The 144,179-nt window shown below is 42.6% G+C and overlaps 1 protein-coding gene and 1 long non-coding RNA gene across 4 annotated transcripts in view; one reads left to right on the forward strand and one right to left on the reverse strand.

Annotated features, from left to right (window-relative positions):
• Positions 1-2,984, forward strand: part of LOC147435660 (uncharacterized) — a 9,540-nt gene extending 6,556 nt beyond the window's left edge. The window contains exons 2-4 of one of the 2 annotated variants that reach the window (XR_015185099.1): positions 2,135-2,254; positions 2,364-2,460; positions 2,553-2,984. This is a non-coding gene — a long non-coding RNA (uncharacterized LOC147435660). Of the gene's footprint in view, positions 1-2,134; positions 2,255-2,363 lie in introns of both variants that reach the window. The other variant, XR_015185098.1, reaches the window with a different exon arrangement.
• Positions 2,985-35,904: 32,920 nt separating this feature from the next.
• On the reverse strand, positions 35,905-100,251 carry LOC147435661 (haloacid dehalogenase-like hydrolase family protein). 2 transcript variants are annotated; one of them, XM_086488654.1, is made up of 12 exons: positions 99,983-100,251; positions 91,160-91,296; positions 90,434-90,529; positions 90,211-90,330; positions 58,387-58,476; positions 58,048-58,245; positions 48,395-48,550; positions 48,051-48,200; positions 47,863-47,964; positions 47,492-47,601; positions 36,378-36,496; positions 35,905-36,272 (listed from the first exon to the last, which is right to left on the reverse strand). In XM_086488654.1, the coding sequence occupies exons 1-12, from the start codon at positions 100,164-100,166 to the stop codon at positions 36,181-36,183; spliced, it is 1,554 nt and encodes a 517-aa protein (XP_086344780.1). In that variant the 5' UTR covers positions 100,167-100,251; the 3' UTR covers positions 35,905-36,180. The 2 variants fall into 2 exon arrangements, with proteins under 2 accessions (XP_086344780.1, XP_086344781.1); XM_086488655.1 differs by lacking the exon at positions 90,211-90,330.
• Between the last annotated feature and the right edge of the window lie 43,928 nt (positions 100,252-144,179).

The raw sequence follows: 144,179 nt of genomic DNA on the forward strand, positions 1-144,179 counted from the left end.
GGGGGAGAGAGAGAGAGAGAGAGAGAGAGAGAGATGAGCAGAGAGAGAGAGAGTCATAAGAGCATCACAAGAAGGGTACTAGACACCCACCCTAAATTTTGAGATAGACATGCCAAAGGGTAGGTAGATAGATAGATAGATAGAGAGAGAGAGAGAGAGAGAGAGAGAGAGAGGAGAGAGAGAGAGAGAGAGAGAGAGAGAGAATAGTGTATGGGCTATGTTTACATTAAGGTGACCTGTATGAGGAATGCAAAATGAATCAATGTGGAGGTGCATAATGGCATGTCGTATGACCATAGTCCAAACTTGAAAGAGCTGAAGATTTTTCCCATATCCAAAGAAAGGAGAATTTACGCCTCTTTGCCACCCTGGAGGAGCGTGCTGAAGTATCCTGCTGGTTGCAAAGAGTATGTAGTAGCTCTATCGCAGTGGTGGATGTAGGAGAAGACTTTGAGCCCAGAATGTGAGCAACAATGAGCCTTCTATATAGTCCAAAGAGTGATGCTATAGATTGTAGGAAAAAATCCATCCCACTAGTGGAGGTCCAATTGTTGACCTATACCTAGAATCATATTTAGAGTGCCCAATCTATATCCCCAATGAAGCAAGCATGAAGACCAAATCTGTCGATGAGCCTAAAAATATATGTGTGACCCCAAAAATTGCAACATACCCCACATCACAAACCCATCATGAATGTCCACTTTGATAAATAAACAGCAAACTATCCTCCGAGCATATGGGCAAACCCAAAAATAGTGTCTCAAAGACTTAGGATGCAAAGTACCTCTTGGCAAGTCGGATCATGAGTAGTTATCTCATCCCGAGTGCTAATAAGCAATCTTTCATGCACAATCATCCACATGAAATAGTATATCTTGCACATCTGATCCTAAGGATCCAGATGCATGACCAAAACTGTTGTTGAAAAGTGGGGGATAGACCTTTGGGCATCTCCATAGATCTCTTTTGTACAGAGTATACAGCCACTTTTTCTACCCGAGAGAGAGAGAGAGAGAGAGAGAGAGAGAGAGAGAGAGAGAGAGAGAGAGAGAGAGCATGCTTCCCAACTCAATCTTAAGAGACATTAAAGATCCTAAGGTCATTGGCCCCTTTCTCTTTGTGTCGTGCCAGACTTTGTTGGTGGAGATTTCTACTATAAGTTATGTGATGATATGTGTTGCTACACTTTCTTATTCACAAGAAAGAGATAGCGATATAAGCCCAAAGGACAATAAAAATTTACCTAACAAGTCTTGAACTAAACACTTGGTATGAAGAGAGAGAGAGAGAGAGAGAGAGAGAGAGAGAGAGAGAGAGAGAGAGAGAGAGAGAGAGAGAGAGAGAGAGAGAGAGAGAGAGAGAGGCAGAGGAGGAGGAGGAGGAGGAGGAGGAGGAGGAAAGGGAATGTGGTGCTGATAAACAAGTTGATTCTCAAGAATTGGGAAAATGAGCGTTAGGACTGAGAGTCCATATCATGGTTGGGACATAAATGTGTATAGGGAGATCTCATGGCTAAGAATGTGTGGAAAAAGTATGCATGTTGTCACCATGTGAAGTAATGCTATTATGTAGGTGCGAAAGACGAGGGAAACTCAGGGTTCGACAACCTATTCTTGATGTAATATTGGTTAAGCAATGTTTGCATGGTGAAGAGAAATATAAGGAATTCTCTTAGAAATTATTTCAAGTAGAAACACATACTCATTTGGTAGACCTCTTTGATAGTACGCATTTGCTAAGAGAGACATTTCTAAAATATCTGGTTGTTAATTTCCATACATTTAGTGATTTAAGGTCACTTAGAAAGTGCACATGGATGAGGAATTTTTTGTAAAAATAACCTGGCAAAGCATTCAAATGAGAACATGTAAGAGCACACTGTAGCAGGCTAGGCAAAGAGTAGAGCAATGTTGAAAGGGGAAATCTCAAGTCAAACCAATTGAATGGGAACAATTCATGGAAGGACATAGGTACCTCTTATTGGGTAGGTTGTTGTGGTGAATATAAGTGCTCATGAAGGGGCGAGGGATGTGTATGTTGTTGGGTTAGGATAACATAGCACACTAAATCTATGCATAGCAGAAGGCAATGTATGGGAGCAATATGTGTGTCGGGACATTGGTCAATGTAGATGTTGGAGCCACAAGGACATGGACATGGCTAGGATAATACGCACTAGGCCGTTATCCGCCAATGTGGAAAGGGATTTTCCTCAAGATGCAATTACCTATCGGCATTGGAAATTATGCAGGTAGTGGATATATTGGAGAATGGAATTTATGATGATATTTTTTTTGCAACACATTGGTTAGAAAGTATGCTAGGTGCAAGCACATAGTGATCAGGATGTATGTCAGCAGGTGTGGTGTACTTGCAAAGGAGAATCAAATTGATACAGACCATTCAATCCAAGATGACTTCTCTCTCTGAATGATAAAATGTTGATCGACAAGACAGGTTTGTACTTGGTTGATGTGAATTTTGCAGGTAGTGGATATATTGACGAATAGAATTTATGATGAGTTTTTTTTTTGCAACATGGTTGTTAGAAAGTATGATAGGTGCTAGCACATAATGGACATGATGTATGTCAGGTGTGGTGTACTGGAAAAGGACAACAGATTGATAAAGAGCATTGAGTCCAAGATGACTTCTCTCTCTGTATGATAGAGTGTTGATCCAAAAGTTATACTTGGTTGATGTGAATGTGTAGAGTGGCATGTCTACACCTTATGAGTTGTCAAACATTGCCCTGCAGAAAGTAGTTAGGATGGTGGTTGAACTGTCAGTATTGTAGATCTCCAAAAGCTCGCATGAAAGTCATAGAAATTTACTCGCCCCACTAAGGAAAGGATGAGATCAAAGATTTCTACAATTAAAGCATACCTTCTTTTTGGCAACAGCAACGCGCGTGTCCCATACTAGTAGATATTAAAGACCATAACTTTTTTATGAACTCACGAGGTGCATGCTTGGTGTCAGAACTGAAATCCATGTGAAAGCTTTTGTTTGAAAATACTAAAGTCAGAGACACACTTGAGCTAGGTATTGGAGAGTCACTAATGACCTTAATTGAGTTTCCACCCACAGAAAAATGAATCTATAACACCAACAACAAAACGTTCACAAAAACCCTCATTAATAAATTATGAAAGAAGCAAGCTTGTTAATGTTCCAAACCTTGTTAATGTTGATATTTTTGTGTTTTGGAGTGCTTTTGTCTCCACCTATTGCATCACATGCTTGCAATGAGCATAGCAAGGGAGGCCCATCATTAAACTTTCTTGTACTTTTTTCAGAGTCAGGAGTGCTCCTTGATTATCAATGCCCACGAGATTGTGCTACACATACCAATCTCATATATTGGATTGAAGTATAGTACATAAAGCATGCTCTAGTTATGACTATAGAAAAGCACTATGTGCTAGAAATAAAACCCTATTTTCTCCTCGATTACATTCTCAACAGCTTCTTGCTTGGTAGACATCAGTTAGGCAAACATTAGCCAATATTGGAGCAACATTTGTAGCTACCACTTTTCCCTAAACATGAAGAGAGTGCATAAACATAAGACAACATGGATCTATGTGGTTCCAAAAAGAGAAGTTACATAAAATATCTTATACATACCTATTTATCGTAGCCCTCCAAAATCCTCTTACTAATGCGCTCCATCTAAGCATATTTTTCAACCAAATAAGCCTTCATGGCTCTCACCACTTTCTCAACGACATATTCTTCCTTTGAGTTAGCAACCATCCTCTAAACTTGGTCAATCACTCTCCATTCTTTATTCCCCCCCTTTCCTTGCAGGCATGTTGAGCCTTAAAACTTTGTCAATATTTGTAAATAGGGTCCTTAGAACGAGTGTGACAAATATCCTCTACATTCCCATAGATGCATTTGCAAACAACACAAATAGACGTCCACTTTTACATTTAAGATGTGAAATATTGGCACCATGCTTATCAAATAGGTGGTCCACATCGATCCTTTTAAAGTACCACACCTTAAGCGGACAACACTCTTCACTTGCAGTGCACAATTGAACCAAGTGGCCATCATCAAGAATAACCTCTCTATAGTACATGGATTCCTCCATAGACCTACCAACCAAAAAATTTAACTAATTCCTAATTCTTGATCCCTCCAATCATTCACTCTCTCTCAAATAGAAGAAGACATTACCCCCCCCCCTCCCCCCCCCCCCCCCCCCCCCCCAACCACCACCACTACACACACACACACACACACAAAAACAAAGCAATTGCAATCTTTGTTAAATGAAGATAGATCCATGGTGTTTACCTCTTACTTCAGCTTGGTACTTCAATTGATGAATCTCCACAAGTTGCACTCTGAAAAATGGTTCTTGGATGCTATGCAAAATTGAGGACATTGCAATAGGGAAGTAGTGAGGGTTGTGTGATCTCAAATTGCTTTATTGATGATGTGAAGACAAGCCAATGATGAGAAATTACTCCCTTGCAATGATGCTCAATTTTATCTTGGGCTTGGCTTGATCTCTATTTCATAGCATGCAGGCTTTGTCTGCATGTGTGTGTGTGCACGCGCGTGTGTGTGTGTGCGCGCACATGTATGTGTGTGTGTGTGTGTGTGGCTGTTTTATCATAATTAATAAGACATAAGTGAACTTTTACATTCAAAAGACAGTTGGCTCCAGAATAAGGGAACTGATAAGTACAAAAACAATTCAGAATACAAATAATCTTTGTAGAATGTCTGTAAGAATTTTTGTAAAAATTATCTTTGTACAATGTTTGTAAGAATGAAGCCTCATTCAAGTATACAGATAACATAAGTACTTCCCTTGCAGTAGGTGTATGTGTAATCTTGTATTGGACAACTCCTAAAAGCCAAAAAAACTTTCCCAAGATAAGATAGAGTCCTTACCTGCATCCATCCAAACAAGACAACATATATGTTATCCTTGGATGTGTTTTACACGTATCAATGGACTATACAAGTTGTTATCCATGTCCATCTCACAAATTTTTTTTAAACTTTACAAGCTTAGTCCAAAGTATTTATGTGTTCCATTTTTTTTTAAAAATTATTATCCCAAAGTTAATTTTTAGTATAAATATAATATTATTTTGATTAGAAGGCCATAACCCCTGCTAACCCAAGTGTCTTATCCCCCCATCAAACAATTTTTTGAGTTTTTTTTGCCAGATTTATGAGGCTCCATCAATATGAAGCCATAAAAGAAGCCTAAAAATTTCCATTAATAGTTCAAACTTGTTTTTGTTTATTCAAAACAGATACAATTTATGCTTATAAGGAATCCAATCTCTTAGCAAACCAAGTGGTATCTAGCTAGTTCCGAATGTCAAAACCAAAAAATGACTAGATGATTATACAGTGTTTTTTTTTTCTTAAACAAGAAACTACACCTGCCCATGTGAATGTAAATAATGTATTGCATTATCTCATCCAAACAACCAAGTAATGAACAAGTACAACATCGGTATGCAATCGGGGCAAACTCCCCCACAAACCCGAGTAAAAACATCCAACATCAGTGCACAGTTGGTCAAAAATCCCACTATTCACTTAGCCAACCCAAACGGTGGGCCTTACCAAGATTTATGTGACAATGATCAATATACCATGCTTAAGCAACAGTACCAAGTCGATCCCAAAGCTTTTGAATGAACAGTAAGCACCATCAGTTTGTCAGGTCATTATCGACAAAGTACTACCTTGCCAAGCCAAGTGGCAGCAACCCCAATTTTTCAAAAAAAAACAGTGAGCAGTTAATGTAGAGCTACCAAGAATCAGAGTTTTACTGAGTTTAAGCGGCAACAACTAATATGTCATACCCCAAATTTTAAAGATCACCTATAATCAAAACCACAGAATTGTATTATGTAGAGCTTACTGAAAACCGAAACCCAGTAGGGGGGTCAAAGCTTTGCCAACAAAAACCATCAACCATATGTCATGTACTTATTGACCAACAATCTTTAAACAAGTTTTGCTACGCTGAGTCAAAACCACACAATGTGCCATACCATCAAACTGATAGAGCAACACCATAACAGTTATATTGCCTTGAAAAATAGGTTTGCAGCGAAACTCATGATAACAAGCAAAGTGCCAACTTGTGTTGTTTGTGTTGCAAGCTCCATATTTTGGTGCAGTAGAGAATAGATACATAATCCTTTATACTTTTCTCAAGGAAAACTCACATAAAGCTAAGTGAGGGGAAGAGTTGCGCCCTCACCTCTTAAATAGAAGGAGGAAGGCCGGCATCACTGTGTAGCGTGTAGAGAGTAATGAGTGGAGCGAGCCCCTCCAGGGGATCCGAGACTGCGAGGCCGCCTGTGATGCGGTTTGCCAAGGCAAAAAACCACCATAGTGCCTTCATGGCCACAAAAGGCAGTATACCACTTTTTTAGGTTTTTAGTATCACTTACGATTTATAAGGGCCATATACCATGGTGGATACCCTATATAGTGAAACTAGGAAGCATGTTTAATAGAATCCAGGATGTCAATTATGCTAGAGAATCGTATAGGCAAGTAACACAGTGTGTGTGTGTGTGTGTGTGTGTGTGTGTGTGTGTGTGTGTGTGTGTGTGTGTGTGTGTGTGTGTGTGTGTGTGTGTGTGTGTGTGTGTGTGAGAGAGAGAGAGAGAGAGAGAGAGAGAGAGAGAGAGAGAGAGAATATTGATGTGATCATAGGCAGGCATCATAGTGGTTTCCCCCCCCCCCCCACACACACACACACACACACACGGAGATTTATTGATTGAATTATCATCCACGATGGTCATATATTACCCATGGGACCAAATGCCTTGCAACCAAAGATAGGTAAATTATCATAGTGTGGTTTCTTGCTTGACCACAACTCCTCTTGAATCTAGTAATTCAATGGCTTCCTAGGTGATCTGTGTATAATGTGAGCCATTGTCAAAATAGCATTGGCCCAAAACCTTTAGTAAAGTTTGGTTTGAGCTTCTGTCTATCTCTCTTGACACGTGCATATGCACCACATAAACAAATGGGTTAATGGTAAATGATCATAGTGTGATTTCTTGCGTGACCACAATTCCTCTAGAATTTTGTATCTTTTTGCATTCTCAAGCCCATCATACAATGTATCTAATACCTTAAGTTCCCTCATTGGTTGTTGAATCACTATCTATCGGTAGTCTAAGGTCACCTACATAGGGCTTCGTTCTCTGGATGGTGTACTTTTTGTAGTGAGAGGGTGCGTCAACTTTCTCCGTGTTGGACTCCTCTTCACTTTCCATATCAGTTGTCCAAACCTCTTTAAGTGTTCGTTTTAACTTTTGGTTTTTTTTTTTGTTCACTTTTTGGACATTTTTGTTGATTTTTTGGTTGTCCTTGGGTTTCTTTCTACTATGCCTCTTTGGATTTTCTCAAGAAGTTGTTTCTTTCAATGGTTCCTAGTGATTTTTCTCAGACATAGTCATCTGCTCCCATGAGCATGAGATATTGTGTTTTGGTCATCAATCTACGCATTGGTTTCTCAAATTGGTTTTGTTGGTTTCTCACTCTTCGTATTTAATATCTCTTTTGTCACCTCAATTTTTGGTTAGGAAACTCATAGAAGATTGACTCCTCTTTTTTTGGCATATTTTCATTTTTTGAGCTTCTTGAGATCTCGTCTTCAGCATCATTCCCTAAGTCTTCACTCCAAGCATCTGGAACTCATCCTCATCATTGTCACTAAGATCTCTCATAAAAGCTTCGCCCACTATTCATTTGCAATTGATGTTTTGTTAGTTTTTGTGGTTTTTGTCTCCCCTTCTGGCTCCAAGATAGTGTTTACCATCTAGAACGGCACTATGTCATAGCCATATTTGTCGCAGAATGTTTTGGGGGTTATGTTTTTTATGCAAACATCTAGAGTCGTCAGTATTTGTTCCCAGCCAAAGGGTTCAAACAACTCCTCTGGAAATGGCTCCTTTACATAGTACTTGTCTTTTACTGAGCGCTCTAGGATACAATCTTCTTTTTTGAGGCTTCCACACTCCGATGCTCCGCACATACAAACATGCGCTCCCTTCATCAACCAAGCAGGCAGCTATGTTCCAAAATCCGTAGGTACACCAAAAGCTTCCATTGGGATTCGATTTAGATCTTCGTATCTATGGTCTTTTGTGGTGATCCTCGTTGTTATGCCTCATAGTTGTTTCTTTTTTTAAAATCAACTACAGCAAAAGTGTGCTCGTACTTGATTTTGCAAGAGGATACAATAATTTGTTCAACCATTCCCAAGGGTCTCTCTACGAATATGTCTGCTAGTTGCAACTGCATACACGTTTTCCTAACACTAGAATGGTAACCTAACAGGACATCAAAGTGTCCTTTCAGGGTTTTGGGAAAAAATTCCAAAACCATAGTAGATCCACTCATTTTGAAATATCCTTTCATGAGCTTATAGTTCAATAACTACTACATATGGAAAAAATGAGAAACTTGTAATTTTTCTCATCCCTTGGTCACTACAAGCCTCCAAAGTTGATGGACCAGTGCATGTTGCCCAAAACAACAATTTCTTACGGTTGATTGCATATAAATAAGAGTGGAGATTTTTGTAGGACATGAGATAAAATGCCCCGTTAACTTCAATGGGTTGGTGACCAAAACATATGGTTGCTTTTACCTCACTAAATTTTTTTGGGCAAAAAAAAAGGTACAAAAAAGTTGCATTTTTGCCATTCTGCGGACCTATCATCAAAGTTTCTATAGTCACGCTCAATACAGATACTATATACATGTTTTCTTAGTTCCCTTTGGGCCTCTGTATTCAAAAGGATCCATGGAGAATGTCAAAAGGATAATGGATCTCTTACAATTGGAACCTTTGGGGCAATGATAAGTGATAAATACAGCAAACATTAAAAAACTGGGTTTAGCATTATGACCTCTAGAAACCCATAGAAACTACTCAATATCTAGCCAAGTTTGTAGTCTATGATTAGATATGGTTACTACCTACAAAATACACACAATTGGCCTAAGAAACTAGCAATATTGAGAAAGTTATACTTGCTACTCTAAAATGTATCGTATTCTTCAGCAATCAAAAAACTCAACCATCATCATATACTATGCTATATAGCATATTAGGTCCCCCAAAACTCAAGGAAGATTAGCTTTATGTTATACATTACACTTACACAATCAAAATTGAATTTGGATATCAAGAAAGCCACCAAAAAAATCATAAAAGTGCTAATTTTGGCCAAAAAACAGGATTATGCAATTCTTGTAAATTGGTAATAACTTTCAATTTTAACACTTAGCTCTCCCTACAAGCATCAAAACATGTTGATAACTATGAAGGCCTAACCTCTAGCTATCTAAACCTCACAAACATGAAGTTTAGAGTGGTATAGTTGCCAAAAATTGAAAAAAGGCCAAAAACAGGACCCGTTTTTTCACACAGTTTAGGTTCCAAAATGTTGTGCAAGAGTAAGGTTAATGGTGAGATCGATGCTCAAAAAAAAATGCTAAGTTTTTTTCAGCTCATAAGGAAAATTTGTGGATATATAGAACCTAAAAATTCATTTTCATACTCTTCAAATAATTCAAGCAAAATGGTCACTTAACAGGACACAAAGGTGTCCAAGGACATAAAAGTGTCCTGTTACCATTCTAGTGCTAAGAGCTGGCCTTCCCTACTTCTCCTAGATTTCTTTTGTAGAAATGGCTACCCCATCCCCATTGTCTAGTATTGCTATTGTCTTAACTTCTTTGTACTCAAGTGGTATGGTGGTGTTTCCCTCTTCTCCTTCACTGCAGTCCCAACCTTATTCATTAGTATAGGCTTTGCTTTGGGTTTCTCTAGTTGAGTTCATTAGGGAAAATTTGGACTCTCAAAGGGGCCCTATAAGGAGGTTTGACTTTGTCTCTCTTGTCCAAAGTGGGCAACCCGGTGAAGTACATTAACACTTTGTCAAAACCTTGTCAACCAACATATCATTGGTAGAAAGTAAGTTCTAAATCCCCAAACTCCTACAAATTTGGAGTTGATTTGTAGAAGTTATGGCCTCCCCAATAGACCTGAAATGTGGGGAGAGATTCCATTTATAAGACGGAGTTGTCACATCAAAATATGGAATCTTCTAAAATACAAGGAATCTGATGGCATGCTATATATCAATGGATAGATCTTGATGAGTACATTCTAAATCCAAAAGGTTTGACAAGTTTTGATTTCATTTGTAAAAAATTTACCGTGTGCCCATTTTGGACAAGAGGGACAAAGTCAAAGTCCTTATAGGGCCCATTTGAGAGTCCAAAATTTCCCTAATGGTTTCCATGATTTCATCTACAAGTTTATCTTGTAAAGGGACTTTCAACCCCATTTTCTCCAATTTTTTGCTTATTTGACTCCATAAATGTGGCTTGATCTTCAAAATCTCTAGGAGAGTCATGGTGCAGCTTATAGGGGACAACATCAGATCGTGTAGGGTATTTCTATCAGTCACCTATGGGATTGGATTCCATTGAGATGGCACAACCCTCACCTCATATTTTGTCTCGTGTTCCCCTACAAAAGAAGGTAAATTCCTTAAGGTTTCCAATTTACTCTCTAAGTATACTTCTATCCTTGCATCCATGTACAATGGTTGTATATACCCAAGATTAATCTGGTGGTCCATATTGATCTCCGAGAGGGGTGTTGATTGCAATGTGGCACTATCATCTTTTTTGTTCCTAATTGTTTTCCATAATGATTGTTTACCTCAAGAATTGGTGGCATCTAGTGAGATTTTGCCTCATCCATTGTGTTTGCAATCACCCGTGTATCTAATGTCTCTTGCTCACATTCTCCTTTTCTGGCAGAGATGCTACTTACTCAAGAATTTTCAAAGTTTCTGGCTACACATTTCCATTTATTTGGTTTCAATTTCAGGATGCAGATAGGTCAACAATCTCTGCTACACTTTTTGGTTGTTCTTTAGCCTTGCCTCGTAGGCTTGTAGCATGGAATCTAAGTGCTCATTCACTTTCTCAACCAAGACTGAATCACCTGATGTTGTGTTTGGCACTTCTGATCCCTTGATGTTTTCTTGTTCACGTTTGAGTCGTTCCCTTGTTTGGTTTAGTTCATTCTCCAAGGTCATCTTTTCTTTCAGCCTCTTCACTTTCATTCAGTCTCGTTTTACTTTCCAGAATTTTCATTGAGTCCACATTGACCCACTTTCAAACTCAGTTGTTCTTGAATTTTTAGATCATTTGCCACTGGCTTTTTTTTTAATGCTTCTTGAGCTTGAGCTCTCCTTACCACTTTGACAAGAACTATCAGCTCCAACTTAGATCCACTAGAACAAGGTAAAACTCCAATGACATTCATAGTCGCTTTTTCCTTGTTGTCTGGATTCTTAGCACAATGTTGGATGAGGTGATTTATTGCACATCTATCACAGAATCCAAAGATTTTTGTTCGTTGTTCCTTGTTAGCACAAACTCGTCCCCATCCTTGTTAGGAAAAACTTGTGCCCAATGGTCACCTTCACATTCATAGCATGATCCTTGCGGCTACGAAGCTAGTGGTGCTTCCATTGGTTGTCATATCCTAGAAGGATATCCTCTAGGCTTATAATTTTGATTTGCTATGAACATGAGTGTGTTTTTTTCCATCATGAATTGGTTTCTTTTGTTTGAGCCACATACAAAGGTTTTGTAGCTTCATCTATACTTGCACAAAATGGACTATCCTTAGTGGTATATGCTACACCCGCAAGCTCTCTCGCATGCATTTCTAAAGGCCCTCATAATAAACTATTGGTGGAATCGTTGGTATATTCATGAGTGGTTCTTCCGGCTGCATGTGTCGAAAAATGTCTTGATTTTCTTGAGGCAATGGTATTTGTTGGCCCAACCAAAGTTGCAATTTGTCTCCTCCTTGTGCTATGTTGTTGGGTCCTATCTAGTACCTCAGAGGTGGTGGCCATTGTTACATTGCTAAAGGTCCATACAGCCTTTCCCTCACATAATTTTGGTTATAAAATCACTCATTTGTTTTGTGGTTAAAGTTTTTCTGCTCAATGGCACACCACTTCAATACTCTTGGAGCATTTGCTGCTTGGTTGTTTTGGTCGCAGATTGGGATTCTGTTGGTACGTTTGGTTCATGTTGCAAATCAATTCCCTGACTGCTTGATCAGCATTTTGTGTGATTGAAGCATGAGCACTACATTTCATAGATGACACAGTAACTATAGAAGAGGTGATGTGTAACATTTAATGGCCTAAAAACTTGTGTGTAGCGGAAATTAGCATGAACATAGTGGGCATTTCATTAGAATAGATTCCTAATGAGAATTATAAGAGTGCTTGGGTGGAGAGAGCAACAAAAAGCATAACGCCTAGTTAGATAGCATGAACAATACTTTCAAAAGAGAGAGAAATTAATCTATTGACAACAGTTGAGGGCCGGATTTACATGGAACCGGTCCCCCCTCCAAAAGGCTTTGTATTATGGTTTCTCCCATCAAGAGAGACATTGTACAATACAATTCTGTGTGTTCCTTCAAGACTAGCTAGTGCAATGAAGATGAAAGCTTCATGCACCAAGCAAAACACTTATCAACCACAACATCAATTGTCTCCGATCTCAGACCCAAGACCTCACACACCTTCGAAGATGGTGAGAGCTAGCGGGGTATGAGAGTAGATTGAGAGAAAGAAGGAGTATTCTTACGAGAAAGATGTACATCTCCTCACATAATCACTCATTTTAGCATAGATTAGCTTAGTAATTAGCATGGTAGAGGAGATGAGCATGCATTTAAGCTTGGCTCTTGGTTGGATTTGCATCACAAAGCCAAGATTTGTTGGTGTAGGCCTCCCTTCTCACAAGCCTGGAGTAGGTGATAAGCTTTCCATTAAAGCTTGAGAAGGAGAGAGAGTCTTCTTTACTTCACACATGAGATTGTGTGAGTGTGTGTGTGATAATGCCTTGCAAAAATCAGCCCCTCTCTCTCTTGGTCGACCCCTCTTGCTATTTTCTTATGCTACCCTCTCATTAGACCTCCCTAGGGCTAGCCAATGACAATTAAGTAGCATAAGTGATAGCCTTCTGACATGTGTCCCCCTTTCCCCTTTTGTGAGAGCTTTAGGTAATTTCATAATTCAACTAAACTCTCATTGGACCCCTTTGCCTCTTAGCCAACAGGAATCAGGCAAGCCATTGGGTTGTTGAATGCTCATTGGACCCCTTGGGAGACTCTCCAATAGTCTTCTAGAGGGCTTAATTCTCATTGGTTCTTTTATTAAGTGTTTTTTAAATTAATCAAACTAGATTTACTCTAGCCTAATTCTCATTGGTCCACCTCCAAGGCCATCCAATAGGAATTGGGTACACCTTGTGGGCATCTGGGCTAGGGAGCTGACATGTGTCCCTCATTCCCTTTGTGTAAAGGGAGCTTGTGTGTGTGTGTGTGTGTGTGACTTTCTCTCTCATCCCCTACAAGCAAGGCTCGCCCCCTCCTATGTAGGGATTGCTAAAGACTTTTGGGGCACACACAAAGCATCCAATTTTCCCAAAGTTTGACCTTTGGACACAACCTTTGAATTTTGGAACCCTAGCATTTTGGAAGTCTTAATGGGCTGAACCTCAGGGTCTTTTAAGCCCATTATTGCACATGGATCTTTTGCAGATGGCCCCCCCTTTGGATCCCTATTTTCCCTCCTTTGGATCCCTACTGTGGCCGGTCTACTAGCTTAACCAAAATTCTAGCTTTTTCTCCCCTGGCACTTCCCCATATTAAATGATCAGTTTAACATGAGAAAATCATTTAGGAGAATTAGATATTGATTATTATGACATTACCTCTCTCTTTAAATCATAGTCGTCCTCGACTATGGTAGAGAAGATAAAGCATATTCATTAGTGCTTTTCTTAGCGGGTAGAGGATCCCTATGTTACACTACGACATCATTCCACAATGGATGACTAGTCTATTTGGCGCTTGAGAGCTTGAGGCTGCCGCAAGCATGTCTGCACATTAGTCCTATCAATCTTCCATAGTAGAGTGACAAGCTCTACTTGGTGTTTGGGAGACGTCGTCTCTGCAAACTTGATCTAAGCATGCATACTACTTCATTTTTGTGCACAATAAAGAAAAAGAGAGTCTTATAAGACAAAAAATTTGTTCATTTTTAACATTTTGTACATTTGCTTACTCTTGGGAAGCATTGTAAGCATTGACAAGGTTTAGGTTATCCTTTAATTGTATGCCTTGCATCCATCTAGCATCTTCAAAAGGATAATTCTTAAACGTAATAAGATATCGTCGGATAGTCTTACCGCCTCTTAGTACCTTGTCTTCATGTCGGAGAATGGACTTGGGCTGCATGGTCCTCGATCTTCAGTGGGTCTTCAGTAGTTGGTTCTTGAGGTGGCTCTCCTTTGTAAGGCTTTAATAGGCTCACATGGAAAGCATTGTGTATGAGCCAATGATTGGGCAACTTGAGTTGATAGGCCATCTCATTGATTGGCCTAAGAATCTAGAAGAGACCATAGTACCTTTTTGCTAGTTTAGCATAGTACTTTTGGTGTCCCGTAGGATTCTTGCCTGTCGTGTGCCTTAATCAAGCCTTGGGAAATTTTAATAAGACCCAATCGTTTTCTTTAAAGTCTTGGGCTCTTCTGTGCTTGTCAGCCAGCAGCCTTTTGCCTTTGTTGTGAGATAGAGATAGCATCCTTAATCTTTTGAAAAGATTCTTGTAGGTCTCGGCTATACTCATCTGCAGCGAAGATCTTCCCATGTATCTTAAGTCGCAAGGGACTTTTTGATCTTCCCTCAATTACCTCGAAAGGTGCTTTTCCCGTGGAAGTATGTACAGTGTTATTGTAAGCATACTCCACTAAGGGTAAGTACTTCTCCCATTGGGATCTTTGATCTACTTTCGTTACATAGGCTTTTAGTAGATCGATAATTGTTAGGTTAGCTATTTCACTTTGGCCATCCGTTTGTGGATGATATGCCGAAGAGAAGTTTAGCCTTGTCCCTAAATTCTCAAAGAGGACCTTCCAAAAATTACTGGTCATTCTAGGATCTCTATCCGACACTATGGACATTGGCAAGCCATGGTACTTGAAAATTTGTGAAATGAAGAGGGTTGCCATTTGATGGGCTTTGATAGTATTTTTTTGATAGGTATAAAATGAGCTTGTTTACTGAACCTATCAACTATCATCCATATTCATGTATTCCCATGGATAGACTTAGGCAATCCAAAGATAAAATCCATGGATATTCTCTCCCATGGTGAATAGAGATTGGCAAGGGTTGAAGCAATCCAGGTTGCTTCCCTCTATCAAATTTTGTCTTTTGGCATACGACACATTTAGAAACGTACTCTTCATGGTAGGCCAATAGATATATGTTTCAATTCTCTTTAAGGTAGATTGAATCCCTCTATGCCCCGCATAAGGAGGATCATGGGATTCATACATTACTTTCTCACGTAGTGAGTTAGTAACGCATAGTCTATTGCCATAGAGAAGATAACCATCTTGTAAAGTAAATGGTTCTTGTTTCTTCCCTAATGCAAGGGCTGAAATCACATCTCTAAAATCGGGATCACAAGGAGGCTTCCTATGTGTTCTCTCGTCATGGTGGTGAGCTTGGAGAATCCCATGAGCACGGAGCTGCCGTTGCACTTCAGTTTGGAGAGATGGATTGCCCATGGCTTGTTGAAGCCTAGAAACAAGATAGTTAACAAGCATGGGGGCATCATTAGTAGCGTGCTCATTAGCAAAATCAAAGCTATCAACATTAATTTCACTCTCTTTACTATTGTCAGCCATTCTAACAACTTTTAGGTGTGTAAACTTTTTAGGTGTACTTTGGCACTTCAAGCCCTAGTTGCTACTCCTCTTTACCCCTTTAGAAAAATCACTCAAGCAAGCTAGTGTACACGTGGCTCAAATACCATTAATTTCAGGGAATAGAAGAGAGGGTCGTTCAACACCAAAACAGCACCGGCTCCTGTCAAGCTTCTAATAGCTCAATAGTGGTTAAGCCGTAGGCAAGCCCCATAGGACTCCACTATTAAGACCATATCTCTCGACGGTGATGCCCATTAACTGCACAAAGGCAGGTGCACTGCAAGGCTGAAAAATCCCTATTCTACTTACTCACAGGCAATTAATAATACCAACCACTTATAGCTAGCTTGAGGACCTCCTTTCTTGAGCAAGAAAAGAGAAACCTTGTGCTCTGATACCAATGTAACATTTAATGGCCTAAAAACTTGTGTGTAGCGGAAATTAGCATGAACATAGTGAGCATTTCATTAGAATAGATTCCTAATGAGAATTACAAGAGTGCTTGGGTGGAGAGAGCAACAAACAACATAACACCTAGTTAGATAGCATGAACAATACTTTCAAAAGAGAGAGAAATTAAGCTATTGACATTAGTTGAGGACTGGATTTACATGGAGCCGGTCCCCCCTCCAAAAGGCTTTGTATTATGGTTTCTCCCATCAAGAGAGACATTGTACAATACAATTCTTTGTGTTCCTTCAAGACTAGCTAGTGCAATGAAGATGAAAGCTTCATGCACCAAGCAAAACACTTATCAACCACAACATCAATTGTCTCCGGTCTCAGACCCAAGACCTCACACACCTTCGAAGATGGTGAGAGCTAGCGGGGTATGAGAGTAGATTGAGAGAAAGAAGGAGTATTCTTACGAGAAAGATGTACATCTCCTCACATAATCACTCATTTTAGCATAGCTTAGCTTAGTAATTAGCATGGTAGAGGAGATGAGCATGCATTGAAGCTTGGCTCTTGGTTGGATTTGCATCACAAAGCCAAGAGTTGTTGGTGTAGGCCTCCCTTCTCACAAGCTTGGAGTAGGTGATAAGCTTTCCATTAAAGCTTGAGAAGGAGAGAGAGTCTTCTTTACTTCACACATGAGATTTTGTGAGTGTGTGTGTGATAATGCCTTCCAAAAATCAGCCCCTCTCTCTCTTGGTCGACCCCTCTTGCTATTTTCTCATGCTATCCTCTCATTGGACCTCCCTAGGGCTAGCCAATGACAATTAAGCAGCATAAGTGATAGCCTTCTGACACGTGTCTCCCTTTCCCCTTTTGTGAGAGCTTTAGGTAATTTCATAATTCAACTAAACTCTCATTGGACCCCTTTGCCTCCTGGCCAACACGAATCAGACAAGCCATTGGGATGTTGAATGCTCATTGGACCCCTTGGGAGACTCTCCAATAGTCTTCTAGAGGGCTTAATTCTCATTGGTTCTTTTATTAAGTGTTTTTTAAATTAATTAAACTAGATTTAATCTAGCCTAATTCTCATTGGTCCACCTCCAAGGCCATCCAATAGGAATTGGGTACACCTTGTGGGCATCTGGGCTAGGGAGCTGACATGTGTCCCTCATTTCCTTTGTGTAAAGGGAGCTTGTGTGTGTGTGTGTGTGTGTGTGTGACTTTCTCTCTCATCCCCTACAAGCAAGGCTTGCCCCCTCCTATGTAGGGATTGCTAAAGACTTTTGGGGCACACACAAAGCATCCAATTTTTCCAAAGTTTGACCTTTGGACACAACCTTTGAATTTTGGAACCTTAGCATTTTGGAAGTCTTAATGGGCTGAACCTTAGGGTCTTTTAAGACTATTATTTCACATGGCTCTTTTGCAGATGGCCTTCCCTTTCGATCCCTATTTTCCCTCCGTTGGATCCCTACTGTGGCCGGTCTGTTAGCTTAACCAATATTCTAGCTTTTTCTCCCCTGGCACTTCCCCATATTAAATGATCAGTTAACATGAGAAAATCATTTAGGAGAATTAGATATTGATTATTGTGACATGATGCAGGTGGTTGTGTTAGCATCTTTGGTTACCTCTCCACACGACTTACAGTTTCCAACTAGATACAATGCTTCTCTAATGACTTGTTCGAATGTGGTGCATGCCTTTAAGCACAAATCCTTCCTGAGAGTTTCATTTTGTAAGCCCTCCATGACGAGAAATGATAGTCAATCATCTTGTGGTAACTCTTGCATAGGACATCTTTCAATATACTATTTGAAGCAAAGCGAAGCTTCCTTCACCTTTTCGTTCTCCTTTTGCTTAAAAGAATAGATTTGGGAAACCGTGTTGTGCTTGATTCCTCTTTTGGAGAATTCCTCAGTAGTAGCAAACTCGCATAAGAGTTTATCAATGTTTGGGAAATCTCGACTATTCAATGGTTGGAACCAAGTCAATAGTGTTCCTTCCAATGCCAATTGAAACCCTTCATACTGTGTATGCAAATCCATGACTTGATATGCTCTCAAGACTTGCTTAAAGAGGGAAACATGTACATAAGGATCTCCTTATCCATTGTATTTTTTGGGCACACACTTTGTCACTTGAGATGGTCAAATTCTTCATGTTTCTACTATCATTCTCATCATTCTACGTTCCCCTAATACAACATCTCTTGCCTCATACCCATTGATGGCTGCTCTAGAGGGAGTTCGGTTAGTTACTCTCTCTTCAATTCTTGTGTATCTACCCTTGGTTCTTGTGTATCTACCCTTGGTTCTTGTGTCTAGAACCCTTGTAGTGTAAATCATGTCTAGAGCCTCATTGCCCCGATGTGTGGTCATCGAAACCCTTGAACTCAAGGATTCCCATCTGTCTAGGTTCTAAAAAATGTGGTCGATTGAACGAGTCTTCCACTCTAGTTCTTGTCCGACTTGCTCTTGCAATTTCTGGCTTGGTTTTTGAGATAGCTAGCCTATGAATATTGGGAGTGACATAGTACTGGTAGAGTGGCCCTCCAAAGTGCACATATTTCTCAAGATCTTTGCAGTCTACTCTCAAGTGTATTGCAAAGTACCTATGGCCATACTTGTCCAGCATGACTCTTGAGTATATCTCTCCACTTCATACATGAACACATATAAACATTTCTGCTATGTTAACTCATTAACATTAGATTCATCACATCTGTAATAAATCATTTGCTCCCAGTTATTGTACTTGTACAAACCCACATGCATGTTGTCCATGTTGATGTGATAGACACATTCACTCGCCTAACCTTTGCATTAGGAATGCCTAGCTTTGATGGCTTTTCCTCAGGCTTGACATCAACTTTATCTTTGGTGATTGTCAGTCCCCACTTGTTCACAATAAAGGAATTGTGCACAACAAAATACATGTTTTCTTCCTCATCAAAGTATCAATCGCCACTATAATCTACAAATACTATGAGCTTGAGCTCACTAGGCCTCTCTTCTATTTTCACACAGTAACGATCCATACCATCTTTGTAGATTTGAGTACCATGTTCATTTTCAAAGTGGTATTGCAATTGTAAAATTTTCATGTTTGTATTGTTTGTGATGGTCCCTTTCCCATATTGATTTCCTTCTTTAAACTCAGACTCTTGAATCCCTCAGTCATATTGGTATAAGATCTCTCTGATGAGGTATCAGAAAGACTTTCCTCTATGATGGGCTCTAAGGTTGGAAAAGTTCCTTGATTGAAACTCCCTTCTGTCGAGACGTGACGTGACTAGTCTCTAACAACACGATTTCTATTCTCACATAACTTGTCTGATCGCAAAATACATCAAGAAAATGATGCTTGCAAAATCTTGACCTGTTACCTTTTATGAGGCATCCAATCTTCCAAACAAAGACAACTTGAGCTGCAAAATCTGATTTCCACAACCTGTTCCCATAGGTTTCTAATGGCTCTTCATAATACAAAGTCTGTGGCAACATTTGTTGACTCGAGATTTCTTCTACTGCAGGTTGTGTTAATCAAAAAATTGATCTATTGTCTTGAGGTAAAGGAGGTTGTTGGACCAGTACTGGTTGCAGCTTATCTCACCCTTGTGTTGTTGTAGTATTTGGGCATATATGGTACCTTAGTGGTGGTGGCAAAGGTTGTACACTCGGAGGTCCATATGGCCTTTCTCTCACATAATTTGTATTGTAAAAACACTTGTTTTTCTCATGACTGGTATACTTCTTCTCGATTGCATACCACATCAAGACTCTTGATACATTAGCTGTTTGTGGTGGTTGTTGTCGTAGGTTCGAACTTTGTTGATAACTCTAGTTCATTGTTAAGATCACTTCCTCGACCATTTGATCAACATTTGGTGCATTTGAAGTAGGAACACTACACTTAGTTGATGGTTCGTTTGTGGTTGAAGAGGCGTTTCTAGTCATAATGTCCGCATCTTCTGATATCTCTCCATAAACCTTGCAATTGTCAACTAGATACAATGCTTCTCTAGTGACCTGCTCAAAGGTGGTGCACACCTTCAAATTTAAATCCATTTTGAGAGTTTCATTTCTTAATCCCTCTACGAAGAGAACTCATAATCTTTTATCTTGTGGTAACTCTCCTCGGGGGTCCACCTTTCAAAATCTAGCCCTATATCACATGTATTCAAGAGGTATTTTTAAAACCACACACACACACACACACACACACACTCTTCATCATGAATTAAAAGACCCATCTTTCTTCATACACCTATATTTTTTTTTCAATTTTCAACTTTAAAACCCCTCTTGTACATGTAATTTTTAACTCTTTGGTAGATATAAAACCCCTCCGAGTGAACTCACGTGCTACCCTTACATATTTTGAGGTGGACCCCCCGAATAACTCTCTAATAGGATATCTCTCAATTTAATGCTTAAGGGAAAGCAAAATTTCCTTCACCTTTTTGGTCTCTTTCTTCCTGAGGTGTAGATTTGAGAAACTGTGTTATTCTTGATTCCCCTCTTTGAGAATTCCTCCACAAGCTCTCACAAGAGTTGCTCTATATTTGGAAAATCTCTACTATTCAGTGACTAGAACCATGTAAATTTTATTCCTTCCAAAGTCAACCCGATTCCTTTATACTAAGTATGTAAATCTACTACTTATTCAGCTCTCTCAAGACTTGCTTAAAGAGTGAAACATGTGCACAGGGATCCCGTGACCCATTGTACTTTCTGGCAACACACTTTGCCATTTGAGATGGTCGCATCCATCATTTTTCCGCTACCATTCTCATCACTCTTGGTTCTCATAAAATGATATCTCTTGCTTCATATCCACCATTAGGAACTCTAGTTGGAGTTCTCTCAGTAGATCTCTTGTCTGGTCACACGTTTCTTACTTCAGTCCAGGTTTTTGGGACTCGTAATATAGATTGTGCCTGGAGCCTCATTGCCCTAGTGTGTTGTCATTGGAACTCTCGAACTCAAGGATCCCATCAGTCTTGGTACTAAAATTGTGGTTGACTAAAGGATTTTTCCACCCTGGTTCTAACAAGGCTCACCTTGGTTCTAACAAGGCTCACTCTTTCTGATTCTGGCCTTGTCTCTAATATGGTGGGTTTAAACGTGCCAAAAGTGGCATAATACTGATAGAGTGGTTCTCCAAAGTACATAGATATCTCCAATAGGATATGGATCTTTGTTCAAAATATGCACCAGTCTACCCACAATTTTGTCTAGGGGTTGAGAAGCAACTACTATCAATTGCCCATAATTGGGTCTTGATATATGCACCAGTTTACCCACAATTTTGTCTAGGGATTGAGAAGCACCTATTATCAATATTATATTTTTGTTATTGTAAATGTTTCTTAGATGTATGATTAGTGTATAAACTCTCTATGTTGGACAACTCTTTGGTGCCTATAACCATTTATCATGAATCATCATCTTTAGTCATGAATAAAGAAGAGCATGTTTTCAAAACAAACAAGGAATCTCGGCACTTTTCTTTTAGGTCTAAATGCATGTTGGAAAAGATTGTCATGTCTAGCCATTAAAAAAAAGGGATCTTAATAAGAGAAGATGTTGATAACAATATGAACATTATTGTTATGGTGGCTTGTTTATCAAAATTTCTAAGAAAATTCAGGGAATTATAGACATTTAAAGTATGCTTTCACATTAGTTCTTGAGTTGGAGACTTGATGACATATAGAGGTTAAACGACCTCTCTCTCTCTCTCTCTCTCTCTCTCTCTCTCTCTCTCTCTCTCTCTCTCTCTCTCTCTCTCTCTCTCTCTCTCTCTCTCTCTCTCTCTCTCTCTCTCTCTCTCTCTCTCTCTCTCCACATTGATTGACACTCCTAAGTTGCCTCTATGCCCTAGCTATATCTACTCCTAATGCATTGACAATATTATATTAGTGCTTGCGGTGACCCACTAACAAGCTTCTCACTAAAAGGGAGCTTTAAGAATGTAGGAAGTTTTGCCGATGCCATTGAACTGGCAATTATACTCCCACAACATTGGTAAAAGCATTGGGTATAAGTGTTGGAAAAAAACCATCATTATGAGAACCAATATCACATTGAGCATGAGAATCATTACCACACTTTGAGATATAGTGTTGAAAATGTGTCATAATGTCTCGATGGCCAATTGTTTGTACACCCTTGACCTAGTATAATTGCATCAATTTCATTGCTAACAGGTATCGAGTACTACTTGAAAGTATTTCTATTCTCATAGATTTTCATTGTGATCTCCACACAAGGGTTATTATGCAGCATTCTATCAACATGGTAGAAGGCAATCACATATGGATTACATTATCACATCATTGTTGAGAATTCTTCAAGAGTGGACAAATCTAAACCATCTAGGGCACTCATATGACTTCTAACCTCATGTTAAGTATCATATACATACATCTAGGAGAATTTTGGCACCCCTGCATCATGTGGTAGCAAAGAACTAATATTTGATGGTACACACCACCATGTACACAAAAGCAATATGCACCAGACCTACCCATCAATGTCTCATCAGTGGTAGGATCAGCAACAAAGCATCCACATATAGAACAACAATGAGAAGTACATCGCCCTCATGTTTTACATACAAAGTGCTTTTTGTTGGACTGTTACAAAAGCTTCATTTAACCAAATAAATGTCAGATTTCTCATACCATGCACAAGGACATTGCTTCAACCCATACAAATATTTCTTACACTTGCACACTTTATCTTCCCACCCTTTAATGACAAAATCACGTGGCTACGTTGCATAAACTTCCTCCAATATGTCACCATTCAAGAAAGAAGTAACAATATCCGATTGATGTACATCCCATCCAAAATGAGCTGCCAATGCACATAGAAAATGCACAGTAGTCATACGACAAGTGGGAGCAAAAGTCTCTTCATAATCTGTGCCTTTCTACTGTGCATAGCCTTTTGCAACAAGTCAAGCCTTATAGCGATCAATCTCACGATCCAGCTTGTGTTTCAACTTGTAAACCCACTTTGTACCAATGGCCTTTTTGCTAGGAGGCAAATCACATAAAGTCCAAGTGTCATTTTCTATAAGTGCATCATATTCTAATTACATGGCGGCCATCCAATTTTTTGAATGATGTGCTTCATCAAAAGTTAGAGGTTCCTCAACATCACATAATCTAGACACAGTGAAAGAATAACAATCTGATGCATAAGATGCATGGAAAAATCTAAAAGAGTACGACTAGACAAAGGTTCTTTCCATGCATAAGATGCATGGCAAGAACCTCAAAGAGTACGAATAGACAAAGGTACATCCAAATTATTGTCACACAAAGTATGCACCAGCCATTTTGGCATACCTCTAGCTTGCTCATTCTCAACCCTTTCCACATCAAGTATATCATCTACATTTGCAATAGTAATAGGCTGATCTGTAATATTTCAAAAAAACCCATAGGTTGTACATTTGCCTCATTCGAATTTACATTCAAATTTCCACTACTAGAAAGAGGCAAAAAACTATCATAAATGTCATGTGAGCTTATATTACTATCTTTAGTACATGACAGCAAAGGCTGAACAAAATCTTTCACAAACACAAGATCACGTGAAACCAAGATATAAATATGTAGACTTTCAAAGTTCTTTTGGAAAAAACATTGCGTATCCAAGTGCTAAAAGAACTTAGGTTTAGTTTAACCTCACCCATAATTTTTGAGAGCTATGTAAAAATTATAGATTTGAAGGTAAGAAAATCTATAAAATGTAGACAAATTTAGTGTAAAAATCTTAAAATGTAATAAGTTGCCTCTAAAATTTTCCATATATACACTTTCCAAGTGTTTGGGTGAAAGCATTTTGTATCTAAGTGGGTATCCAATTGCTTGAAAAAACCTAGGTTTAGTGTAATCCAGATACAATGAGATTCACCTTAAAATTTTAGTTTTGAAGATGAGAAAACCTACAAAATTTAGAGAAAAAAAAACATAATAAATTTTGAAAATGAGAAAACCTACAAAGTTTAGAGAAAAACACTCAAACATAGTAAACTTGCTGCTAAAATTTCTCATATGCAAGTTTTTAACTTTTTTTGGAAAGAGCACAGTATTGTATGCAAATGCTCAAAGGAAATCTAATGTTCAATGTGATCCTATGACCTACAAATTTTGACATTTACCTCTAAATTCCAGTTTGAGTGTGAGAACACCCACATGATTAGAGAAAAAAATCTAAATTTAGTGCAATCCCATTCACAAATTTTGAGAATTGAGATTCACATCTAAATCCTTCTCTTTCTTTTGCAAAACTCACAATTGTGAGTGAGTGTATTAGAATGCCAGCAAGAAATATACAGATCAGCCTCAAGCTCATATGAGCCTCGAGGGGCAGATGGTTACAACAGAAGTACCAGATAACGTACTATTACCAAAAGCCCAGTCCTTTACACAGCAAGGCTTGACCTGAAGGCGAGGATCGCCCTAAGCCAGTCATCTGAGTTTTCCCTTTTACCTATCACATATATTATTTCCTTACTTTCTTCTACAATCTCTAAGAAGCTAGCCACAGAGAGGTCACTACCAAATACACGGTAGTTCTTGGCCTTCCAAATATTACTGAAGAAATAGTATTTGATAATTTGAGTACAGATGATAAGTGCAAGACTTCAAAACTTTTTCCCACCAAGGCCCAAATCCTTCTTGAAAACCCCAATCTTCCACGTTCTTTGTATCCATTTGCACACCTTCCCCTCCATACCTCTAATAGCCGAGCATTCCATGAAAAGGTGGGTGAGGTCTTCGCTAGCCAATTTGCACCCTGAACATATATTGGACCCAATACCACGTGCCTGAATCTTGACGTTGGTCGGTAAACCCCGCCACAGCACCTTCCATAGAAATACCTTCATAAAATGAGGCCACTGTGGATTCCAAATGTTCTTCTCGTGACCTCAACGCATCGAGATTCCGACCATTGTTTCTTCCACTGTTTGTTCAAATGGGCAAACCAATCATCCTCTTCCACTCTTTCCACTCAAAGTAGATTCCCAGATCGGCATCAAAAATTTGTCGAGGCCTTCTACAGCTCTATTGACAAGTACCTTCTCAATTTCATTGAGTTGAAACTAGGCAGAAAATTGGTCAAAGGATTTTTAGCACTTGTTGTTTTCATCCTAGAAGTGGATCAACTGCTGGAGTTTTTTATTGTTTATCCTTCTCCCAATAAGGGTTCAAAATTACACTAGCATCTTTAGACATCCAAGGGGACCAGTGCGAGATGGAATTCTAGAAGTTTCTTGTTAATTCACGGGCCATTCCAGTACCCATGTTGCTCTATTGCACTTTTGCACCATCTCTCTCGTGATTCTCAAGCTAGACCACCTCAGGGCTAATAGTTTTTCATGCCGCACCTCTATCCCTTTCCACTGACCACCTTTAGAGAAAAGTTTTGCCTTGTCTATCATCCTTGGTCATGATAGCCCAAGACTAGACTTGTTTTGTGATTGAGACCACAACTTTGGCACACAGGGCCTCAACATAAACAACAGGGTTGAGAATTCCGAGGCCAGCTTGGACCATCAGTCGAGCAATAACTTCCCACTTGACCCATTTCCATGGCGACGAGGCTTTAGTGTAGTCCATTCAACTAAATAACTTATAAATATATTAAATGGGATTATAAGAGCAACATAAGCAATGAATATGGATAGGATGGCTTGTCAATTAGTAGCATGTTTAGTGCAACTAGTACTTGTCAGTGCATAAGAAAATTAATAACAACAATAGACGCATGAAGAACAAGGTGGCTCATCACAATCATTAGTGGATGAGCGATGCCCTCCCTCCTCCACTAACTGCACCTCGAAAGGGTACAATTAGATTTTTGGCATCTTACCCCCTCCCTTTCTCATGTGTGTGTGTGAGGAGACATCCCATCAAGTGTTACTTATTTCCTAACAATTACCCTCTAGATATATGGTTCTCATTCGATAGTCTATGTGTATGAATGAGCTAGCTACACTTATATAATGCTTTCAACTTGTGGAGTTTTACGTTTTATACATAAAATTATGATGAATATTTTTTTAAATAGTAAGATTAATATTTACCATAATTCGAATCATAGTTGTTATTCAATAATTGTGCACACACAATTGAAGATGTGTATATCCACAATTTAATCCGTTGCCGTCATCTCTAGTAAAGAGTGAGAGAGAGAGAGAGAGAGAGAGAGAGAGAGAGAGAGAGAGAGAGAGAGAGTGCCACTTCTTTTGAAATGGTACTTTAAAATAATGTTGGAGATGAAATGTAGCACACGTAACACATTGCTAGGTGCATTGCATAATTGACACTTTCACCAATGTGTCATACATTGCAATGGAGACCTTGTAGGAACCCAAAATTGCATTCCTAGAACCTATAGGGTCTGTATCTTCTAGGGTCAACGCACATTATCATTAAATACTATTTATGCTAGGCAATACTATTATGTTAACTAAATGTTCATTTTGGATAATATTTGCAAATCAAATAGAAATTTCATAAGATTTCGCCTACATATTTCTTTTTTGAAATATATTTCTAATCATATATAACATCATAGAGCTTTTTGTGATATAGCCCATCCTTGAGCCTATTTAGCACTTTTCAAAATCCATTAAAATTAGCATCTCATGGTGTTCATATATGTAAAGCATTCATATCAAGTGCATTCAAGGGGTATTATGAATCACTTATCTCTGAATTTTCCAAGGTTATAACACACCCTTTTCTGATTCAATGTTCTTAAAAAATGATTTTTGAAGCCTTTGTAAATGAATATGTAAAAGTTTTTGGAACTAAAAACATCTTTTCCTTGAACTTACCTGATAGGTATATGTATTTTACATGACCTTATCGAGATTAGGATGTCTTTGACATGCTATTTACTAAAATTTGGACCTTAGTTGACTGGCTAGAAACCCCTTCAACAAGCATTCCGATATTGATGAAATCAATGAAACACACTAGCACATATTCGTATTTTGCATTCAATGTGTTTAGATTGAGTGCCAAATTTGCAAAAAAATGTATAGAGAGCTTTTCTTTAGTACCATGAAGATCCAAGACAACCAATTGAAATGGTACGTGCTCTATATTGCAAAAGTCTTTGATCTTCCCCATATCAAATCCCACCCCCTTGATTCTCCATGGAATAGACTCATCTTGAGATATTATGAAATTGAATCTTTGTGGCCGTTTCATAGAGCAAAGAAAATATGTGTACATATAAATCGTGGGTAATTAAGAGGTGTGTGTGAGAGAGAGAGAGAGAGAGAGAGAGAGAGAGAGAGAGAGAGAGAGAGAGACCATAATGCATGCTAATTTCTATTATCTTACCCAGATCTTGTAGTTTTACCTTAAGGCTTTACAATACCGTGCCATTCATGACAAAGGGGGAGACTCCCATCCTGCTCTAGGTCCGACAAAACTATCGTATTCATCAACTCAAAGAGTTGGCTACCTACCTGACCACTTAATGGAATTGTAACGATCAACTATCTACCTATAAAGGGTGAGCCTCTGTATGCTCTCTTAAGTAGATTTTATAATTCGTTTTCTTTAACACTCCACTTATTACCTCTAAGCACATAGTTAACTAGGGGGAGCTTGTTGCTACTTCAAACTCATAGGTAGCCACTATTTTTTAGTGATATAATGGATTGTAATATCAATGCTTACATGCTTAAACTAGGGTGGAAGGGTTGGTCCTTATTCGTTGGTTACAACATGAAATAATGCTTGCTAAGGCATCTTGATGATGGTACTATTGGGCTTTTTTTGCTATACAATTAGCCACATCACAATATCTGTCTTGTTGTTCTCATCAACTTGCTCTACATATTTAAATTATGGACACTTTCTAAGATGATGACAACTCCTCTGTAGGATACATTTGACTTGGTGGAATGCTTTGCCTAATGTGAAAAGTTTCAAATACACTTTCACTACTAATATATGTACTAGTCTTTTTCAGTGAAGAAGAGGTGTGGATAATAGTGAAATGCAACTTTTGGACTAATATGCAAGATGATGAAGGGATTGTTATACCTGGCTATGGTATTTTACAATGGGCATGTGATGATGGCCTTAAGAAAATGCTTACACTCTTCCTTTCTCACGGAATGATTTGCTTTTGATTGGATGTGCACATAGTGAGATGGATACTTTTGATTTCTAATTTAACATCAAATTTCTTAAACCTATGGGATTCTATGGCTTTGAGATTTTACTTTGGTTAACAAGGATGAGCTATAATGCTGCCTTGGTTGGAACCTAGAAACTAAACCTAACTTCTATGTCTTTGGCACAGGATATATATTTAGATGGTCACCTACATTATACCTATAGAGGATAATGATCCTATGCTTTTTGAATTTTATATTTGTAAATTTGTTTGTCTAAGAGCAATCATATAATCAAGCTCTAGTCTTTCTTAAGAGATATTCGTGGTTTTTTGGGTTGTAACTCTCAATGTTTCCTTGTCTAACATTCTAAACCTTTATGGAATGATATCCATAGTCTAATATATGATAATTTTATGAAATGTGGGTTTGTTAATGCTCTTTAATAGTGGATAGCATATTAATGTGACATTGGTTTTCTCACATTATGGATGGTGATAGGGATATACACTTTGACATATATGTCATTGGCTGCAATATATTGATTCATTAGTCAAGGGGCTACAACTCTCATATTGGATTTTCTAAATTGATACATGATAATCTAGGAATGCTATCATTTTGGTTGATGACTTGTAGGTAATTGGTACATCGATTATTATGATCCTTTAAAATAACTAAATTGTTAGGCGATGATAGGGATATCTTTTTTTACTATTTTGACATACTCATATGTTGGCTCACTAGTCTTTCACTAGTTTTGGGACCTAAATCTGAATCATACAATTGTGTCATCTAACTATTGCCCAAAAAAAATTGGCGGCATTTATCTAAGTTTTCCCAAATGTGCCTTAATGAAGTAGAGGTATATACTTGCTCTTTGACTTGTAAAAGTTACACATTATGGTATTGACAAGAAGTGTTTAGATGACACAAATGAAATAAGTTAGTACGTTTTGATTTTAGTTAGCTTAGTAAATGGTTACTTTGGTCATCAAATACTCTTTTAAACTTTTGTACAATAATAAATCTTTGATTCTTGGAGGTGACATGGTTAAGAACTCGCATGGGTCTGTCCACACCTATAAAACACATCCAAGCCTAACAAAATGTTTTCCTTGTTTTGTATGGATGCAAGTGAGGCCCCCCCCTTGGTGCTAGAATTTGTTACTAAACAACCTTATATGAAAATGCAAATAACAATAGAATGAAATTTTTTTCTCCATCAACTTTTAAACAAAATTTTCTTAAATTTAAAGTTTTGTACAAATATAGTCATTGTCTTTGGTCAACTTAATCTTTGTTGAGTTGTCTCCATGAACTATCAAGGTCTTTTGTGTTATATATCCTAGGTAGTTCTCTCTCTCTCTCTCTCTCTCTCTCTCTCTCTCTCTCTCTCTCTCTCTCTCTGTGTGTGTGTGTGTGTGTGTGTGTGTGTGTGTGTGTGTGTGTTTTTACTTAAATAATAAGACATAATTAAATTTTAACATTCAAAAGACAGCTAGTTGGCATTAGAGAAAAGGCAATGATAAATACAAAAATAACTCAGTTTTAGAATTATCTTTGTACAAAGCTTATAAGAATGAAGCCTCATTCTAGTATAAACTGATATTAGAAGTACTTACCAAGAAGTAGAAGCAAGTGTAATCATGGACAAACATTTGCTTTAAGCCAAAAAAATTCCAAGAAAGAATAGAGTCCTCACATGCATCCATCCAAACAAGACAACACATATGTTAGCCTTGGATGTGTTTAACAGGTGTCAATGGACTACATCAATTGTTATCCATGTCCAACTTACAATTTTTTAACTTAAAACCACTGTCCAGTTCTTTGGGTGTCCCAGATTAGTTTGTAATAAAGTTTGTTTCCTATCTATTAGTTGAACTTTGAACTTTAAACAAAACATATTATCAGGAGGTTACCAACCTTTTCAATCCAAGCAATTCATTCTAATATCAAATTTTGTCACATTTGTCAGGCACTAATTCCTTCAGTTTTTTCGAAATAATATTTATGAAGTTATGAAGTAAAAAGGATCTATTTTAAATGCCTCTTATCAACCCAAATTTCTAGTCAGCAGAAAAAAGTTAACCGACTCAGCCATGTTTATCAACCTCAAAAATATACGTCCCCTTTGACTATCTTGAATTATTCTTCTCAATTTTAGTATGTCCAAAAAATTATACCGCTCTTTTCATCAAGTATATTGTATTCAACCTATTCAACGAGGTGTCAATCCCTCCAAAAACACCAGCTCTATACCACCTCTTTCTATGTGAGAAACGAGCCAAAATTTATGTAAAAAACCAAAAACACCTTATTAAAGCTTGTCTAAAAAAAATTACCCAATATTGTCAGCGTATCTTCCGGCTGTTACGTTATATGAGACAGTAAGCGAGCTTTTCGGTATATACACTAAACCCAAAGCGACACAACCCTTTATACCACGCAGTAGTATGTAATTTTGTCCTCTTTGTCAGATACAAAGTTTAAAATTTAGACAGAAAAATGCATCATTAGTATAGGAGGTCCTACTAAATACCCAATATCAATGTTGTGTACAGTATTGTCAGAGTTCAAACCATATGAAGAGTTCCCTTCTAAAGTATAGGAAAATCATATCAGTCTCGCTAGTAATGAAACATTCCCCCACCATGGGTGGTTCCTCCATTGGGGTAAGAAGGTTACCTAATCAAGCAAGGAATATGCAGTACGTTTCTTTTACACAGGGCCACTTACCAAGCCATTATATGCATGGCTTAGTTCAAAGTACAAAAAATATGTCAAAAAAGTGGATTAGAAACAGAACAACCCTACCAAACTATTCCTTCATCTTAGCGCCTTTTAGGACAAGGAATCAACCTAATCCCTTATTATATTAACCATTAACAATCAATCATACCAAGTGTTAACAGATAGCATTTTACTGTCGGAATTTTCTGTTTAGCCGCCCACACAGTGTGCCTTACCAAGCCATGCCATTATCATAGAAGTTACATAAATGTATACAAGCAGAGCTGCTTACATCACCTTAGACCCACCCTTTCAAAGAGAGATAACCATACTATAAAGAGCGATTTTGAGTCCGTTACTGACGTGCGTGGGCTGCACTGTGAGCTCCATACCACCACAACAAATAGTAATACACAATCTCTCTTTCAATCACAAATCAACACACACAAGGCTAAGTGAGAGGCAAAATGCACTCACACCTGTTTAAATAAAAGAAGGTTGATCATGAATAATCATGGCGTGTAGCGAGCAATATACTCCATTCCAAGCTTTGAGTAGGCAAGGTGCCATTTTTACTAGGAAAACAAATGCAACCGCCTCTGATGGGGCTCGGTTATGGTAAACAGAGTTGCCTACACGCCATTACCACGGCAAGGAAGAGAGAATGAGTGAGGCAAAGAAGTAAAGCGTGAGGCTGGCCTCGTTAAACAAGACCTTTTTAATACCTACGTTTTAGGCTTTATTAGTATTCCTCCTTAGGCGTACCACCCCATGGTGGGTTTATTCCAAGGGAAGCCTAAAAAATAGGCACCATAAATCTATAAAGCTAGATGTTTCGATGTTATCATCCCCAGTTTTAACATGGGTGGATACCCATAGAAAAAATGAGAGCAATATGGGGATGTTTTTATAATGCAAAGTAATATGTGAGTAAAACTTAGGGTTTGATTTAAAAGACAGAACATAGTTGTTAGGTAATAGAAAGAAATGTTAGCTAAATAAGTACGTATGTGTGTGCGTGTGCGTGTGCGTGTGTATGTGTGTCTCTCTCAAATTGGACGATGCAAAAGCGTAGAGAGAGAGAGAGAGAGAGAGAGAGAGAGAGAGAGAGAGAGAGAGAGAGAGTCTCATGAACCAATCAATTTTGGCAATGAATAACTGAATATGTATTACAATGGGGGCAAGGGGGTCACATATATACCACCTCATCAGTAAAGTGTCCTACCCAGACTTTGACAAATAAGTAAAGTAAATACCTAAAAGCCAAAATAAATAATGGCATCACTTTGGGCAATTTACTTGAGATGCCAAAACTCTTAACACCCTCTCTGTAGCTCACAGTGGACATAAATAGTGAGATAAGAAGCTACCATGGACACCTCAGTAGAGGTACCTTCCACTAGATAAACCTCGGTTTGCTACCCTCAACTTTGTTCCTTAGAAGAATGCCATCTTGAGCATCCATTGCCTTTTAGGAAATTTGAATTGTAGACCACACTACGCCCAAGGATCCCTATTCGTGAACTGTGAACACATCATGTCCAAAATACTCCAAGATAATGAACTATGGAACACATCATGTCCATAATCCGACCATCAACAATGGATTGGAGCACTCATCTATAGTGTTTTAGATACGTCTTGATTGGTTCCTATCAGATGCATGTGCCTTGAAATCCAACTCGCGTGTTCAAACATTGATAACTTGAACTCCAACACAAGGGTCCGATTAATTATAGGGAGCAGTGCTTGCCCCTCTCTGCCACTCATAAGCCTCTCTCTGGTTGAAGCTGGTGGCAGCACTGGTCTCCATGTGACTAGAAGGCAAGAGTCCTTGCCAAAGTAGACTCCATTACACCAACAAACTCTTTGTTGTCCTTCCCTGAGTCACTATCACTGCTTTCCTTTTTATGCTTGCTTTTTTTTTACCTTTGTCCTTTGTAGAGAGTATTTCATTTGATCTGCAATCTTTAGCCAAATGACCACGCTTTTCACAATTGTAACAACAATTTTGGGTCTTCTTTCTAGAATCCAAAGCAACAAGTGCTTCAGAAATCTAAATTTTGCCTTGAGTTATCACCACTCCTCAATGAGAAAAGAGCTGAGATCATCAAGTTTCATCTTTTCCTTTGTGATTTGTAGCCTAAGTTTCTTAAACACCGCTTCATACGCTCAGGCAACTTCTTGCAACTAAGTAAGTACTGGTCAATGCACTTTTTATTGCCGATAGTTGATCATGAATAACTTTAGCCTTCATGGAAAAGGGTTCCATGAAACTTCCTCGTGGAAGCTGGATGGCAAATAACTGTCCAAGAAGGGTGACTGCTCGCATCGCAGAATCCCAATCAAACATTCCAACGAGCTTGAATCACAAATCGTTGGCACTCTTAAAAGTTTGAATGGTTGGAGAAATGTCCTTTGAAAGAGATTTTGCAATGGTCGACATTGTCTTCCCATTAGCAACACCCCAATCGACACACGATTTGAGATACTCGTCATCTTGAAGACGGGTGTACCTATTGCTAGGATCCCTTGTAGGACGGGGCTCCGAGCCGTCGAAATGTCCAATAAGCCTTTCCGAGAGAACCAAAGTCACGTAATCAAGTTCCAATGGGCGTAGTTATTGCTATTCAATTTGTCGTTGGTGCTCGAGCAGGGGGGGGGGGGGGGGGGGGGGGGGGGTGTTGGGGCATGTTGAAGTTGCAAGATCTAAGCTTAGCACCTTCTCGCACTCCAAAAGAGGGCCGCACAATCTCCAAGCCGCTTTTGTTGTCCTTCTCTAAAGCTACAATTTTTTGCTTCTTCCAAGCCACTCCTCAAGGCTCGGCATGACCCTATTATGGGTTCCAATCTCCTCGCTCCAAATCGCTGCTCAAAGCCCGGTCACAAAATTTGGCTCTTTACTTTGTGGCCGACTATCGCCCTCCAGTGAGGCCCTTAGCAACCCACCTCAAGGTGGATCCTAACTCCGGTAGGCAACGATGGAGTCACAAAACGCAGTACCGTTTTAAAACACTGTTGCCAGGAGGGAACCAACGAGTAGCGTTGGCGATGTCGCGGGAGGTGAGCCTCTTCATGGGCTCTTTTTCTCAATTTGCTCTACTCCACGCCAAGGGCTTTGATATCATGTCAAGCATAGAGACCAAGGAGTGAGCACGAGAGAGAGAGAGAGAGAGAGAGAGAGAGAGAGAGAGAGAGAGAGAGAGAGAGAGAGAGAGAGAGAGAGTCTCCTGAACCAATCAACCTAAGCAATGAATAACTGAATTGTGTATATAATGGGGGATCACATATATATTCCCTACCAAGACTTGGACAAATAAGTAAAATAAATACCTAAAAGCCAAAATAAATAATGGGATCACTTTGGGTAGTTCACTTGAGATGCCTAAACTCTTAACACCCTCCCCCCAAGCACTAACCGACGACAAGTGCATGTTGATGCCAAGTGTCATGCTCTATTACAAAGAAAGTAGTGTCTTCAGAGCTGGTGGAAAAGCACTCTCTATCTAATCTCTTCTCAATGATCACCATGATGCCCTGCTCTCGCCCAAAAGAACTCCAAGGCTCCTTCCTATCTCTAAAAGCTGTGGCAGAACTCTCAAGAGGAGACTTGTAATGTCCCTGTAATGGCAAGACCCTTGCCTAGGCTAGAGAGTTCCATGTCCTATCTCCACCTGTAAAGGTAGTAAAAAGCTATGCTTCAATCCATGGAGGCTATGTGCCAAGGCCTCATCTGCTTAATTCACAACCTCTCCCCATAAGAAAACATCCACATTCCCAATGGACAGCCTACTTGGAAAAGGATTCCTAGAGGTAGTCTCTAAGTTGTCTACCTACTAAGCTGTAACCAACCCACTTGCAGACCAAGCAACAAGACATGAATCATGAATCATGAATCATGAATCATGAATCACATAACAAGTGTCTGCTGACAATTTGGCATCAACAGTAACACCACCAAAATCCATGTGAAGTCATACCACCAAAAAAAAAAACTCAATAAATAGAGATGAAAACGTGTGGGGCGGAATGGAGGGGCTGCAGACCACGGTGTGAGATGTTGGAGGTGGTGCAGGCTTAAGGCTGCAATGATGGGGGTAAGCAACACAGACATGGATGAGGTCACCCCCATAGAGAGGAGGGGGGGATACACGAGGATAATCTAAACCGTGGATTTCCCATCATGAACCCCATCTCAGCTAGAGTGCACCAAAGCAACGCCTCCGATGAAAACACCTAACCAGGAATGGAGTGAGGAATATTTGTTGAAAGTCTGAGCCCAATGAAGACACAAAGAGAATCACTGATACGAAAAATCTTACCTTCAAATAGTGCCCCATTGAATGTAACCCGGAGGAGTCAATGAAGGGTGACCCACTAGGATTACCCGTAACAATGGCAGTTTACCAGAGTCTGGAACCATATGGCTTGCTCAATCGACACCGGCCCTACAACCGATGAAAATGAAACAGGGAACTGATTCTACCACCTTACAACTGCCTCAAGGACCCACTAGCACAATAAAAGGAAAAAACTTCGAAGGTAGCAGCCAGCCTCTGTCAATTCACATTATGAGTACTCCTTGCCATAAGTCTTGCATGTCTACCCTAATGACATCCATTTTAATGATTCTAGTACTTCCAATCCTTATTTGACAACCACTCAGAACTTATGGAGTAAAAAATACACGTAGCATCATTAATGTACAGATGTTCTGCAGTCCGTTATGCACATATGAATGGCTTGTGCTATAGAGAAGAAAGCTTTAATAAAAGTTGTTGAGACAAACAATGATGTGCATAGCTTACAGATACATCATTCAAAACATCAGTAATACAAACAACCTCACTAAAATGATTATTCTCAAAACAGTTCTCCAAAAGACTACAACGTCGATTGACAGTATATTATACACTATTGGACCTTTGTAATCTTGTAGAGGCGCATTAATGCCTTCACCTCCTTTTATAATTACTCTACCAAGACCCTTATCATGCACAACAAAATGCGCCGTTTCCATGGTCTTCAAATCTCTAGCAAGTTTGTTACTGTTGGGAAACCATGGTCCTCTGGTAAGGGAACATTCCCAGGTCGCACAACAAGCACGGCCCTCAAACCTGGCTCACAGATCAAAGAAGCGAAGTACTGATAAACTGCCTTTCATGAGATTTTATTTTTTTTTTTGGGGGGTGGGGATCCACTGAAAAGAGAGAGAAATGTACCAGCCTCCTTTGCTGCCATTGCTTCTTGTAGCACATCTGTTGCAAAGACAATCTGAGATGGCTCATCCACCCCAACAGAGAGGAAAATCTCTTTGTAGCTTTTGGGTTCTCGCTTGTTCCTGAAGATAATTAATCTCTCTCTCTCTCTCTCTCTCTCTCTCTCTCTCTCTCTCTCTCTCTCTCTCTCTCTCTCTCTCTCTCTCTCTCTCGCGCGCGCTGCCCTGCACCCCCCTGCCCTGCTCGCGCAGCCCCGCAGCCCTGCGCTGCTCTGCCCTGCTCGCGCACCCCCGCTGCCCCCCTGCCCTGCTCGTGCAACCCCGCAGCCCTGCGCTGCACTGCGCTGCACCCACGCACCCGCTGTCCTGCCCTGCTCGTGCGCTCTCGCACTCTCCCCCCCCCCACGCACGCTGCACGCTGCCAACCTTTACCCCCCTCCCCCCTCCTTCACCAACCTTTACCCCCCTCCCCCCTCCTTCACTTTTGTTTTCAAGGCGCGCGCGCACACACACACACACAGCTGAACATATTGAGGGCACCTGGCCACACCGCCCCACGCTCCGCCACTCGTCGCGATCGCCGTCAGTGTGGGTGCACACGTACATCCAGTGCCGCGCCTGCTGCTAGGGTGGGTGCACACACGCATCTAACCCCCTTGCGGACGGCGATCAAACATGAGGAAGACGAACAAAAAAGCCGACCCCTTAGAGGATGCCATTCGAAAATGCAAAGAGGAAATGACGGAGACCATCACCAAGATGAACCGCAATCTCTAGGGCACAATAAACATTCTCGAAGGACGTGTGCTGATCCAAGAGAGCAAGATAAGCACGCTGGAAGATCGAGTGACGACCCAAGAGGAAGAGATCACGTCACTCAAGAAAGAACTCGCCGAAGCCCGATCAAGAAACACACTGGAAGAGGGCGAACTACAACCCTCAGTAATTGAAGAAATCAACACGATCAAGGAACAAGTATGGGCCATTAAAGAGGGAGAAGAACAGCACAAAGAAATGACGACTTCTTGGGTGGATGTTCTTACCAAAACCCAACAATAGGCGGATGAAGCCGAGAAATGGATCAAGGTGGCCAAGAAAGGAAAAGACAAGGAGATAACGCCCACGTCCACACCCAACAACATCATTAACCAGACACTAGAGGAGGAGCACGGGAGAAGGGTGCGCGCTTTACATGTGAGAATTTGCGGTCTTAAAGACAAAGGCAATGTGGACGAAGAAGTAAAAGAACTCACAGCCTTGATGGGGATTCATGAGCCGACACACACAAGGGCATGGAGAGTGGGCAACATAAAGAAAAATGGAGGCAGTGGAGAAACCTCAAAAGAAAGAGCACTCATCCTCCGTTTTCCCTCCATGGAAGCAAAGAAGTCATTCTTGAAGAAAAGACCAACTCTTAAAGAGACTGGCATCTTTCTTGGGGACGATCTCACCCTCTCGCAGATCGCTCATATGCAGGAAGTAATGCCGGAGATTAGAGAGGCAAGGGGAAAAGGCAAGATCGCTTTTTACCGAGACGGAAAAGTGGTAATACTTGAGCGACGCTCCACATGACGGTGCGAGACTTATGGGACCACACTCAAAGTAGCTGCCTGGAACTGCAATGGATCTATGCGTCTTGATGTGGGTTGAGGATAGCTTTACTCGAAGAGACGTCATCTTCTACTCTGAGACACACCAGGCCCCTGGGCAATCCATGCCTCACATCAGTGGATATAGGTGGAAGACAACCTACAGACAGGAGACACGCTCAGAGCACAGAGGGCGGGGCTCGGGAGGAGTGACAGTGTTATATAGAGAGGATCTGCAGCCACTGATACATATAGCCCGCAGGGACGAGCAGGCTAGGTACATGTGGGTGAGACTGAAAGCAGAGACAGGCAAATACCTCTATCTAGCTATTTGTTACTTTCCCCCGAGTACATTAGTTTATGCACCACCCAGAGGACAGTCCCCTTTCTCTATTTTGGATGATGACATATGGGAGTTCTCTAGGGACGGTGACATTATCATCCTCGGGGACTTCAATGCTAGGACTCCCCATCACCAGGCAGTGTTTTATGATACTTCAAAGGAGATGCTAAGAGAGATAGATGTGGCAGAGACGGGCCTTTCCAGACTATCACACGATATGGAATATACTGAGTATGGGCGACACCTGATTGACATGGGCACTGCACATGGATTGGCCATCTTGAACGGCCTACAGAGATTTCCTGCTGCGGGAGGCTTTACATGCTTCCCACACAGACATGGAGCCAGCACGGTGGACTATGTCATGGCACAACCAAATCTCATCTCTAGTATCGAGGATCTCACAGTTGGGCCCAGACCGGTCGGGGTGGCGGTGGATCATGCTCTGGTGTCAATGACCATCTCCTTCCATTTCAGTGCAGCACACAGGCCACGAGTAGCAGCCCCTACTCGCTACACATTCACAAGGGAGACGGACTCTGTATACATGGACGGAATCTACAGACGCCTATGCATTGAGGACCTGGGGCGACCTCTGGAGGAGCTAACTACTATACTGACACAGACATTACATGAGGCAGCAGCTGAAGCATACCCACACACCCAGCCTGAGCAGAGCCGCCGATTTGGGAGCATGCCTCAGAACAGCTGGTACGATGAGGAGTGCCGCCAGACTAGAGCCAGACTTTAGAGGGAGGTGTTGGGGGACGTCACTCACAGACAGTCACAGATGGACTTCCAACGCCTGGTGCGACGTAAGAAGCGGGCTTTTTTGGCTAGACTCGAGCAGGATCTATATCAGCTATTCTTGAGTCAAGACTCGCGTGAGGCGTGGCGGCTCTTTCATGAGCAGTCCCCCCCCCCCCCTGCTATTTCCTCCATAGAGACCTGGGGTCAGTACGCATCATCTTTGTACACAGTACCTGGACAGCCGCCCCTCCCCAACCCCCCGGACCCATGCCCACATACATGTGTCTTTTTCACTGCTGAGATGGTGAAGGAAGCCATTGATAGGATGAAGACTGGGAGAGCATACGATCATGAGGGCCTAGTAGCTGAGCATTTCATGCATGCCAAAGGCCTACTAGCAGAGCTTCTGGCAGTTATGTTTAACCATGCCATGTGTGAGGGCCTACCGGACACTTGGAGCCTATCTACAATCGTACCTATCTTCAAATCAGGAGACCCCATGGACCTTGGGAATTATCGCACTATTATGATTGGACACACACTAGCACGGTCGTATGCATCCATTCTTGAGCAACAGCTGAGTAGATGGGCAGAGAGGGAAGGAATACGTGCAACTGGGCAGGCAGGATTCAGGAGAGGCTTCTCTACTCTTGACCATATCCTAGCACTCAGGGCCATCATCGAGGAAGGCAGATCTCATGGGAGACGGATCTATTGTAGCTTTGTGGACTTCCGCAAAGCTCTCGACACGGTACCCAGAGCTAGACTAATGCGCAGATTACAGGAAATGGGAGTACCCACAGAACTCATTTGGGGGATCATGGCATTGTACAGATCAGTAGTAGGGCATGTACGCACCCCGGAGGGACTTTTTACACCGGTTCACTCCACTATTGGGGTGAAGCAGGGCTGCCCGCTCTCTCCCACTCTTTTCGGTATGTATGTGGATGAGATTTCTGACTACATTGACAGCGATGGGGATAAAGGTGCTCAGTTGGCAGGGACATGGATTCCACTTTTGTTATATGCTGATGACATAGTGTTGATCTTTGAATCCCCAGAGGGAATGCAACGTCAATTGGATGCTCTGCATACGTTTGCCCACGAAAGTGGTTTGTCTATCAACCTGGGTAAAACCAAGGTTATGGTGTTTAATACCACCCCACAGTGGATCAGGAGGTCAGCACCTACACTCACATATGGCCAGGAGACTGTGGAGTACACAGACGCTTACACTTACCTTGGAGTGGTTTTTAGCGGACCTACATTCTCACTCAGAAGAGCAGCAGAAACCAGACTTACTAGAGCCCACGCAGCATTGGGTAGATTGGAGAGGATGTGTTCGCAGGTTCAGTTTCAGGAGCCCCGGACGAAGCTCTGGCTCTTTGACACCTTGGTGGCTTCAGCATTGCTCTATGGAACTGAGATATGGGGACCTTCACTGGATCACCACAGGAGGACGGGTCGCTCAGACGGATGGGGGAACATGGAGAAACCTCTCGTCTCTATGATCTTGAGGCTCATTAGAGCCAAGGCATCAGTACCACGGGCCATTATCCGAGCAGAGCTAGCGGCCCCCCCACTTGTGGTGGAGGCGCTCACCAGATCAGTCTCCTTCATAAACCGCACATGGGCACTTCCTAGAGACAGATATGCTCGCATAGCACTTGAATCCTCTCGACAGTTAGCCATACAAGGAGATACAACATGCTGGTATGGGGAGATGACATCATGGTTTCAGGCACATGGGTTCAGCATAGACCGGCTGCCACCATTCCATTACTCATTGGATGCACCATCTCTCACCCTTACACAGTCAAAGATCACCAAGCTCATACGCCAAGACCTGACCCAGCTAGACACCAGAAGGACATGGATACAACTAGCACAGGAATTGGGCACGAAGATGGCTTTTTACAAAGACCACCTTCTCCAGCTTACGAAAGATGGTTTTGTGGCGAGACCCAGATACATGGATACCCACTTGTCTCATGGGATACGATGTGCTATTGGCCAGTTACGCACATCTTCTCACCAGTTGCGGATTGAGACTGGGAGATACAACGGAGTACCAGCAGAGGACAAGACATGACCCTTGTGTAACATGGAACCTGAGATAGAGATACACTATACATGTCGCTGCCCCATCTACTACGAGATACGAGGCCGCTTCCATTGCTTGTTCAGAGAAGGTTTTGGACCACTCTCAAGAGTCATGGGATACGAAGAACAGAGATGTCTGGGTTTGTTCTTGCTCGAGCTGCGCAGACACAGAGATAGCCTGATGAATGGCGAGGCTAGCCAGTCTCAAAATCGGATCACAGACTTCTTCAGAGCAGACACGGGACAGCCGCAAGAGCCACTCCCACAGCAAAGCTCCCCCTCGTCTCACACCAGAGGCACACTGATTGACCGAGCGATTGAATTGGGGAAATCCAGGCGTCCGCAACTGCGAAGAACTACACAGCATCGACGGAGGATACGACAGAAAATTCGGAGCACGCTGGCCAGGCATGCACGACGCCCGGTTAGACTACTAACCATGGAGGAAATTGATGAGATTTGCCAACGATTGATGCTAGATCTCTTGTGATTCAGCTATCCCAACAAGCCGCCCATTTTTTGCTTAGTCTTTTGCTTGGTTCACATCGATCAACTTAGGACCCCATAGTATATATCTTTGTTTTGTACTATTGTTAGGTTATTTTGTTACTCTGACTTTGTATCAGATCCACCACTTTGTAACTTTCGGGTCTCATAGGTCATTATGGCCTTTTGAAGACGTTAATATAACATTTCATTTCATTTCATTTCTCTCTCTCTCTCTCTCTCTCTCTCTCTCTCTCTCTCTCTCTCTCCCCAACAAAAAATGCAGCCGTTTTTTGACATAGTGGACAGCAGTTCACTCTTTTGATCATAACTTCTTCATCCGAACGCCGATTTGGGTGATCTATAGCCTCAATTGAAGAGCACGAAGCCCTCTACGCATTGATGTAAAGACAAAAAGTTTCAGAGTTAAGAAAGGCGTTTCTGTAACAGCATTTCCGAAGTGAACAAGTTCAAGGAAATTGACCCTCATCTCTTATTTTACATACAATGTCTTCCGGCACTCGCAAGGGTTCTCTTCTTTAACAAGGTCCACAACCATTGTGGAAAATGATGGTCCAAGATCTTCTAAGTGTGGAGATAGCAACACAACCACCCAACCAACGACATCGGAAACCATGATCATGGCATACTTGGTATCATTGCAAGAGACCGTAAACAAACAAGGCGAAGACTTACGAGCACTTGCAATGGAGAATGGCACACTAAGGGTACTTGTGGTTGAGAATGAGAATCTCAACAGGACACTTGAGATGCAAACAGCACATTTGATGCAACTTGAAGAGGAAGTCAAGGAATGTAAACGCTCTCTTGTAGACTTGAATGCTTTGAAGGAGCGGATGAGCAAAGTAGAGCATGACCATGTATTGAAAGAGGAGAAATTTGACACCATGAGCCGGGATGTATGTGACATGAAAAATGTATGCACAAACAAGTCTTGGGCTGATGTATGTGGTAGTAATGTGGTTTCTAATTCCTCACTCATGCAAGATATGGCTCAAACGAAGAATGTTGAGAATGTGGATGTGGAGGAGTTGAAGGAACGGGAGCGACGTTCCAAGAACATTGTTATTCGTGGAATTCTCGAAGAGAAGCTAGAGACACCTCCTTCTCTTGCCATTGTTATTGAAGATTTCTTCAAAACCCACTTTGGCATGTCCGGAGTTATGGTCTATGGAGCACATAGAGTGGGGAAGCAAGGAGCTCCTCGCTCGGAAGAACGGCCAATTGTATGCACCATGCCGGATGAGACAAAGCGAAAGATTATCCTTGATAATAGTTGGATCTATTTGAGGGATACAAAATGTTTTGTATGTGAAGATCGCACTATTAAGCAACAAAATATGCGTCGCAAGGCATATGAGGAAAAGAATTAAAAAAACAAGGAGATCTCTCATGAAGAAAATGTGCCCAAGGAGGAGGCAAGTCCCTCGAGCAAATAGGGATGCGTGACCTATGAGACCGAGTTACAATTGAAAATATGCTTTTGGAATTGTAATGGATACCCATGGAATGCGGGGGTTGGCATTGATGAACTAACAAGCAAAGCCGATGTTGTACTTCTTGTTGAAACTTGGGAGCACGATACACAAAGGATTAATGGTTTTGAGAATTAAAACGTACATTCATTGATGTGGTCAAAGAATCTTAAGCAACGAAGAGGACAAGGAGGGGTAGCATGTATGGTTAAGAAGGATTGGAAGATTTTGTATCAATTGTGAAAGATGACAAGTACAAACGTTATGTATGGCTGAAAATTATGACACCAAAAAGAGCACCCATTTTTGTAACCGGTTGCTACATTCCTCATCATGATTCTCCCTTTTATTCTTGCATGGATAGAGATCAGTCATTTTTTGATTTAGAAGAGGACATTGCTTATTTCAAAGGTGAAGGTGATGTTATTGTATTTGGTGATATAAATGCTCGCACAAAAACATTGCACATGATACTCAACAATTTGATATGCCATACATTTCAAGGGAGTTGGAGGAAGTTCACTTGTATGATCGTTCTTTAATGGATGAGAAAGAGCCGGATCACTATGGAAAGCTACTTTTACACATGTGTAATAGCACGGCTATGCTCATTGCCAATGGTGTATCTTTGTGGAGTGGAACCAATGGATTTACATATAGGAGACATAATGAGGATAGTGATTGACTATGTGCTACTCTCGAAGCCATCATGTATCGCATAAAGAGTTTTATGTTTGGCCAATGGACCCCGGAATCCGACCGTCGCACCTTATGTATTGACCTTTCATGTGGAGAAGCAACTAAGCATGATAATCTCAGCCAAAGGAAAGAGAAATTATCACTATGTATGGATTTCAAACGGGCACCAATGTACATTGAAAGCAAAAATTATGGATGAAGAAGCTTCAATATGATACACCATTGGAACTAAATGGGAAGCTTTCAAGAAAGTTATTTTTTCTTGTGCCGAAGAATGCTTTGCTATAAAGCATCTCCATGGTATCAACAAAGATAGATCACGCAAAAGGTGGTTTGATAAAGAATGTCAAGATGCTCGAAAGTCCTTGATAAAGCTTGATGCAACTATGGACAAAGACAACTATCAAAGTCATTTGCATACATACAAGGCATTGATTCAAAAGAAGAGAAGAAGATGGGAAGTAACGCAACAACTTTTTCAAGTACAAGAAAAGGCACATGCATGTGGAAGATTTTGGAGAAACTTGAGGGGCAAGCGGATTGAGAATTTTGGTAGCTTGAGTCTTGTGGATATGTACACACATCGTAGGCAATTATATGAGCAAGGAAATGCTGAAAAAATGCCATTTTATGGTTCACTCCCATGTATGCCCTCTTTTTTACTATTAACGATGTATATGGTGGGCTTGAAAAGTTGGCCACTCACAAAGCGGGAGATCTTCAAGGTATTAAGCCGGAGATGTCACGTGACACATCCAACCCTATGTGTCCGTGGACAAGCTACAGCATGATCAGGGTTCAGTTCAGTCAAGTCAATCTAGAATAGGAAGTGATCTGGCACTCTTGTGAGTCTGTTTGCAAACCGTGCATGTCCAGAGACTTAGATTAGATGCATATCCTCCGGTTGCACATAGCATGACCATCAGATTCCAGTCAGATCCCATCAGGGGAATTTTCCAGTGCATTTAACCTATTTTCCCTATTTTTGACATTTTTCACTTATTATTTATACGTAACTTTTGTTGGAAAGTAGGTAGGGCAATTTTGCTAAGTTTGTATATAAGCAAACCTAGCGCTAGCACTTTCTAGCAGAAGAGACAACAGGAACTCAGTTCAATAGGCACCTTCTCAGCAGGACCCCCAGCAGGCTAGCGTTTTCTCTCAACAGAAGGCCTAGCGTTTTTGCATTGCAGAGCAGCCTCGACGAACCCAAGATAGCAAATCCCCTAGCGTTAGCAGTTGCACCAGCATACCATAGCAGATTTCACAAGACAGCGGAATTCAGCCCTAGCGTTTTTGGTTTGCAGCACAACCTCAGCGTTTTTGCAGATCATTGCGACAAAATCAGCCATAGGACCAGCGTTTTCAGTTTTCAGCCTTTAGCACTCGCAGAAGAAGTCCCGAACCTCGCAGATCTCACCTTCCCGGAGCAGATCCTCGCCGCGGTCAGATCTAGCGAAGTTTACAATTTCAGCCCGGAAAACGCAGATTTCAGCATCTGTGTTTTTAGCGCGTCTTCGTCGCATCGTCGTCATCGACATCGTCACCGACATAGAGTCGGAATTCAGCAAATACAAGATTTGCAGATTTTAGCCTTTAGCGTTTTCAAATTTCAGCCCGTCTCGTCGTCGACATCGTCGGCAAGTCCAAGCATTGTAGAGATTTGTGCAATCATAAGTAGACCGCTCTCGCCATAGAGAGTGGGGCCTTCGGAGGAGGGTTTTACAACGTCTCTGGTGTCGTATTCTCTTCTCTATCTCTCAGTCTCATGCACTTCCATTCACAGTGTCCATTCACTTTGTTTGTGTCCATTGCACTCTCTCACTAAAGGAACGGAAAAGCTCTTCCTTCCGTAAGTAAAAGGAACCTTGAGCACAGTTCGGAGCACTCATCTTGAGCAAAGTTCAAACATTCATTCCGCTGCACCTTACATTGGTATCAGAGCTTTGGCAGTGTTCTGTATCACTCAAGGAAAGAACCACAAGAATCACAAGATTTTTTTTTGCTTGTTGAGGTCGCATGAACCCAAGTTCACTTGGGCGTGTCGATTCCTAATCGTGTTTTTGAAGAGTGACAGGAATCCCAGGAAAGAAGGGCTTGTCCACCCTCCCCTTGTGCCTCTTTTCACTCATTGAGAGCGGACCGTGTACTTAGCGGCCGGCCAATTGACGTGAGGTGGGAAAAAGCAACCTTGGTGTGAGCGCAAGGCCGCCAAGGGGTGCACCCGCGGAAAAGAGCAGAACTCCAGTGAAGAGAAGATCCTTCTCTAACACAGATTGCAAGCGAAAGAAGAACCGCAAGAACCTCAAGACCCTCAAGAACCCCAAGATCCAAGACTCCCAAGAACCCAAGTTCCTCGTGAACTTAAGAACCCAAGACTTCAGTGGATGGTCATCAGTCGAAGCGGAATGGATACTTCGCTTGGAAATGATGAGCATGAGAGAGGCGACGAAGAAGCATTTTCCCCACCAAGAGGTTTCTCCGACCCTCTCCCTTCCCCATCTACGCAAAGGATTGCACTAACTCCTAGGGAGGCTTTCAACATGATGATGATGGACACGAAGTTAGAACGCGAAGCAAGAAGAGCAGAAAGAACGGAAGAATTTGATCTAAATGCGTAGAAAGAAAAGCAGAAATGGATCGCGAGAACAAAGCAAGAAAAGCCATGAACGACCGGCACATGAAAGAGATGTTGCGACTCTTTTCTCAAGTGCAGGCACAGATGCAAGAGATTCGGGAAAAGGAGACTCTCTTAGTCTCTTCGTCTCCAAAGCATGACACACGGGATTTGCATGATGATTTGAATAATAATGATGAGCATGATGATTTGGATGACAATGACAAGCATGATGATCAAGATGTGATTTCTCACAAGCATGATGATCGGTTTCAACCCCCAAAAAGCTCTCCCACTTGCGGAGTGGTACTGAGCAGAAGCCCAAGCTCGCTGTTCCCCAAAAAAAGCAGGTCTGGGAGGCATGTTCAGCTCACACAAAAAATACATTCTTAGAATTTCTAATTGTCAAAGGAAAAGAAATAACAATTCCTAGCTCATCGAGCGAAAACATAAAATAAGCTTTTCTAGGAGCTCTCTCAGCCAAAGCATCAAGGAAAAGCTTAATTCCACTGAAAACTCCCAAGCTTGAAATGAGCTATTTTGTTGCACATCCCTACCATGCCACGATGTGGCGAGGTACATCCAATCAAGATCAGGAGTTAAGCACAAGGACAGCCGGGAATAGAGCCACAATAGTCACGAAAGACAACTTCCAAATTGATGTTCGAATGCATAAGAGGTCATCCAAATGAGCACAAATGCTACCATGTGTCCAGGGCTGTTTTAGGTGAGCAAACTCCACAATCAAAATAGTCTTTCTTGATAAGTCATGACCGTATAGATTAAGAACATTGAAGCCACCATTCTGATTGAGAGTCAATCTTTTTCCATGGCAAAAATCACCTATGTGCACATAGTACATACGCATGCCTGTGCACACACCCACATGCGCACACACAAGCCTTCAGTCTGCATTGGCAGTAGAACAATATACGGTGTAGCCATGACGGTAATTTGACATCAAATTCAACGGTAACTTTATAAGCACAATACTCGGATAGACTAAGATGTTATATATAGCTTCCAATGACATACCCTATGAAAGTGTCAAAATATCCACAAAGGAAAGGCCGTAAGTCTCCATACTGTGTGTTGCCAAAAATAAGCCTCTGAGCTTCTCTACTACCACTTGAATATATGTAAACCTGGATGTGAAAAAAAAGGTGTCAATTTGCCTTTCTAGATATACACTTCTACCAATTTATTACCCTAATTTCATACATTATTTTCCAATAAACCAATTCCATTCTGCAAGAACACTGGACACAGCTATTGCTTCAAAACATAAATAGTGCCGCACATGGTATGAACACCACATGCTCATGAATAGTATTCCATACATAAAAGAAAAAAGGTCAGACTTCACTCAGAAATCTAAATCCGCTCATTCTGGAATATTGTGATACCTTACTTCCAGCAGATTGCCATTGTGCAAGAGCCTTTGGAACATCCTCAAACACTTGGCCTTGTAGCTCACCTTTCATATACCCAGACCTCCAAATGTGACCCTGTGCATTCAAAAAAACAGCCAAGAATAAACGTTGTAGGTCAAATCACGGAATCTTTCCACCAAGGAACTCTGGCATTTCTTCACCTGCAGCTCCTTGAGAGCTGTGACTTTGCGATCAGCCTTGATCATAGAGATCACATTTGTCTCCACGGCTGCAACCACCTTCTCTTTGCTAGTGTCTGTTGATGGAATCAGTTGTACACCAGGAATGCCATCTGTTACGTCTTGTTCAGCCTGTAAGAATTCCCATGCATGATACTCATCTTGGTTTTAAAATAATACAAGACCAGCTTCGATTGACAAAAAGGATCATGTAATTAGGCAGGTCATCAGGATTCAGGCTTGGGTTAATCTTCAACAATCAACAACTTTGCAATGGCTACAACAAATATGAGCAAGGTGGAACCCAAAGTAACAAAACAAATTACCTGTTTACGCAAGAGGTTGATATCATCTTGAGTTTCTTGAGAATCATATGTTGATTCCAGATGGTTTCTGACATTATCTCGGGCATAGGGGAAAAGAATTTCTGTAACAAATGAAATTGGAGTTGTGGTACCTTCTATGTCCAGAACAACCACCGCCTGCAAGGGAATCAGTAGACTTCATGATAATGCGGTGTCCATAAAATCTTATAAAAAGTTATTGAACGTTCACACTTCTTCCACGAGAGAAACATACTACAGACAGTCAAGAATGAATGCCTGAATACCAGCAAAATATCACAAGTGGACTTATTTAAGACTCTTAAGACATCCAAAGCTTGCTGACATTAATTTTGTTGAGCACGAGTCATCACACATGTTCATAAAGACCATGTTTTCAACCTTGACAGAAATATGGCAGGTTACACCCGTTACTACTCAACATCATCACAAGTGCGTGCAGTAGGCACCTTGACAACTATCACAGAGAAGAGTTATAGGCTATAGGGCCCCATAAGGTGGTTCCTCTCATTATCTGTTACACATTCCACCTTTCTTATCGACCCTTCAATTGTAAGGCACACTATATTTGTAACCCACTACCTGTACAATGTACTTTAGGCCTTCCCATTTTAGATTTTAAAAGCATTCGAAGATTTCAGTTTAAACTTTAACAAAGCCTTCACTAAGCTTATTGCAAAGGCAATCGTGAGCACTCTAGCATCAACAAGGGCATGGTTTCCTTGATACACTGTCATATGAAAACAGCGAAAAGGACATGGGAACTTCTTGAACAAATTGTGATTAATATGTTTAATTCCTGTAATGCTTTATTTAAAACAGCTCAAGAGTGTGACGTGGCTCGCTGCTCACCCTGCGCACTCCTATCGCCATCGCTGCCCCCCCTCCCTCCCCCCTCGTGCTGCACGTGCCGCCCTGTGCACTGCTCTCCTCCTGATGCCTGCCCGCTCCCGCTCGCCCCCCTGCAGCCCGCTAGCCCTGCCCACGTGCTGCCTCTCCCGCTAGCCTTCATAGCCTGCCAGCACTCACCCCGAAACCCCCCCCCTTTTTCGCCCCCCAACCCGCCTCCCCATCCCCTGCCCCTTGTTTGCTCAAGGCAGGGTTGCCGCCTCTCGACCTCGACTTGGCGTCCTCACATTCGCTCTTCCTCGATTCGTCGTCGTAGCAGCAAACACAGATGGAGGATTCTGCTCCGCCACAGAGGGACTCGACGAAAGCCCCCTCGCCCGACCCCGCGGAACCCACCATCTGACTTGCTCTTTCGCCAACAGAGCAAGTGAGCTTAGAGGCAAAGGTGGCGCGCCTTCAGGCCACCTCTGTTATTTGCAAGATTATCGGCACCAGACCTAGCAGAGGGGAGGTGCGAAATCTCCTCCAGCCCCGCCTTTTAGCAGAGGTGGGCAAGATTATCGACGTTCAACTTCTCAGGCGCAGCTACTATTGAATAGAGTTTGAGTCTTCCGAGGTGGCGTCCAAAGTCATTGCGATGAGCCCCTTGGCCATCCAAGCAACTAGAGCTCACTTTTGGTAGTGGAGCCATGGTTTTGATCCGGCTACCGATGTTCTCGTTGAGGAGGCAGATCGTCCCATCTCAATCTTCTTCCAAGGCCTGAGGAGAGAGTGCCTCCCGCTCCTTTACAGGATTGGTTCAAAGATTGGGATTGTCCTCGAGACACCTCTCACGGCAGCCTCTGTATATGCCAAGGAAGCTGGCTTACCTACAGTACCCGTTCTGGTTTGTGACACACACACCCTCCCGAAGGTCGTTCTAATACCTCGGGTGAGTGGTGGTTGGCTTCGCCAGATTGTGGAGTACTCAAGCCTCACAAACAAGTGTTTTATTTGTCAACAGATGGGCCATCTAGCAAAGGCCTATCCACAGAGGAGGCCTAGACCTTCGGCACAGACCCAGACCCAGCCTCTTAAGGCTACCCAAACATAGCAGCCAGAGACAGAGGGAGCTCAGGCAGGTTCCTCCTCTGAGCCTGGTGCCCAGGCAGAGGAGGGATGGCAGCAGGTCCGTGGTCGTCGCCGTCAAAGACCACTACGCCAGTTCGGCCCCCCTAGTGGTCATTCTACACCAGGCCAGTAGCAATGGGTTCCCACGGGGAATCGTTTTGACCCCTTACAGCAGGACGAGGCCATAGTTCCTCTCCTCCACCTCCCCCCATTTCCCCTGTTGCTGCCCCCTCCCCTCCCGTTCCACCCCCTAGCCCCTCGACCTCCTCAACCTCTCTTGCTCCTACCCCACAGCCAGCTCAGGGAGTAGGACCTTCATCATCTGCTAGGAGGTCTCTTGGCAACGCTTTTGCCACGAGCCGCCTGGCAAGAGGAGCAAACTTTCCTACGGACCCCCTTCCAGTGCAGACGTCACCCTTTGATGCAGTCCCTCGAGGTTTGACAAGTTTCGGCATCCATCACTGGTGGGACTTCTTTGCCTACAACTTCACACGATTTCTCGACGACCCTTCACCAAACTTTGAGGCGGCTTGCTTCACAGTCCATGTACTGTTTCTTGCAGCTAGAGGGATAGAGGCCCTGGACACAGCGGTTGGTTTCTCTTTTCCTCTGTGTGGTAGGGACCAGTCTGAGTGGACTTTGGACTCCGTGATGGACTATCTTCAAGCTCAAGCTCTGGAGTTCTCTCACCACACGGGAGACTTGGGGGTTACAGATTTGGTACAGACTCTGTGGCCATTGGTCAAGTTCTCAGTGACACCTCCGGACACAGCAGGATGTAGACACATTGTGGTACACTTTTTTGCTAACACGCAAAGCCCACCATGCTATGTATATATACATGAGGACTCCTGGACAGAGGAGGTAGCCCGACGGACAACATGCCCTCCTTGATCTTGGGTTGCACAATCTTTACAGTCACGCCTATCTCGCGGTCGCTCGGATGCGGATTACTCCCTATCCAAGCGGCCTCGAAGATAGCGAGGTTGGCTGTTGTTGCAGCATCGGTTTTCTCTCACTGACTCCATGAGGATTGTCTCATGGAATGTGCGAGGATTAGGAGGGCCCCAGTTTCAACACCAGCGAGGTCGTTTGTGTCAAGAGCTTCAGTGATGCCTTGTGGCTGGTGAGATTGATATTCTTATGCTTCAGGAGCATCATCTCTATACATTTTGGTCAGCTCATGGTGGTATCCAAGGAGGGGTATGTATGACTATTGCGGACATTTGACAGCATGCCATTGTGGGTAGAGGGATTATTGTGCCAGGCAGGGCTCACTCGATTACTATGCAGGTTCAAGGTTGCCTCATTTGCTTCCTGAACATATATGCGCCCAATGTGGCAAGTGCACGAGTAGATTTTTGGTCTCTCATATTGTAGAGTCTTTGTCGCATGCAGAGCAGTGGTGTGTTGGGGGAGACTTCAACATGTTGGAGGACCCCTCTGACAAGATTGGAGGTAGCCATGCTACTGTGCACGGGGCTGAGTTGGCAGCTTGGGAGCGTCTATGTACGACTTTGAGGTTTCTGATGTTTGGCACCATTCACGCTTTGTCAGGCCCCCTCACAGCTTGTCTTTCTCTCGCTCTGACTACAGAGTAGGAGGAGTGAATCTATCTCGGATAGATCGCTTCTACGCCAGTTACCACATCTGTGACATGGATGGATCTGTTTGCATTCTGGCAAGGACTACTTTTTCCGACCATGCGCCAGTGATTCTCACTGTGATAGACAGACAAAGGAGGGGGAGTACGATGTTGCACATCCCTATGAGGATCTTGCTAGATCTAGAGCTTAGAGAGCGAGTGGTGGCATTTTAAACAAAGAGCTTAGACACGCAAGACACCCCTGCTGGTAAGTGGCCTTCGGACTGGGTGAGCTTAGTCGCTTCTTCCACCAGGAGTCTGCAGCTCGCTTGGTTGCAGCCAAGGAGGAAGAGAAGTGTCTACGACGGAGCATTGTCCTTGCAAAGAATGCAGGGGCATCATCCAGATAGTCCTTGGTTGGAGAAGCAGATGCAAACACGCTCAACAGGAGCTGGCTAGCATTGAGGAGCGGCGTAATGAGTTTGCCTTCCATCGGCAGGCATCTCAGTGGACCCATGTGGGTGACAGAGTTATTGGGAGTTCTTTGAGATGGTGGGGCTCCGCCATGCACACACCAATGTCAGCCAGTTGAGGAGACCTAACGGGTCAGTTGCTTCAGAGCTTGAGGACATGTGTGCAATTGCTACAGACTTTTTTCAGGATCTGTTGTCAGTTGAGCCTCAGTCAGAGCACCACGATGCATGCAGAGAGCAGGTTTGGGCACAGATGCCTTGCCTTGTTACTGAGGAGATGCGTCAGAGACTAGAGCTTCCCCTCCAAGTAGAGAAACTCCATGAGGCTCTTAGAACACTCCCCCGTGGTAGTTGTCCAGGTTCTTCTTAGAGTACTCGGACTTGCTGTCTTTGCAGTGCATTTCAGTACATCTTTGCACACTGGAGTGATGTCTGACAGCACGAGTGAGGGCAGTTGAGGAGTGGCCTAGAGCAGCATCAGCCCACTTGCATGGAGGAGCGCTTGAGACAGCCCCTTGTTTGGGACCCCATGGTTAGCACTCACAGAGGCCACCTGGTTGGTAATAGGCCTCATGTTTCTTGGGGTCCCATGGCACAGGGTCCAACCCGCACTCTCGGCGATAGGCGACAGTTTTCAAGTGTCTGAGGAGGCTTAGGTCTTGGGAGCAGTTGAGGAGTGGCCTGGAGCAGCATCAACCCACTTGCATGGAGGAGCGCTTGAGACGGCCCCTTGTTTGGAACCCCATGGTTAGCACTCAGAGAGGCCACCTGGTTGGTAGTAGGCCTCATGTTTCTTGGGGTCCCATGGCAAAGGGTCCAACCCACACTCTCGGGCGACAGTTTTCAAGTGTGTCTGAGGAGGCTTAGAGCATCCAGCTACGAGGCATGAGAGGGGTGCAGAGCATGTGTCAAGATATTACAAAGGCTTTACCGGCTAATTAGCTCACTTCTCTAGAGACAACGGCTCCCAAATGGATGGGGGCCTTCACACGACTAGAGGTCTTCATTGCAATTCGTGCTTGCTCGGAGCCCATACCCCCCATGTTCTTTGAGGTTCACAAAGAGGGTCGTCTACACAGAGTCTCACTAGAGGTTGCGAAGTGTTGTTTTCACAGGATACAAGTAGAGGGCATCTGTGGGAGAACTTGTTCCATAGATCCTGACAGAGCAGACCTTGAGAGAAGCCATTGGCGGCTTTGGGCTTGGGAGAGCTACCCTTTGGCACAAATATAGTAGGACCCTAGAGAGTGGTTTTGGAGAAACCCCTTCTCTTCAGCCGATCACCCTGGGATCCCCTTCTTTCAGTACACGGTTCGACTGGGGTGCCACATACTTGCAGCACGGAGAGAGGCTCGTCCTGCAACAGCACTTCATGTTGGAATTGAGGGTTGTAGGAAAACACACATAGCTTGGAGAAGACGAAGGAAGCTCAAGGCACACAATAGAGAGTGTATTACTTAGTGTGCAATGGAAATACAGATTGCCCTAGAATGAATGGGCGTATATACAATGCACGGGGAAAAAAATCTCCTAGTAAGCGAAAAAATGTCCCGGCGGTCCTAAGTGAGTTCACACACATCACTACCACATGTATATGGTAACAAATCCCCCTGAGTGATGCGGTGGACAAGAGCTGGCACATGAGTAAAGGGAAGTGCCATGCCCTGAGGACATGATCAGTCCACAGAGGGGAGTAAACCCAAAGCTTTGCAAAAAGCTTCGAACTTCTCACGAGACAATGCCTTTGTGAAAAGATCTGCAAGGTTGTCCTGTGTTGGCACATAAGCCAAGCTGATCTCTCCTGCTGAGAGCCTCTCCTTGACATAGTGGTAATACACCTCAATGTGCTTTGTGCGAGCATGAAAAACTAGGTTTCTCGCAACTATCAATGCGCTCTCACTGTCAGTGTAGATAGTGTTGGCAATGTCATGTCCAACGCCCAAATCAGCCATAAGGCGTCTGAGCCATACACACTCAACCGTAGTTGTGAAGATTGTCATGTACTCAGCCTCACAACTAGAAGTGGCCACAGAGGTTGCTTCTTGCTCAACCATTACATGAACTGCCAAGCATGAAATAAAAACCACTAGTGGACACTCGCGTGTCAAAACAACCAGCCCCATCTGAGTCCGAAAAAGCATGTAAGTCTGGCGGCAATGATCCCCCTTGGGATAAAACAAGCCAAGACGTAAAGTGCCACTCAAGTAGCCAAAAATCCGCTTGACTGTCTGCCAATGCTTAGACCCTGGGCTATGCATATATCTGTTGACCTGTGAGACTGCAAACTGAATATCCGGCCTCGTGTTGCATACATAAATGAGGTAGCCAACAGCAGTTTGGAAAAGAGTGACATCAGCGGGATCACCAGCATCATGTAGACTTGACTTCAAACCTATTTCCAGGGCAGTGGCAATAGGTTTGCAATCCTCAAGTCCAAACTTACATAGCAATATTTCTATGTAACTTTTCTGACACAAGACAATACCACCATCACACTGCTTAAACTGTATGCCCAAGTAATGATGCAATAGCCCCAAATCTTTCATCTTGAAAGTAGCATTCAAATCAGCCTTAAATTCAGTAATATGTGCCTCATTGGGACCACTGATCAACAAGTCATCCACATAAAGAACAACAATGAGAAGTACATCGCCCTCACGCTTGACATACAATGTGCTTTCTGTTGGACTGTTACGAAAGCCTCGTTTGACCAAATGAGTGTCAGCCTTCTCATACCAAGCACGAGGAGATTGCTTCAACCCATACAAAGCTTTGTTACATTTGCACACCTTATCCTCTTGTCCTTTCTTGACAAAACCGCAAGGCTACATTACATAAACTTCCTCAAATATATCACCGTTCAAGAAAGCAGTAACAATGTCTGATTGATGTACATCCCAACCAAAATGAGCTGCCAATGCACATAGAAAACGCACAGTAGTCATACGATAAGTGGGAGCTAAAGTCTCTTCATAATCTATGCCTTTTTGTTGTGCATAACCCTTTGCAACAAGTTGAACCTTATAGTGAATAATCTCAACTTGTAAACCCAGTTCATACCAATGGCCTTTTTGCTAGGAGGCAAATCACATAAAGTCCATGTGTCATTTTCTATAAGTGCATCATATTCTAATTGCATGGCAGCCATCCAATTTTATGAATTCTGTGCTTCATCAAAAGATAGAGGTTCCTCAACATCATGTAAGCTAGGCACAGCCAAAGCATAACAATCTGATGCATAAGATGCATGGCGAGAACCTGAACGAGTGCGACCAGACAAAGGTGCATCCAATTTGCTGTCACGCAATGTATGCACGAGCCATTTTGGCATACCTCTAGCCTGCTCATTTTCAGCCCTTTCCTCATCAAGTACATCATGTACATCTACATCAGTAATAGGCTGATCTGTGACATTTTCAGAAACCCCCATAGGCTGTACATTTGCCTCATTGGAATTTACATTCGTACTTTCATCACTGAAAAGAGGCAACAAAGTGTCATAAATGTCTTGAGAGCTTACATTACTGTCTTTAGTACATGACAGCAAGGGCTGAATAGAATCTTCCACATACACAACATCCCGTGAGACCAAGATACGCTTTGTTTGCGGATGATACAACCTATAACCTTTGCTTTCAGCACTATAACCAACAAAAATACATTGACAGCCTTACAATCCAATCTTATGTGTTGTGTTTGTGGCACCAAAGCATATGCCAAACAACCAAAAACACGCATGTGATCAATAGAAGGCTTTCTATCATGCCATGCTTCATATGGAGTAATAGACTGCAAAGCTTTTGTAGGACACTTGTTTAGTACCTAAGTGGCACACATGATGGCCTCAAGCCAAAAAGAATGCGGCAAAGCTTAACTTTTGACCATACATCGTGCCATTTCCGTGAGTGACATGTTTTTCCTCTCAGCAACACCATTTTGTTGAGGCGTATAAGGCACTGTACATTGGTGTTTTATCCCACGACTATATTGAATGTTCACACACATCACTACCACATGTATATGGTAACACTTCATTGGCAGGAGGAGGGTCTCACAGCTGAGTTCTTGTCACATTTTTTGGGAGCGGTTGTGAGACTACAGACAGCCGAGGAGAGTCACTTTGTTCCAGTGGCTAGTTGCACACAGAGCTATAGCAGTTGGCAACTGGCTAGTACACAGTGATTTTTCAGTAGACTGTGCAACTTGTGACCATCCTTTGGAGAGTCAATGTCACTGTCTGCGGGACTGCCCCATGGCACGGCAAGTTTGGCTTCGGGTTCTTCGATTGATGCCAGCTCTTTTCTCAGCGCGAAAGTACACTTGGGGTGTTGCAGCCTGGTGGCCCTACGCTCCATTTTGAGCTAGCCTTCACCAACAGGATGATAGTGATCTAGGGGGTCGACCTACACTTCAGCATGCCATAGAGCTTACCCCGCACGAGTGGTGCAGTGAGAGAGAGGTGTGTTGGAAGTTCATTTTGAGCTAGCCTCCACCAGCAGGATAATAGTGATCCAAGGGGTCGACCTACACTTCAGTCTGCCATAGAGCTTACCCCGCACGAGTGGTGCAGTGAGAGAGAGGTGTGTTGGGAGTTCGTTTGTGGCCTGAAACTCTGGTTCATATGGCGGGCCCGCTGCTTCCGCATCTTCGAGGCTTGCCTTGTCCCATCGGCAGAGACTGTTCGACACTTTTAATTGGAGCTGATTCACACTCTCAGGGGTCAGTTCGAGAGACTTCAGGGCAACTCCGACCGCATGCGGGAGCGCAGAGAGGCTTTCCTGCGACTTTGGCGCCCAGGGCCTTTCTTCACCTTGTTCCAGTAAGCCCAGATGGCACTACCGTCCACCTGTGTGGCTCTTTCCTCCTCTCCCATTTTTTGATTTAGCCCTCATTGTACATATTTTGTTTACTCACTGAGAGAGTCTCCCCATGCTTTTGATGTAGCCCTCTCTAGTAGAGGTGGTCTGTAGCCCTATGGGCAGTTTTATTAACTAAAGGAAGGATCTTTTTCTATTAAAAAAAAACAGCTCAGAGTGCTTCAGAGTGGTCTGGGAATTTTCTTGTTCTTTTTTCCCCCAAAAGGACTTTTCTCCCCCCTAAAGAGAACGTGGAAATCCCATAACAATCTGAAGCACTCCGAGCCAACTAAATAAAGCATTACCGGAAACAAACACATTAATCACAATCCAATCAGTGTCCTTTCTGCTGATCACATATAACAGTGTATCAAGGAAGTGATCACTAGAGTGCTCACCATTGCCTGTTGAATCTACTTTCCTAGTTTTCCAAGCAACCCCAAAAATGATCAGTCCTTTTCTGGAGAAAAACATTTTGCACTATTTTCCTTGCTGCACTCTAAAAAATGTGATGTGAGTTAGCAATACTCTCACAAATTGTGTCAGCTATGTCCCAATAGCCCATATGATTGTCTGAAAAGAAGTTTCCAGGATCCATCTTATGTAACAAAGTAGCGTCACTATCTTTGATATCCTAAAGTATAAAACAGACTTAAAAACCAATGTGAGCAAAACAAAATACAGTTTAACCAAATTGAAACTAGTCACTCTCAGTACAGCCTTGTTCTTGCCATCTGAGAGAGCGTAGGGATAGTTAATTACTGGGTTGGGATGCTGTTGCCTTGGAAATCCTTGAGAGACACCCTCTTGTGTTCCGTTTTCTACTACTGTTCCATCGGAAAAACTATCACAAGAGGAAGCTTTTAAAGTGGTTAGGGGTCCATGTTTTGGATCTGCAGGATCAAGTCCCAGACTATGTAACCTCAGCGCAGCCTCAAATAGATAGTGGTAGCACTCAGCCTGCATCACACCACGCCACGCAAAACATAACATCATGTACTATATACATTTGGCCAGTCCAAACCCAAGAAGGAATGAAATGTAGTACATCAGAAATTATTTCCAAATGCTGAAGATAAAAATATCCCCAAAGAGTTTTACCTGAGTCTTGGCACTTATCCAAGAATCTCCCCAAACATAAATGCCATGGTTTCTCACCAAAACTGCTGTGCTTTTAGGGTATGCGCCCATCTGTGACCAACCCACAAATTAATATTCATTACTTTCCTTTTTCTACAAAGAAAATCTTCCATTAAAATGAAACATCTCAAGGGCACAAGCCTAAAGATAAATATCCGAGTGATCTCAAGATCCATAAAGTATGCAATCAAAATACATAAACTATTTCTTAGTTCTCAACCTCTACAATCTCCTAACATACTTTCTTTTTTATATGAATCTGTTTTGACACCCTGTTGGCCCCAAGGTTGGCGCCCCTTTCCGTATTTCTTTATTCCAATTAAACTTGGAGAAAATTCCTAAACTTCTACGAGTTGTCCCACTGCTATCCGGCTGAAAATGGCCTACTCTAGCCCAATTTCGGCACCATAACAACAGTAGGGCTTCACAGACAAAACCCCCATGTACTAGGTGACTTTCCACATGAATTGAAGCACTTTTGCAAACCTTGCAAGAGAACGCTGAAGTCTCCATTTACAGCCTCTAAAAGGCTCCAAAACACTTGTTTAGCAGTTCCTAGCTTCCCCGAAGCTCCTAGGACCTTTATGCATCAAAAAGGGTCAAAACCCTAAACCTGCAATAAATTACAGCAAGCTGTAATTCTCTATGTTGGGCTTCGTTTTGCGTGTCAATCGCATCCATAGCAATCTCTCAAGTTCTCCCACCTGTAGGGCTACTTGCCCTTTGATTTAGACGAGATTTCTCACGAGAAATCTCTCCAAATCAACCTGTACCTACTTGGGATTAGCAATTAGCTAATTCGGTACTTGTGCAAGAGGCTCTTGCCTCAACAATCACACATAAAACTACATAACTGTACATAGAGATGAATAGCCCTTGAGCTGGGCATTTTGATTTTAAAGGGGGAGAGGTGCACGAGAGCAGAATCATCATGTTAGATAAGACGGAGGAGAAGGCAAGCTTTCCATTAAAGCTGTAGACATGTACCCATTACTCCCACACACACTGTAGTCACTTAATGATGTCAAATTAGCCCTCCTCCTTCCCCAAATCGATTTTGGGCGCCCCCCTTGCTAAGTTGTCCTTGCAGACTGCTCTGGAGCCGCCAAGTGTCCACTTTGCCCTTTTGAGTTAATTTCCAATACCCACTAACTTAGAAGTCTCGCATGGAGCCTGAATGACTTTAACTGAGCCTAGCCACCCATTTACCACTCAGATTCCAATGCCAATTGGCCCAACCATCATGTGGCGACCTGGCCTCCACTGTTGCAGGTAAACCTCTCGACCATGGGCCGTTTCACACCGGCCATTTGTGACTTAAAAAAAGAGGGTCCCAAAAATTAAATAAAAATCAAGGAAAAGAAACCAACAAATGAAGTTAGTGTTTGTCACAGTCTCGTGACATACCCCCCTCTTGAAATCGCGAACGTCCTCGATTGCATGCCACTAGCCAAATATACATGTCATAGATGATTTAGCGTGATTAGCACCCTTTTATCATTACATGTGTTATGTCCCGCTCATAGGAGAGGGGATCTAGCCCAGATGCCGTTGGGATGGGCGTCCAGTGTCCGGGCGGACGTAGTGGCCAGTGTGGCCGGCCATTATTATAAAAGGGAGGCCAAGGCCTCATTTGCAGTTATCGACCCCACTGACAGAGTGCGAGTGGTTAGCCCGCGAGGTCACCTCGAGGAGGTGAGGCCGGGTGGTATGGGACGCTCGGTCTTACAGGTGCACGCCTACGTCCTCAGACGCTGGCCCAGCACGAGGGAGCTGCCGGATGGTGGCTATGGTTGGGTGGTTCGTCAGACGCGTGTCTGTAGGCGGTCTGTGTGGCCGGGAGATCCTATCTCCTCGTTCGTTTCATGGTATCAGAGCCGGCTTGGCTGCACGAAGGACCGAGTGCACACTTACAGACTGGTTCGAGTCGGATAATCACTGTTTTATGTCATTTTTTATGAACTAACTGTTTAACTGATTATTTTCTTCTCATAAGCTTGTGTGCAGGAGAAATTTAATGTGTTGCTCGCTGATTTTTTTATAAAATTCAGCAGCCCAGCAGGTGAAAAATGCGAAAAATCACGATATTACTAATTGATTTTACTGGTTTTTTGATGAAAATCAGTATATTACTCATTAAATTGCTGTTCTTGATTAAATTTCAGCATATGGTACACTTTTGCATCTCTCTGTCAATTCCTCTCTCTGTAACTCTCACTGTGCGAAGCTTGTGCGAAGCACAGAGAGAGAGAGAGAGAGAGAGAGAGAGAGAGAGAGAGAGAGAGAGGGAAATACCTGTCTGTGCTGGTTTCCTTCAATCCGCAGGAAACGTTGCAGGAGAGAAAGAGAGAGAGAAATTGCGCAAGGAGAGAGAGAGACCCAACGTGGCCTCTCTCACGTGGATTGCTCTAGCGCGCTTGCTTCCTTCGTGTGTTCTCCGCAAGCGGGCACAAGTCCCAAGGCGCCCCTCTTCTCTCCACGCGTCAAATTTTGGCCAGCGCTGCCTTCGAAAAATCCACGCTGATGGCTTCTTTTTTTTAACGCTGGCTTTATTAACTCCCCAAGGACCTTTTATTTAAGTGGCCAAAGGCCCTTGACTTATTTTAAAAAAGGGGGCCTGGACACTTTACATTTTTTTTAAAGAGAGTATGAAACCTGCTGATTATTAAAAGTCACTTACAAAGACTCAATTTTCCTGCCGAGGAAGTCATTTTTCAGCCCTCTCCTCCTCTCTACTACTCCTCTATCTCACTCGCTCGCGCTCCCGCCATCACCTGCTCACCTTCACACGCTCACGCCAATGCGTGGAGCTCTTCACAACCTCAACTTTTCGCGACTGAAAAGTGCAGAAAAGGCTCAGTTTCGCGTGAATTTTCCAGTTTTTTCATGCACTCCGCCATGGATTCCTCCAGCTCAGATGTGCAGCGTGATGACGCGCCAGGTAACATTCAAATCCCATTCACGCATGCTCTCTACACATGGATTACAAGCACTTTCCAGAGTTTCGACCAGCGTGTTACCGCTCTGGAAAACGCGAATGTTCAGACGAACCTTCGCTTGGCCTCTCTCGAAGGGGTCGTACAGGGACTCAGTTCCAGACTTTCTACTCTCGAAAATATGGCTCAATCGACGACTGCACGTATTTCCGAGGGCGAAACCCACCTCTAACATTTGCGAACGCAGATTGCTGCTTTTGGGCGTTCGCCGGGTGGTCCAACTACCACAATTCCGTACAAAACTACAAATTTCTCAGATGAAGAGAAAGAGTGTACGGAATTGGCTGTAAATAACTGGTTGCACCAGTTGACCACATACTTTGATCTCCATGGGGAGCATGATGAACGGAGGATTCAGACGATTCCTCTTTATCTGCGCAGTAAGGGGCTTACCTGGTGGCGTGATATGTCAGAAAAGCCTACGACGTGGGCTGGATTTTGTGTGAAATTCAAGAAGGATTTCGCTAAAATGGACCCTTTGAAAGCTTACGCCAAACTACAAAGTCTTTCGATGAAAACTCTGTCTTTTGATAAATATACGACAGCTTTCAAAGAGGCACTCACCTTCTGTGGATTCTACGCACGCCGTGCACATGTATCTGCTGGGATTGCATGAGGACTACCGTTGGGCCTTGATTAAGGATAAAGCCCCAACTGACGTCGAGGATGCAGTGGCAAAGGCCAAGACGTTCCATTTGATCAATGGAGCGAATTATGAGAAGAAAAGAACTGCAGACCATCAATCCGATGAGGGTGCTTCGAGAAAGCGACCCCAATTCCAGCATAAGTCCGAATCACCGCCGAGATCTTCTCAGGAAAAGAAGAAAGCCAGAAACGCTTCAGTTGCTGATGCAGTGAAGAAGGGGGCTTGCTTCGGATATGGCCAGACTGGTCACCAAATCAAGGATTGCCATAAGAAGAAGAAGACGCAGAAACCGCAAGGCCGTCCTTCGGTTCAGATTCACGAGATCTCAGGTAACTCTGATGTTGTTCGAGTTGAAATCCATCATTTAGAGCACAGTTCATACACAAATTGTACTTTTAGCACCCAAGTGTTTGGTAAGCACGATCTTCTCCGTTTCCTCGGGAAGATCAATGGTCACGACGTGACCGTACTCCTCAATTTTGTGGATGCAAAATTGGTGCAGAAACTGAACCTGCGGACGCAGGACAGTGACCATGAGTATCACGTGAAGATGGCTCGTGGCGTCGATACGGATGTATGGAATCGGATGGTTCCAGACTTGTCGCTCGAGCTGGCTGATTACAAAGAGAACCTGGACTTCCACATCATGCGCCTGGACAGAGCAGATGTTATTTTAGGAATTCCATGGTTTTATGATAAACAAGACTCATTGTATATAGACTATGTACATCACTCTCTTGTTTTTGTTAAACAGAACATGCCTCATGTATCTGTGTCGCTTTCTAATCAGAAGTCTGTAAATAATGGTTTTGCAATACCAATTGTTACTGCTTTGGAAATGTATAACGAAATAAAGTCTTCTGATGTTGACTTTTACCAATGTGTACCATCTGCTTGGTTTGATTCATTAGTGCTTGGTACTTCTGTCACTGAATTTTGTAGAAATGTTCTTCTGTTGAACTTTGGGATTCCAACGAAGCCAACCTTATCCGAGAAATCATGACTGATTTCAAGGATGTTTTCCTGATAATTCATGACTGATTTCAAGGATGTTTTTCTTGATAATCTACCTCCTGGCTTGCCGCCTTCGAGAGGAGTAGATCATGGCATTGAGTTGGTGGCTGGTAGTCAGCCCTTCTCAAAGCAACCCTATCGGTTTAGTAAAACCGAGGAGGACGAGATTCAGCGACAGCTGAAGGATTATCTCGACAAGGGTTTTGTTCGGCCTAGCAAATCCTCGTGGGGAGCGCCAGTGCTACTTTCTCGAAAGAAGGATAACACTATGCGCTTCTGCGTGGATTACAAGGGGTTGAATAAACTCACTGTCAAGAACAAGTATCCGCTCCCGCGTATGGACGATCTGATAGATCGGCTCCATGGAGCGTTGTATTTTACGAAGATAGACCTGCGATCTGGCTATCATCAGATACGGATCAAACTGAAAGATATTCCTAAGACAGGCTTCCATACGCGTTATGGTCACTACGAGTTTTTGGTCTTGCCTTTTGGTTTGACCAATGCTTCGGCTACGTTTCAGCAGATGATGCATGATCTGCTGAGACCATTTTTAGGCAACTTCGTTGTTGTATTTCTCGATGATATCTTGATCTACAGCCGAAGTTTGTCTGAGCACCTAGTATATATACGTACTGTTCTCAAAGTACTGAGAACTGAGAAGCTTTACGCTAAGGCTTCTAAATGTGAATTCTTTAAGAAAGAGCTTCTATACTTGGGTCACATTATTACTCGCGATGGAATTCACGTCGATCCTGAAAAATTGGATAGAGTGTGAAATTGGCCCATTCTGAAGAATGTACGCCAAGTAAAGTCCTTTTTAGGTTTTACTCGATTCTTTCACAAGTTCATCAAGGATTACTCTAAAGTTGATGCTCCGCTTACGCAACTTTTAAAAGGAGGGATAAAAGGGCCGAAGACTTCGGGTCCTCGTCGTAAAGGTAATCCCCCTATTGTCTGGAATGAGCGTCTCAACGAGAGCTTTCGGACACTAAAGCACTTGGTGACTACTGCACCAATATTGCACATTGTGGATCCTAGCAAACCGTTTGTGGTTGAAACGGATGCTAGTGTGTTGGGGTATAAAGTCCAATGTGGTCGCCCAGGTAAGTGGGCGGGCCGCCAGGTATGTACACATATTCTTTTGTAAAAACCTAATAAGAACTCACTATGCTCTACACATTACAGCAGAGCGAGTTCACCATATCGTCGTGCTCTTCTTCTCGCACTCTCTCTCGCGTCACACTTCCACTCGTACTCCTTCAACCGGTATCAGAGCTCAGATCGAGGCTCGGGGCAGCATTTGCAGGTAGCCAGAGTCACCTGCTCAGATTGGAGTGAGATTCGACAGGCGAAGACACGGCCCCAAATCCTATGGGCTGACCCGAAGGGCTAGGTGTTCTCAGAATTTCATTCTGAGGTCATCTCGGCCACCGTTCGGCTTCGACAAAGCTCTGCGCAGGCCATTTTCGACTACGTGGTCTTGGCAGGTGCAGATCCGACTCTGCAAATTTGGGGTTTCGGCCTACGACTGCAGGTGCTGACGATGTCGGCACTCCCAGAGTGCTGATTTTTGGTTGTCTACACATCGAAGGACGGCTCACAGTTCTTGGAGGCGTATCACATACAACACGGGTGCATCTACACACAAATTGTAGGCGACATCCACTAGTTCATCAGGTAGCTTGTGTTTGCTGCTTGATATTCCAGATTTCATCCTGACATTGCAGGTACTTCCACATGGGATGTATTGTCACAGATGATGTATGTCTGTTGAGGGTTTGCTGGCTGTGAGTCACGCAGCAAACAACCGCCGCAACGGTTACAACATATAGTGGGAAATTTGTGGATGTATGACTTTGTGGAAACTCTATGTATTGTCAGATTTACTGCAGCCTTTGTTGAGGGTCGAGTGAGGTTTTATTGAGCTGGGGGATTTTCGAATGTTGAGATCCTTTCGGTGATACAGGTCTTGGAGCGATCCCTCGAGCACCCTTAGATAGGCAGCTAGGATGTATTGACTGTGAGTTAAGACAGTTGGGATTGCATCTTTGCTTTACTGCCGTTGAGGCATTGTCGCAGTTTATGCTTACAGGACAGTGAGAGACAATACAGATGGAGGACAGGTTTACCCACAGCTTACAGTGTTAGAGAGACAGTGGTTTTTTGAGTTGTTTTTGGTCTGTTTTTTGAGTACACCAGACCCATTTTACAAAGGAGACTCTGCCGAAATTTATGCAGAATCTAAAGCTTTCTTGGTTCATTTGACAGGTTGATATTGGTTCAGAGGTCAGTTTACAGGGGAAACTCTGCTGAATTTTTCCCAGGAAAGTAAACTACTGTGAAGCGTAGCTATGGCTGGATCACAGGACACTGCTCTTTACAATATCAAGAAGCTGGATGGAACCAATTTCCCATTGTGGAAGAAGCAGATTTGGCACGTGTTGGTACAAAAGAAGCAGATAAAACCTATAAAGCTCAAGGGGATAAAACCAGAAGATATGGACGAAGATGAATGGAGCGAAATGGATGAATTGGCACTTTCTACCATTATGCTGACTTTGGCAGAAAGCGTTTACTTCAATGTAGCAGACGAGATGTCGGTTCATGAAGTATGGACAAAGCTGAGTGATCTTTATGAGAAGCACAGTGCAGCTTCACAGGTATACTGGCTTAAGAAGCTTGTTGACTTGAAGATGAAAGAAGGGACACCTATGTCCAATCATCTGAATGAATTCAACACCATCTACAGTCAGTTGTCAGCTCAAGGTGTCAAGTTTGATGAACCTGTTAGAGCTATGTTCCTGTTGATCACATTGCCGGAAAGTTGGGACACTTTTCGCACAGCTTTGAGTAATTCTGCACCTCCATATGGTTTGACCATAGCAAGTGTAGAAGGCAGTCTGCTTACTGAAGAAACCAATAGAAAGACAATGGACAAAGGCAAAGAAACAGCCTTAGTTGTCAGGGAAAGGACCAAAGAAAAGTACAAAGGTGGAAAGAGGAATCAGTCTCGTAGCAAGTCCCGCAGTGCTAAAGGCAAGAGTGACATAGAATGCTACCATTGTGGCAAGAAGGGTCACATGAAAAGACACTGCAGAGAATGGAAAGCAGAAAAAGGCAAAGAGAAAGCTGAAGACCATGGTGAGAAGAACAAGTCCTCAGTGAAGATTCAAGAAATAAATGTGACAAACACTGTTGCAGAGGATGACAGTCTAGTGTCAGGAGACATCTACTTCTGCTCTTCTTACAGCATCTGATGGAAATGCACTGAGTGACTGGATTATAGACTCAGGGGCATCACTTCATGTGTCTCCAAACAAGGAGTGGTTTACCTCTTATGTGACCACTAACTAGTTTGCCTTGATTGCTTTACTGTGCACATGGTAAGAATCCAAAAAGTGATAATGGTGTGGCTCTTACCTCATGGCATAGTTTGTGTTGATGGCTTGTTAGCATATCTCCTCTCTCGAAGCTTTCACCAGAAGCTCTATGACCTCGCATCGCAAATGAGATTTTGCATGAAAAGATGTATGAATGTAAACAGTTTCACATGATAATAAAAAAGAAACGAGATGCATTTCGTGCATTTAAGATGCTCGTGTCCATAAAAAAAAGAAAAAACCATACATATGTATGGTGTGGAGTTTGCACCGTTCTCCAGATTTATAATAATACCGTAGAGAACGTGCCCTCCCCCCGCCACTTTTATCCCCTTCAATGTTGAAGGAGGACTTATGCTTCTCCTCCAATGTTGAAGGGACTTTATTATTGTAAAAATACTACAGCTTTACAAGGAAGAACTCACTACCGATGTTTTATGAAGACATGTATTATTCCACGTTGCCTTGCCGTGACGTATTGTCTATATGTTCCTTTGTTGGACATCAAAAATCTTCAACCTTTGTCACCTTCATCTACAATCTTTTGAATAAAAATGATGTAAATTTTTTGCTTAAATGTGTATATGATTTAATCTAAGTACTTTTGAGATCACACAAAGGAAACGAATATACGGAATATAAGTGTACCTTTGGTATTGGTCGTACGGATCAACGCACAATCTTGGATGGAGCCGCTTCTAGACCTTCCTTGCATTGTTCCGCCACCTTCCCACAAGTATACGTTCTACCATCGTCATCCATTTTGCGACTTCTGCAAACATGTCGATTGATGTTGAGTCCGTCGTATCGTTCGTCGGTAGGGTCCCATGCACACATACACAAATTCGTCGTCTTTGGGGCACCCCATTTGACATACATATTGATCAAAATACGGCCAAGCATGACATCTTTGTCCAAGATTCCTTGCGTCGCATCTGTTGAAAACAACCTAGAGCTTTTTGGCGCTGCCCTTTTGGAGCAAATCTTGCAATTATGAGGGAGGCCATCACTTCGAATATGCTGAAAACAGACCAGAGCTAGGAAGCTTTTCAAGAAGTTATGGTGCTCTGTGAAGTGTAAGTGTGGCTCTCTACTACATGAGCTGTAGGTTTGCTCTTTTACTTCCTCGTGTTGAATGTTGTTTTAGCCCAATGCCAGTGTAGTGGGGTGATCTGACAGGCATGCGTATGCAACAAGTATGACGTTACGACTCCAGCAAGGCCCTCCTCCCTTCTACTTACTACTTGCTAGCATGACAACATATTTAAGGTTTTTGATAGCCTCGTTGACAGTACATATGGGATGAAATTGGAGAAAGCCATGGAGAGAGAGAGACAAGATGTTGCTACAGCTTGGAGAAGAATGCTTCGAAGTATATCAAAAGAAAGTTGACCAAGCAAGCCATTCCAGGCTCCCCTGCATTAGTGACTGAATGGTGAGAGATACACTCGCTTTGCATCCGCTGAAAACAGCCTAGAGCTTTTTGTCCCTGCTCATGTTGCGCATATCCCGTAATCAGTGCGTTCCAAGAGACGACATTCCGGACAAGAAGCTCCTCAAGCACTTTTTATGCTTTCTGAAGCGTACCACATTTGACATACATATCGACCAAGGGAGTGCCAACCATGACCTCTATTTTCAAAAGCCTCAGACAAACAAAGAAATTGTAAATTTTTGTGCCCATATCAGCATCTTACGTAGAGCCACATGCCTTCAAGATGAATACGTAGGTGATTGCATCTGGACAAAGGCTCTCACTATGCATCTGCTGAAAACATCCTAGAGCTTTCTAGTCCTACTCCTGTTGTGCATATCCCACAATCAGCGCATTCCAAGAGATGCTGTTCCAAACGAAAAGCTCCTCGAGCACTAATGTGCTTTCTCAAGTGCACCACATTTGGCATACACATCGACCAAGGGAGTGTCAACATGGCATCTCTTTTCAATAGCATCTGAGTAACAATATCATCATGAATTTCTGTGTCCATATCAGGATCTTGCGTAGAGCTACATGCCTTTAAGATATACACGTAGGCGATTGCATCTGGAGATAGCTCTCACTTCACATCTGCTGAAAACAGTCCACATGTCCTCTTATGCATTCCAAGAGATGCCACTCCGAACAGTAAGCTCCTCAAGCAGTTTTTGTGCTTTCTGAAGTGCACCACAGTTGGTATACATACCTCATTATTTTTCGACAACCTCTGGCTAACAATATCATCGTGAATTCTTTTGCCCATATCAGCATCTACATAATGCCACATGCCTTGAAGATACAAGCGTAGGTGATTGCATTTAGGAGAGCTGCCCTCTCTTTGCATCTGCTGAAAACAGCCCAGTGCTAGGACCCTGTTTGGCATATCCAGCATTCCACAAGACGAGATCCCGCATAGTAAGCTCGTCAAAGACTTGTTGGGCATTGACAGGAGCATGATGCGAGATGCCTTCAACCCACACGTGTAGGTGATTGCATCCGGAGCTTGAGGCCCTCTCTTCGCATATGCTGAAAACAGTCCAGAGGTTCCTGGCCCTACCCCTGTTGGGCATATCCCACAATCAATGCACTCGAAGAGACAAGATTCTCGAGAGGAAGCTAGTTCAACCATTGCTGATATACTCTCTCTCCCCGGCTGTGGTGTGCTCTGACTAGCAAGATCATCGTAAACTCTTTTGCCCATACCAACATCTTGCATGATGCGAGATGCCTTCAAGCTGCACGTGTAGGTGATTGCATCCGGAGCTGGATGCTTTCAAGCTGCAGCAGAAAACAGTCCAAAGCTTTGCGGTCATCATGTAAGATGCCTTCAAGCTACACGTGTAGGTGATTGCATCCGGAGCTGGAGGCTTTCAAGCTGCAGCAAAAAACAGTCCAGAGCTTTGTGGTCTCGATTATCTCTCTTCTCGGCTACAGTATGCATCTGAGTCCATATCAGCATCTTGCATAGAGCAAGATGGCTTTAAGATATACACGTAGGCAATCGCGTATGGAGATAGCTCTCGCTTCACATCTGTGAAAATAGTCTACAGCTTCCTAGCCCTGGTCCTCTTGTGCATATCCTGCATTCAGTGCATTCCAAGAGATGCCGCTCCGAACAGTAAGCTTCTCAAGCACTTTTTGTGCTTTCTCAAGTGCACCACATTTGGTATACATGCCAAGACAGTGCAAAGTACCTCTTTTTTTTTCGACAACCTCTGGCTAACAATATCATCGTGAATTCTTTTGCCCATATCAGCATCTGCACAATGCCACATGCCTTGAAGATACAAGCATAGGTGATTGCATTTGGGAAAGCTTCCCTCTCTTTGCATCTGCTGTATACAGCCCAGCGCTAGGACCCTGTTGGGCATATCTTGCAATCAATGCATTCCACAAGACGACATCCTGCATAGGAAGCTCGTCAAAGACTTGTTGGGATGCCTTCAAGCTACACGTAGGTGATTGCGTTTGGAGATAGCTCTTGCTTCGCATCTGCTGAAAACAGTTCACAGCTTCCTAGCCCTAGTCCTCTTGTACATATCCTGCATTCAGTGCATTCCAAGAGTAGTTCCTTGTGCTCACAGAGAGAGAGAGAGAGAGAGAGAGAGAGAGAGAGAGAGAGAGAGAGAGAGAGAGAGAGAGAGTATGTTCTGCATTGGCGGGATTTTCATTTATGGCTAGATAAACCTTCTAATATGTCCTTTCTTGATCCCGGGTTGCCGATGTTGGTGACTACGCTGCGATAACTGCGTCTGTGAGGCAGGCCTTACTTTGGAAGCCCATTGATGTGCTGGTGTGCAATGCAGGCCTTACACGAGGAGGCTACCTTGAAAATTCGTCACTCAAGGACATTGATACTGTCATTCGAAAAAATCTGAATGGCTCCCTCCATATACCCTCTTCATGAAGCTCTTCCCTCTTTGAAAGAACACAGTGCTACGCATCCTGTATCGATAGTCTTCATATCATCTTTGGCTTCTTTTGTAAGCTCTCTCTCTCTCTCTCTCTCTCTCTCTCTCTCTCTCTCTCTCTCACACACACACACACACCTCTTGGGGTTGTATCAGTCCTTGGTGCTAAATTTTTGATGCGTTTCAAATGTTCATGTATGGGCATGCTGCCTACACAGCATCTAAATACGCAGTGAGGGGTCTGGCGAAGTCCCTGCGTTGCGAACTGCTGCCATACAGCAACATGAGGGTGACCCTGATGTGTCCAGGATTTGTAAACACGCCCTTCTCTCTCTCTCTCTCTCTCTCTCTCTCTCTCTCTCTCTCTCCTCATTTAGTAGGCCAATCACATGTGGCCACATGGCATAGCTGCCCTTGCTCCTTTCATTAAATTGATCTTAGATAATCAAGGTAAAGATCATGTTCGGCTAGGCAATGGGCAGACATGTGAGATCTTAGGTGTTGGAGATGTTCAATTGAAGTTTCAGAATGGCTCTTCTTTCACGCTGAAAAATGTGAGACATGTTCCCGCAATTACAAAGAGCTTGATCAGCACAGGTTTACTTGATGATGCTGGCTACGTCACCACTTTTGGACAAAACATGTGGAAGATATCCAAAGGTTCTATGACAGTAGCACATGGAGTAAAGTCTGGAGGACTTTACATGATTTATGTATCAAATGTCTCTAAAAATGTAATCAATGTAACCGAGCAGCCGAACGTTTCTTTGTGGCATAGCCACTTAGGACATATGTCCAAGAAGGGAATGGAAATCTTGTCTTGTTCTGGTTATTTGCCTGGCTTTTCATTTAATGATTTTGAATTCTGTGAACATTGTCTGTATGGTAAGCAAACACAGAAGCCACATAAGCATAGAACCAGTAGAAGAGATACACAGTTGGCACTTGTTCATAGTGATTTGTGTGGACCTATGCCTAACCTATCTCTAGGGGGAGCTTCTTACTTTATGACATTTATAGATGATTACTCGAGGAAAGTATGGGTTTACTTTCTCAAGCACAAGGATGAAGCGTTTACTGTTTTCAAAACGTTTGTGACACCTGTGGAGAATCAGAGTGGCAAGAAGCTTAAATGCTTACGCACTGACATTGGTGGAGAGTATGTTTCAAAGGCCTTTCAGGACTTTTGTGAGTCAAAAGGTATAAAACGTGAACTTACTGCTCCTTACAATCCTCCTCAAAATGGTGTTGCTGAGAGGATGAATAGGACCATACAAGAGAAGGTCAGAAGTATGTTGTCTAATGCACAGCTGCCAAATGGGTTTTGGACTGAAGCTATATCAACAGTTGTTCATCTTATAAATAGATCTCCTAGCAAGGTTTTGCAGAAGGATTCAGTGCCAGAGATGGTATGGTCAGGCAAAATGCCCTCATACAAGCATCTCAGAGTCTTTGGCTGTGAGGCATATACTCACGTTTCAAAGGAATTGAGGAACAAACTTGAGCCAAAGAGTAGAAAGTGCATCTTTCTGGGCTATGGTAATTCTCGTGAGATGGGGTACAGACTTTGGGATCCCGAATCCAGAAAGGTTATCCGCAGCAATGATGTTCACTTTAATGAATCCAAATATCATTCTAAACCAGAGAGGGTTGAGGAAATTAGAAGAGTTGTCTTCCAAGAAGATGGACCTGCACGTGCAAGACAAAATGTCAGGGCTCAAGAGGAGCAAGGACAGGATAGATTGGAACCACAGGTTGTGGCTAAGCCTGAGCCACCTATTTTGCGTAGATCTGGACGTATCACGCGACCTCCTGATCGGTTTGTTCCATCTATGAACTATGTCATGCTGACTGATCACAATGAGCCTTCATGTTACAAGGAAGCCATGCAAATGAAGGACTCCGAGAATTGGCAATTGGGCATGCAGTCAGAGATGACAGCTCTGCATAAAAACCAGACATGGAAGCTAGTTAAATTACCATTGGGCAAAAAGGCTCTACCTTGTAAATGGGTTTACAGGTATAAGATCACCGCTCATGATAGTCAGCCAAAGTACAAAGCAAGGCTTGTTGCCAAGGGCTTTAAGCAAGAACAAGGCATTGACTTTGATGAAGTCTTCTCTCCGGTGGTCAAGATGACTACATTGAGATGCTTTCTTGCATTGGTTGCCATATTAGATTTGGTGTTGCACCAAATGGATGTCAAGACAACGTTCTTGCATGGTGATTTAGATGTGGAAATTTACATGTAGCAGCCAGAAGGGTTTGCTGAGAAAGGCAAGGAAGATTTGGTATGCCAGTTGTTAAAGAGTCTTTATGGCTTAAAACAATCACCGAGGGCATGGTACCATAAGTTCCACAAGTTTATGCTTTCTCAAGGCTACAAACGTAGTGAGTTCGATCACTGTCTATATACAAAGAAGGCTAAGGATGGCATTTGGCTGATCCTTATTTTGTATGTGGATGACATGTTAATTGCTGGCAAGCACTTGGAAGAAATTTCAGCTTTGAAGTCAAAGATGGCAAAATCGTTTGACATGAAAGACATGGGTGAGGCAAGTCATATACTTGGTATGCGCATTGAGAGAGACAGATCAAAGAAGTTGATTTGGTTATCTCAAACAGAGTATATTGACAAGGTTTTGCAACGTTTCAATATGGAGAAGGGAAAGGCATTGAGTGTTCCATTGCTACCATATGTGAAACTTAGCAAACAAGATTGTCCTGTGTCTGAGGAAGAACAGGCTGAAATGGATAAGATTCCATATGCCTCTGCAGTGGGTAGTTTGATGTATGCAATGATTGCTACTCGCCCAGACATTGCATTTGCAGTGGGAGTAGTAAGTCGATACATGTCAAACCCAGGCAAGAAACATTGGGAGGCAGTGAAAGGAATATTGAGATACCTGAAAGCTACAAAGAGTATGCGTATATGCTATGGGAGTCAGGAGCTAAGTGTAAAGGGTTTTACATACTCAGATTATGCAGGTGACTTAGACAACCGAAGGTCTACGTCAGGGTATGTCTTTACATTGGCTGGTGGAACAGTATCATGGCGTTCTAGATTACAAGATTGTGTTACTCGGTCTACTACAGAGGCTGAATATGTTGCAGCATCAGAGGCATGCAAAGAATCAATTTGGCTTAATCGACTAGTAACAGATTTGGGAATCAAAGAAGAGATGCCTGTGTTATATTGTGATAGTCAGAGTGCTATACAATTGGCTCGCAATCCAGTTTATCACTCAAAGACAAAGCATGTGGATGTGAAGTATCATTTCATCAAGGGAATGCTCGAGGATAAGCAAATTCTGCTTGTCAAAGTTCACACCACAGAAAATCCTGCTGATCTACTTACAAAAGGACTTCCCTCAGAGAGCTTTGCGCATTTTCGCAAGCAGTTAGGTGTAGGGTAGTACATCACTTCTCTACATCTCTTGTATATTAGCTTGTATAGTAACTTCTCTCACACTTAAAGTACCACATTCGACTTTAAGTGGGAGGTTGTTGGGATATAAAGCCTAATGTGGTCGCCCAGGTAAGTGGGCGGGCCGCCAGGTATGTACACATATTCTTTTGTAAAAACCTAATAAGAACTCACTATGCTCTACACATTACATCAGAGCGAGTTCACCATATCGTCGTGCTCTTCTTCTCGCACTCTCTCTCGCGTCGCACTTCCGCTCGTACTCCTCCATAGTGATTATGCTATTGGTGCGGCATTATACCAGGATGGACGTCCTATTGCGTTTGAAAGTAAGAAGCGTTCTGACGCTGAGATGCGTCATCCAACGTATGAAAAGGAGCTTTATGTTGTAGTCCACGCCTTGAGGAAATAGCGGCACTACTTGTATGGCTCTACGTTTGTTGCATGGACAGATCATCACTCCTTGCGCTATATCTGTGATCATGGTGATCTCAGAGGCCGGAAGGCTAGATGGGTTGAGCTTATGCAAGAGTTTGACTTTGAGATCCGTTATAGAAAAGGATCCAGCAATCGAGTTGCTGATGCGCTCAGCAGGATTCCTAAGATCAATGCCTTATCTATGGCTGAAATCTCGACGGATTTCTATCTCTCTCTCCGAGGGCTATGTCGTTCCGATGGCCATTTTGGCAAGATATGGAACGAGGTCGAAGCGGGGCATGACTCGCATGCAGGCTTGGGTGGTCCGGAGACCCAAGTGAGTCGTGCTGGAGAGACGAGACAGCGACAATATTCCATTAGAGGTGGACTATTGTTTAGAAATGGTAAAGTCTGCGTGCCGGAAATCGATGAGATTCAACAAAGAATTTTGTGCGAATGCCGCGATGTTCCTAGCGCTGGGCACCCAGGCATCCAGAGAACTTTGGCTTTGGTCAAGCGATTTTGGCAAGATATGGAACGAGGTCGAAGCGGGGCATGACTCGCATGCAGGCTTGGGTGGTCCGGAGACCCAAGTGAGTCGTGCTGGAGAGACGAGACAGCGACAATATTCCATTAGAGGTGGACTATTGTTTAGAAATGGTAAAGTCTGCGTGCCGGAAATCGATGAGATTCAACAAAGAATTTTGTGCGAATGCCGCGATGTTCCTAGCGCTGGGCACCCAGGCATCCAGAGAACTTTGGCTTTGGTCAAGCGATATTTCTATTGGCCAAGAATGCGCTCTTACATAGAGAGCTATGTGAAGAGATGCGCTCAGTGTCAGGTCAATAAGGCAGAGCGCCTTAGGAAAGCTGGCTTGCTACACCCATTGGAAATTCCAGATGCCAAGTGGCAAAGTATTTCCATGGACTTCATCGTTGATTTGCAAAATACTAGTCGGGGCAATGACGCTATTTGGGTTGTGGTTGATAGACTCACAAAAATGGCGAAGTTTATACCAACGAAGTCGACAGTAAAACGCCATGTGTTGGCGGTTTTATTTGTCGATCAGCTGTATAAGCTGTATGGTCTCCCAGAAGATATCGTCAGTGATCGAGATACTAAGTTCACTGGCCGATTTTGGCGAGATGTTTTTGCTCACCTTCAGACGAAGTTGAGTATGTCGTCTTCTGACCATCCTGAGTCCGACGGACAAACTGAGAGGATGAATCAGACGTTAGAGGACATGTTGAGAGCTTATGTCTCTCACAGGCAATCTGATTGGGAAAAGTATCTCCCACAGTTAGAGTTTGCCTATAATAGTAGCAAGCATTCTGCTACTATTGGATTTAGCCCCTTCATGTTGATCTATGGACTCGAGCCTAAATCCCCGATTGCTATTGGCTTAGAGAAAGTCAAGGACCACCAAGCTCGTGATTTCCTGTATGACATGCAGGAGATGCTCGAATTGGCTAAGGATAGTATAAGAACGGCTCGTGATCGAGTCACTACTTACGCTAATCAAAAGAGGTCCCCAAGAACTCTAGATGTGGGACAATGGGTCTATCTGAAGATACCCAAGGATTCCAAGACTATGCGAACTTGAAAGCATTATAAGCTTTCACCTAGATATTGTGTTCCGTTCCAGATCACAAAGAAAATTGGCCAAGTTGCCTATAAACTGGCTCTTCCTTCGGATGTTACTGTACATCCAGTGTTTCATGTCAGCCGCCTTAAAGTGAAATTGGGCGAAGCTGATGTTGTTGTGCCTATCGAGGAAAATGTATGGCAAGATATGCAAACTGAGTATATATTCCTCGAGAACCAGAAGCAGTTTTAGATCATCGTACCCGTCATTCTCGTCAAAAGGCTTATGACGAGTACTTAATTAAATGGAAGGGTCAATCTGAACGGTTTGCTACTTGGGAACCTTTTCGAGCTTTGAAGGCTCAATATCCCCACTTCATTGATGAGGACATTAATGGTTCTTAAGGGGGGAAGTATGTTATGTCCCGCTCACAGGAGAGGGGATCTAGCCCAGATGCCGTCGGGATGGGCGTCCAGTGTCCGGACGGACGTAGTGTGAACCCGGCCAGTGTGGCCGGCCATTATTATAAAAGAAAGGCCAAGGCCTCATTTGCAGTTATCGACCCCACTGGCAGAGTGCCAGTGGTTAGCCCGCGAGGCTAGGAGTGCGCGAGGTCACCTCGAGGAGGTGAGGCCGGGTGGTATGGGACGCTCAGTCTTACAGGTGCACGCCTACGTCCTCGAACACTGGCCCCAACACAGGGGAGCTTCTGGATGGTGGCTATGGTCGGGTGGTTCGTCCGACGCGCGTCTGTAGGCAATCTGTGTGGCCGGGAGATCCTATCTCCTCGTTCGTTTCAACATGTAACCACAAGAAAGGTCATGAAACATAGATACAAATGACTTAATGAAACCTTCATACTTTTGTCATTTCTGACAATCATAGAAGTGAGCATTATACCTTTAGCACTTGTTAAGCAATGTAAACTTCTATTGCACTGAATCCGTGTATACATATGATGCGCTAGCTCCAACATCACCCCTCTTTTGAGCACGTTGAGTTGGGGCATACGTGGGTTGTAAACCAAAGGCTTCAAGGTAAAGTTGCAATACATTTGGTGACTCTACCAGTTCACTTTCTTCGATCCACTTTGCATCGATAGGTGGATAGTTTTTGAACTTCACCAAACAACGTCTTGCAACTTGTCCCTTAACTTTTCTTTCCTTATGTGATCTCATCAAGTTCCTCAACTTCAGGTTGATCTTCATCTAGCATATCTTCCGGCACATCACTCACAAAGGGTCTTAGAAGACTCACATGAAACACATTATGAATCTTCCAAGCGTCAGGCAATTTCAGCCAGTATCAACATCGCTGATCTTGTCAAGTACTTGAAAAGGCCCATAGTAACGCATGCTGAGCTTGAGAAACAACCTTTCCTTGCCCTTTATCTTCTTTAATCTGGCCTTTAAAACCACAAAAGAACCCAATCACCAAGTGAAAACAATGGTTCCCATCGGTGACAATCAGCATCCCTTTTCTGCTTTACCTTAGTCTTCTCCAAGGCAAGCTTAATTTTCTTTTACATTTCATCCATATTTTCTACATAGCGATCTGCTTCAAAAATCTTATCCTTTGTGTGCAAAATGGGAGAAACCTTTTTTCCACCCTCAATAATTTCAAAGGGTGCCTTGCCTGTTGACGAATGCACCGTATTGTCGTATGCATACTCAAGCATAGGTAAATACCGTTCCCACTTGCCCTTATTGTCTGTCACATAGCATTTAAGCAGACCTAAGACAGCAGAATTAGCCTCTTCTAATTGTCCATCAGTTTGTGGATGAAATGAGGATGAAAACTTAAGCGTAGTGCCCATGTTTTCAAACAATCCTCTCCAAAACAAACTTGTCATGCGAGAATCACAATCACTGTCAATTGACTATGGCATACCATGCAAAAACAATTGTGCCATTTGATCACATTTTAAGTAAGTTACTCAAAGCAGCGCTTTACAAGACTACCTATTGTACTCCTCTAAGTTCTTGCAAGTAGCCGCATTGACTTGGTGCCAATCTGTCATAACATCAGCTTCAAATTCAATTGATAGCCATGCAAATGCATACATCTGTTTGAAGTAAACCCATGTGATGGGTACCTGTCCTTGCATCAATAATGTCGTCCTCCATGAACGCGCATTTCCTTTCAAGAAAGTGGCAGCTTTATGGACTTTTGAGGTCTCACTTAAATTCCCCCCTGCATAGGCAGTATCAAACTGTTCAAGAAAAGTGAGAGCCTTTGTCTTGTCCTCAAATCCGTTGAAAGTATCAAACTTCACAACTGCACCACCTTCTTTGTATGGTTTTGGCTTGTCCAACACTACGAAATTATCATAAGGAATCGTCTGCAACATGGGTACAATGGTAGGGATCATTTGTGCCCCTTGGTCATTAGGATCTTGGCTTCTTGGTGTCATATTTTCCTACTGATTTGAAAAACCAGCCATACCAAAATTGCCCTGTGGCACCCCAAACTAGCCCTGATTACATTGAAACCCTAGCTGTAAGCCAATATTACCATACATGGGGTTTGGCATCATGCCTTGCATACCCCCAACGACTGTTCGTGGCATGTACTACTGATTTCCAGGCGCATAACCAGCCATGCTTTGAAACACAGATCCACCCCCGAAATACCCAGGATGTACCATGGGTGGTTGAAATACCTGTTGCATAGCTTGGAAGGTAGTTCCCTATCCATTAAAACCAACATTTTGACTCTAAAAGGTGGCTAGCTTAACTAGTCTAGACTAAGGAATTGGCATCCTAACCACTTGTTCATGGATAGAAAAAGTTTTCCCTAGAGCCCCAGCGACTCCACAACATGCAAATGCTCCTTGCCTTGCTGGGACGCATAAGGGACCTGAGCTTGAGCCTCAACGGGCTCTGTTGGCAAAGAAAGTTGCCTTGCCTACTATGACACTGGTGCTATGACACTGGTGGAGCTTGCAAAAACTGGGGTTCCGCACCAATCGAGTAAACACATTCACAGCAGCAACCAACTGTGTCCTGAACGCATCCTCGTCTAGCTGCCCAATCATTAATCCTTGAGCTCGTGGTGCATTCACATCAACAAAAGGTACACATAGTGGTGGCCATGAACTCTCACCAACCTCAAACACTCGAGGAACAGCTTTTCTATCTTGTGAAGAGGAGCCCTCTTCTCTGGTGCCATTCATCTTGTCAGCCACAATGGAATTCCAAGTTCCTGTACTATGTGTCTTTGCCGAAAACCAACCAAGGCTCATTTCTTGAGGAAAAAGTGATATTGTCCACCGAAAGAACCATGAAACCGGCATGTGGCCTCACTAAAGGGCGGTAATTTTGGCTTTCACCCGATCTAAACATTGTTTAACTTTATCTATACTTTACGACACGAAGTAACTTCACAGATAGACCTAGTATTGAAATTCAGCACTTCAAAACGAATCACAACTTGGTAGCTAGAGTGCCAAGTAGACAATGACACCCTGTTGGCCCCAAGGGTTGGCACCCCCTTCGGTATTTCTTTATTCCAATTAAACTTCGAGAAAATCTGTGAGCTTCTATAAGCTGTCCCACTTCTATTGGGCTGAAAATGGCCTACTCTAGCCCAATTTCATCATAACGACAGTAGAAGGCTTCAAAGACAAAATCCCCATGTACTAGATGACTTTCCACGTAAATTAGAGCACTTTCGCAAACCTGGTGAGAAAATACAGCATGCTGAAGTCTCTGTTTTCAGAGTCTAAAACACTCGAGAACACCTGTTTAGCAGTTCCCTAGCTTACCCAAAGCTCCTGGAAACTTTAGGCATCAAAAAGGGTCAAAACCCTAAACCTGCAAGAAATTACAGAAAGCTGTAATTATCTATTTTGGGCTCTGTTTTGCGTGTCAGCCGCATCCATAGCAAGCCCTCAAGTTCCGCACCTGTAGGGCTACTTGCCCTTAGATTTGGAAGAGATTTCTCACGAGAAATCTCTCCAAATCAACCTGTGCCTACTTGGCATTAGCAATTAGCTAATCCGGTACATGTGCAAGAGGCTCTTGCCTCAGCAATCGCGCATAAAACCACATAGCTGTACATAGAGATGAATAGCCCTTGAGCTGGGCATCATGATTCTGTCTTCATAAGGGGAGAGGTGCACGAGAGCAGAATCATCGTGCTAGTTAAGACAAACGAGACGGCAAGCTTTCCATTAAAGCTGTAGACATGTACCCACTACTCCCACGCACACTGTAGTCACTTAATGAAGTCAAATCAGCCCTCCTTCCCCAAATCCATTTTGGGCCAAGTTGCCCTTGCAGACTGCTTTGGAGCCGCCAAGTGTCCACTTTGCCCTTTTGAGTTAATTTCCAGTACCCACCAACTTAGTAGTCTCGCGTGGAGCCTGAATGACTTTAATTGAGCCTAGCCACCCATTTACCACTCGGATTTCAATGCCGATCAGCCCGACCATCTTGTGGCGACCTGGCCTTCCCTGCTCTGCGGGTGAACCTCTCGGCCATCAGCCGTTTCACATTGACCATACAATGTCTGGCCGTTTGTGACTTCAAAAAAGAGGGTCCCAAAAATCAAATAAAAATCAAGAGAAGGAAAGCAAAAAATAAAGTTTCACAGTCTCATGACATGGGAAGCCATGGCATCAGCAAGCTCAGGTTTTGAGGCTGTCCAAGAGCCCGATCGAAGCATAACCCTCTTGATGGTTTGAGAACTTAGAAGCCCTTGAATGGTATAAGTGCTTGAGTCTGTCATTTGTCTAGTTTGCATTTATCATTATGTTGCAAACATACACGATTCTGGAAAAGCGTTGTCGATGCACATTCAAACAACGAATGCTTGTTAACCCAGAGTTGGAGCTCTTGATAAGCATAATTGACATCCTCAACATCCCCACGTAACTGAAGCATGTGATGCTTGCCATAATCCAGAATCACACTTTGTACACACACAATGAAGCCAAACCAAGCACTATCACGATTAAGATGCATTTGGGCGACCAATGGGGGGATAACATCATAAATCATCTAGCGAAACTCCTCATGCAAAAGATGGGCATGGTTGATGTGCAACAGACCTTTCCTAGAGAGAGGCTGATCACAGTGCAATCGCCCAAAGCGCAATATCATCACAACAGGGGCATGATCGGACAACAACACGGTGTGGTCTATGCTCATCTCGCATACAAACTCATCATATTGTTACATGTTGAGGATATACCGCCAATCTAATCATGCACGATATGAAGAGTGGGTATTATGTTGAAAAGTGTACCCAAAAACATTTGGATGCAAAAGGCTCCATAAATCCAACAATCGTGTGCATGCAATAAGATATGTCCAAGCCTGCAATTCCACACTCAAGATGTGTGAATGTCTTGTGGTGTTATCAGATAAAGCGGGCGCATTGTTAAAATCACCACAATGCAAAGCATTGGAGAGCAAGACATTGCACTCCATAAAGCAACCCGTTGCCCCGAGGCTGCATGCACATAGACACCACCAAATTCATAAATTTGGCCATTGATTATACATTCAACCACCATCCAACGATCCGTTGGATCATTGTACACAAGAACTCATTGCAGCTCATGCCTAACCATTATCAAAACACCTGAAAAGCCTGATAAACCAGCATATGCTACCAAGTAACCTGAAGAATACAAGCATTGCACAACAAATTAACGTTGATTATGCTCTTACAAAACCATGTCTTCCTTACATGTATGTACACAATGCTAGGTTAATCTCCACTTATCAAGGTTACATAACCCGCCCACATTACATGAAATCCATTTAACACAACTATGCATTCAAGAGATATGTACAGGGGCAAAGGAAGGAAAGGACTAAGTTGCCGTGCCCATAGGCACATCAACATCAACAGGCCGCAACTCAACTACAGCATCTTGCATGCCCGCATTAGAGGAAGTAAAGCCTGCAGGTGGTGAAGAAGCCCCATGAATCACTACATCTCTGTAAGAGTGTACCTCCTTGTTCCATGCTTCTGCAAGAGTGCGATTGTCATTACAAGGAAGACGTTTTTGCATCGCAAACACAGCATGAGGTACATAATTACAAGACGTGAGCGTATTTAAACGGTCTTCTCGGGGATCACCCAAGGAGATCCTTCCCCCGAATCCACATTCTTTTCCTTATTCCTAGTCTTTGTGCAGATACAAGCTTTCCTTTGCTCGGAGTGTTTGGGGAAGTAGCAGATATGACTTTGCCTTTATCCAAAAGTGGCAATGTAAAGGCCCCCCGGGCCCCTGGTCGGGGAAAGTAAAAGGAACCATCATTGAAGCTAAAAAGAATCACTAACACAAGGAAAGAAATTGAAGGATTTGTGGATGCATGGCGGCGAAGGTCCAAAATATTCAGCCCGCCAAGACGCTTTGGAGTGCAAAGCTTCTCCATTGCTAACAAACGGAGGCCTTTCTTATGAGAACTGGTGCGCCACAAGTGAGATACAATAATAGACATAAGCAATGAGAGGCGGGAGTGAGGCCAGTGCAGCAATGGCAAGTAAAACTAAACATAAGCCATCATGATACTTTGCACTATATGAAGTCGAACATGCAACGGCCATGTAGACAATTTCAATAGTGCAATTTGACATTCAATCGTTGCATGACCCAGTCGATTTGTTGCGTATTAGTAACCTGCCAACCGATAGGATATCCTAAATGCCTGACCACTACATGCGGATCGAGAATCTTGCCAGGCCACAAAAGATGATGCCAGTCACAAACAGCAAGAGGCAAGAGTTTCGATTTCCGAAGTTAACCCTAAGACCTGCTGCCAAGCCAAATGTATCCAATGCCTGCATAATTTCGCACACATCATCCTGATTATTACGAGGCATGAACAACGAATCATCAGCATAGGCCTGACCTGCAAAGTCTTTCCCATTGGGTAACTTCAGCCCATGAAGACGACCGAGCGAAGTCAAGTGATCCAAATACAATAAGAGAGGGTGAGTGACAATGGCATACAACAAGGCGCTAAGTGGGCAACCCTGTCTGACAGAGCATCCAAGAGGCCAAGGTTCTGTTTTCTCTCCACCAAGGAGGCCTGAACATGTACTGCTGGAATACAAGAAGTAAACGACATTGACCATCTTTGGGCCAAAGCCAAGGACCCGCATGGTAGCAACAATGAAATCCCATTGAACCGTATCAAAAGCCTTATCAATGTCTACCTGCATTACGAGAACATCCTACTAGGTATACTTGGCATATTCCATTCCAATTAATACATTAGCCAGATTATCCAAAATCTGACGACGAGGAATAAAGCCATATTGCGCGGAATGGATACAAGCCATAAGAGGTTCCTTTATACGATTCACAATGATCTTAGCCAAGATTTTATAGATCACCGGCATAAGAGAAATTGGGCGCCAATGCGAGAACTGCTCACAAAGCGCTTGTTTAGGCAGCAACTTCAATAAACCCTCTTTCCAAGACAATGGCAAATCTTGTTTCACCCATGCAGCGTTCATCATATATAAAGTATCTGCCTGTCTCGATCTCTAGCTGATGTGAGAATGTGCGTATCTGACCAAGAGCACATCGTATCCCGTGGATAGATGAGTGTCCATGTATCTTGGTCTGATCACAAAACCTTCCTCCATGAGTTGGACAAAAAGAGAGAAAAAATTCCACAGTGAGCCCATCCCAACCAGGCGAACGCCATCTTCCAAGAGCAAGCAAAGCTGAGTGCAATGCATTCTCTATAAAAGCCGCCTCCATGGCCAAAGCATCCCGAGGCAAGACAATTGAATGCACCGTAGATAACAAAAGTTGTCGTGCAGGAACAAAGTGAACCCAGGTTTTTTTTTTACTTTAGCGAGCCGGGGGGCCCGGCACGGTGCCCGGCCTACTCTCGCAAGGTGAAGCTTTTGTCACTGATTTCAATCTCAATTAGAGACCTTAGACCATAGTCACCCGGAACGGGAAATCGGAACGGGGAACGGGGAACGGCAATATACATGAAATGCCATTCCTTGTTTCGGATACTCACGTTTGAAACACGGAACGGGGATTCGGAACGGGAAATTGGGATCGGAACGGGGAAACGGGAACCTGAAAATGGCCATTCCCTGTTACTATGCCTTAGACACCGCCTTGGGGATGGATACCCTGTCCAATATTTTAGGACTTGCACCCTCGTTAGTTCATCCGAGGGATCCCTGGCGGACCCCATTAGGGGCGTGACAGCGCCCAAGAGCCCCGTAGGGATCCAGATACTGCGAGACTTGGTTGCCCTTATATACCCTACCCCCTCAAGAGGGAATGAGAGCATGTGGGGCAAGTCCTCCACTCTCCTCCCTTCTCTTCCCCAAAACCTTGATCACCCCGGCGGGTTTTCGAGAGAAATTGCCATACCCAACTTGGGCGTCGGCTCGTAGGTGGAGTCCCGATCCTACGACAATTAGAGTCTCCCTCACTCTTCTTGCCCATTGATGAGGCAACCCATGTACCAGTATCATCAAGTCATTCAGTTTTAGCACATACTTTATAAACTTTTTGCTACTAAGGAGAATTTCGTCCTTTCCCCCTTCCTTAGGCAACATCAAGATCAAGATGCATTTGAGCAACCAAAGGGGGAACAACCTCATAGATCATCTCACGAAATACCTTGTGAAAAAGATATGCATTGTTGATATGCAACAGACGCTTCTTGGAAAGAGGCTGATCATAATGTAGTTGCCAGAAGCGCAGCAACATCACAACAAGAGCATGATCAGATAAAAGCAAAGAACAGTCGATGCTCATTTCACACATAAACTCGTCAAATTGTTGCATGCCAAGGACATACCATCGATCTAATCTTGCACGATATGCAAAAAAAGCATTAAGTTGAAATGTATACCCCGAAACATCAAGATGCAAGAGGGTCCACAGGTCCAACATCCATGTACATGCCACAAGATCCGTCCAAGCTTTCAATTCTATGCTTAACATGTGAGAATGTCCTGTGGTGTTATCAGATGAAGCCGGCGCATTGTTGAAATCACCACAAAGCAACGCATTGGAAAGTCATGGATAAGAAGATATCTCACGCCACAAAATAGCTCGTTGTCCCGAGGTCGTGTGCGCATAAACACCACCAAATTCATAAATCTGACCATTGATCGTGCATTGGACCACCATCCAACAACCCGTCGGATCATTATACACCAAAACCAGCTGCAACTCATGCCTAACCATAATGAGAACACCCGAAAAGCCCAACGAACCAGCATATGCTATCCAGTATCCCGCAAAATACGAGCATTGCCCAGCATAATCATATTGATTATGCTCTTGCAAAATCACAATGTCAACCTTACATGTATGTACATAGTGCCAGGTTAGTCTCCACTTATCTGGGTTACATAACCCACGCACATTATATAAAATGCATTTTACACAACTATGCATTTAAGAGATATGTACAAATGCAAAATAAGGATGGGAATAAGTTGACGTGCCCATAAGCACATCAACATCAACAGCCCGCGACTCAACCACAGTATTTTGCATGCCTGTCTCAGGGGCAACTAAACTTTCAGATTCTTGAAAAGTCCCATGAACAGCTGCATCCTGTAAGAGTGCACCACCTTATTCCATGCATCCGCAAGAGTACGATCATCGTTACAAGTAAGGGGTTTTTGTCTTGCAGATTTAACCTCAGGAGGTACATAATTACAAGAAGAAAGCTGTGAGCGCATCTTAACAGTCTTCTTGGGGGTCACGCAAGGAGATCCTTCCGCCGAGTCTACATTTATCCCCCTGTTTTCGGTTTTCGAGGAAGAAAGCGACTTTCCTTTACCCAGAGGATTTGTGGAAGCAGCAGATTTAACCTTGCCTTTCTCCAAAGGTACGACACTAGGAAGTGCAGAAGCTGCAGCAGCGACAGATCTGGCATTAGGGACTTCTCTCTCATTAGAGACCGCGAGCTGAGGGACAGCCGAAAGAGGGGGTTGCAAAACAGGCTCGGAACATTGAAATTGCATATGTCCAAATTTCCCACAACGAAAGTATAAATTTGCAAATTTTCCCCATCTAAGCTTGAAAGGGCGTTTCCCAATGAGTGGGTCCCCCAAATTGACAGTGATACCCTCAGGGGTGGAACATTCGTGTCCCAAAGCGCACAGAAGCGATTTGTATTAGCATCGAGTTTAGGAGGACAAATCACTTTTCCCAAACAAGAGGCGAGCATAGGAAGGAAGTGCCAAGTGCATGGAAAATCAAGAATTTTCACCCATACAGGGCACTTATGACGGATTAGGCTTTGATAGTCCTTGGTAAGTGTCCACAGCGATACATGTGTCATCTGAGTGCCAAAAAACAAGGGAGACAACTCAAGCAACATGTTACGGGCATCAGTATCTGCTAGCAAAACTTCATAGAATCCTCTAGCACCAAAGTAAACGCCTCGAACTGCCTAGCGTTTAAGCAAGAAGTCCACCCACTGACCCACGTCTTGCGCAGTGGGCATCTTGCCTCAGAAAAACAGAATAACCGCATTCAAAGCATATTGCGCCACTAGGTCCATCAGTGCCTGAACAAGAATGAGCACTTCAGTAGCAGGTTCGTGCCCCTCCCAAGCATTTCGTGCACCTTCAAATCCTCTAGCAGACACGCTCGGATTTCACCCATTTCCGAAGTCTCAAGTGCCATCTGTTTTCTTCATTTATATGCGGTAACAAAGAGCGTTCCAGAATCTGACACACACACACACAATCTTTTTTGGATTTTATGATTTTTGATTGCTTTAAACTCTGTACAGAAACACACAGACTATGTACGTTCAACCACAGAGGGCAAACATCGAGCAATTGAGCACTAGCGTGAAAATCCTCTGCTGAAAGAAATCTCTGCTGATTGACTGCGCAGGGGCAACTGGCCACGCTGAGATCTTTTGTGCAAGGCTGAACAGTCTCTGCAGGTTGATCACACACACAATCCGTAAGGTGAGTACCCAGCAGATAAAAGCAGGCCGCAGAGGAAGGCTGGAATCTGCGCGCAAAGCAAGGCAGCACAGGGGCTGCAGGGCGCAGGGCTGGGTAGCACGAGGAGATACAACGCTCAGGGCAAGCTTTCGCGCGCAGGGATTTCACACACACACACACACACACACACACACACACACACACACACACATTTTTTTTGTAAATTTGCTTTGATTAATTACAAGTGAGAAACCTCAAAGCGAGGAAACCCCACGAAAAGAAGGGGATACAAGAAGCGGAGCACTATGAGGCTTTGAAGGCTAAAAACAGCCAAAGTAAATCCTATAGGTATCAAGAGTGATGTCTCCAACGTCATAGGCAAAATGTAGCGCTTGACCAAGAGATAATTTGAAATAGGGAAAGGGATCAACAAAAGTGCCTTGGAACATTAAGAAGTTCCTATGGTGCCAAATGGCCCACAGAGTCCAAAAGCTGAAGAACACCGCAAACTGAGATTGTGGTGACTGGGGCACTCCAAAAAGCCAAAAGTGTTTGTGAAAAGAGCCGGAAGGAAAACGAAGCCGAAGAGCAGTCGACACTTGCCGAATGAAGGCTCTGGAGTGACCACAACGCCACAGTAAGTGTGGCACGGTCTCCTCAGCTTCAAGGCATCTAGGACAGCGGGAAGACGCAATATGCCGAGCATGTAACACATTGCCAAACAGGTAGAGCTCCCACCAAGCAGCGCCACAAGAAAACACGTTCCTTCAAAGGCATATGACTGCCAAATGCGAGACAATGTGTGTTGCCACCACAAGGATGACTCGGAAAGCGACCACAGCTGATTACCCTGATGCACAAACCATACATCAGACTGAAAGATGGCATAGACACTGCTAGCTGAGATGCAGTCCAATCTAGTAGTAGCCAGATTCCAGTCAGAGAAGCGAGAGTCCACATCCAAAGGAGGAATGGGTGAATGAGCAGCAAGTATCCTTTGAATCTCCCTCCAGAGAGGAGAATAGTGAAGACTCAACCGAAAGCGGGACACTGCATCAACGAACGAAAGAACATAACCCGAGTCATCAACCACCTGATGCACCCGACAAATCCTTTTTGGGAAAGAAAATACGCTTGGCGAGGAGACTGTTGAACCAAAGTCGAAGCGAAAGCCCTGCTCCAATGCAGACTCTTTAAGCAAAGAGAGTTACCCATAGAGGATTGTCGACCATTCCAAGCCAAATGTGAAGTGACAACCTTCCAGTCAACAATTAGAGAGGCAGTAAAGGGACATCCAAGAATGTGTCCTTCAAGCTTCCCAAAAACCACGTCCCAATAAGTCGGTTTCCAATAACCAAAAGATGGGGTGACAATGTGCATACACAAATGTGTAACCATGAGAGCACAGGGTTGCTGCTACTCTACCAAAACTGGCAACAACATCCGAGCCAGAAGATGACGTCGCAAGTCCAAAATATTTAACCCTCCAAGCCGCTTGGGAGAACACAGCTTGTCCATGGATAGAAGCCGAAGACCCTTCAGATCACTTGCTTACACAGGAGCATCTACATGGACTTAAGGAGAGGATCTTGGATCTCTTCTTGGACAGGTTCATTGCTTGGATCTACAGACTGGAGTGGGACTTCAGTTCTTTGGACTCTCTTGAAGAGTTTGCCCGCGAGATGCGGGAGATCAAGCATCCCACGACTACATCCGGACTCACCCGGAGCTTGGCTTGGATGGTAGTGCAATTGCTCTTCTACACTCCTGATCATTTGGATTGCTACCTTCAAAGTTTCTTACACTCACCCTCGGTAATCTTACAGCAGACTTATCCCTCGACCTAGGCAGTAGGCCACTCCCAGCTCATTCACCTTGAGAGCCACACCAAGTTGCGGTTTGGTGGCGTTGTTGGCGTGGATTCTGTTTTGGTTGACACCGGAGGATTGAAGGCAGGAGATACAAGCAAGACGGTGCAGACACATTGGTCTGGCCTTTCCTCTTCTCAAAGATTATTCACAGCGCAGACTTCTCAGGCTGGCTTCCCTTCTTCATACAGGATGATTACGGTGCAGACAGCTTGGTTTGACCACACCTCTTCTCAGAGGCCCTTCGCAGCGCAGACTGTTGAGTCTGGCTTTCCCCTCATCTTTATCCTACCTACTGACAGGACACCATCCGGTGGTGATCCGTGCGGTCTCTCGGTGACTGGTGCAGCTTACGGTAGCTTCTACAGTGCAGACTGTTTAGACTGGCTTTCCTTGATTTGGAGGACGTTTATGGCGCAGATTACTACATCTGGCCTTCCTAGAGTTTCACAGCTTAGCCACCTGGCCACACTGGGTTGCAAGTTCATGCATTGATAGGCTTCCAGTCATTCTCATGACGGTTCCTGGGCTTCTCCATTTTTTCCAAATGGTTTGACTACAGACACCACAGATCCTATTGGGCAGGACACTTACATGTCTATTGGCACTTCTTTTACGACAAGGAGTTGTTTTCACACTCAGTTCGGGACCTTCACGCAGTATCTTCACACTGTATCAGCTGAGTACATCAGTTTGCGACATTGCTCGTGACACCATGGAGATCTCTCGACAGTCGGGATACCCCAGACTGCTACTACACTCATGGAGTATTGTCCTTTAGTGGACATCGTAGCAGACATCTTCATCATTTGCCTCACATCTTCGGCTTCACACGGTTTGTTCAGCATCCGGTGCTGAGAGGGGGGTGTTAGGCTTACACCACTCTGCTGCTTCACAGGTCTAGGGCATACTTGTACGGCTAGTATGTCTCCGGGCTGGCCACCCATAGTCTAGGTTCTACCTGGTCTAGTCGCCCGAGTTTGGAGCCTGCCGCCCACTTTTGTCCAGGCGCCCACATATATTTCCATGTATCATTTTTCTGTTGGGTCATGGGGATTTTTATCAAGCCTTGCCCTACCTCCCCTTGGGCACCTATTTATGGGGGCAGGGGGGTACCCATTTCCACATCTCTCACTATCTCATCTCACAGAGATCACATCTAATTGTATTGGGTCTTCTGCTCATGGTAGTCATGGTCTTCACCATATATCTTGCGTTTGTGTCTATTGTCTCTCTCTCTCTCTCCTCTCTCACACTTCCGCACACGCGCACTCTCACATTATGGTAGTCTGGCATGTGACTTAATATACAAGATGCTAATTGCCACCTTACGTGAGACAACACCTCCATCCTAAGCTAGCCCAATAAGCTTGCCTATTTAGTGACTCTACTCAGCACGAAAAAGAAAACCAACACTATGGGACGAAAACATAGTTCAGAAGCATACATAACCAATGGAGCTGTTGAGCTCTTGCAAACCTCTAAATGAACTAAACAACAGTCAATCAATAGCATAGTGAGAAATCTCAACAGACATACAAAATTACACCAAAAGAATTTCAAAGCTTTGTTGAAAAAAACCATTCAATTTCCTCGACCCCAAACACTTGGCAGTGCAGAACATGCATAAATTTAAAATATACCGCCTGAGCAAGTGAATCTGTAAGCTCATATTCGCGAGGCGTGTTTTCGATGATCGGTACAACAAGTTCATCATGGTATCCATGACCACTAATTCCTTTAATCATCTCCATGTGAGTAATCTAGACCACAAGCATGTCTCATTCTTTTGTAACAATGTAAATCATTAAAAGCCAAGAATATGCTTGTGAATGCAAAAGCTTATCCAGTAAAATAATGCTGTACCCGAAACTCCTTTGCGGCAGGATTGATCATTGTTGCTAAACATGATTCCATCCCATGACTATGAATAACGGCCCCTGCTTTACGCATTTTGTACGCCTGAAGACATAGACATGGGGCGAGAGACAAAAAACAAAAGAGTTCAATGTCATCCTTTTACTGAGGTTTAACAAAGCTTAACAAGTTCCTGAAGCTATATACAAGACCTCAAAGACACAAACGCAGAACCGAAACTTAGTTATGATTTGCAGCACATCGACTTTCTTACCCAATGAAACACGTTGTATCGCATTTGCAACAAGGAAAAAGCAAACATCCCCAGTATATGCATCAAATGGCTGTCCACAGATATGGGAATGTACAATATGGTGGTAATTCTCAAGCGAAACACGTCTAAGACCTCAAAGTACTCTATGGGATTGTGTCTGAATACTACACTGTGTCCCACCACCCCTCCTACAATATTCAGCTTAAAAACCAAGGAATTTGTCATTACATGAATGATGTGTTTCTGTCAAGCTGAAACATTTGCATCAGTCTGCCATCATCATCTTAAAGGCTCCTCACTAAATGTTTTGATAAAAATGAATGATGCCATCGGAAGCTCAGATTTTATGCAGTGTGGTTGCCCCCATTCACGTGCATTTGAGGCAAGAAACACAACAAACATGGTAGAAGAAGGAAGAGTCAAGATTCAACAACAAATATCGTCATAAATCAAACACATACCTTCATAAACAAAGGGGCACATTCACTACACTTTGGTGGTCTATGTGGTGCAGGTTTAGGTGATGGGGCAGACAGAACGTTACCATCAGCATCAAGAAGGTACATATCCTCAGGTAACATTCTTTCTTTCTGTACACCTGTTTAGCCAAGGCCAAAACAACAAAAAAACAAACAATTAAACAGCATCTCAAATTAGCAGGAACGCATAAAAGAGAAGCCCTTCATTTACACTGACAGAAAACATTTTTTAGGCCAATTTGACTTCTCATTCTCCTACATGTATACCAGTTTCCAAGAAAATTTCAGATTTAAAAAACTGCCAGGTTTTACAATTAGTGGCCTTCCTTCTGCTCAAAAACAGCAAGTTTAAGTTTCAAAAAAGTTTCTTCCTCTTGTTCTGAAAGAGGGGGAGGAACATAAAGGAAACTTCAATGCTTTTTTTTTTTTTTTTGTGGGAGGAGGGAGGAGGGGGGGTGACGTATCAGTTAATAATTTCCATTTGTTTAGGGAGCAAGAGGAGCAACCATAAGAGAAGAGACGGAAGAGAGACTCGCTTCAGATTAATTCCTAGCGCACAAGGAAAGGAAAGTGAAGGGTAAGCTGGTCCGCCAATATTTGGTCAAGTTCACGGACTGTCTAGCTCTTGATGCAAAGTGGATGGACTCTGGAGGAGGACGACTCAGCAGATTCTCCTCGGATACTAGAGCTTTACCTTGAGGTTTTGATTTAGCACCGACTATTCTAAAAATACACGATGAATTGGCGGGCTGAATCTGGTGCGATGCGTACTGCACGAGAGGGAAGCCACTCCACTCCCTTGTCACAAATTGCCTAAAATGGGATAAAGTTACTAATATCTCCATGAGATTTTAGTAATAAGGACAGGCTAACGGTATTTTGTTGAATGACTTTATGAAAAGCTGTTCATTGATATAGAAATTCCTAAATGGATTTGTTACCTGTGCTTTTCATGTGTGTATTGTTCGAGTACGTGTCAAAAAGATGAATGACTGTTGCCTTTTATCTCTTTCACCTAATGGGTGATGTGTGTGTGAGAGTAATGAGATTTAGTAGATCAAGACATCCGTGAAAAGATCAACGCCGTTTGGATGTGATTGTTAAATAATTTATAATGATCATGATTCTCATCTACGATCTTGAGGGGGATATTGATGTGAATGTTCAGTGACTGTTGTCTTTGTGCCCGTTATGGATGTCTATAGTCTAGTGCATGGGTACAAAGAGTCAGTGTGTCACCAGGTGGTGATATTTTTGTAGTTGCTTTCTCTATTTTTATATATAGATATATCTTTATCTTCTTCTTTTGCTACTGTTGTTTTCCCCCAATTTTCTTGGATTAAGCTTGAACCATTGCATGGCCAAAGCAAACCCCCTTTGGGACATTGGACTAATGGTTTGTCTGAGCCTTAGAATTAGCATTGAAGAATAAAATGGCAATGGATCAGGACCGTGTGCTTGGCCACTAGAAAAGGTGCAAGACAAAGTGCCTGGCCGGAAATGAATGTGCAATTCTGTGAGTGAAGACTAATTGGAAGTCACTGTATCTGAGCCACATTGCATTTTTAGATGCAGCCAGTGTCAAAAGATGGTCAGAAGACCCGAGGGAATGCAATGAAAGTGATCCCTAAAATTTAGGGAGTTACTATTTTTCGACCTTGAAATGTGTTCGCGTCATTAGCTCCGGAATGACAAAAGGAACATTTTATTACTCTGCCGCTAAGTCAACTGAGGACCGGTTGAGATATTTTTAGACCGGTAGGTACAAAGCAGGAAAACCATGCATGCGTGCCACTTGGCACATTTCTGGCAACTTTCCACCGAGAGAGAGAGAGAGAGAGAGAGAGAGAGAGAGAGAGAGAGAGGCGCGTTGAAATCTAGCGTTGGGCTCTTTTTGCGAGCAAGTGGATTGTTGCACGTTAAGAGCTATTGCGTGTTGCCCTGTCCTTGTCTCTCATGCACAGGTGGTTGAGCTTGCTCCCTCCCGACTCCTATCTCTTATGAGCAGTGGTAATGCCCCACTAGAGGGCTGATCATTTCACTTTATGAGTTGTGTGAGTTTGATGTTGAAACGCCGAGGCAAGAGCCTCTTTGTCCAGGAACAGGAGTAGTTAACTGCTACTCCAAAGCAGGAACAAGAGAGGGTGATAACCTCTCTGTACAGGTACTGAAATTCAGCTCTGAATCAGTGCTGTTGTTGGACTGTCTCGCGCCCGGAATAGTGCAAGAATTGATGGGAACTTAGCCCAAGGTAATGGGAACAGGACAAGATGATTAGAACTGAAAACAGGTGGGAAAACAGGTCAAAACCAAAATTTACAGCGGTCTGAAATTTACAGTTTTGGGCTCAAATGGAAGGGTTTTCGCAAGAGAAAGTGTTTCCCTACTTGAATTTTGTTCTGGGCAAGTTATAGTGCCATTATGCTGCCGAGATTTTCTAGAACAGGTGAAAATTTGTTGTGAACAAGTCCTATACTCTGAAGCACTCAATCTTTGTAATTTCACTACTCTTAATTGAAAAAGAAATACCGCAAGGGACGCAAGACTTCAGGGCCAATCTGGTGTGAGGAGGTGAGCTTTAAGTGAGTGTGTGCGTGTGATTAAGTCTAGGTATTTATTGATTGAATCACCGCTTTATGAGTCCATAGACCGGTTTTACAGTGTCTGCTGAAGAATTTTTGTCTATTTGCATGCCTAATCAAGGGCGATTACTCTTCTTTCACGAAGGGGGTATGTCAGAAGTTAGTGACGTGGCACAGTTCCCAAGGGGGTTAGGGTTTTCAAATACTAACCCTGACAACTTTGTAGACTTTGGCCGAGGGGCCTCAATCCTTTTAAAAAAAAAGAGAGAACTGTGAATCTTGCTGACATGGCCAGTTGTACGCACATCCGCAAATCGCGGACAGGCTGCTGACATGGCATGTGTACGGACAGCTACAAATTGCGCAAGCAGCTTTTGGGCACTAGTTTTTGGGCTAAAGGCTGAGAGCGTTTGGAAGTCAAAGCTTTTCATGTGAAATGCTTTGGGCCAAGGGCATTTAAATACGGCCTCGTGGGCTCTCTCTAGCATTCCAATACGCAAAAGCAGAGGACAAGTTCCCCAGCTATTGTACCTTTTGGGAAGCATTAAAGAAAGAGCGCAAGACTTTGGGCCAGTGTATCTGGAAGCAAGACCCCGCCGCTTTGTGCCGACTCTCATCTTCTCTCTCTTAGAAAGTGAAACAAATAAGGCAAGACAGATGGCGGCGCACTACATGGTCACAAGCAAGAGGATGACTGCCATTGAAAAGGAGTTGAAAGAATGCAAAGCCCACATGGATGAGTGGAAAAAAGAGAAGAATTTAATTCATTAATGGAAAAAGAGGGAGGAACAGGCGAGGGAACTAGAACGCAAGGAGTTCCGGGATGAAATTCAAGCTTTAAAAAGTAGCATCTCAGCCCTTCGGAAGGAGCTCGACGAAACCAAAGAGGGAAGACGCCTTGAAGATGGAGAAATTCAGCCATCAATGATTGACGAGCTGAATAGTATACGAGCACAAGTCAAAGAAATAAAGGAGGAAGGAGAAATGAAGACCTCGTGGGTGGAGGTTCTCTCCAAAACGCAAAAGAAAATGGATGAGGCTAAAAAATGGATTGAAGTTGTCAAGAAGGGAAAGGGCAGGGAAATTCCGACTACACTCGACATCATCAACAAAACACTAGAAGAGGAACAACGAAGAAGGGTACGCGCTCTACACGTGAGAGTGACCGGCCTAAAAGATTCAAATAAGGTGGACCAAGAGGTGAAGAGCCTCATGTCCATGATGGGGGTGGAGAAACCCTCGCACACACAAGCTTGGAGAGTGGGCAAGAAGAGTGAAGGTAATGGGGAGAGTTCAAAAGAACGGGCTCTCATTTTGCGCTTTCCCTCCATGGAAGAAAAGAAAGACTTTTTAAAGAAGAGGCCAACCCTCAAGAAAACAGGTATCTTTTTAGGAGATGATCTTACGCTCTCACAGCTTGCACATATGAGAGAAGTCATGCCAGAGATTATAGCAGCAAGGGAGAAGGGAAAGTTAGCTTTCTACAGAAATGGACGAGTAGTGATTACAGAGCACCGCTCTACATGACGGTGCGAGACCTCTGGGACCACTCTCAAGATGGCGGTTTGGAATTGTAATGGTTCGTATAGACTTGACGTGGGGGCCTTTGAGGACAGCTTCAGAGACAGAGACATTGTTTTCTACTCAGAGACTCATCAGGCTCCAGGACAGTTGATGCCGCATATATCAGGATACAGATGGGAGACAGCTTGCAGGACATGCACCAGAACTGCGCATGGGACTAGAGGATAAGGAGGTGTAGCAGTTCTTTTCAAAGAGGAGCTCCAACCACTACTACACATAGTTCGGAGAGATGATCAGGCCAAATACTTGTGGGTGAGGCTGAGGGCAGAGACTGGACGTTTCTTGTACATCGCCATATGCTATTTTCCTCCCAGCACTTCAGTATATGCTTCACCCAGAGGACAGTCTCCTTACTCTGTACTTGATGATGATATCTGGGAGTTCTCCAAAGATGGAGACATCATACTCCTGGGGGATTTCAATGCCCAGCTCACAGACAGTCTTCTATGACACATCAGAGGAGATGCTTAGAGAGCTAGAGCCAGAGGAGATGGGACTTGAGAGATGCTCACACGACAGAGAGCATACAGAGTATGGGAGATACCTGAGAGAGATGACGACTACTCACAGTTTAGCCATACTGAATGGCTTAACGACTTTCCCATTGTCTACAGGTTTTACTTGTTTTCCACACAGACATGGGTCCAGCACTGTAGACTATGTTCTGACACATCCGAGCTTTATCTCTCACATTCAGGATTTCACAGTGGGGCCCAGGCCTGTTGGGATAGGAGTAGATCATGCACTTTTAACATTATCAGTCTCCTTTGAGTACAATACATCTCAGGCCTCACGGGGTGATAGACATCCACGCTTTACTTTTACACCAGAGACTGACTCAGTCTATGTAGAGGAGATACATAGGCTTTTATGCACATCAGAGCCAGTATACACAGTGGAGGAGATCACATCTATGCTGACAGTGACATTACATGGGGCAGCGACAGAGGCATACCCACACACTCAACCTGGGCAGAGACGTCATTCTGGGCACATGCCTCAGAACAGCTGGTATGATGAGGAGTGTCAATAGAGGAGAGCTCAGATACAGCAGGAGCTTACATTGGGAGTGATCACCTATAGACAGTCTCACATTGCTACACGACGACTAGTGCGACGGAAGAAGCGAGCTTTCTTGGTCCAGATGGAGCAAGATTTATATCAGCTCTTCCTTAGTAGAGATTCAGGAGAGGCTTGACGTCTATTCCATGAGAAGTCTCCCCCACCAGTGATTACTTCTACAGACATATGGGGGCAGTATGCAGCATCTTTATACACTGTACCTGGACAACCACCACTACCAGACCCACCACAACCATGTCCGGCTACGAGCACCTTCTTTACCACTGAGATGGTAAAGGAGGCCATTGACAGGATGAAGACCAGACGGGCATAGGATCATGAGGGTTTGGTAGCAGAGCACATTATACATGCTGGGGATTTGTTGGCAGAGATGCTTGCACGGCTATTCAACCGTGTCATGTGTGAGGGCTTCCCTGAGTCTTGGAGATTATCTACTATTGTACCTATCTTCAAGATAGGAGACCCCACAGTGCCGGGGAATTACCGTACTATCATGGTAGGACACACATTGGCACGGTTATATGCATCCATCCTCGAGCATAGGCTGAGCAGTTGGGCAGAGATTATGGGCATACGGGCACCTGGGCAGGCTGGTTTCAGAAGGGCTTTCTCCACACTAGATCATGTCTTTACACTCAGAGCTATCATTGAGGAGGGTCGAGCACATGGTAAACGGATATACTGCAGCTTTGTGGATTTCCGCAAAGCTTTTGACACACTACCGAGGGCCAGATTGATGCACCGACTTATGGAATTGGGGGTACCCACAGAGCTGATCTGGGGGATTATGGCATTGTACAGTTCAGTGATGGGTCATGTACGCACATCAGAGGGGATATCTGACATAGTTCACTCCACTATCGGAGTGAAACAGGGATGCCCACTATCCTCTACTTTATTTGGTATGTATGTTGATGGGGTCTCTGATTATATTGACAGAGGGGGAGATAGAGGTGCTCAGCTTGCAGGGACATGGATCCCTCTTTTATTGTATGCTTACAATATCGTGTTGATATCAGACTCGCCAGAGGGTATGCAGAGACATTTGGACGCATTGCATAGTTTTGCAGAGGATAGTGGATTGTCTGTCAACCTTGGTAAAACCAAGTTCATGGTATTTAATACCACGCCACAGTGGGTTAGGAGATCAGCACCTACTTTCACATATGGGCAGGACAGTATGGAGTACACTGATGCATACACATATCTTGGGGTGGTCTTTAGTGGACCGAGGTTCACACTGAAAGTGGCAGCAAACACTAGATTGACTCGTGCCTATGCAGCCCTAGGTGGTTTAGAGAGGATTTGTTCGCAGGTTCAGTTCCAGGAACCTCGAACAAAGCTCTAGCTTTTCGATACTTTGGTCGCTTCAGTTATGCACTATGGGGTTCAGGTTTGGGGACCGTCTATTGACAGTGCTGGATGGAGTAATATGGAGAGACCCCTGATATCTATGATTTCTAGGCTGATTAGAGCCAAGGCCTCAGTCCCACATGACATCATACGAGTGGAGCTGGCTGCCCCACCTATGGAGGTTGAGGCACTCACCAGATCAGTATCATTTGTACACAGCTTATGGGACACCACCAGGGACAGGTATGCCAAGCTTGCTCTTGAGTCATCCAGACAGCTGGCATTACAGGGAGATACATCATGTTGGTATGCACAGATGAGCTCATGGTTTCAAAGGCATGGTTTCAGCATGGACAGGCTGCCCCCTTTCCAGTATTCTCTTGATGCACCATTTTTGGCTCTTACACGGATGGAGACTACTAGACTCATTCGGCAGGATCTTATCCAGCTTGATAGCAAGAGGACATGGATAGAGCCATCACGGGAGTTGGGTGCGAAGAGGGTTTTCTATAGAGAGCATCTTCTTCAACTCACGACAGACGGATTTGTCACACGGCCCAGTTACATGGACACACATCTATCTCATGGGTCACGATGTGCTATAGGCCAAATTCGCACATCTTCACACCAGCTTGGGATTGAGACAGGTAGATTCAGAGGCATACCAGCAGACAGTAGGATATGTCAGTTATGCCATGCAGAGCCAGAGACAGAGTTTCACTACATATGTCGTTGCACAGTCTACTATGAGATACGGGGACGCTTTCATTGTCTATTCAGAGATGGTTTTGACTCATTAGATAGAGTCATGACTCATGAGATATCAGGATCAAAGATATCTCGGATTATTCCTACTTGAGATTCAGAGACATAGAGACGCTCTATTGAATGGGCAAAGACAGAGACAGTCCCAGAGACGCATCTCAGATTTCTTCAGTCTCAGTACCACAGAGGCAGAGGGGACACCACCACCACAGAGCTCGGTTCCCACCCATACACACACCAACGGTACTCTCATTGATCGAGCTATAGAGTTATGGAGATCGAGACGACCGCGAATGAGGAGGGGAGCCACGCAGCACCGGCGGGGATTGCGGCAGAGGATCCACAAGATTCTAGCACGACACACAGAGTGTCGATCAGGATAGGCTTCGTGCTACTGCTATATTGTATCATGGTGACACTTATCGCCACTTTGTACCCTTATGGCATGATACCATTGCTCAGCCTACCAGCCACCCATAGGAGTCGGTAGCACTCCTATCAGTTCTTTGTTTGTAGTTTTCTTTGTTTGTACCCAGACTTGGTACTAGACTCATCATTGTAATCAGTTGGTCTCATATGTCATTTTGGCCTTTTGTAGACGTTAATATATCATTTCATTTCATTTCATTTCATTTCTCTCTCTCTCTCTCTCTCTCTCTCTCTCTCTCTCTCTCTCTCTCTCTCTCTCTCTCTCTCTCTCTCTCTCTCTCTCTCTCTCTCTCTCAGGTTCTGTTGTTCCAGTGTCTCAAGTGTGTTGCTGATTTTTTGCTTGGAGTTTCCAAGCCTGTTGCAACACACCCAATGCGAATATGAGAAGCACAAGCAAAAAACAAGAAAATGCGGTGGTAGGGCGGAGACCATTCCAATCAAGACCAGCTCGCTGCACTTCTCGCGGGAACTGCAGGAAGCAAACTAGGTGACTAGTCACTTCTTCTTCTTCTCTATGCCTCTCTCAAAACAAGCTGAATTGTCACACTGGCCCACATAAGACGATGGCAGAGTGTTTAAAATCCCCTCTTTACGCACTAAATGAAATGATGAAAGTTCAAAGGGTGTACGTGGCCCTCTAGTTAATGCCTCACTTAAACACTTCATCAAAACAGGACACAACATTGATTTTGCCATGTGGCCTTGTTCAGCAAGATTAATCCAATGGCCTCAATTGCTCCCAAGAGTTCAGAGTCTCCTAAGGCCTTGAGTAGGCCAAAAGAAATCTTCCATTAAGTAAACATCTTGAGGGCACAGACCCACATTATGGTAGGCTGGTCAACAATCACTACCAACATACTTCATTTCAGCATTTTATCTCACATCATAAACGCACAAGATATGGGTATATAAGTTTGGTTTAGTAGATGCGTTACACTCTCTCTCTCTCTCTCTCTCTCTCTCTCTCTCTCTCTCTCTCTCTCTCTCTCTCTCTCGGGCATAGACAAACCTGAGGGGGCCATGATGATAAGCTGTTGCGCTAGTGGTGTGGAGGCATCATGGACCTTGAGCGAAATACTGCCACCTGTGCCAGAGACCCAACCGAGACCATAAAACTGCTTGCAAAGATCTGCTGCGAGGCTGGTTGCTTGCGTTAGTGCATCAGATGCGAGACAAGCAGCAGTAGCTGCCATAGCTAGCGCTCTCTCTCGCTCTCTCGCTCTCTCCCTCCGCTTTTTATTCAGCTGGCCAATGACCAATATTGCGATTGGAGCGACCAGAACCACGTGCTTCACACACATTATACAACGAATCTTCATCATTTTATATCAGCAGGCGCAAAAATTCTTTAGGCCTTAGAGGGCACCCCCATACAACCTCTAAATGCGGTTTTAGGGGGGGCCTCCAAAAAAATACAGGCTCTCGAGATTTTGTAAAGGTCCCTTGCCGAAATTTTCTCCCAAGAAATGTAAGGGGTGCTTCAACCACCCTCTACCTACATTATACAAACACCTTTTCAACTTGCCATAGGAGGTCAAAGGTTACAAATAGGGTGTGTACTCTGAACCCTAACGTATAGGAGCCTTGGGACTTGGTTTTAAAGGGTATATGGAGAGACACACACACACACACACACAAAGAAAAAAAAAAAATTGAAAGGGGCATTTTCTAAGATGCCAAATTAAAGGGCCTATGGGGAGCCCTCTTAAACATGCAAAGGAAAGTATTTGTGGTCGGCTATAGGAACTAGAGTCTCCGATCTAAAGATTGGCTTATGGCCTTTTAGCTCATTATAGGGTGATGAAGACTATTCTAGCCGCTCTACCTCTCTGCTCTACCTCCTTCCTCTCATTAGGGCAAGGGTGAAGAGTTGAAAGTGACAAGAGAGGCATCTTAGACCTTGCCAACTAGTCAAGTTTCCACCACATACCTACTAGCTCCTTTTTCCACTTCTATTAGCTCGAATCTTAATTGATTCCTTCTAAAGATTCGTTGATTCTTTTCATGGCTCTCATATATAGAGTAAAAATCCCATAAGAGACTTGGAATCGAACTCAAGCCATTCAAGTAAAGGCTTTATCCATCTCCCCTAGCCATTCGTACCCAATCATGTGCTTGTCTATTTTGTGATGATTTCACTATTAAAAAAACTTGATTGTGTGGCCTCTCTAGTCCTTGCTCTTCGTGGGGCCACGTGGCCATCGATGTCACTAGCTCCTTGTCTCCCTCAAACGACTCACGTGTGGCCTCCTAGTTGTCTACTCATGCCATCGCCTACCACCTACCTTGCCGCTCCTCATGCCCTCATCCGTCACTTGCCCTGCTACACGTCAGTTGCCCTATCTTTTCTCTTTCCTCCCCCATTTCCCTTCGGGCACCCTTCAAGTTCCCTTCTCGTTTTCCACAAGGTATCTATTCAGATATCCACTTATAAAACCACTCCTAAATTTGTACCCGCCTATTTGGCTTAACTAAAACTCCTCTCAAGTCTCATCTCTTTGCTTTTCGAGAGGGTATCTCTATAGATTTTCTCTAATTAAAGCCAATCCCAAAATTTGACCCACCTACAAATTTAAGTGAATACAAATAAGTACACATAGATTAAACTCATGCAAAATTGTGCCATGACTTAATGCATGCCACTAGCTTAAATTTTACTCATTAAGATCTTTCTCGTAATGCATGCTGAAAGTTTACATAGGATACCCTTTTGAATTCTACTAATTAAGATATTTCCCATATTACATAACATAATGGGGTTTGCCATGTGATAAACACCAACTTATAAGTTGTGAGAAGCTTAGCCATTGTCAGAGAATCTAATACTTACTTTAGATTTAGCGAAATTTTAACTTATAAAAGGAAAGAGTTTTTTTAAAGAGAAATATTTAGAGGAAACTAGAGGTTGTGCCGAGCTGATTTCATTGCATATTTACAAATTAGAACATTAAAAATCATGCACATAATTCAAAGAGAATACAACAATCAAGATTGACGACTTGATGAGGACCGGATTTGCTTGGAGTCGGTCCCCCCTCCAAAAGGTCTTTGTATTATAATTCTCTCTCAAAGAGAGCTTTGATTAAAACGCAACTTGTGCTCTTGTAGAGCTTTTCTCGAAACAAGAAGATGGTATTCTTCAAGATTCCATGGTGTAAACATCCCAATGGGGAGAAAGAAGTGCGGGGTAAACGGTAGATGAGGGTGAAAAAAATATTTTTCAAGCAAGAGAATTTTTACTTTATATATGCTTACTCCATGGGGAATCTCTTAGCATAGCTTGGCATAATAGAGTAGTAGAAGATGAAGAGGAAGAAGGAGATCTTTCACTTGCTTGGATTTGCATCAATATCCAAGCTCTCGAGCATAGAGTTCGTCTCTAGAGCTCCCATGAGAGAGGGGGTGAGAGAGAGTTTGCTCGGCCACTTGTGGCAATTGAGAGTGTGTGAATGAGGGTGAAGAGGAAACAAAAATCCCAACGACCCCTTTCTTTTAATTCATGCAAAATTTGCTAATAAACTTTAAATGGAATGCCTACAAGTTGTCTAATGAGAAGTAAACAACCAAAAATGCAACTTATGCATATTTAAACACTTGTCTACTCTTTGTAAGTGTACATACCACACACACTTGTTGAGTTCACACAAAGTGAGTATGTGTTACTTTGGACATGTGGCTTAGCCAAATAAGGAAGGACTGATCTAACCTTATACTTTAGCTTCCCTTTCACTTATTAAAAATCATAAACTTATCCTTTGATTAACTAGTTCGGGTGCAAAACTTTTGCAAAAACCTTGGAGGCTTTATGAAGTTGACTTGAGCTACAGCCTATCTAGTAATATGGATTGATCATCTTGTCCTCTTTTGGGAGGAGGAATGTCATCCGTAAACGCATCTTGAAACTCATTTAGGAAACTAGAGAATTCTAACTCCTCTTTAGGTTCATTTTTTATTTTAGGAACACATACATCTTTTTTAGACTCCTTGACAAAAACTATGTAACAAGAAAGAGAAGTTTTCATTACTTTGTCTAAAGCTTGAGTATGTACAAGTGATATAGTGTTGCCTGCACTATTAGAATCAAGTGCAACATCCTTGCCTCTATAGGAAAATAGAACTTTTCTTTCAGGAAACTTCATAGTGACAGCCATGCAATCAAACCATGGTGCCCCTAGGATAACATCTTCATGCTTGAGTGGAGGGATGAAGAAATCTTCTTACTTATCTACATACTTTTGAATAGACTCATATGGGGCCATCTTCAATCTTTGCCATTCTGTGAGAACTTTATCTTTGGTATCAGTTGCAAGGAATTGCAAGTGACGCTAGCACAAAACTGTTGCTTTTGTTATGCAAATTGTATCTTCTTGTATACAATGTCTTTAGATGTAACTTCCAAAACTTATCCACATACTTTTAAATGGACTCATATGGGGCCATCTTCAAACTTTGCATTCTGTGAGAACTTTATCTTTGGCATCACTTGCAAGGAATTGCTTCATAATAGCAATCCACAAAACTTTCTTTGTCTTTGGAGCTTCACCTTGAGCATGTAGGCTTGGCCACCATTGACGGGCTAACTTTTGGAAATGCATACAAATATTTTGGAGCTTTGAAGATTCCATGAAATCTTCATCTCCAAAAGTCACATCGAATTTTTGGATAAAATCCAACAATTTATAGTTACTTCGAAGGTTCCATCATAGTAAAGAAAGTGATTTTCTTTCCTCCCTCCTTGAACTTTTTTAGCTTTTGTGACCACTTCCATGCCACATACCTCCTCTATTTACCCCTTATGTTTTCTCTCTTGGGTGGCAAGTTACTGTTCTCTGTGTCAGAAGATGGTGACGATGAAGAGGAAGAGGAAGAAGAAGGCGAGGATGGTGACCGCATTCTTCGCTTCCTCTTGCTTGGGTTTATTTCTCCCTTGTTCGATTTGCATGAGAGGGAGTGCTTGATGACTTCCTCTTCTTTTTGGGAGGGTAGGTGACCACCGTGCCTACCGTCTTCTTGGGGTAGCATCACTTTGAGAGGTAGCAGGGGTATCGCTTTCATACCTCTCCCTTGAAAGTTTGGGATGTACTTCTTCTTCTTGAATAGTTTGCATTGGAGGTCCTTCTAGTCTCTCCTCTTCATAACCCAAAGAGATTCCTCTTTTTGAGGTCTCGCTAAGAGGCCTCACAAGGGCTCTCTATTCTTGGGCACTTGGGGAAACTTGAAGGGTTTCTTTGCTAATTTCTATTGTCATAGGATAGGGAGCATTGCATCGCATTGTGCTCTCATACAAGAAGAGAATTAAAGAAGATTTAATCCAATCAAAGAAATCAATTCACAAAAATCATGTTTTATGGGACCTTAGCAATTGTGTCTTTGTGCCAAAGGACACGAATTTTATTGACTTGCATGGAATTTTGATACGGTCATTAAGAAGTATCTATCACGATTGAAGTGGTTCCAAGTAGTGCGATTAACTCAAATTGACTAGATTGGAGGTCTCCATCATCTTAAGATTTTGGGGTCTAAATGGCTAGACCAGTTTAGGAAAATTAAGCATGCTTGTCCAACAACAATGTTGATATAGGTGACCTCCATTGTGAGGCCAAGGGTGGCCGGGCATGGCCGAATGGGAATCGGCATGGAGGCTCTCCGTTTATAAATAGAGAGGATGGTTGGGTGTAAGTGAAGGTTCCTACCCTCAACTCTCATACTAGTATTAGAGCTAAGCTTAGCCAGGGCGTGGAGGCTTTTGAAGGGTTCTCCTTGCATGCATACAAACCGTGAAGGAGAAGTATTATGTGGTCAAGGAGGCTCAAGAGGCTATGGGCATGCACACTTATAGAGAATGACACATGGACTTTATGTGATTTGCGTCCTGGCAAAAAGGCCATTGCTACAAAGTGGGTTTACAAGTTGAAACGCAAGCCGTATGGTGAGATCGATCGCCATAAGGCTCGACTTGTTGCAAAGGGTTATGCACAGCAAAAAGGCATAGATTATGAAGAGACTTTTGCTCCCACTTGTCGTATGACTACTGTGCGTTTTCTATGTGCATTGGCAGCTCATTTTGGTCGGGATGTACATCAATCAGATATTGTTACTGCTTTCTTGAATGGTGACATATTTGAGGAAGTTTATGTAACGCAGCCTCGCGGTTTTGTCATAAAAGGACAAGAGGACAAAGTGTGCAGATGTAAGAAGGCTTTGTATGGGTTGAAGCAATCTCCTTGTGCTTGGTATGAGAAAGCTGAGTAGCTATGATCAATGATTAGTCCTTCAATTTTTACAACCATAGAGTTATTGTAATACATTGAAAAAGGGATACCTTTGACATCAATGGCTTTAATGCAAAGAGGCTCTATAGTATCTACTCCGCATGGGGGAGGCTCGGTAGTATCTACTCCGCGTGGGGGAGACATTTTTGTCCACATGAGTTTGCATCTGTTTGATTTGGCAATGTGACATCTTTTATGTCTTCCTTGTACAATTCAAAATCGTAAGATAACTTCCCACATGAGTTTATATCTGTTTGATTTGGCACTGTGACATCTTTTATGTTTGCCTTGTACAATTCAAAATTCTCAGATAGCCTCCCATATGCATGCAATAATCTCTTTATGCAATTGTAAACAAACAAAATGGTTGGTATCGTATAACAATCTCTTTATGTAGCTCTAGCAATACAAAAAACTAATTTCATATTTGGACAATCACAGCATTAGTTTTGGATTATTTCCTTGAATTGAATTGAGAGTCCATACTAGTGGCTTGTCAAGTTCAAGGCATATTAGGCTCCAGTGGATTAATGCTTTCGTATGGAAAAACAATCATTGTTACTTGGAGCATAGAACAACGAGAAAACCACCTTTCTAATAAACCCAAAGGGGTATTTCTCATTTGAAGAAGCACAAACAATTGTGGATCCAAAATATATATTTGATTTTAGCTGTGTTTTTATTGAAGTTGGCTCTTTATTAGATTGCAAATAATAAATGCAAGTTATTCCCCAATCCAAAGCCAAAAGCAAACAAGTAAGTTAAAGTAAGAGAATGGGACTTACATTAGGCATATATAGACGAACAATTGTGGATTCTCTGGCTTTGTTGAGGAACTTGGCTCTTTATTAAATTGCAAATAGTAAATGCAAGTTATTCTCCAATCCAAAGCCAAAAGCTAATAAGTAAGTTAAAGAAAGAGAATGGAACTTACTTTAGGCACATATAGACAATCAAATCAGTTATCTGTGCATCTAGATCCTACAATATATTAATATCCACAGAGTTGATTGCTAATTTCCTTGACCCATCTCCTAGTGGTATCTATACTAATAGCCCTTCTTTCATTAAGGAAAAGATTTCTTTATTTATCTCATTTATCTCACAGGTGATTGTGTTATAAGTTTTCTTCTTATCTTTTGCAACAATGGAAGCTTTTCCTTGTCTCTTGGTTTTTTAGCATCCTCAGTAGGGCAAGCTTTTTGCTCAGCTTTGGCCCTTGTGTTAACTTCATGGATAAGTTCTATAACACTTACTTCTGTCTATGCCCATGCTAAAGGTATCAACAAAATCTCCCTCATTTTGGTGTCAATGAATTAATTGGGCATGAGAAGTTGTCATGTCTCCACCTTATTCTCTTTTTGGGGTCTCTGAGTCCTTTTCCATAATAGTCAACAAAATCTCCCTCATTTTGGTGTCAATGAGTTCATTGGGCATGAGAAGGTTGTCATACTCCACCTTATTCTCTTTAGGGTCTTTGAGTCCCTTTCCATAATAGGTTCTCTGAGTCCTTTCCTATAATGTGTAGCCACAAGGCAAATGTTGTTGACATATTCTAGCAAAAAGTCTTTGGCGAGCAGGGCAACATTTTTCCACGTCATTGTGCATGCAAATGTCTCTTCATAAACAGATCTGACCAGCCTCTAAAATGGCATCTTGTATACACATAGCTCAATGCATTTTTTAGCTTTTCTAATCTCCCTAAACAACCCCAAGCTTCTTTGCATTTTCCTCATTCTTGGCCCCTTCAAAATATTCATTGGCTTTCCAGCCCTCTTTTTCTTCTTGGTTTTGTTACCATATACATGTGGTAGTGATGTGTGTGAACACACTTAGGACTATCGGGGCATTTTTTCCCTCACTAGGAGGTTCTTTCCCCCGTGCATTGTATATACGCCCATCACTCTATGGCTAACTTATCTTTCCATTGCACACTAATGAAAACACTCTTTGTTGTGTGCCTTGAGCTTCCTTCGCCTTCTCCAAGCTGTGTGTGTTTTCCTGCAACCCTAATTCCAACAATTGATATCAGAGCAGGTTGCGTCCTCCCGGGCTTAGTCAGCAGCAACTCTAGCACACACCTGCTCACTTTCTTGGATTTCTGTGAGCTTTGGTGGTGTTCACAGGTCGACAAATATTTTGGAAGAGCTCGAAGAGGTCACTCTACTAAGATTGTTTATTTGGGCTCATTTCGGCCTCCGTTTCCACTACAGACAGTACTGCGTAGGCTATTTTGTCATTTTGTGCAAACTTTTTCTCAGTGCCATTTTTTGCATAACGGGTCCCTTATAGTCTTCTACATTTTGTGCTATATAGCACGTGTTTTTCCCGCTTTGTTTCTCCTCTTTTTGGGCAGTTCTCACATCAGGTGCAGGTATTCGCCATGGCCGACAACAACACAGATGTGTTCAAGATGTTTGCTGCTGAGGACAAATTGGACGGGGACAATTACCCTATGTGGGTTTACATGATGCAACATGTTCTTGTGTCAAAGGGTGTTTGGAATATTGTGCAGGGCATTGATGTACGTCCTTGTTCTGAGGATGGGGGCTATGTTGAGGATGGATGTTGCAGGTCTTGCTGCAAGGATTGCTGCTGTTAGAGTTGTTTTGCCTATGACAGAACAAGCTCATTGGGATGTACAAGATGTGCAGGCTCATGCATTGATTCATTATCTGTGAAGCATACTATTACTCCTCACATTTGTTTAGCAAAATCTTCAAAAGAGGCTTGGAATATTTTGGTTGGTCTTTATGCAAGTGGCAATGAGGAAAAAATTGCATTGCTGCGTAAAGAGTTGGAGTCAAAGATTATGCATGAGGAAGATGATTCCTTGCTGGTGTCAAGGATATCAATTAGAAACTTATTTATGCAGGTGAAGTCATTTTAGACAATTCCTTTGTGCAGACTGTTCTTGATGCCTTGCCAGATTCTTACCAGACTTTTGCTAGTACTTGGAGACTTATGCCCCAAGGAAATCCTGAAGATGTCAATGATGCATTATGCACATTGTTGTTGCAAGAGTCGCTTTCCAAAAAAATTAGGACTAGACAGCGTGCAGTTGAACAGGCCTTTATTACTGCTCAAAGAAAGGTGGTAACAGTAATGTAGCCACTTCTCATGATTCTTCTACGAGTGGAAAATCACATGTTCCTAATGATTCTGTTGGCGGCAATTCGTCTGGAAATTCTGGTGATAAGGGCAAAAAGAAGATGCGTTGCCATTATTGTAAATCTAATGATCACTTGATCAATCTAATGATCACTTGATCAAGAAGTGTCCTAAGTTGAAGGCCAAAGAGGCTAAGAAGAAAGAGGTTGGTTCCACTACTAATGCTGGTTCCCCTACAAATGCAGCTATTGTTGAGTCTTTTGTGAAAGAAGACTGTGATGCTGATGTTGATGCAGAATGGGATTTTAGTGCAGAGTGCACTGATAATCCTGTTGTCCATGATGCATACATGTCAGTTGTTGCAGATTCACATGTGTGGTATTTTGACAGTGGTGCCACAAAGCACATTACCTCACATCATGATTTGTTCACCTCTCTTGAGTCTATCCCTCATGGGAATTCAGTTACTTGTGCCAACAATGCCTTTTATCTGGTTCAAGGAGTTGGAAAGATTGTGCTTACTGCTGCAAATGGCAGTTCTTTCACACTTTTTGATGCACTTTATGTACCTAGGATCAAGAAGAATCTTTTTTCTATATCCGCACTTGCTAGACTTGGTCATGTAGTCAAATTTGTGGATGACAGATATAAAATACGTGATCTCAGTTTTGGTGATGAAATTGTTGCATCTGGCATTTTATGTTGTGGGTTGTACAAGCTCACTTTGTATGACAAGTGTCGGCCCAATTTTGGAAATGCAGTTGTGGATTCAAAGGCTATTTCAAATGAAAAACTTTGGCATGCACTTTTTGGTCATCTGAATTTTGCTAGTTTGCTGCGTTTGTAGAAATTTGATATGGTTGCCGCCTCTTGAAGCACCTGTCCAACATGTCTGTGAAGGCTGCATTTTGGGTAAGATGCAGCATTCTAAGTTTCCAAAGGATGGTTCAGCTAGGGCCACATGCAGGTTACAACTTGTGCATAGTGATGTTTGTGGTCCCATGCAAACTCCGTCCTTGGGCAATTACCTTTACTTCTTGACTTTTATTGTTGATGATTACTCCAAGCATGCATGGGTATATCCATTTAAAGCAAAGTACAAAGTATTTATGTGCTTCAAACAATTTTTGGCTATGGTTGAAAATGTCTCAAAATGTACTATGGGCACCCTCCGTTCCGATCGAGTGGGGGAGTATATGTCTCATGAATTTAATGCATTTCTAGCTAGTCGTGGGATAAAACACCAATATATAGTGCCTTATACGCCTCAGCAAAATGGTGGTGCTGAGAGGAAAAATAGGTCACTTACAAAAATGGCACGATGTATGGTCAAAAGTCAAGCTTTGTTGCATTTATTTTGTCATAAAATATTATATCTAACTTTAACAAATGATTTTCTCACATTAAATTGATCATTTAATGTGGGAGAATAAATAGAACAAGAGTTAGAATAGAGACATGTGCTTCTAAACCTATCTCAACACGGGACCAAAAGGAGAGATGGTTGCATCTCAACAAGGGTCCAAAAGGAGATGGTCTATCAAAGAGCAGTGTGCAATAAGTGCTTCTAGACTTACCTCAATAGGGGACCAAGAGGAGAAATGGTTACATCTCAATAGGGGTTCAAACGGAGGTAGTCTATCAAAGAGCAACGTGCATCTAATGGAACTTAAAAGACCTTAGGGTTAGCTTCATTAAAGACCTCCAATGGTTAGTGTTAAAAGTACTTTGACCTTAGGCAAAAAGCTAGGGCTGAGCTTGAGGTAGGAACCCGACCTAAGCTTGAGGTGCTTGTTGTGCTTGATGACTAAGGTGCTTGAGATGCTTGTCATGCTTGATGACTAAGGTGCTTGAGGTGCTTGTCATGCTTGATGAGGAAGGTGCTTGAGAAGCTTCCTATGCATGGGGGCTAAGGTGCTTGAGTCAAAAAGAGACCCTACAAAGGAGGGGGAAAGCCCCAAAGCTAGGGGAATCTTTGACTTAACCTCCCACTCACCCAAAGGGCACTCTTTTCTCAAGGGGGCACATGGGACACATGTCAAATTCTCCCTATGCTTAGTCACATGGTGTGTTTGAATGCTATTGGGTAGTTCCATTCAGCAAATACCTAGATATTTCAAGCTCTCTCTCTCTAAGGGGTAAGGAGGACACTTGTCCAAAGACTACCCATGTACTTGAAATGCATGGTGCATATGATTGGCTAGGGGGGAGAGGGGTCCAATGAGCTTGAGGCATGAGCAAAAAGTAGGACTCGCCCCAAGCAAACAAGGGGTGTGCTGGGGGGGGTATACACCTCTCACACACTCATTTTGTGGATTCATTCTCACTTGGTGAAAGTAGAGAAACTCCACCTCCTTCTCCAAGCTTGTGAGAAGTGAGAGCCTACACCAACACTCTTGGCCATGGAATGCACATCCAACCAAGAGCCATGCTTCAATGCTTAAGCTTGCCATCTTCTCCATCTTCATTACTATGCTATTATGTATGCTAGCAAGAAGAGTGACGATAATTGAGGAACTATTTCTTTCTCCTATGGAATGTTTCTTCTTCCTCTTCCCTACCCTCATTCCCTGCTAGCTCTCTCCACCTTCGAAGGTGTTTGAGGCCTTGGGATATTTAATGCTTTCTATAAAGTTTATGTTATGTTTGTGATGCATGAATCTTTCCATCTTCATTGCATCATCTAGGTCACAAGGAACACAAAGATTGTATTGTACCGAGTCTCTCTTGATGGGAGAAACTATAATACAAATGCCTATTGGAGGGGGGACCGGCTCCGTATGAATCCGGTCCTCAACTATTGTCATGTTCTCTAAACTCTCTCTCTTGCAAAAGTATTGTTCATGCCAAGTTAATTAAGTACCATGTTTATGTTGCTACCATCAATTAAATTCACCCGCTATGCTCACAAAGTAATCTCACAAAAGTGCTTTATCTAATTTCTTGATTCCGCTACTCTCAAAGTTCATAGGCCATTTCCATTACATATTTTGGCTAAAAGGCCATCATGTGTGCCAATTATGTACTAAACATGTGTCCTACAAAAGCTTTGGAGTCTATTACTCCATATGAAGCATGGCATGATAGAAAGCCTTCTATTGAGCACATGCATGTTTTTGGATGTTTGGCATATGCTTTGGTGCCACAAATACAACGCAGAAAATTGGATGATAAGGTTGTCAAATGTATTTTTGTTGGTTATAGTTCTGAAACCAAAGGTGACAGTTTGTATCATCCACAAAAAAGAAATATTCTGGTTTCAAAAAATGTTGTGTTTGTGAAAGATTCTGTTCAGCCCTTGCTATCATGTACTAGAGACAATAATGTAAGCTCACAAGACATTCATGACACTTTGCTGCCTCTTTTTAGTGGTGTAAGTTTGAATATAAATTCCAATGAGGCAAATGTACAGCCTATGGGGGTTTCTAAAAATGTTACAGATCAGCCTATTACTAATGCACATGTACATGATGTACTTGATGAGGAAAGGGGCGAAAATGAGCAGGCTAGAGGTATGCCAAAATGGCTGGTGCATACATTGCATGATAGTAAATTGGATGCACCTTTGTCTAGTTGCTCTTGTTCAGGCTATTGCCATGCATCTTATGCATCAGATTGTTATGCTTTGGCTGTGTCTAGCTTACATGATGTTGATGAACCTCTATCTTTTGATGAAGCATAGAATTGAGAAAATTGGATGGCTGCCATGCAATCAGAATTTGATGCACTTACAGAAAATGACAGATGGACTTTATGCGATTTGCCTCCTGGCAAAAAGGCCATTGGTACGAAGTGGGTTTACAAGTTGAAACGCAAGCCAGATGATGAGATTGATCGCTATAAGGCTTGACTTGTTGCAAAGGGTTATGCACAACAAAAGGGCATAGATTATGAAGAGACTTTTTCTCCCACTTGTCGTATGACTACTGTGCATTTTCTATGTGCATTGGTAGCTCATTTTGGTTGGGATGTACATCAATCAGACATTGTTACTGCGTTCTTGAATGGTGACATATTTGAGAAAGTTTATGTAACACAGGCTCGCGGTTTTGTCAAGAAAGGACAAGAGGATAAAGTTTACATATGTAAGAAAGCTTTTTATGGGTTGAAACAATCTCCTTGTGATTGTTATGAGAAAGCTGACACTCATTTGGTCAAATGAGGCTTTCATAACAATCCAATAGAAAGCACATTGTATGTAAAGCGTGAGGGTGATATACTTCTCATTGTGGTTCTTTATGTAGATGATTTGTTGATCACTGGACCAAATAAGAGACATATTTTTGAATTTAAGGCTGATTTGAATGCTACTTTCAAGATGAAAGATTTGGGGTTGTTGCATCATTACTTGGGTATACAATTTAAGCAGTGTGATGGTGGTATTGCCTTGTGTCAAAAAAGTTACATAGAGACATTACTATGTAAATTTGGACTTGAGGATTGCAAACCTATTGCCACTCCCATGGAAACAGGTTTGAAATTGAGTCTTCGTGATGCTGGTGGTCCTGCAGATGTCACTCTTTACTAAACTATTGTTGGATGCCTCATTTATGTATGCAACACGAGGCCGAATATTCAGTTTTCAATCTCGCAGGTCATCAAATTTATGCATAGCCCAGGGTCTAGGCATCGGCAGGCTGTCAAGAGTATTTTTTTCTACTTGAGTGGAACTTTACATATTGGCTTGTTTTATCCCAAGAGGGGATCATTGCCGCCAGATTTACATGTTTTTTTAGACTCAGATGGGGCTGGTTGTTTTGACACACGAGTGTCCACAAGTGGTTTTTGTTTCATGCTTGGCAGCTCATGCATATCATGGTTGAGCAAGAAGCAACCTACTATGGCCACTTCTAGTTGTGAGGTTGAGTACAGGGCAGTTTTTACAGCTACGGTTGAGTGTGTATAGCTCAGATGCCTTATGGATGATTTGGGTGTTGGACACGAAACTGCCAACACTATCTAAACTGACAGTCAGAGCGCATTCGCAATTGCAAGGAACCTAGTTTTTCATGATCGCACAAAGCACATTAAGGTGCATTACCATTATGTCAGGGAGAGACTCTCAGCAGGAGAGATCAGCTTGGTTTATGTGCCAACACAAGACAACCTTACAGGTCTTTTCACAAAGGCATTGTCTCGTGATAAGTTTGAAGCTTTCCACAAGGCTTTGGGCTTACTCCCCTTTGTGGATTGATCATGTCCTCAGGGCATGGCACTTCCCTTTACTCTATGTGCCAACTCTTGTTCCCCGCATCACTCCAGGGGGGGGATTTGTTACCATATACATATGGTAGTGATGTGTTTGAACACACTTAGGACCGCCAGGGCATTTTTTCCCTCACTAGGAGTTTTTTTCCCTCATGCATTGTATATACACCCATCGCTCTAGGGCTAACTTATCTTTCCATTGCATACTAAGTAAAACACTCTCTGTTGTGTGCCTTGAGCTTCCTTTGTCTTCTCCAAGCTGTGTGTGTTTTCCTGCAACCCTAATTCCAACAGGTTGATCTACCCTTTGCCTTTGCACCTAAACCTAGCTTGTTTCTTGCCTTCCTTATAGTCACCTTGGTTCTTTCCATTATCCTAAATTCAAACCGAGCTCTCTCTCTCTCTCTCTCTCTCTCTCTCTCTCTCTCTCTCTCTAACAAATTTCATACATATAGAAATGTTCTGGCTTTGTTACATCTTACATCTTATAAAGGATAAGATAGCACTTATTCTACAATTCCTTATCTATTGTAGTGGATACATGCTCCATCATTTCAACTTTGAGAAATAGAGTGGGAATAGATTTTTTGAATATGTTTTGACCTTCAAAGACCCCCAAAATTTTGACATACCAAAAAAAACATATAAACTAGTCCCTAAATGAAGACAAGGAAAATAGCATGGGTTCCAAAAACTTAGATCTAGAATTTGAGTTCAAAGAGCATGAGCATGCTTTGTGTGTCAAAGTTCCACAAGCACATTGTGAAAGATGTTGAGAAGAACAAAGGTATATTGACATGTGTCTTTATCCATCCACTCTTGTCGATGTCAGTGGGATATGCAGCATCATTTGAAGTCACTGCATAATTGGAGCCTTCCAACTTCTCGAGATCTGGAAACATGTCAAGATCGTAAGTTGTAGTAGATGCCATGACCGTATATCCTCTCCATAAATAGTACATAGATACTAGCCAATGTAGTCTACAAGTCATGAACCCCCCTTGGAGTAAAAAACTATTGGGATGGGTCAATTGGGTCCAAGGTCATCAAAAAACATAGCAATAGACCAAAAAATACAGCTTATGCTTGTCAAAACATGCAGTTTCTTCACCTAATAAATGCTAGCCAAGAAACACAAAAGCAAAAAGGAAAAAAAGAGCAAGTTGTGTTGAAGTGAAGTTGTGTAAGGGAGGTTGTCTTAACAAGTTTGCATTTAGCACATGCTTCGTCTGTAGTAGAGAATAATCCAAAGGTCAAAGTGTATTTGTTGCACTTAATACCCCATGATGCATTCCACCAATGTTTAACCCAAGACCACCAGTCTGTAACTTCTTACATCCCCAAAATAAAAGCCCGATTGTCTCAGGTTGACCACATCAAGAGCATTTGCTGGTATGATACCTAACTAGTTCATTGCCTATATCCACGCATGTACTTTGAACTTGTAGGATATAGGCAATGAACTATTTAGGACTCTCCACGCATGTACTTTGAACTTGAATGGCATCTAAGATGCCCACAGATCATTAAAAAATATTATTCCACCATTCAAATGTACGATGAGTAGACCTATGTTTGTTACATCTAATAGAGAGATCATGAGCTTGAAGCAAATGCTTGTAAAATTAGGCCATTGTGTTTGCTAAATTCCAATCGCAGTATTTGTCTAGCTAATTGGTAGAGTTGGTGGTATACGTAGGTTGTTGACACATGCACAAAGAACATACCACATGTTTCTGAAGCCAAGTCCCAATCGAAACCAACACCTTGCAATAAAAAATGAGAGTTGAGATTCTAGAATTTGATTGATTGTTGTGATACCCTTTCTATGCATTGAAAGGGCCTTTTTACCAATAAGCATTACAGGGATTTTTGGAAAATACAACTCCAAAATACATTCTCTACCCATAGAGAGTGCCCGGTTTACGTACCTTTTCCCTTCCATGACAACAAACACGCTACACATCTCCAAGAGGAGACCATCATGTGACAGATTGGATACCCACTTTTAAGAGGAGCAGTGGAGAACACCTTATCCCATGCTAGCAGATTCCATGCCTGGAAGAAAACCACATAGGAATCTATCAACAACCAAAAAGATATAGCCCAATCTACTACAATGGAGTCCAAATAAGTTATAGTGGGTGGGTAACTAGAGCAAAGAACAGAGGGCTTAGAGGACATCCCTGCCTAATGGATCTGTTATTTGGAATAGGCTTAGAGTAGATCCTACCATTTATGAGAATCCAAGATCATGCTCCTTGCCTCAATAGAAATATACATGCTACAATTCGCTCACCAAATCCCATTTTAACGAGAATACATCTCACAAAATACCCACAACACACATATTCAAAAGATTTAGCAAAGTTAGGTTGAAAAAATATCATATATTGAGCTGATCACAAAGCATGTTTAATATTGAGTTTCATTGTAATAATGTTGTGATATATGTATCTGCCACCTATAAATTAGAATGGCTCTTATGTACATGCTATCTAAGGAAAGGTGAAATCCCGGTGAAAGCCTCAGTGCCAAAGCTTTGGCAAAAATCTTGTACAATATCCCCATCATTGTTACGTGTCTCCACTCTATCATTTTCTTGGGAGGAAGTACTTTGGGAAGCAGCTTGATGATACCGTATTTGTGGCATGGATTCACACATTTAAGATGTCCAAGATGCATTGATGATAGATACAACCTTTACCTTGAGAGAAGGCCAAAATTCTAGCATCGTATCCTTTGATAAACCACATAATCCTAGAGTTTTTTTATTTGGTAATTTATTAAAAACAAAGTGAAGCTCTTCTTCAATAAAATTTTGTTCCATTCTATTTGCATTAGACTCCTCAATACATGGATTAATTGTGTCCAAAAAGTTTGAAAATCATTTTGATTATGTGAAGACATTGTCCAAAAATATGTGGGCTCTGATACCATGTTAAAATTGTGAGCTCTGATACCATGTGAAAATATAAGGGAGAAGAGAGATGAATCTTCGTGCCAAGATATATGCAAGAGAGGGAGGATATGGACACAACTAAAAATATGAGAGAGATAAAATGGAAAGCTTATTAATCAGAGGACTATAATGAGATACAATCTGAGTACTTAAAGTACACAAAAAGGTACTTTAAGGTACTTGTTACTGTCTGCAGAAGTCCTGGAGTACCTTGACAGGTACTACAAAGTACCTTTGAAGGACGATATAGGTATTTCTAGAGACTCAATTGAAGGGTACTCCTAGGTACAATTGTGTACAAAGGGACCAGTGCAGCCTTCTTTGCTGCACTATTTATAGCTACTCTATATGAACCCTCCAAGTGCATTTCAGAAATTCCTATGGTAGGTAGAAGCTCCATGATGAGAATTACATACCTTCTTTACACTTCATCAAGAGATCACGGTTGTATCTCTTGGTAGGTCACTCCCAAGTTGGTATGTTAGCCCGTGTGTGCAGTGTGCAGCTCTGCAACTCTGTAGGCAACCAAGTTGGTGCCTTCACATGAAATGGTAGAAGTGGAATTAGGGTAAACCCTTTGACCAAATTGTAGTTCATACTCAGTAGAGAAACTTCTCTTTGTGTTGCTCCACGAGATCGTTGATGTAGGTGGCTGATATTGCTCCTACATAATTGTAGCAGGCTACAGTGTCACTTTCACAGGACACACAGTTAGCTCAGTTGGTGTGGTTTGGTTCACACTGGACGGATTCTCTTACTGGGCAGTGACATGTGGCAGGATACGCAAGGTGGTGTTTTAGTGGACATCATGGCCAGGTCACCACCACCACTCAGTTTGGAGATTGGTTTAGGTGGCTGACATTTATGAGCCGTTGGTGGATTATCTTCTAGCTCTATGGTCCAGCGTCGTGGTTAGGCGTAGCAAGTCTATACACACAACACTGCTTCACCATCCCTGCATATCTGAGCCTCGACACCCGATTGTACCTGTGAGTCCTGCTGAGTGTGCTGCCACGCCAGAGTCTGTATCAGTTCTTTGAGATAGTCGAGTCATATGTTGTGGTCTGTTGTTGTTGTGTCTCTGTGAGCTCAGTTTGTCTATTGTTCCTTTGTTCCAGTCTATTTTGAGGGAGATTGTCACGCACATTGCACTGAGGAGCACCCATTGTAGAGAGCATGACACACTATCCGCGCTACAGGTGCTCTCATTTTGGCGACCACGATGGGATCTCAACTGAAGTCTCACTCTTTGTTGAGAATACAAACAGTGAAGCTAGTGGTTTTTACCTAGCTTCACCTACCTTGCCTTGCACTGTTCTCCTCTCACCTTGGTCCAACTGATCTAGTCCTCTCTCTCGCCTTGGTCCCACCAACCCTCGTCCCTGGACTAGTCCTTCCTCAACCTTGGTCTAGTCCTCCTCGACCATGGTCTAGTCCTCCTTGTCCCTGGTCCAGCCTGGGTCTAGTCACTTGCTTGGTCTAGTAGAGTTTAGAACAGTCTTCAGCCAGTTCAAGGTTTTCTTGCCCAAAGCTTGGTTGGATTGGTGGTTGCTGCATGACACATACAAGGCGGTCAGTCGAGCATCAAAGCGCACTACTGAGTCCTCTGAAGTACTACAACAGAAGACGACCCTTGGAACCTAGTAGAAGTCCATCAACCTCATCACCCATACCTCCACATATACATCACCCATTCCTCCATTCGGTTCCACATCTTTCAGATCACCTTCCCCAGTAAAGCTCTCTCCTATTCTGCTACAGCAGGCTATTGAGCAATGGGCTCCTGAGCAAGGGGCCATGGAGGCATTGGCTAGTGTTTTGGCCAAGAGTTCCCTACCTTCAAAGGACTCTCTTCAGAAGATGCTGACGACCATGCAAGGAGGTTTGTATCTCTCTGTAGGGGTCGTGGTCTTAATAGAGAGGATGCTTATGTGGTACTCTTTCCATCTACCTTGGATGGCTTAACAGACAAATGGTACAGCTAGTTTGCAGAGAACCATTTTGCAACTTGGACAGCCTTAAGACAACAATTATGTGCCAATGTTAGCGGGTACGCCGCGACGGACGATGGAGCACAGCGAGAACACAGACCAACAAACTGTCAATCCGAGGACGTAGCTGACCCGACTAGGGCATGGAGGCAATCTCTGGGTTTTCAACCCTGAGCTAGACACGAACAACACTCTACATTCACTAATTCTACCACAACACTACCATAAAACAAAGAAACAGACAGCGCATCCTACGAAACACTACAAGCTCGAAACAGTTTCAAATCATATCGGAATGACTCGAAATCGGAGGGCAAGACTCACAAGGACATATCCTATATGTCCAAACACCTAAACCTTGAAAACTATAACTGTAAGACCTCTAATCGCTATCGCGATAGACTCAAAATAGCAATTTCCAAAGTGTCCGAAACTGATCTACAAAGACATCAACACGAAGAGCTTCTCGCCCTGATTCTAACGACTACTCAATCATTCAGAACAGATGTCGTTTGAGGTACTTACGACCAAATATAGCTCGTAGCAGGCGGCTTCCGCGATGTGGTCCTCGGCTTGCATTGCTTGCGTCGACGCGGAGAGCTCCTCGATGCTAACACACTCCTACTCTCATATTTGCAATGTGATTAGTGTGCGCGGCGGTGTGTGTGCGTGAAGCTCACTACTGTGTGCTGCAGAACCCACTACTGTATATTAATTGAGATAACGTAATGTGTTTTTTACAAAGCCTTAGGTTTCAGCTTATATACAAAGCCTTCAAACCTAATGTCCGGCCAAATGACCTGAATTGTCCCTAGGCTTCTGCAGAGCTTAATTACAAGAAACTGAGTTGGCTTTACTCATGATACAAGCATGTGCGGCCAAAATACAAGTGCCGATTCAAAATATGAGGTTCCCGTAAACATTACAAAAGTGGCCGTAATGGCTCAAAATAATAATAATGGGATATTCGATGACGTCCATGAACTCGTATCTTCATGTTGCAGCATCCATCTTCATCTTCATTACTTCATCACCATCTTCATGTGGAATCTTTAGAATCTTAATGGAATCTTTGTGGAAACGTTGTTGAAAGGGCGTCCTTTCAACACTCTCCCCCTCCGAATTCTTGTCGTCCCCGACAAGACCCCATGTCTTTGCTGGCCTTCACGAGTTCTTGATGTCTTGGTGTTGATTGAAGTTGTTGTGGAAGCTTCTTCTGTAGTTGGTCGCTTTGCGTGATGTTGAAGCTACCTTGAAGTTATACCTTTAGTGTATTTGAAGCCTGGAACTCTCCCCCTCCGATTGGTTGTTGTATCTTGAATTGCATGAGGTTGTATCGACTTGTTGGTGCAACAGGTCGTTGTCATTGTAGCTCTAGTATTTGCTTTTCATGTGGTTGTTATCTCACAGTTGTACCTGTAAGTTGACTTGAAGCTTTGTCAAGCTGTTTTTTTGCCTCTCCCTTTTGACTTGTCAGTAGATTTGCAATTAATAGTGTGGGGATATTGTGGTTCTTCTTGTTTTTGTTGTTATAAAAAATAAAAGAGTAAAAGTAAATGTAGCGTATGTACAAAATGAAGGTCTTGGATACCTGGATAAGACTAAAGGGAAAAACCAAGTGGGAAAAAATGTCTTTAGTCATAATTAAATGTGAGGCTTTATGTACTTAGGTTCTGATGTTATAGAATTCTGCTGAGTTAAAGTACATATGGCTATATGGCTACTAGTATGGGCTTGATATACATGGATAAGTGTTAGTAGCTTAAAGTCAGAGTCATTGTTGTTGAGCAAAAGCTTATAAAACCCGTTTTCGCTTGGTCATCGTTATTTGTTTGTGTAAGTGCATGGGTGGAATAAAAAAGAGTGCCTAATGCATATGTCCAATGATGGGACATCTATATGCTTGCACAGAGTTATGCATGTTAAACAAGATGTGGTGTGAGAGAATAGTATTTATGGGTTCTTCATGGAGTTCGTGTAGCGAGCAAAACATATAGCATGAGTGCTTCAAAAGCTTTCACTACTCACAAGAAGGGTTTTTGCTGTTGAGGTTTCTCCACTCTTCCTCACTGTGTCAAGTGCGTGAGTGTTTTTGTTTTGGACTACTCCGCCTTCTCCACCTTATATATTATATGGACTTTGACTCTTATGCTCACCTCTTCCAGCATGAGCGACATGACTTTATGTATGCTCAACTCTCCAGCTTGAGCTTATACCTATTAGCTAGACTCATAGACCACAGAAAAATATTAACTTGAAGCTTGGGTCTGACACTTTGCTCATTTAGTGGCTTAGCTGCCCGACTCTAGACTCTTATGCCATGTAAGTTTAATGGCGACTTGGATTTACCTGATCGTGGCATGAAATCCAATTCCATATGCTTTTGATGTTTAGGCCTTTCTCGTTAGTTTTTGTTTGAGATGCCATGTTGTCCAATACATTGGCATATATCTGCTCTTCATTTGTTGGTAGCAAATTGTGGTCGCTTGATGAGACAGGTATTGATGTTGAAGCAATGGTTGATGAAGTCTTCTTCTTCCAAATAGTGTTCTTCAAAAGTGTGACCTTCGCATTTACCGTTGCTTTCTTTTTGTTGTTAAGAGGCTGTAAAGGAGTTGTGTATCTTTCTTGTTGTTGAGCCTCAATCGCGGATTTTGGAACCCACATTGTTCTTGGGCCTGGTGTGATCTCCTTTTCCACTTGCCTTGTTTCTTCTTTGACTTGATGGTACCTTGTCTTTAATTTCCAAATATGGCTGTTTCTTTTGTAAAAGCCTTGCTCTTGTAGGAATTGACGAGGGATCCATCTATAGGTTGTAGCACTCTTGGGTGTAGCGGGTAGCTGCTCTTGATTTCTTGATGTTTCTTGCTTTTCCTGGGTGATTCCTTGATAAGCTACTACCCTAGGTAACCAGATTTGAAAGTTACCCTCATAGAATCCTTGTGCTTCGAGTAACTCGACTGGAATGAATCTTTGGACTTGCTTGGAAGTGATCTTCACTTGACTTTGTTGGGTAGTCTGGTAGAATTCTGATTTCATTACCCAGACTTGTCGTATGGTTTCTCCAGTGGAAGACCTTCTCTTTTTCTTTTTGTACCTGTCCTTTCTCTTGGTTGAGTTATGTGATTGACGTTGACGGCTTTGTTGATTCTTGACTGAGTGGTTGTCATGGGATGGAAATCACCAGGCTGTTATCTTGGGCTTGTTGACCCAAACATCTGAATTTCCTTTCTTGTAGCCTTGTGCAATAATTGACTCGCTTGATGTGATCCATCCTGTTACCTTTACTTGTTGAGGTTGTTCCTGTGATTGTATCCAAATTGGATCATTAACTTTAATCTGTGCCTTGGATACTAGCACTTGGTTGGCCTGTTTTGACTTCCTTTGGAGACTTTCGTGCGATGGAAACTTCGGTTGATAGACTTTTTGCTTGGGTTTACATTGTTTTGTTGATGGTTTGGCTTTTGATGTAGAGGCTTTGTCTTGCACTTGCATTGGCTGGGCTAGAGACTGTGGGCTTACTTTAGCTTTGCCTTTTTCAATAGCCAAGAATCTTTGAACTATTGTAGGCTTGCTTGTCGTGATGACCATTGTTGAAGATTCAGGCTCGTCTTCAAAGACTTGTGCCCAGGGCTTGGACAAAATTAAGTCTGTTCCCATTTGTCGAGAATCTACCACCAAGAATTTTTCTTTGACATTCTGTGAGTGTAGTTGGACAATAGCTTCTGCAATCCTCATACTTATAACATCCACTTCAGGTGAGAGATTTACCTTTATCTGAATATCATAAAGCTTTGACTTACCTAGAAGTAACCACATGCCATATGACATGACATTAGTCGTGGAATTTGTATCAATTTTTGCCATAAAATTCATCTTGACTCTGTCTTGTGCACTTAGCAAAAAGTTGATCTTCTTTGGTACTAGATTTCCTGTGTTCTCTTGAGTGACTTGAGCAATCTTTGGCTTGGACTCCTTGTTGTCTTCTTCTTCATTGTTCACACTTCTGAGTTCATCTGTGTGTTCTAGCTCCTGCTTGACCACCATTTCCTTTGATATGTCTTTTGGAGAGACAAAATCAACATTTGGTTCCTGTAGAGTTATAGGCTCTTCTTCCTCGACTTCAACTGTTGAAATGTCACCAATAGTGTCTGAACTTCCTGTCACTTGGTGCACCTCTTCTTTGATTGATTCCAAGTCTTCATATTGCTCGTTTGTAGGCGCTGGACCTGAAGCATCTTCTTTGGATCTTAGTCCTTCTTCCTGCAACTTTGCTTCGTTGACTTGCGGCTCCTCCTTTGTACTATGCATTCGAGTTGGATAGTTTGTAATCAAGTGTGTTATCGCACACTGATCGCAAAGAGCACCTATTTCTATATGACCAGTATTCGGGCTAGGTATCTGGTTTTGTGCTATCCCCATAGTTGATAACCCCGTTTCGAACTCATACTCAGATTCTTCATCTGTCTCACACATAACCCTTAGCATGTAGTAGGGGACTATGTCATACCCATTCTCATCGCAAAATTTTGTTGGTGTGGTCTCATTAACACAGACATCCAAAGTAGCCAATATCTGAGTCCACTCTAGCGGTTCTAATGCCTCTTCCGGAAAAGGTTCTCTTATGTAAGCATCATCTTCTAAGAACCTCTCTAAGGAATTCTCATTTCTCCCAAAGTCACTACACTCTGCTGCTCCGCACATCCAGATTTCTTTCTTTTTGCCCATCCACGAATGGTCTGTTGATCCACTTTGTGTTGCAAAATCAAAATCTTCCACGGGCGTTCTAGTTACATCTTGGTAACTATGATTTCTCGTATTTACACGTGTTGTGGTTTCAGCATGTCTCAAGTATAGATAATCATAACCCCAATCTTGTACCATCTTGAGTTGCCTCATGAATGGTCTTCCAAGGATGATTTCATAGTTATTTTTCTTGCCAAAGTCAACTATGGCAAAATTATGCGCATACTCTATACCACAAGAAGACACCACTATAGCTTCTAGCAATCCCATGGGTCTTTCCACATGCCCATCCGCTAACTTTAATTTTATTCTGGTTGTTCTAAAGGCCGGCCTACCCCATTTCTCCCATATTTGTTTTGTTGCTATGGCAATTCCTGCTCCGCTGTCAAGTATAGCTTTTGTTTCAATCCCATTGTACTCGACAGGCAAAGTGGCATTACCATCTTCTCCTTCACAGTACTCTCCTACTTTGTTCAGAGGTACCGGTCTTACATTTGATCTAGGCTTCTCGATCTCATCTAGCTCTTTTTCCAGGAACCTTAACGGGCTTTGATCCCAATTTTTTCCAAGCATTTTCCTATATCCGTCCACATACTTGGCCTGATTTTCAAAAGTTCTATCAACGTAATTGTGCACTTCACTGGCGTGGATAGCAAGTCAGTCAAAATTTTTGTGTCCAATTCGTTTGTCCCTCCTAGCCTCTGTGATGGAACTCTCACAATCTCAGACTTTGCCTCAAAATCTCCCATGTACTGTGGCAAAGTTCTTAACGATGCAGGTCTACTGTCTTCGGAGGCTACCGATCCTACTTCACCATAATATGACCCCGCATCAACACTCATTTGTGGTCTATCTAATGTGATTTCAGGAAATGGTGCTGGTCCAGCATCCTCTTCTCTTTTTTGGGCATCTCGGACAGCCTTCCATAACTCCTCTGGCCACTGCTCCTCAACTATAGGAACATAGGGTGGGAAATCCCTCATTGATCCATCTGTTGTATTTTGGACTACCCTCGAGTCTTGCGACCTTAGCAGTGGTTCTTCCCTATGATCCACTTCTTCTCTAGGAAATTCGTCTACTTTAATGCTCTCATCTTTGTGCACTGGGGTGACTATCCTATCCTTCAATTCTGGTGGAGGTGGTTCTAGCAATGCTTGAGCAGTTATAATGAGCTGCTTACACATTTCTAGCCTCTGCTTCTCTAGTTCGGGATAAGGATGGGTCATCCATCTTTGTTCTAAGGTCTGTCTATTTGCCAATCTAGCCTCATAAGCCTGTAAAATCGCGTCTAAAGGCTCATTCACTTTGTCCACTAGGACAGATCCTCCTGAACTAGCACTCTTGGGTGCTTCAACTGGTTTAAGGGTTTCAGCTTCCCTTTGCTGTGTCTGTTGCTCTTGAGTTGTTTCCAACTCAGCTGTAACAACCTTTTCTTCTCCTTTCTCCCTTTCTAGTCTCGCTTTCATTCTAGTCCTTCTTGCTCGTCTAGAGTTTCTATGGCTTTTGGAACTCTTACTAGTCTCTCCATTTGTAGGCTTCTGCTCTTGCACTTTTGCTTGTGCTCTTGTGACAATGTTTACTGGAGCAACTTGCTTACTTTCATCTTCTTGTTGTTTAAGCACCTGCTCTTTTGCAATTGTTTCTTGCTATGTTGTTGTTGTCGTCTCTCCTTTTGTTGCGGCTCGTTCTTTCTTTGATTTGCTGGTAGAAGGAAAGGTAACATGTGGTTGCATTTTAACTTTCTTTCTTGGATTCTTAGGACAATCCAAAATCATATGTGTGATTGCACACTCATTACAATATACATTTATCATGATATCATGGTGTGGACAATCCTTAATCAAGTGATCACTACTACCACATCTGTCACATGGACGTATTGGTTGTTGTGGCAATACTTGATATTGACCTTGAAGTGGCCTCTGATGTAACACATATCTTTCTGTTTGAAGCTCATGACTCACATATGCATTTCTAGCAGCTATGGGTCTTTCACTTAAGAACACTTGTTCCGCTATAGGATGGTATCTAGGCGGTTGAGAAATAACATGCTCAAACCCTGGTGGAGTCTTAGGTCTATAGTCAGGACAATGTTGCATCAGATGGTCCCCTCCACATGTCATGCACCTTCGTCGTTGAGGAATTCTATAGGCTGGTACTCTGTCAGAGTGGTTGATGCGTTGCATCACATTCTCTATGATTTGCTCCTCAACATTTACTTGTTTTTGTCCTAGATTCCCTCTTTGATCCTCAAGATCAGCGATTTTCTTTTTCTTAGTTGCATCATTCATGTTCTTATGACCATCGTCATAGAATTCGCAATTGTCAACTAGGTCAACTGCCACTTTGGTCACCTCTTCCAAGGTTTGGTATCTTTTCGTGTATAGGTCCTTTTGGAGATTCTCATTCATAAGTCCTTTGATGAAGCATAGGATCTGACGTTCTGGCGTGGGTAACTCTTGGGTAGGACATCTAGCAACATATTTCTTGAAACGCAGTATTGCATGTCGTAATGTTTCTATTTCGCCTTGTTTAAATTCTTGAATCTTAGGAAGGGTGTTATGTTTTATGCCCCTCTTGGTGAATTCTTGAACAAATTCATCACATTTTCTCAATGGTTGTGAACTCTCTCCGGTTCAATAGTTCAAACCATGCTTGTGCATTGTCCTCCAATGTAAGTCCAAAACCCTCATACTGCGTGTGGAAGTCCTCTACTCGTTCTGCTCGTAGGACTTGCTTGAAAGCCGAGACATGGGCGTATGGGTCTCCTATGCCATTGTACTTTCTATTTACCCATTTTCTTAGCTGAGATGGTCTTATACTTTGGGGTGCAAAGTATGGAACCATACTCCTCTCTGGTATCGTTTCATCTCTCGTTATCGCTCTAGGGGGAAATCCAGGTGGTGGTCCCCTCTTTGGAATTCTCTTAGAGGTTCCTGTGTTTTGTGGATGTATCGGAGGTCCTTCATTGACCAAATATCCACTCATCTCTAATTTGGTTCGCGGATTTGTGCTTTCTACAGCTCTATATTCTCGTCCATACTTGTCAACAAATAAAGATGTCCATTGTCGGTCGACCTCGTATGTATAGACATATAAGAGCTTGTATTCTGTCAGCTCATCTGGGTAAGGCTCTAAGCAATTGTAAAGGTTGAATTGATCTCCATTAATATACCTATATAGTCCTTCACTTTCATGGTTATACGTCCAAACTCTCTCCACAAAATTGGTCTTTATGTATTGTAGGTTTGGAAGATCTATTCTGGGCGGGTGCTCATCTATCCCTGCAATCCATGTGCTTGTATAAGCTGAGTCTGAGTCTGATCTAGACATGACTTCTAGGCTTGACAGCTCTAGCTTGCTGTAGTAATACCTCTCTCAGTGTGTTCAAGTGTTTTGGTCAGGGAAAATCCAAAACTATGTCCAAAACCGTGAGCGTTTTCTTACAATTCTCTCAAATTGTCGGTTTTAGACACCCCTGACTTCCGGATGCATTTTGAGGCCTTAAACAACGTTTTTTTGAAAACTGACCAAAATGATTTACTCTAAGATCTGTAGTGCAGCTCTCAAGCTACGTTTTGATAAAAAAACTTTTGGAATCAGAGTTCGTATGTAAAAGTTATGACCAAAACAGTGAGATGTAATTTGGAAAGTTGCTCTATCTGATGTTTTTGCAAGTGGTCAGTTTGAGCCCAAAATTGGTGCGTGCACTCCTTAGGCAATGATAAACCCAATGGTATACTTGATTTCAAAAATTTTCTCAATTTTTTTTTCTCAGTTGTCTATCGCGATAGACTCACCAAGTACCCCTTGCAGATGTCCAAATGCACTCAAACTTTGTGTACAGGGTATAATGGGCCTTCTGAACCCAAATATGAAGTAAAATTTGAATTTTGATTTTTCTACAGTGAATTTCTGAGTCTATCGCGATAGACGCACCAGAGTGTTACTGGGATACATTTTTTCAACTGTTTTTACAGATTTGAGTTCCCCCTTCTCTTGAGATACTACTCACCAAGTTTCAACCAATTTGGAATACTTTTCCTTTGTAACTTGCATCAAACAACAGTTTCTTTTCTGATCTTGTGAAGTAATCCACTTAGATGCACTTCCAATGCTCCAAATTTACTCAAAATTTAACCATAGGCTCACAACAACATGCAGAACAAGGCCCTAAGGTCAGTTTTCAAAATTTTCAATTTTTGTGAAAAAACCTCAGTCTATCGCGATAGACTCAGCAAATTCTTCAGTTTTTTTAAAATTTCCCAGATTTCTCTTCACCACTGTGTTCCCTTTGCTCTATACATCTTGCTCACCAATTTTCGCTTGTTTTGGACTTTTTCTTAGGCTCTAACTCCAACTCTAGAATTCTTAGTCTATCTGATCACTAGAAAATAGACCTAGGACGACTTCCCAATGTCCAAAATCCACCAAATTTTGTGTGTAACCTCCTGAGAGGCTAAACAAGCTATGCTCCAGAGGGTTTTGAAAAATTCAGTTTCTTTGGCCCTGCTTTGAGTCTATCGCGATAGACTGAGCAAGTACCCCTTTTATAGGTCAAACTTGAACTTTGACTATACCACTGTGTTCCAACACCTCTCCTTAGTCCTCCTACCAATTTTCAAGTGGTTTGGACTTTTACTTTGTCAGTTAGACCGGATTGGTGTTTTCTACAAGTTGAATCCTCTCAAATGGTCTTAGACCCACTTTCTGACGTCCAAATGACTTCAAAATTTTTATGTGTCCTTGATAGCACCTTTCCAAGCTATGCCACAGAGGTTTTTGAAAAATTTACTTTCGATCACTGGGTTCTTAGTCTATCACGATAGACTCACCAAGTATGCTAACATGACACTTTTTTCAAATTTTCTCTTCACATATGTGTTCCCTACCTCTGTAGATCATGTATACCAAGTTTCACAAGGTTTGGAAATTTGGTCAAGTCCCTTTACCCAATTTGTCTCTGAACTTAGACTCTAAACACCAGACTTGAGGTTTAGTGGTCTTCTTGATGTCCAATTTCAAATTTGAAATGATGGTTAAGGTCTAGGTGAGGAGTGGATTCAAGCTATCTAGTCACAATTTCCAAAAACTGTCCCACTCAAAATGTCATGAGTCTATCACGATAGACACAATAGATTGTGCAAGAAAAGTCAACTCAAAATTGTGACTTCACTTTTAGATTCCCCTTACTCTCTTGTGTCTATCCCTCAAATTTCATGCAATTTGGACACTTGGTTTGTGTTTTGGGCCATTTTTAGTGTTTTTGTCAGAACTTGAATCTCTATCTGGGCTTTAGATTCACTTCTAGTGATCCAAACACCTTGAAATTTGGTGTGTATGCTATGTAGGCTCTGCTTAAGCTATCCCTAGGAGGGATTTGCAAAATAAGGTCCACATCTAAATATCCCCAACCTATCGCGATAGGCTCATAAAGTTTCCCAGTTTTGGTATTTTTACAAAGTTCTCTTCACAACTAGTTTCCTTATCCTTTGTATAGTGAATACACAAAGTTGTGCAATGTTTGGACTATTGGTCAAGGTCTTTTTACCACTGTGTCTCTGAACTTAAACTCTAAACACCAGACTTGAGGTTTAGTGGTCAAGCAGGTGTCCAAGTACACTCAATTTTTGGGAGCAGCCTTGTATTGATGTGTTTTACCTGTGGGGGAGGGGTTTTGCCTGATTGTGAGTCTATCTCCAATTCATCAGTCTATTGCGATAGACTAGGCAGAGAGCCACTGGAAAGTATTTTTTTCTCTGTTTTTGGACAGTTTGGTTCCCAATGCCCTTAGAAGCCTATCCCCAAAGTTTCATGCAATTTGGACTTCTTTTCCTTTGGATTCAAGCATTTCACAGTTCACTTCCTTACACTCAGAAAAAGAAAATTCCCACTTAGATGCACAAGCACTGATGCAAATGCTTTGAAATTTCACATACAAGCTCTAGAGCATATGCAAAACAAGGTCTTGAGGTCAAACTTTTTGTTTTTTGAAAATTGAAGATCTGGTTTCAGATTTTTGTTTTTTGGATTTTTTAAAGGTTTTTTTTTTTTTGGATTGATTGGACCAATTTTGTGTTTTCCCCCTACCTTAAGGTCTCCAATGCAAAAACAAGCACTCAAATCGGCTTTCAAACGACCATTTTAGAGCACTTTTACCATAATCAGCACAATTCCGCCTTTTGTGTTTTCAAGCACATTTTCATGTCAAAATTGCTCTAGATCAGATGTCCTACACTACCTAAAGTCCTACTTTGGATGGTTGAATGGTTGTTTTTGCTTTCTGGCAAGCAAACAGCCTCCTACTTACCTTTTGCGTTTTTCTTTGCGTTTTTTTCTCTTTCGAGTTCTTCACAACCATAAGTCACAACCAAACACACAAACCATAAAACCTAATCTAAACACACAACAAAATAAAATAACCATACCTCAACCTCATGGTGGACCACCTCAGCGAGACTCAGGCTCCCTGGCTATCCCTCAGTCAAAAGATCCTCTCTCTGACTTCCCACTAAGAAGGCAAATGGTGACAACACTCTAGAAAACTCTAGAGAAACGCTATACTGTCAAACACGAGTGATGCAGTCTACGCTAGTTTAGGCACTTCGTCCTCGGCAACGGCGCCAATGTTAGCGGGTACGCCGCGACGGACGATGGAGCACAGCGAGAACACAGACCAACAAATTGTCAATCCGAGGACGTAGCTGACCCGACTAGGGCATGGAGGCAATCTCTGGGTTTTCAACCCTGAGCTAGACACAAACAACACTCTACAGTCACTAATCCTACCACAACACTACCATAAAGCAAAGAAACAGACAGCGCATCCTACGAAACACTACAAGCTCGAAACAGTCTCAAATCATATCGGAATGACTCGAAATCGGAGGGTAAGACTCACAAGGACATATCCTATATGGCCAAACACCTAAACCTTGAAAACTATAACTGTAAGACCTCTAATCGCTATCGCGATAGACTCAAAACAGCAATTTCCAAAGTGTCCGAAACTGATCTACAAAGACATCAACACGAAGAGCTTCTCGCCCTGATTCTAACGACTACTCGATCATTCAGAACGGATGTCGTTTGAGGTACTTACGACCAAATATAGCTCGTAGCAGGCGGGTTCGCGATGTGGTCCTCGGCTTGCATTGCTTGCGTCGACGCGGAGAGCTCCTCAATGCTAACACGCTCCTACTCTCATATCTGCAATGTGATTAGTATGCACGACGGTGTGTGTGCGTGAAGCTCACTACCGTGTGCTGCAGAACCCACGACTGTATATTAATTGAGGTAACGTAATGTGTTTTTTACAAAGCCTTAGGTTTCAGCTTATATACAAAGCCTTCAAACCTAATGTCCGGCCAAATGACCTGAATTGTCCCTAGGCTTCTACAGAGCTTAATTACAAGAAACTGAGTTGGCTTTACTCATGATACAAGCATGTGCGGCCAAAATACAAGTGCTGATTCAAAATATGAGGTTCCCGTAAACATTACAAAAGTGGCCGTAATGGCTCAAAATAATAATAACGGGATATTCGATGACGTCCATGAACTCGTATCTTCATGTTGCAGCATCCATCTTCATCTTCATTACTTCATCACCATCTTCATGTGGAATCTTTAGAATCTTTGAGGAATCTTTGTGGAAACGTTGTTGAAAGGGCATCCTTTCAACAGCAACATTCAGGCCAGGTGACTACCAGGAGAAGGTTTTGGATGAGTTGGCCAACATGGTGCTCTAGCCAGAGGAGACTTTTGCAGAACTTATGACTAAAACCTAGTCTCTGCTTGCCAAGCTTCCCCAGCAACTCAGTGAGTTTATGGTTAAGAAGTGGGTAGAGAAGGCGCTTCCCAAAACTTCTCAGGAAAAACTCCGAGAGAGTCTCTGACCCGGCTCCACTCTGGAGGAGTTCATCGCATCTGCAACTAGGATAGAGGGGGCTAGGAAGCTGTTCACCAACTCTCTTCAGGTAGAGACCCCCTCAGTGTTTTTGGAAAGTCCTTCTCATCCTTTAACTTCTTTACGCAGGGAACTGGAAGCCCTAAAGTTACAGCGAGCTCTTCAAGAGGATAGGTCCTTCTCTTTTAGACAAGAGAAGCCTTCACATCACGAGGCATCGGAACAAATCAAGCGCGAGCTAGAAGAGCTCAAGTCTCAGCAGGAGACTAAGGCTATGGTTTGGTGTAGCTCATGCCTCTCTCCAGGGCACCCTCCACAGGAATGCCCCCTTCGGGTTTACTGCCACTTTTGTGAGAAGTCTGGACATGAGGACAAGGACTGCTACTACCTCAAGGGATTGTGACAAATACAACAAAGTCTTGGTCCTACTCTTCAGCAAGGGCCACCACCTACATCCAACATGGTTTCTCTTTGTGGCCATCCACACCATATTCCACCTTTATTGACATCCCCTCCTATGCAAGGTATGCAAAGTACTTTTCCCTCTTAGAGCTTTTATCACACCCATGCTCCCTCCCCACCTCACAGCTTCTATGCCTCCACCTCCAACTCCATGCACCAAGAGCAAGGACCACCTCGTCCTTCGACTCGCCCATTGAATCGGACCATTTTGTGCTATAGATGCGGGGAATATGGTCATTACCAAAGCAAATACCCTCTGCCCGAAGGGTCCCCTCCCTGTCATCGTCATTACCCTGAAATGAAGGATCACTACAGTAAGGATTGCCCTAAAATTCGTGCATCCATGGCTTCGAACCCAAGTCAAACCCAGAATGAGTTTGCCTTTCCCGAGCTCAATTTGATAGTAGTTAGCACCGTTTCTCAGCCGCCCCCTTCTACCCACATGGTTACCCCTCAAAATAAGCCATCGGCGTCCTCACCCGGGCCCAGAGAGTCGCTCTCGGTCTTAGCATTCCAGCAAGTTCAACTCCCCCACACATTCTCACACCAGTGGATACCCTGCCTTGAGCTATTAACAAGCCATCCCCCAGTGCTATGAATGAATCCAAATCTTTGCTCTCCGATATTGATGAAGCTTTCTTGGGAGCAATTTTAGATCTACAGAAGATCAAGGTACCAGAGAAACCACTGGTAGAACAAGAAAAGCTTACAACAAAGATAGTCTTGAAGGACACTTTCCAACAAGTGTCCCTCTATGACATGTTGCGGCTAGATGCGAGTTTCATAAGTGACACCCTTGCAGTTATTCAGTCACTTTACCCTGGAGCAGGTCCTAGTGGTGGGACTTCTAAGCGACTGTTAGAGTCCTATATGATATCCAATCCCGTTGCTCCACTCACTGATTATAGAAGCCCTCGCCTGACAGTGTCCGTTTTGGGTCGACAATTCTCAGAAGTGATAGTGGATGGTGGATCTAGCATCAACCTAATGCCCAAGTTCACTATGTTAGCTCTAGGTCTATAGCCTACTCGCCCTGCTCCCTTCATAGTTACATTGGTCGACCAATGGACAGTCTACCCAATGGGCATAGTGGACAATGTGCCTCTACAGGTACAAGACTTTACTTTTAACTTGGATTTTGTTGTGGTTCGTCTTCCCCAGGTTGAGGACGGATTTCCCTTGCTCATTGGAAGACCATGGATGCGACACACTAAAGCACTTCATGATTGGGGAAATGATGCAATGTGGATACATACTTTTGGCTCCCCGATGCAACCCATTCTCTTAGAAGGAGGTATGGATCCCATGGTGGAGCAAGTTTCTTTGTCAATGGAAACCAACCCTGAACAAGAACAACCTACTACACCTGAAGGGTCAGACAAAGATTTGCTGGAGTGGTTGGAAGCTACCAAATCTATGCCCTATTAATGGAGTCTCTATTCACTCCTTGCCTAGAGGTACACTCTCTTCCAATGTTTCTACTGTAACTAAACCTAATGAGCCACCTGAGCCAGCTCAAAGGTTGAAGGTCACAAAAGCTACTTCTGATGTGCCCTTGGTGGAAGCCTTTGAATTTGGTGAGCCTATGAAGAATCATAGAAGCGGGAAGAAATCACCTCTACAAGAGTTCACCCCCCTTCAAACATCAGCCTCAGTGGTGTTTGGTTCTTCAACCAGAACAAAGCTCTCCTCTGGGTCTAGCGAACTCCCTTCAGGGAGCCCGTCTTGCTTGATGAATTCCCTGCTCATGATAATTGTCTTGCTCATGGTACCTCCTCATGCTCTCCATCAACTGCCGCCCTCTGTACCATCTCAACTTTCAGCTAGTGGACCATGAAATTTGTCTGCAATGGAACACGAACTCTTCCGGCCATACTTTGCATTGGAGATTGATATTTTCTATCTGCCACCCCCTCACACCCTCTTGCCCCCATCTACCCCCTATCCCCTACCCTCCCCCTCACACCCCCTCGTCCCCCTACCTTTTTTTCCCCTTGCCCTTGCCTCTACCCACTTCCCCCTCGCCCCTCACACCCCCTACCCACCCCTCGACCCTTCCCCCCACTCACCCTCGCCCCTAGTCCATTGCCCTCGCCCCTACCCACTTCCCCCTCGCCCCTCGCCCCTTCCCCCCACTCACCCTCGCCCCTAGTCCATTGCCCTCGCCCCTACCCACCCCTCGCCCCTTCCCCCCACTCACCCTCGCCCCTAGTCCATTGCCCTCGCCCCTACCCACTTCCCCCTCGCCCCTCACATCCCCTCCCCACCCCTCGCCCTACCCCCTACTCACCCCTCACCCCTACCCACCCCCTCTCTCAAGTCCCCCCTATCGAGCCCCTACTCGCCCCTACCCACCCCCTCTCTTGCCCTCCCCTCTACCCACCCGCTACCTACCTAGGACTCGCCTCTACCCTTTCCCCCCTCGCCCCTATCCACCCCCTACCTACCCCTCCTCCCCCTACCTAACCCCTACCTACCCCTCGCCCTCAGTGTTGAGAAGAAAGTGTTGCAAGGTTATCTGCAAGCATGGACCATGTCATTTTCCTCTCACTATGGTTATCAAAGATAAAGATGCGCTGCATCCAAACCGAGCATATCTCGTTGCTTGGAGCCTTATTTTGTTGTGCCAATTGGGATTCTTGGACTATGTAATCATACTGGGTTCCCGCCTATTCAAAAGCTTAAGGCATTTGCAAGCAGTGCAGTGTTTTTAACCCCACTTTTGGCTTCCCACCTATTCAAAGGCTTAAGATACTTGCAAGCAGTGCAGTGTTTTTAACACCACTTTTGTCATGGTTGGGCCTCACACCTGCTTCACGAAAGATATACGGATGCGGTGCCTAGTGGTTTTCTACCACAGTTTTAAATCCCTCTCACCGAGACGTGGTTTTCTTTCACAGTTTTTCAGTATCCCTCTCAGCGGGACGGTGAGCGGTCTTGTGGCGGGCAACCTGTAGCAGGCTACAATGTCACTTTCACAGGACACAAAGTTAGTTTAGTTGGTCTAGTCTGGTTCACACTGGACAGACTCTTTGGGCTGGGCAGTGACATGTGGCAGGATACAAAACGTGGTGGTTTAGTGGACATCGTGGCCAAGTCACCACCACCACTCAGTTTAGAGATTGGTTTAGGTGGCTGACATTTATGAGCCGTTGGTGGATTATCTTCTAGCTCTATGGTCCAGTGTCGTGGTTAGGTGTAGCGAGTCTATACACACAACACTGCTTCACCATCCCTACACATCTGAGCCTCAACACCCGATTGTACCTATGAGTCCTGGGCTGGAGATGAGTGTGCTGCCACGCCAGAGTCTGTATCAGTTCTTTGAGATAGTCGAGTCATATGTTGTGGTCTGCTGCTGTTGTGTCTCTGTGAGCTCAACTTGTCTATTGTTCCTTTGTTCCAGTCTGTTTTGAGTGAGATTGTCACGCACATTGCACTGAGGAGCACCCACTGTAGAGCGCACGACACACTATCCGCACTACAATAACTGTCTGTAGGCCTCCTAAAATTGCTCTAGACTTTTAGGTATTTTTGCTTGGTAGTTACTGTAGACTCTTTCCACGTGTAGATGGGGTAAAATCCATGACCATGGGCATGTATCCTCATGCCATATTATCATACTTAAGTCCATGTTGACTTACTTCCATCATGCCTTTATCCTTATCCCTTGTTCACACATGAAGTAGAGATGATGTGAACTTGCATATCTAAACAGACATCAATTCCTTATGCCCTAGAATAGTAGTACAATGCATGCATGCACGAAAAATATGGTCCCTTACTCAATATGCAGTACCCCTAGAGGCTCAAAAGAATGTCCAGATTTAAGTTTCTAAAAGATACATCATTATTGTCTTTAAGAGCATGCTGCTACCATAAAAACCTTGCTTTCTTTGCCTCTTCCATTTCCACATTTTTAATTACATCCCTAGAATTTGCTTCTCAAGTGCCACATGTTTGCCAACTCACCAAATACATTCCTGCATCCTAGATGTAAACTATGTCCAGGCTAGCAAGGGATTGGTAAAATTAGACGTCACATTACATATCAAGGTGTGAACTTGTTGTTTACATAATGGATGCTTGAGGAGGGAGTTGTGAACCATAAGAGGTTGCATGAGATCTATTCTAGGTTGTGAATGAAGGTAAATCTATGACATGTGCAAATTCAAGGGGAAGTAATAAAAAAGGAGCATAGAGACATCAACATCCATATGGTCTCTAGAAGGTAGCCACGAATCTTGCATATAGTACATTTGGTCCAATCTTGACCAAGAGGAAATATGAATATCCAAGTGAAAAGTAAAACAACCAGGACATTGTCAAAAGGATCCTAGCCAAGCATCTTATAACTGAAGGGCATAGACTAAGCTATCCCATGTGTCTAGCTCCTCTCAATTCAGTACCAAATCAATGGAGTGGAGTCCAATTTCAAAACCACATTAAATTCCCCAACAAGAATGCATGCATTCAATTGTAAAGAGCCCAGCTAATCCCACATTTGTGTATACTGCCTCATAGAATTAGGATCCTAGGTGTTCACAATTAGTAAAGGCCCTAATTCTATTTCCACATGAAAAATAGAGCATTTACCTTATGCATAGTCCAATAACCATTGTGGCTTATACTCAGCTTTAATAAATGTCAATACACCTGAATACCCATCAATACCACCCAAGTAAAACATTTGATATCCTTTGTAATGCATCATCCTACCTACTAGTTTGTGCAATTTATGCTCCTAGATACAAATAACATCAACGTTTGTTGCTAACATCCATCGTGTGAAAATGGTGTATTTGTCAAACTAATTCAAACCCCTCACATTATAGGTGGAGACCTTCATGGATTAAACTAGTAGCATATTAGGGGGAGTGGGAAAAACAACTTGTGTGTCCTCTTCCACTTCATTCATATTAACCTCTAAATTAATAGCCGGGGATAAGTTGTCTTAGATGACTTGCGATATTGACCGCGGAAAGAGGGGGAGTGGAAAGAACAACTTGTCTGTCCTCTTCCACTACATTCATATCAACCTCTAAATTAATAGCAAGGGGACCAGTCATCTTAGATGGCTTGTAATATTGATTCGGGAGTTGATTGCAACCAATGTTCCAAGAGAATGGATGTCATGTAAAATGTCATACATTATGGATGAGACATAGGTAGTCTATGCCTACTCTTGAAGGTCCTTTTGGCGAGTGGAAACCCATCAAATTTTTAAAAAAATTCCCCTTTATCAATAGGTTTGGGGGGTTTTGATGAGGATGCCTAGTTACTTGCATGCGATGTAGCTTTAGGCATAGGTTTTGCTAGAGGCTTTCCTCCTAGAGGTGAGCATAAGAGACTAATTTCTAGCCTAAAGTGGGTGTATGGGGATTGTGATCCCCGACAGGAGTGGTACTGTTTTTGCCAAAGATTAGCTCCATGGGAACCATAAGCTTTCTTCCTGGGTACAAGAATGTTGTTGACATTTTCAACCTCAATCTCAAGGGTTTTTGGCATGGGATGATCAATTTGCCACAAAATGAAAACTCTATTATGGTTGGGGTGGGACACCAATGTTGGTGCAAAAAGTACCTTTCCAAGAGAACCTACAAGATTCCCTGTACATGGCCATAGGAATGCAGGCAATTCCACAAAATCCACCCAAATTGGGCACTCATACATCAGCTCATCCTTGATGAGCTTAATCGATTGCCATGGAAGAATTTGGATCACCTGTCCATAGAGAATGATCATGGACTCTATCAAAAGATAAATCATACAAATAAATAACATATAGCACTTGTGGCTATTGTTAATTGAGCCAACATTAGATAATAGGATCTGCTAGAGGCTCAAGCCTAGTGAATACACATCAACAATGGGTACAAAGAACCAGTGAAGACCATATTTACACATTTTTCAAAGATAGTGGTGTATTGTAAATTCTCAATTTATTTCAAGCCATTGTAATAATTGTGATGTGTTACAAGCTCAATGAGAGTTCCAAGCTGTAAAGAACATATTGATTAGTGTGCATAGGTTACAAATATAGTAAGTGTGGAGCCCTAAAGGCCTTAGGCACCCGTAGATTGCACATTCTAACCCTGGGCATAGAAGGTAGTGTGTAAATGGAATTAGGTTTCTCAGCCTCATTTGTTCTCATGTGGTGTGTGGCTATGGCATCTTTGAGATTCTCTTTTCTCATGTGACTTGATTAATACTAATCAATGCTCTTAATTCTCTTTCACTATGCCTCTTTCACTCTCTATTGATTGCATTTGATGCCTTGATTAACTAGATCTTAATTAATTAGTGATTAATTGCTCTCCAATCTTGTGTGATTGCCCTCTATTCTTGTGTGTGCATGTAGGTTTGATTGAAGCATGGATGCTTGATAGATCTATGTGTGTGCGCTTGTGATTAGTGTATTGCATGATGGGATTAGTGTTGTTGTGCGTCATTGGAATCATTAGTGTGTGTGATTAAGTTGATTTAGATGAGGATAAATGGATGTGCAGATTTCCAATCTTATGGCTTGGCTCCTCCATAGGCCAAGAAGCTCACCTCATAGAGTTAACCATTGGTCTTGTCATGATTAGCTCACTAACCTTGTGTGAGGGTTTCCATGCCCTAGCCGAGTAGCTCATCACTATGGACATTTATATGTTGGTCATTGGAGCTATGCTAATATGGACACCCCTAACATTTGGCACCGTTGCTAGGGATCGATGGCCTATGCTATTGTAATATTGGCATAATCAACTAAGCTCCCCACTAATTTCTTAAATAATTTAATTTGTATGCTTGTTGTTTTGTCGATTTTAGATGTGTGTACAAATGGAAATGTGTTCAATTTTCCTAACTTAATACCATATATCTCCAATTATGTGCCTACAAACTCTAATTTCTCACTAACCCCTTTTTAATTTCACTAATTTTTGCTAACTTAGACTCTAATTTTTTACTATTTGAACTCACATTTGGTGCATATGCTTTGATATTTGCCTAATTAGAGGCTTCAATTGCTTTCTAACACTATCAATTTGTGATAACCACATAACCATTGCTTGATTTTGGAATGCAAGGAAAGGGATTTAGAGTGTAAACAAAATTGACCCACACATTGAGCAATTTTCAAATGTGTGGCCATCAAAATTAAGACATGTGCGATAGGCAAGGTTGTCATCAATTTTATGATTATGGGCTTTTGATTTGTGCGTTCACATGCCGTCATAATGCCGATTTGTTTCTAGAATTGGATGTGCACAAATTGGTGATTTCAGTTGGTAATTTGCATGTGTGCTTGAACATTTCAATTGTCTTTGTGTGCACTATGATTAAGCATGTGTGCACTCTAATTGAGTGTGTGTATACTAACTTTAGGTGTATGTGCACTAAAATTGCCTTTTTGTGTACCTTAAAAATCGGTTTGGCAAATGTGCTTGATGATTTGTGGTACCGACATTGCCAATTGGATGTCCAAATTTGACAAGATTGACGCTTGTGTGTGCACTCCTAAAAAATGGCCAATTATAAGTGTATGTATATGTGTGTGTGTGTGTGTGTGTGTGCATAAAAATTGATTAATGTGCATGCCCAAATGAATTTTTGATTGAAAATTGATGCATGTTTGGGCTCAAAACAAGGATTTACACACTCTAATTGCATAATTTTTTGACATAATTTTGTCAATTTTTGGTGCCTAGTCTCAATTTTCATTGGTAAAATTTATTGGCATTTGAAATGATGTGAAAATAGAGATTTTATTTAATTGTACCATTCGTCTATGCGTGTGGAATTTTCAAAATAATATTGGGTATTTTTGGATAATTTTTGCAATGTTTTGACATTTTTAAAACTAATTTCCAATTAATTGGTAAAAATTTGATAGTTTGTGATCTTGATGAGCTATTTTGAATGCGTTCTTAGGCATGATTTGGAGCACTTTTATGCTCTCATTGAGTGAGTTTTGTGCATTTTGGTATTTTTGTGGATGGGCTTGATGATTTTGTTATAATTAATGTTTTCGATAACATTTGCTATTTTTGTGTGCTTGCATGTGTCGGATCCATGCACATGTGGCTGCTAATGATTCCTTGAGGTTGTGGAATTTTCCAAGGTTTTTTTGAAGTTTTGGACTAAATTTTGGGCTAATACTGGCATTTTCAAAATTCACAAATGGCAAAAGGGAAAGCCATTTTTAAATTCCATTTGTGTTTTTGATAAGATTTAGATTTAAGGTTGTGATTTTTGAGTTAAGTATAGGTTTGAAATCCATAAGCATTATGAGTAGTGACGTAAGTGTGGGACTGTCTAGAGATGCCTATCTCTCGGCTAGGGTTTCATGCCCCTTGTAATAAATGAAAATTGGATGTATATCGAGCATGAATTGTTGGATAGCAATATGTCCACAAATATGGAAAGTTTAATCCATCAATTAAATCTCTTTAATCCATCAATTAAATCTCTTTAATCCATCAATTATAAATTAAATGATTGCCAATTATAACTCATCAATACGTGTAAACGACAATAGTAAAACATGTCTTTCTCAATTATTGGACTTATCTTGTATTGAAAATTGTAGATCCTCAATTATTTAGGACTCAAATGATGGACATCATGCAAAAATCTTACAACCCACAAGGCATATTTGCATGCAATCCGCTCAACCAAAAAAATTGACAATTATGCTTGAAGCGTCATCTAGATCAAAGGGTCATGGCACAAAGCATCACCCAACCAAGAGATATATGAGCCAAAAATTAACAAAATGATTGAAATAATCACGGACTCAAAAAGGCTTGTTTTTGATTGAAAGTGCACTCACGTGTGGATGCATGTGCGCACACGTGTGGATGTATGTGCACACGATGCGGTGCGTGCATGCAAGGAAGGGGAGAAGCAAGAGACTATGTTGTGTGGGTGGAGCAGACCTCAAGAATAGTGAGGAGCTCCTTATTCTTTTGATTTTATACAAGAATAAGGGTAAATGTATGGGTAGTGGGCAGACAAACACTGGACGTCCGGCCTCGGGCAAAGTCATAGTGCTTTTACCCCAACAACCTCCCACTTAAAGGTGAATGTGCCAATAAGTTGGTCCTACTAGCTAAACTACTAGTATGTACAAGAAGGTAGGTGAGAGACTCTCTCAAACTACATCCATTGACTTGCTCTGTCGATCTACATGCAGTCATATTGGCTCTAGTGATACGCAAGCGTGTCTATCTATGTTGGAGCCTGCATGTAAATCCCGTAGACAACTTCCCGCAGACAACTCTGTATGGTCTACAAAGCTCGAGTATGCATCATGCTAGTGTCAGCCACCACGTACAACTGACAATCCCTACTGAAAATTCTCCCACTACAGCTACTAGGTCAGGCAAACTTGATTGTACTAGCCTCTCGTGCTATCTACATGTACTGCATCATCCACACTACTCATCACCTATGGATGTGTCATCGTTGACTCTGGGATGGATATGTCCCTCTCACCCATAAGCAAAACTATGCATCCTAGCATCAACTCATCAACCTCTAGCATGAGCATATCAAAGAACTCCATATCTGTCATCTCTCTTTGTGTCTCTAAGAAGTAGATCTACTAGCCTACCTCTGCTTGCACACACTCTAAAAACACCTATTGTGTCTCACTAAAGCACTATCGCTCTACCTCTGCCTCTATCGAGTCTACTGTCATGTCCTACATAGCTATATGCTCTATCTCACAAGCATGGTGGAGTTCACTCACGAAGGAGACACGTCTCGTCTCTTGCTCAATGCATGCCAACAACAAAACCGAGACTATGTTGTCTTGTGCCCCAAATACATGCATAGGATATACCAAGCCACTGCAGGCTCCCCTGAAAATCACTAGTGATCTGCAATGCATCTAGAAAGTTTGCTCTCTAAGCAGTATCGGGCACCCACAATCTATTAACTATCGAGTAACTATCTCACTGAGATCAAGTTTTGTCTTAGCTAAGGAAAATAGCCCACATGTCGCCCGAGCTAGGAAAGCCGAGGTTGAAAAATTCATCTTGTGTCTAAGTAGATGAGGTAATGTGTAAGTGTATATCCATTGTGTATTACAAAATGAACATGTAGCATCGTTCTTGTTAAGCTAGAAAATAACTTGTTTATACTACATTTGATTAGAGAAATTATATCTAAGCTCACTTTCAACCATATAGTTTGGAGAAATTATTTCTTTATAAACATGCTAAAACCAAACATTTTTGCAATATTTAAGCTCTTATGCAATTAAAAAAAAAAAACTTTAGAGAACTAGGTTTAAGAAAGCTAAAAAAAGGTACAAATTGTGGCTTATTATAATGGCATGGAGATGGAGACTTGTAAAAAGTTTATATTCTAGTGACAAAATATCCATTTGGGGATTCTACTTGGTACGAGTTTTTAGGAGAATTCAAGCATTCACCTATATTCAATTGGAGACATTATGCTTTAGCCTAGTAGATAAACTTATTTTTCTTGAGAAGTTATATTTGGGATCCAACTTTTGCCATGTGTTTCTTGTGAAAGTCCAAGAATTTTTTATTGCAAAAGTTATATTGGAGTTTGGAGAAAGTCATGTTTGTATGCAAAAATCTTAGAGTCCAAACACAAGCCATTTTTTGTTGGAGAAATCAAGTTTCAAGTCAAGTCACAACCATACTTCTAAATAGAAATTATATCTTAGCCCAGCTCATGACCATAGGTATTTTCTTGAAAAAAAATACAAAATTCATTTTAGGATCACTAAACCACTTTCTGCATAAAATTTGGCTCCATTGGAGCAACTACAACCTAATTTTGTTGGTGAAATTATTGTGGATTGCACTTTGACAATGTCGTAACTTTCACGTCCGGCATTGAAAAATAGTTATTCAACCACTCAAATCAAAGGGGAAATGGTGTTTGAACATAATTTTTGGGGTAAAAGATACATATAACATCATCTAAGATGTCGAAATTACAAAATTGATTTCTTATATTAATATATATTATTTTTGGAGGATATATGTTTCTTGCAAAATATTTGATATACTTTGGTAACATAGATATCTTTCTTTATTTTACCATGGATCTTATAGTAAACCATGGTTTTTAAACAAGATTCAAGTTCTTGTTTCCTTTAGTCCTCTACATCTACTATATCCATTATATTTGTCATTTTAACTTAGTATATCAAAAGATTATAAACAAAGACAAAATACTTTCCAAGTGTAATTTCTCTTGGAAGTATATTTTGTTATCTTTGATAATTTTTACAAATTTGGGAGAAGTTGTGTATATATCCTGACCCCTAGCTCGTTAGCTCATGGGTTTCAGCTGTCATAGCATGTAGGATGCACCATTGGGCAATGACAAACAAACATCTCCTGCACACCTACACCATCGGTCAAGCGTACACAACCAAAGCTCCCAAGAATGTGCCAAACCACTGATGATGTGGTGTGATGTGGAAAACTGCATCCTCATGTAGCAACCAATGGGGAGAAATGTCACCTCTCAAAGACATGGAAACAAGAGGAATACTAAAGATAAACCAGACATCACCATTGCTAGCATATGAAGCCATCGCTCTAGCATGTGTCAAAACCTCATTTGCATCATTTTCCCTCCCGCCCACCCTTTTGACTTATAGCGCGGGAGGGAAACAATTGAACCATACTATCAATCATTGCAATCTTAAATTGCTCATTCCAAACTCCCTAATCATCCAAACCCAATTAAATTTGTCATTTTGGTTTGCATGGCCATACATATTCAATTATGACATCACATAGGCACACATCCAATGCATTTTTACCATATCCGATCAATTTGGCTACAACACAATGGTATTGCATTAGATCATCATCACAGTGGACTTCAAATGGGCACACATCCATTTAAATTTTGCAAATTTTTTTTGGCATTTGGGCATATCCAATGATTGGAATCTCCTAGCGTACACATCAATTGAATGATTTCACACTCACATATCATTAATTTCGTCAATTTTTACGCCTACTGGCTCTAGTTGTCTATATCCCCATCTAAGCTCTACCTTGAGAATGCACGGGTGGATGACATCATCACTTTGTAATAGTGCTAATCTAAATGTTGATTTGCCACTAATCTACTTTGCATTGTTTCTCTCTCTACTCTCCTTGCTATAAGATCCTATATTGTTCTGCATTCCTTACAAAAGGGAGTTGGCCTAGCTGTAAAGGCGAGGGGTTTTAACACTTGTCTTGTACCAAAATATAACACTAAAGTGTCTTTTTTTCAAAATATTTATAAAGAATTTCACATGCATTAAATAAAAATCTTTAGAAAACCTTTTGAGGATGTCTAATGCACTACTTGTAGTGTTTGAAAAATGTCTTCTCAAGATTTTGAGCTTACTGTGATAAAGAAATGGACCCATAAAGGGTGCTCTCATGGCATTGCAAGGACGGCTATGAAGAATAGGTACCTACACTTCAAAAAACTAGAACAAAATTTTAAACTACCTATTTATAGGATTTTTATATATTTATATATACATATATACAACTCTTGCATAAT

This window comes from Adiantum capillus-veneris, chromosome 18 (assembly GCF_014529385.1).
Source record: "Adiantum capillus-veneris isolate H3 chromosome 18, ASM1452938v2, whole genome shotgun sequence".
Classification (NCBI taxonomy): Eukaryota; Viridiplantae; Streptophyta; class Polypodiopsida; order Polypodiales; family Pteridaceae; genus Adiantum; species Adiantum capillus-veneris.

Coding starts and splice junctions, on each gene's coding strand:
- LOC147435661 (XM_086488654.1), bottom strand. CDS start 100,166: ATGGCAGCTACTGCTGCTTGTCTCGCATCTGATGCACTAACGCAAGCA. Junction 91,297..99,982: donor TATCATCATGGCCCCCTCAG/GTTTGTCTATGC, acceptor TTGGCTAAACAG/GTGTACAGAAAGAAAGAATG. Junction 48,551..58,047: donor GGCAACAGCATCCCAACCCA/GTAATTAACTAT, acceptor ATTCCCTTGCAG/GCGGTGGTTGTTCTGGACAT.